The sequence below is a fragment of the Cavia porcellus genome, unplaced genomic scaffold (assembly GCF_034190915.1).
Source record: "Cavia porcellus strain 051 isolate PalLab524CR breed Dunkin Hartley unplaced genomic scaffold, mCavPor4.1 scaffold_5, whole genome shotgun sequence".
NCBI classification, from domain to species: domain Eukaryota; kingdom Metazoa; phylum Chordata; class Mammalia; order Rodentia; family Caviidae; genus Cavia; species Cavia porcellus.
In genome coordinates, this window is record NW_026947488.1 from 52,068,035 (window position 1) to 52,201,042 (window position 133,008).

Sequence of the window (133,008 nt, forward strand, 5' to 3'; positions counted from 1 at the left end):
CTTTTGGGCCCTATAATTCTAAACTTGGGATCTTTTCTTAGTTACTTTTCTCATTGTTGAGACAAAATATCCAACACTCAAAGTTAAGAGGAAAGATTTGTTTCAGCTCACAGTCTATAGAGGTTTCAGTCCACAGCTGGCTGGCTCCCGGGCAGGGTGGCCCGGCAGAGGGGCATCTCAGAGGAGAAACAGTGCATAGCCTGACAGGCAGAAAGCAGCAAGGTAGCACAGTAGCAAAGCAGCAGCACCAAGCTATGGCAGCAGCCCTTTTCTGTCCCTTATGTGTGCCCTGCCCTAAGGGTAGCACTCACACCCTGGTGGGGCACCCTTAATCCCAGCATCAGATCTTTAACCCCAGCGTCACACATTCCACATCCAGCCACCTCCAAAAAGCACCACCTATCACCGGAAGAGGCTTGGGGGGACATCCAGACACAAGCCATAAGAGAGCCAGAGCATAGAAGTGACAGCACTAAGAAATGAGCTACATAGTGATGGCCAGGATATTTACTTCATGTGTAGTGGCAAAAACAAAAACAAACAAAAACCCACAGTGATGGGCCATGCACAGAGTAGGGCTGAAGACACTCTAAAACCTCCGCATTCTGGTTCCTGTGCTCTATAACAATTCACTCCACATTTGGTGGCTTCAGATACTTTTTATTTTGCTCACAAGCCTGCCATTTGAGCAGAATTCAATGGACAGACATGCTACTGCCTCACCTCCTCTTCTCTTTTTCCTCTTCCTCCTCTCTTCTGTCTCCTCTTCCTCCTCTCTGTCTCTATTTTCTTTTCTTTTTTTCTCTTTTTTAGACAAGGTCTCGCTGTGCAGTTCAGGCTGGCCTTGAGCTCACTTTGTAGCCCAGGCTGGTCTTGAACTTGCAGTGATCCTCCTGCCTCAGCCTCCTAAGTGCTGGGATTACAGGCATGAGCCACCACACCCGGCTCCGTCTCTGTTTTCTTTCTTTCTCTTTTCAATACTGAGGACGAACCTAGGGGCTTTATACTGAACTACAATCCCAATCCTTTAAATTAATTATTTTTTATTTTGAGACAGGGTCTTGCTATGTCACTAAGTTCCCCAGGGTGTGCCTGAACTTGCAAGCCACCTGCCTCAGCCTCCAAGAGTTCTGGGATTACAGGCAGGTGTCATCACACCTCTCTTGCTATTACATTTTCTAATTTAGATTCAGAAGTCACCTGGCGTCATTGCCATAGAAGCAAAGTTACTATAAGTGCACTGGTTAGGGCTTACTAGACGAACAGAGTTAATATAAAATATATTATTTGCATGGATTTGCAAGGTGAGCCAACAATGGCTGTCGCAGAGCTGCATGGCAGAGCGCAGGGTGTCTGCACACTGGAGAGCTGGTGTGTCCAGGCAAAGGCCTGGCGTCCCATGTGAGTTGGCATCAGGAAGCTGGAGAGTCTGCGCTGGAAGCCTGAAGGCAGATGTCCAGTCCCAGGTGGTGAAGAGTGGAGCTACTCTGGAAAGGCAGAAGGGAGCATTCCTTCCTCTTTTCCATTCATTCAATCCAGGCTGCAAGCCTATCGGCTGGTGCCACCGATACCCAGGGTGGGTCTTCCCTCTTCAGGAAATCAATATCCACCCCCAGAACTGTGCTAAGTCAATCAGCAAGGCATTTCTTATTCAAATGCTCACCACAGTTAACTATTGCACTAAGTTGGCCCATGTTTAAGGCGAGAGAAATTAGATTCCACATTTTGTGAGGGGGAACCAAAAAATTGGTGGCCATGTTTTGTATCACCATCAAAAAGAAGGTATTGGAACAATATTGCTTGATTTGGAGAGTCTACCACGAAGTCAAGATGAGTGAAAAAAGATGCAGAAAGTTATGTATAAAGTCCTAGGTATGGTAGTGCACACCTGTAATATCAGCACTTGGGAGGCTGAGGCAGGAGGATTGCTACAAGTTCAAGGCCATCCTGAACAACACAGCAAGGCCCTGAATAAAAAAAATACAAAAAATTATGTATAAAGTTATCTAAATGTGTACAACCAACAGCTAGGTAGATATATAGTATATACATATAATTATATATGTTATATATAGTTTTTATATTAATGTAAACTAGGAGAAAAATAAGGAATTTAAACACTCTATAAACATGGGTTGTAGAGTGTAGTAATAAGTGGAAAGGGGGAATCAGAAGACAAAAATATAAATGATTACTAAACTAAAAAAACAGCTGGTATGGTTGGTTCTCTGTTTCCAGCTTGATTGTAGGTAAACATTTAACTGAGGAAGAAGAGGTTCTCTGGGGAAGCATCGCAAGGCAATAAAAAGAGGGGGAAAATGAAGAGGTGATCAATAGCTGACCTAAGGATGGGCAGGGAAGGGAGGCTTCTCACCTCAGGGCAAGGGCGAGGCTGTAGGGCAGTAGCAGATCTCTTCTTGGATCTGTTTCAGTCTCACCTGTGATAAACTGCAGTAGGGTAGTGGAAGAGTGTAAATTGATGCCCTGAGTTAGGGTCCCAGCACCTTGCAACAGTAAATAAATAAATAGAGTCAAATGCTTTTATTTTTCTTTACTTTCTGTGTTTGTTATATTCTGTGCTTTAGAAATTTTTTAAAAAGAGCCAGAGCACCAAAAAAAAAAAAAAAAAAAAAGAGCCAGAGCCGGAGATGCAGCTCAGCAGCAGAGTGCCTGCCTAACAGGTGTGAGATGCTGGGTTCAATCAGTGCACACACACACACACACACACATAAAAGTCCCTTCAGCAGCTTGCTGCTGGTTGGACTGAAGGCATGGATGGGCAGGCCCAGACCACTTATGCTTTTGCAAGGTAGAAATGATGATCTTAGGGCTGGGGATTTAGCTCAGCGGCATAAGCACCTGCCTTGCAAGCAGGCGATCGTGAGTTCAATCCCCGGTACCGATAAAAAAAAAAAAAAAAGAAATGATGACTTTGCATCAGGACTCAGGAGAAGGTCTGATGTAGCAGAATCTGTGCCTTCTGTTACACAGGGGACCCTTGTCACCCTGTAAAGGCTATTTGTCTTCTTTCCTACTTTTAATGAATGTAAAACTTTGTTGAGAGAGAGAAAGAGTCTGTCCGAAAGTGGTGGCCAATGTGTATAGACCCAGCTATACAAAACAGGCTGAGGTGCAGGGGCCAGTGGAGCCCACTAGACCAAGATGAGCCTGAACAACATAGTGAAACCATCTCAAAAATAAACAGGCAAAAAGCTGGGCATGATGGTGCACACCTGTCATCCCAATACTCAGGAGACTGAGAGGACTACTGCAAGTTTTAGGCCACCCTGGGATACATAGTGAGTTTCAGGCCAACCTGGAATATATAACAACAGCCTGTCTCAAAAAACCAAAAAAATAGTTAGATATAGACAAACAGACAGATAGACAGAAAATAGTCCGACAGGATAATGAAGGCTGGGACTCATGCCCATTATGAAGGTCAAGGCAGAAAAGCCAGTGAGGAATTTGAAGCCTCTGGGACCTGCTGTCAACAGTGGGCCACTCACTAGGTGGGAGGAAGCAGGCGAGGCCCCTGGACAGGAGGAGGAGTAGAGTTGAAGACAGCAGATAGGAGAGGGTTTCTGAGCAGCCCGTGGAGATCTGATGCAGACAGAGATGCCAGCTCAGGGAAGTGTCCTGCCTGGACAATAAGCCAGGTGAGCAGCAGGGGGTAAAGGAGGGACAGGGAGAACCTGGCGTGTGGCCCCTACCCTAACCCGGAAGTCCTGAATGTCAGAGCTAGCCGCAGGCATGAGAATGACCTGGCAGGAGACCAAGAGGGTGGTGTCTCCGGGGAGCATGTGAACTTGAAGCAGCCAGGATTCATCAGGGTGAATCTATAGCGTCCAGGCAGCTGGCACGTGGATTGCTTGTGGCAGCGGAAGTGTAACTGGCAGAGCAAACTTTAAAAATTCAATTTTTTTTGCATTAGAGAAAAGGTTCTCCAAACTTCCTCAGGCCTGAGGAATAAACCACCCCCTTTCTCTCTTTAGTCCAAATAAACTGGCAAAATATGTGGGTGTGCTTTGACCCCACAGGGAGTGGGTGGAACGCAGCCAGCCTGGAGCTGTCTGTTGTCTTATGTCCTTGCCTCCTCCCTCCACTCCTTACTCACTGGATTCGGGGAGATGGTGATCTGCGACACTAGGAAACCCCTCCAGCTCCTCTGAGCTGGCTTTTAATAAAGCCTTTTTCCTTTCCATCTGAAGAAATGGGCGTTGGTGGTTTGGTCAGTGCTGCGCCAGGACCTGAGGGAACAGTGACATAAGTCTCTGAGGACTGCGGGGTGCGGGGTGGCAGTGGAAGAAAGAAAGGGAGCGGGCAAGGCCCAAGGGAACCATGGGGCAGAGTGGCAGGAAAGGGACCCTGTCATTTCTGACCTACCACTCCCATTTTCTCCCTACAAACAAGGTGAGATCATTGCCAGGGTCATGACAGGGCTGCAAGCCCCAGACTGTCCTGGGGCCAAGACAGCGAGCACTGACAGGCCCTGGGGTTGAAGGATATGGGAGGAGGCTAGCAGAAATCTGGCCCCCAGAGGCAGGTGAGCAAGTCAAGGCCACCAGCTAATATAGGTCCTGGATTTAATGGTAAGGGAAATTAAAACTAAAGTATAAATTTGCAGGAAAAAGATTTAACTGGAAAATAAGAAAATGGTAAGGGACTTTCACTTCAGGAGCTGACAGAGAGACCAAGCACGTCCCTCAGCAAAGAAAGTTAAGAGAGAACAAGGAAAGGGTTGCAGCTGGCAGGGCCATACTCTGGTGGAGAGGACCAGACCAGGAGGCCAGCTTAATGGGGCTCTCTTCTGGGCTGTGATCCAATTGTAATCTCCGGTTTAGTTTCCAAAGCTCTGGAGAAATCCTCACATGTTGAAGAGCAATTTGATTTCCAGGATGTTTACCGTGGTTTCAATCACATGAGGTTCTGCTTTGCTTTGCGTGGGGCCCAGGTGATTCCAGGATTAGATTTCCAGGCTTGGTCATGGGGAGAACAGCAGGGCCTGGGCTGTCAAAGATGAAAATCAGATGTCCCTGTGAATCCTGAAACCTCAGTAACTCTTAACTTGAATGAGACAGGCTTGGGCGGATGAACCTGGAGTTGCTCACTTTTCCTAAACTTCTAATATGCCTGTATCCAGCATTTCAGGGTAAAAAATGTACAAAAATGAAGTTCAAGCTGTTGTACTCTAAGAAAATAGCTTCGTTATATGTGTATTATAGCAAACCTGCAATGTGGCTTACTAAATGTGTTTTTTTTTAATCCTTTTTCCCTAACTGATATGTTAAGTGACCTAATTGATATGTTGAGCAATACTCTCCTCTGTAAAGAATTGCAAGAATCTCACCTAATTGATATGTTAACCATTGTTGCCCTCTACAAACTACAGAAGTTGTGCTAAAACAAGCTAACAAGGGTTGTTAATCACTGTTAGGCGCCTCTATTCTCTGCTAAAGAGCTAAAGAAAACTAGAATGGCCCATTAATTTACACTTATTTGAAGTAACTTGCTTGTGTGCAGAGAGATTTGCGTATGAGTTTAACCCTCTACCTGACCTTGACACATAACCGCCGTTCTTTGTTCTGTATGGCACCTTATTGCCTCCCTCTCCCCTCACCTATCTATCTAGGCCATAAAGAATTTGGGTTTCTCAGCCTGTTTTGTATAGCTGGGTCTATACAAATTCTTTGTATAGAAATTTGGGTTTCTGGTGACCTCTTCCCGACCTGGTAGTGATCTGTCATAAAATGAGCCTGCCCCAATTTTAAGAACTGTTTAGCTTCAAAGAAATTACCGGGAAATACTATGGCCCAAACCCCAACCGGTGCTTTCCTTTTGTTCTATATGCATCTAATGAGTTAGATATCATATCTTTGTAAAACTTAAGTTTCAGCTTCTTATAACTCTTGACCCCTTCGCACCCACTGGCGAAAACAAGCTGTCCTGAGATAATTAACTGCCCACTTTCTTCCCCAAATATTGCTGCAGATGTGCTACTCCGAGATAATGTCAGTCTGTGGGATGGGAGTAATTTGAGAAACACCAGGAACTCCCGAGATTGTCAGAGCTAAGTGGACAGCAATACAGTTTCCAGACTCGGGTCAACAAGTTTGATGGCTCTGCAGGTTTCTTTGTTTCTCCCTCGCACCCTTTCCCTCCAGCCTCTTTTTAAAGTCCTCCCTTCAGTCTCTGGGACACAGTCTCCAAATTGGCTCCCGGAGACTTGTCACCAGGCCTGGAAATAAAGCCTTTGCTACCTAAATTTTCGGTCTCTTGTTTCCTTGGATTTTATACCGGGGCACGAGTTATAACACAAGCTTTGTTCTTAGTTTCCTATTGGATATCTGTAGAGCCACGTGAAGAGTTACCGACTTCAGCAAAAACAGCTCTGAAGTAACTGCTTCAGAAGAAAATACAGATTTGTACTTTTAATGAGTAACAAGTTAAGGGTCCAGGCGGTGGCTCCTCCTTTAGCCCTATAATGGTCTCTGGTCAGAGGGGTGCTTCCATGCCAAGGCACGTGTGTGGCTGTTTCTCTTCTGAGTCTGGTTGGGGAATGAGAAAGTTCTCTTCTTGACTGGGATCTGGGCACAGGTATCTGAATCGCGTTCTCTGTGCTGTTCCTTGGACTGCACAGTTGTTTGCATCACTCTGATCTTCATCATCTAAGGGTGGGACCTGCATCTCCAGGCTGGTGACATGATGTTCCCATCTGGTAGGGCTCTGGTACTCACATCTCCCATGGCCTGCAGCCCCTATGATACCCACAGCTCCAGGACATGAGCCACACAGGGAGAGGGCTCCAGTCATTCACAAGACACTCTTGCAGAACAAAAGGCAGGACAATTTCAAAGGAAAGGGTCCCACAGGGCAGAGGCGGAGGCCACTCCCAGCACATCCTGGATGTACACACCCTGTCGGCAGCATGTTGGGACTACACAGCACCAGAGGCAGCTGAGAAATTCCCACTGTGCTGGAAGGCTGTCCAGGCTCAGCAGGCCCAGCACCACACTCCTAATGTGCTCCTGCCTGCAGGTCATGCACCAGCCCTTTGAACCAGGTCACCTCCGTGGGGCCTGCCCTGGCTGTCCTCCCTTGGGAGGAAGTGGTGTCCTCCCATTTGCAGTTCTGCAGCCAGCTTGGGGTCAGAGAGTAGGAGCTGGTTTTGCTGTGAGCCAGAGGGCTTGCAGGAAAAGCAGGGGACAGCAGGGATGGAGACCCTGCAGGAAGCCTCTGTACCCTGCGGGGACAGAGGGGCCAGCGGAGGCCTGGGATGAGGATTAGTCAGTCCTTCACTGGCAGCTTCATTCAGGAGATTCATTCACCAGCTGGGTAGGACCATTCATTTCCAGTGTGAGGGTGGTACCCAAGCTCTGGGGGCTGAGGGGCTTCTGCCTTCCACTCAGCAGTACCCTTTTCCAGGGAAGCTCTGGTGCTAGCACTGCCCCTCTTTTCAGATGCCAGCGAAGTCTCCTTGGTTGACTCTGAGCCTAGAGGCCTCATTTCTCACCTTTAGCGGGGAGGCTGCCTGAAGCCCAAGCCAGCATACGGACAGTCCGACCCCTACTGGTCAAAGTGGTAAACTGCAGCATGCAGCTTGAGCGTGGGTCCTCTGCCCTTGTAATGCTGCCTATACAGCACTGTATACCTCAAAGGCCTCCTTCTCCCTGGCCACCACAGACCTAGACTAGTAGTCTTAAGCACCCCACTTGTCAGCTGTCCAGTTGTGGGCTCCAGGCCGGAACAGGTCACTGCGCTCTAAGTGTCCACTCAGATACCTGCAACCAATTTCAGAAGAAAGCCTGGGAGGTCAGGCAGTGTGCTCTTCAATGGCAGTGCATGAAGCCAACAGTGCAGTGGAGACTCCACAGTCAGGCACATGGGCAGCCAGCGTGGAAGGCCATAAGAGTGAGCAAAGCCAATCAGTCCAAAAGAGAAACCATGGAAGATACAACCACAGGTGATGACAAGGGGGTGGGGTTGCCCAAGCCATGGAGTACACTTTTGTCCTGGGTGCTGGCCACACACCCACAAGATCTGATGTGTGCCAAGTGGAGTTTTGGTTTTGTTTTGTCTCATGGATTGCTTTATTTTTGGGGGGTGGGCAGGTACTGGGAATGAACTCAGGACTATGTTTCCCAGGCACTGCACCACTGAGTTAAATCCTCAGCCCATCCCACTGGTTTCTACCCCATTTTTCTGTTTTGGAATGAGAAATGTTCTCTTATGGAATGTTTACCTTGTGCCACTGTGTCAGCAGTTTATTGATTTTTATAGGGGCTCACAACTAAAAGTTCACTAAGTCTCAGAGGAGACCTTGGACTTAAAGAGTTTTCAGCAATGCTGAAGCTGTTAGGGTTTTGGCAACTCTTAAAGAGCTAGACTAACTCAGGAGGCGAGGCAGGAGGATTGCTGTGAGCTGAAGACCAGCCTGGGCTACAAAGCAAGCTCAAGGCCAGCCTGAACTGCACAGTGAGACCCTGTTTCAAAAAAAAAAAAAAAAAGTTAGAATAAATGTATTTTTATATATAGAGGTGCACAAGCCTTTCGGGGGCCAAGAACAGAATGTTATGGTTTATATCTAGATGCTCCCCAGAGCCTCATGCTCTCACAGGTGAGGCTAGTGGAAGGTAATGAATTATGGGAGCCTTAAAGCTGATATGCTGCTAGGAGCTGGATTGGCAGTCTCTATAGGCATGACCTAGATGGGTGTGTCTCCTTTCCTAGCTCCTTCCTTGATCTGCTTCCGGAAGATGAGCTGCTTTTTCCTGCTATGGTATTCTGCCATTGTGGTCTACCCACAGACTGACCTCTGAACTGAAATAAACCTCTTCCTCCTTTAAACTGTGGTGTCTTAGCAGCAAGAAAGTGATGAAGACATCCAGGAAGCCCAGGATGGACCTCAGCAGCTGCTAATCCTTTAGGTTTGAAGTGTCAGGAATGAGCTGAGTGTGAGTGTAGTGGTACACACCTACAAACCCAGCCTTTCAGGGCCTGAGGCAGGAGGGCCACCATGAGCTTGAACCCATCCTGAGTACATAATGAAATCAAGACCAGCCTTAACTACATAGTGGGACCATGTTTTTTAATTGTATCAACTTGGCTGGGCCATGGAGTTCTGATATTTAATCACTCATTATTGGCTCTGGGTGAGATTAACATTTAACTTGGTAAGCTGAAAAAAAACAAAAACCCAGGCTGCTCTCTCTAATGTGGTGAATCTTATATATCAGGTGAAAGCATGATTAGAATAAAAAGCCTAACCTTTCCCAAGTAGAAAACTATTTTCCCTTATGACTACCTCTGAACTGACACCGTAGCTTTCATACTGCCTTCAGACTCAAACAGAAACATCAGATCTTTCTGAGCTTTGAGCCTTCTGGCGTTTACACAATAACTGTAGCACTAGCTCTCTTGGTTCTTTAGCCTTTGGACTCAAGATTGAAACTAAAGGTCTCTCTCTCATTGCTTCTTTGACAAACCCTCAGTAGTGACCCCAGGTCTTCTACCTTTTAGGAGCCCATACACTAATCTAAAGACCATATCTGCCAGATGTGTGCTGGTGCTTACCTGTAGTCCCAGCACCTGGGAGGCCGAAGCAGGAAGGTTACCTGAGTTTGACATGGGCATCAACCCAAGTTACATAGTGAGTTTAAGGTCAGCCTAAATCTGTTTCAAATACCTGAAAGCACATTTCCCAGATGAGTCCTGTGATGATCTGGAAGAGAGAGAAAAGACACAAGACCACTAGACAATCAGACAGGATTTGTCAGCCTTTATTAACCAAGAGGGAAGCCAAGCCCTAGAGTTTCCTTTAAAAAAACCTCAACTTTGCTCATGGCAAACAATGATTTAACTCTTAATGATTTTTAATTATAAGTATATTCAATACCACAGAAAAACTGATTGCTTTCCAATCATTCTTCTGAGATTAAAGTACAAGTGTAAAACAAGTTAACATAAGAATCACCCCGACGACTTAAAAAAATTCCAACTGAAAGACATTTCAAACACTGTGTAGAACTCAGGACTAAAAAATAACCTTAAAACATTTTTACCTGTGAGGTAGCACAATAATGCTGAATTCGGTATCTTTTTATTACAAGCTTAAAAAAACAATGAGGACTCTACCTTTTGATCAAGGTGGGCTAAATGATTCTCTGAAAATCCCCCCATGAGATTAGTGACAGTTTTCTTTCATTCTTTTTTTATTTATTTTTTTAAATTTGTTTTAAAAGTATAAAGATAGCCCTGCTAGTGTGTGAAAGGAAACTCATGGGAAGGCTGCTTCCCATAACAAGACATAAGAATCACTGAGGAATATCAGCAGTCAAGACAAGAGGAACAAGAGGTAACAACAGTGAACAACCAGAACAACTTGTATCTTAGCTAGACTGATTTTACAAGTGCCTGTCAAAAACAAAAATTCTAACAGCAGCCCATTGAGAACAAAAGATAAAAGATGACATTCATGGGTCTTTTTCCTTTGTCTCTGTGCAAAATGCTTCTGCTTTTTCTAAATGAGAGTAGACTGCATTTTGTGACACGACCCGACATGCTGTGCTGCCCGGGACGCCCACCGTGAGCACGGGACCTGGGCACTTGGGGTAAACACCATCTCTCTTGGCTGGAGAACTACTGCTTGCCACTTTGCTGCTGAATTCGCTCACTAAATTGCTCAGAGAAACCTCCCTCTTGGTTTCTGAGACTATATAACAATTATATGTAACATAATAATTCTATATGGAGACTATGGACCAAGAGAGTAAAAACACAAACTTTTCCTTCAGAAAATTCAGCCAAGAGGAGAGAGAGAGAAAAACAGGGCCAAAGGAAGGGAAATATTGCAGGTTGGACCTCAAGCCTCTCAGAAACATTCTGTGCCATCCAAAATCAATAACAAAAATAGGAAAGAGAGCACGAAGCTCGAACCCTTAAATGAAAACATGACACAACAAAGGAATCCCTTTCCAATATGTGTTCCTCTCTGTGAGCCTCAGCTGTCAGTGCCGAGCTCGCTGGGGACACTAGCCCTGTCAAACTTGGTCTGCCAACTCAAGGCTGAAAAGGAGAGTGGGATGCAGTGGTAATGGCTTTGTTCTTCCTCTCTCACGCGGCTCCTCAATGTCCCCTTCCCCCAAGCTAGAGGCCTGTCTCTTCTACTCCCCTGCCCAGGGGACTCACATGCAGTCAGAGTCTGGACTGATGAGCCTAAGTTCACTGGATTTAAAGCAGGACATGAAATTGTTGAGTTCTCACTTAAGAACAGTACCATCAATGCGTCATGATGACAAGGAGGGCTTTGTAAAAGGAAAGAGGGGGACTTGTGAGAAGGCCCGCTCCTGCAGCCTGACAGAGTAACTGGCACAGGATTCGGAGGGACCTAACCGATGCTGGCATGAAAAAGTACACAGCATGTCTTCTCAGCATCTGAGCAGTCCTGACAAGGCCTGGGGCTGAACTTCTGTGTCACTCTTGAAGCCCAATGCACCTGCTATCTTTGCAAGAAACAGCTGTGATTCTTGTCTGGTAAAGTACAAGGCCAGCTTTCTGCATTTACTGGACAACAAAGCAACACTATAGAAAAGAACCTTAAAAAGATGTGGGATTACCACAGGGGGCTTTCCCAGTGCTAGCTGCCTGTTTTGGAGTATTAATTACACACAACCTTTCATGAGTCTCAGAGTTGCAACACAGGTTACCCAGGGCAGTCTGAAAAGGAGTTCTACTTCATGGATCCCTTGTAGCATCTGAGTCTAAGTCATTCTGAATTTTAAAAAATCATTCTGAAATACAGCTAATTAGGATCATTATAATTTTACGTGCTAAAATTAAAAGGTTAAAAAATATTTTAAATACAACTTAAATCATCATCTTTGGGGATAAACAAGTAGAACCCAAAATATCCCAATATCTGAATTAGGTCTTCAGTCATTTTATGAAACTGAAAGTGATGCTTTTTGTTCTCTTTTGTATGGTGCTGAGGACTGAACCCAAAGCTTCATGCTTGTTAAATTGAGTACACTACCACTGAGCTATGTCCCCAGTCCCAGTGATGCCAGTTTTTGGAAAGTAACACCAACAATTTTTGGAACTTTAGAATGACTATCTGGGCAGCTGGCAAGCTACATACAGATGAATACATCCAATGGGAATTCCCTTAACAGATAACTTTTTTTTCCTTTTTTGAGACAGGATCTTGCTATGTAGTTCAGGCTGGCCTTGAACTCAATATATAGCATAGGCTGGCCTCAAACTTGGAAGAAATCCTCCTGTCTCAGCCTCCAAGTGCTGGAACTACAAGTATGCACCACCATTTCTCACTGAAAAACTTTCTTTAAAAAAAAAAAAAAAAAAAGCTTATGAAGAGTTTAAAAATAGATGGTTCAACAACCAAACTATGCAGCAACTCAAGCAGAAGCAAATGGCTACCTGCACAGCACAGTTTCTTGCCAACATACTGCCACTTGCTAGTAGAAGCATCTGGGAACATGAGATGGCAGGACCTGTTGAGTATTCAATTCAGATAAAGAACAGCACCTTCTACCAACCGGTACCACACACTAGCCAAATGTGCTCAATGGCCACTCTTGGCTTCTTATAAATGGATGGCAATTCATTCACTCATGTAAACTGCAGAATTAAACATGACATCCACCAAAACAAAAGGAAAAACTTCTAACCCAGCGAAACCTTTCCTGGCTCTCTACTACTGGTAAAACGTACTAAATCCAAAGTTTAAAGCTCCAACATGGGTTCTATCCTCAGTCTGCTCTGAAGTACTAACCTGCCTTTCTTTAAGTATCAGTGTGGGCTTGCAAACGGTCTGATATGTGAAGCTGTCAGCAGGCAGTATCATGCCAGTGACCACGGACCTGCATCACACCTGATACCATTTCCTACTATCAAATCAAAGGCAGCAATTGTGAACACATTATGGACTTTCTCAAAGGACAGGAGACTGACGGTTATATTTCCTCCTTTGAAAAAGTCTGGAGGAGGGTGTTTACAGTTGTACAACAGGTTTCTGCAGACTTTAGGGTAACTTCCAAAAGTAGTAAGTAGCAGCAAGAGGAAAGGAAGATGTTTACACTTTGGACTTTGTATCAGGCACTTAAATTGTTGGAGAGACATGCCATTCTGAACCAAAGATGTGAAAACCGCTGGAGTAATCATCATGAGTGGTTTAATAATGGGCTTTCAGACGCAAAGTGGAGGTGTGGGTCAAATCTCTTGCTCATCCTTCAGTGCTTTCAAATTTTCTAAATGCCCAAACCACAGCAATCGCAGCAGTGGAGGCAACAGCAGGAACGGTTCTGTCATGTCTATTTTCTGGACATGTTCTGGGGCTGACTGGAAGGGGTCTGGTGTCACACTGAGAAGGCTCTGGGAAGTGGCACATCTATTGTCCAGGGTCGGTCAGATCCAAGCTGGAGCCAAACATCTTCACTAGCTGCTCTTCATAGTGTGAGATATTTCTCTTCATAATGTCCATGCAGGGCCCCAGGAGTCTCTCAAATGCTTGAACATCCATAACTGTATTGTTAAAAAGAAGGGGCGGGGGAGGGGGGGAGAATGAGTTTTCTACACAAAGAATTCAAGTAATTTCCCCCATGCCAGCCTTCTTCTAAATATACCCACAGGAATACATAAACACACTAACTCACAGGTTCTTGGAAAAAGAGCTGTCTCTGCATGAATGGAGCAAGATGAGGTCGTCTAAATTTAGGATTTGCAAGACAGGTGTAGGAGTGTACAGCTATAATCCCAGAACTCTGAGGCAGTGAGACAGGATGATCCCAACCTTAAACCCAGCCTGGGTAACTCAGCAAATTAGCAAGTCACTGTCTCTAGTTTAAAAAGGGGGGAGATAAGGGGATTCCATCCAAGATAATAATTCAGTAAATTTAAAATTTAGAGAGTCCAAGAGTACCTACTTGCTCTGTCTTTGCATAGCCTTCCTGCTCTTTTCAGATGACTGGATGGGGGGGTGCCTGTCTCACAGGCTGTACTCAGTGCTCAGAGATGTCTATTAGGGTACTGGGACTGTAGCTCAAGGGTGGTGTGTGGCTTAGCATGTGTGAGGCGCTGGGTTCAATGTCCAGTAAACTCCCACTGAAAAAGTTCACTGAAAGAAAATATTATCCCATCTCTGGTTGGTGACACAAACTGTCCATGCCTAAATGTGAGTGACAGCTGGTAGAATAAAGCAAGGCCTGCTGATGGGAAAAAAATCCTGCACATTAGAAAAAGGTATTAATGCATGAAGAATTTTTCTTACCTAAACAGGTGACATTTCCAACTGCATAAGCTGAAGCAGCTCTAGGCTTGTTGGTGACTAATGCGAGCTCTCCAAAGTACTGTCCCTTGTGGCAGCGGGCAATCTCAACCTCCTGGTTCCCAGCATCCTTGTTTGTTTTAGTCTATATCAGGCAGAGAACAGGACCTGAACTCATTAGGATCATAGCTGGCCATGTCTAGCTGTACACATTCACGCTTCTCAGGACATTCAACACAATTACAGAGAAACTAACTGGCACAGGCTTTACCTGCAACACGTGAATTCCACGTACTCATTTCAGTGGTCTGGTTTCATCACAAGAGTTGGCTTTCCCTGGGGCCTCACCTGAAACCTAGTGTTTTTTCAAGTAATGGCCAAATACCAAGAGGAAAGGTGCAGAGCATCTTTGGGGAGATGTCAGCTTCTGCTGTAGAGTGGGAAAGACAAGGTCTTCTGCTAATTCTTTCTAAAGTACAAACTTCTCTTAGATAATAAGCCACAACCCTGGGATCTCTCTTTGATTTGAGACTATGCCTATCTAAGCTATTCTTTACAGAGACAAACATTCTAAGTATTATCTGTATATTGATTGAGTTCCCCTGCTCCCCATTTTTAGGAATAGTTAAGTAAATATTTTATAATCTATTACATTGTACTGATATCCAGAATTTCCTATTTTGTTTTTTTATTAATCTGTCCTACTGAGCTAAGCAGTAATTTGAATAAAAAATTATTCACAGGGCTGGGGATTTAGCTCAGCGGCATAAGCACCTTCCATGCAAGTGTGTGGTTGTGAGTTCGATCCCTGGTACCGATGAAAAACGAAAAAGACAAAAAAAAAATTATTCATAATTTATTAGCAAGAATTAGCCTCAGCCTGGTATGGTGGTGTACACCTGTAATCCCAGCACTCAGGAGGCTGAAGAGGACTACTCCAAGTTCGAGACCAGCCTGAACTTCACAGTGACACCGTCTCAAAAAACAAAACCAAAAAAATCTTTAGTCTCAAATCTCTAAGAACCACTTTCAGTTGCAGGCAGAGAAGTAACTGTTTACTTGTTGTGAAGGTTAAGTTCACTAGCTCACATGGTTTGACCTGTCTTCCTTTCCTGCTTCTGCAGTGACCTGTGAAGCTGGAGCTGGAGCTGGTTACTCCACTGCACTTCTACAGCAGCTCCAGGACTGCAGAATGGTTCTCACCCATTGAGTCCCTTCTCTAGAAGAGCACTTCTAACCCTCTCAGATACTTACGTCAGCTCTTCCATAACCCTGATTTCCCTAAAATGCAGACTTTGATTCAGCGGATCTGGAGTAGAGCCCACAGCTTGGCCTTTTTTGCTTTTGTCTTTTGACACAGGATCTCACTATGTAGTCCAGACTGGCCTCAAACTCAAGGTGATCTTCCTGCCTCAGCCTCCTGAGTGCTGAGATTACAGGTGTGTGTTGCCACATCCAGCATCTCTGCCTTTTTGACAATCCTCCAATTCCTAGGTCTTTTCATCCACCAACGGCCCACATCATTCACTCACTCATTCATTTGTTTTCTGGTTTTGGAGACAAGGTCTCACTGTGTGGTCCAGGCTGGCTCGAGCTCACTGTGTATTCAGGCTGGCCCTGAGCTCCTGGTGATTCTCCTGGCTCAGCCACCCAAGTGCTAGGTGTGTGCCCTTATGCCTGGTTCTCAAATGGCCCTAATAATATACAATGTCCTGCAGATCTCCCCTGACAGGAAGCTCTCTGCATGTTCATCCTAGTATGTGTTTTCCTTAGGCAACTGCCACATTTTTTATTATCTTTTTCTTATTTGCCTGTATCAAGAGGCAAAGGCAGGAGCACCAGAGGGAAACTGATCCCTCATAAACGAATGTCTTTCAGTCTGGGTCTCTGGCACTTACCAAAATGACGGCTTGAGACCCTAACACATTTTACACTTGTGTGACACAGTACTTGTGCGTGCGCCTAGCTCTGGGTCCTTTCATCCACATGCACTCACCTTGCTCCTGATCATGATACGTACTTCGCCAGATTCAACGATATAAAAGCAGTCAGCCTTCTCACCCTGAAAGGCAGGAGGAGATGAGAGCCACACACAGCATGAAGAGAAACATACAAATAGACTGTCTTCTCATCTCCTGAACACCAATCTGTTCTTATATCCAGCTCCACAAATGAATCAATGGCTAACAAATTCAGAACAATCACCATGGACATTAACTCAACCATGACTGACACATTACTCATCTTCTTTGTTGTTGTTTTTTGTAGCAAGGACTTGCTGTATAGCCTAGGCTAGTCTTAAACTCACAATGATCCTTATACGAAGCCTCCTGAGTACTGGGACTACAGCTGTGCACCACCATAGCTGGTTCTCCTTTTTTCTTTTTTTCATCTTTTTGAGACAGAGTCTCACTATGCAGTTCAGACTGGCCTTGACCTCACTTTGTAGCCCAAGCTGGTATAGAACTTGAAATAATCCTTCTGCCTCAGCCTCCCAAATGCTGGGATTACAGGCGTATGCCACCACACCCAGCTTTCTCCCATCTTTTAAATACTTACTTTTTTTTTTGTCTTTTTCATTTTTATTGGTACCAGGGATCGAACTCATGACTGCCTGCTTGCAAGGCAGGCGCTTATGCCACTGAGCTAAATCCCCAGCCCCTTACTTACTTACTTTTAAATACATTTATACTTAAAATATTTTTAAATGCCATGAATATGAGCTGGCTGCCCACTGCATAAAGAAGTGCTGTTCTGACAGCTTATCTGACTTGCTGTTGAAACTTGTGACAGGATGAGTAACCAAGACTGCTGCACAGTGTCGCAGTATTCCCTGGAAGAGGGGCTTTAGACATAATCTTGATTATCAAATAGCCCTCAAGAGGACAGTGTGGATCTGGAACTCCCTGGCTCTGACACCACTTTTTATAAGCCTCAGGATTTTCTTGGCTTGTTTTGACTTTAAACCATCTGCGTGATTAGTCAATGCAGGCAACTCAACAACTTAATTCACCAAGGACCTACTCTGTGCCAGGCTCTATTCTAGGGATGTGATACATCACCAGACTGACGAATAATACGGTGGGGTGAATCTACCATCAGCAGCTACCACAATAAACCAGTGCTGGAGAGTGGGAAGTGCTACAAGGAAAGAGCATGTGGATACGGAATCTCAAGGGCTGGAGGAGGAGCTGCCTACTATACACGATGGGGCTTCCCTGAGTGGGTGAGCTCTGAGCAAAAGCTAGATGGAAGTGAGACAGACAGGCAAGCAGGTACAGAAGAGGGCTTCAGGCACACTTCCATCTTGACCCTGAATGACTAATTTCTAAAGCAATGACACAGACAATGGGTAATCCAGTACTAATCACGTGTGCCCACTCCAGGTAGGTGTGGGGTCTACTGGGAACCTATATTTCTGAGCACTTGGAAGACTCTCTCTCTCTGACCACCAGAACTGAGGCAGATGCTCCTGAGTCAGTCTAATCTAAGGACACATTACTGCCTCACCAGAGAGAAAACTTATAAAGGAGACTTTGTGCTGTTATGTTGCTGACCTCGAACTCATTTGGCAGTCCAGGCTGGTCTTCAACTTGCAGCAATCCTCCTGCTTCAGTGTGTGCCACCACACCTCAGCTTCATTTTTCACTGATTTTTGTATAGGATGAGAAACAGGGACCTAGTTTCCACATGGGGTATCTAAGTGTTTTCAGCATGATTTGTTACAAAGGTTATCTTTTCTCCAGCATATGCTTTCTTGGTTCCTTCGCCAAGAATCCGAGAGCTCTACATGGCTTTGTTTCTGTGTGTTCTATCAGCATCCTCTATCCCATTAGTTTATTTTGGTGCCAGTATCATGCTATTTTTGTTAGTGTTCCCTCGTAGTGTAATTTGAGATCAGGCATTTTGATGTCTCCAACCTTGCTCTTTTTGCTCAGGGTTGCTTTGGCTATTATGGACCTTTTGTGTTTCCATATGAATTCTTTTTTTAGTTCTATGAAGAATACAATTGGGGCTGGGGATTTAGCTCAGTGGCATAAGCGCCTGCCTTGCAAGCAGGCAGTCGTGAGTTCAATCCCTGGTACCAATAAAAAAAAAAAAAAAAAAAAGAATACTATTAGAATTTTGATGGAGATTACAATAAATCTATAGATAGCTTTTGGTAATATGGCCATATTGACAATATAAATTTTGCCAATCCATCAGCATAAGAGAGGTCTTTCTATCTTTGAGTGTCTTATCCAAGGTTTTTTTTCAGTGTTCTATAATTTTCATTGTAGAGGTCCTTCAATTCTTTGAATAGGTTGATTGCTATGAATGCTTCTTTTTTTCTTTTGTATTTTTACCGATACCAGGGATCAAACTCATGACCACAGGCTTGCAAGGCAGGCGCTTATGCCCCTGAGCTAAATCCCCAGCCCCTATGTATGCTTCTTTAAGCTGCTGTGGATAGTTATTTTTCTGATTTTCTTCCCTAGCTAGTTCACTGCTAATATATTTTAAAAGCTACTGATTTATGAATATGATTTTGTATCCTGTACAGAAATTTTTTTTTTAAATATTTTTTTTGGCCTTTTTCCTTTTTATTGGTACCGGGGATCGAGCTCACGACTGCCTGCTTACAAGGCAGGCACTTATGTCGTTGAGCTAAATCTCTAGCCCCTTGTACAGAAAATCTTAATGAATATGTTGACAGTTTTTTAAAGCAGGGCACAAAAGTACAAACTGGAGAAAAAGAGAAAAAGACAATAAACTGGACTCATCAAAATTTAAAACTTTACCCTTCAAAACCTACCACTGACTTGGACAGGGGGTCACATACCTGTAAACCTAGCACTTGGGAAGCTGAGATAGGACTGCCACAAATTTGAGGCCAGCTTTGGCTACACAGTGATTTTAAAGCCAGCCTGAATTACATAGTGAAATCATGTCTCAAAACATTAAAAAACAAAACAAAACAAAAGCTACTACTGAGAAAAATGAAGAAATGAATACAAAACCATCACAAATTGGCAGAATTACTTGCAAATTGTCCAATAAAGGATATATACTCAGAATATGTAAAGAACTCTTATAAAGATATATTACTTCATATTGACTAGAATAGCTAAAACCAAAAAGACTTCAGTGCCAAGTATTGGTGAGGATACAGAGCAACTGGAATGCCATATACGCTGGTGAGAATGAAAAGAGGTGCAGCCAATTTTCAAAACAGTTTGGCTGTTTGTTATAGTTAATACACATTTGCCACAAGACTCAGCAATTCCACCTAAAGTATTCACCCAAGATAATAAAACTATAAGCCAGGCACTACAGTGCATTTTTATAATATCAGCACTTGAGAGGCTGAGGCAGGAGAACTGCTGCAAGTTCGAGGCCAGCCTGGGTTACATAATGAGTCCCAGGCCAGTCTGAACTACACAACCAGACCCTGTCTTAAAAAAAAAAAAAAAAGTGGTAAATGGAAAAGACAAATCATGGTATATCCATATAATAGCAAATTATCCAGCAATAAAAAGGAATGATCTACTGATACCTAAGATATGGATAAATCTCAACAGTATTATGCTCAACAATATTATATATCCAAACATAAAAGCCTACACATTATTATGAATTATGACTCTATTTATATGAAATTCTGGAAAAGGAAATTCTACTGTGACAGCAGATTACTGATTTCTAGGAAAGAGGGTGTAAGAAAGCACACTAACTGCAAATATAAATGCAAGCACTGTGTGGGGTGATGAAATGCAGTATACCATGGTTGTGGAGATGGTTCTAATACTCTGAACTTAAAGCTAGTAATTTTACTGTATATAAAATACACCACAACAAAGTTGACCAACACAAACAAACCCCATAAAACAGTTTCTGATTTAGTAGGTCTGGTGTGGGGCCCACAAACTTTTATTTCTACTATTCTTAGATAATGCTGATGCTGCAGGTCCTGGGTTCTCCTTTTAAGAACCCTGCTTAACACACTGTCCAGAGTGGCCTATAGTAAGATGAGCATCATCTTATTCCTGTCAATTCATCTCCCAGAGCAGACACCACAGAAAGCACTGTAGTTTCTTATATCTCCTGACATATTTTCTAAGATCGGTGGGAGGGATTCAGGCATGAGACCTATGTAGCAGCTCTACCTAAGGACTGAGGAATTCTGGTCCCCGCTCTATGCTCAAGGATAGTCATATCACCCAACCCAAGAGAAGGAATGCTCCTCTAGTGCTCGTCAGACTCCAGGCAAAGAAGCTTATACCTAAGCCATGCATGGGACACACAGCTGTAAACCCTGCACTCAGGAGGCTGAGGCAGGAAGATTGTTTTACAAGTTCAAGGCAGGGGGCTGGGGGTTTAGCTCTGCGGCATAAGCACCTGCCTTGCAAGCAGGCGGTCGTGAGTTCGATCCCGGGTACCTATAAAAATGAAAAAGACAAAAAAAAAAAAAAAAAAAAAAAAAAAAAAAACAAGTTCAAGGCAGCTTAGGCTACAAAGTGAGCTCAAGGCCAGCCTGAACTACATAGTGAGACTCAATCTCAAAAAAATTTAAAAAAGGAAAAAGAAGAAGCTTATATCTGGAAAAGACCTAATACTATTTACACACAACTGAAAGTGCAAACACAACAGGCAAAACTATTACAGAGCATTCTAATTAAAATGGTTTGGTCCACTGTGTGGATTCTTACAGCATTCCAAAATAATGAGAAAAAGATGCAAGGAAATAAGAAAGATAGTTTACAGTTAAAGATATCTAATCACTGAATCCTGAGGACTTTGGTTTGTGTTGCCATAGCCAAAAGGATGCCTTTGTGTCAAATGTAGATCAAGTAGCAGGCATAACTCTTTGATCTTCCCCATATTTTAATGTGATAAATGAAGTTTACTCAAGGTCAAAACAAAATGACATCCAAAATAACAAACACAGGTTGGAGATGTGGCTCAGTGGTAGAGCTCTTGCCTTGTATGCACAAGACTCAATCCTCAGCACCACAAAAAACAAAAACACTAGAAAACCAAAAACAGTGGATGAAAGCAAGTGCCCGCATATATAGTGAGATGTCCATCAATGGCTTAGAGGACCCTGCACAAGGTGACCCAGTGCCCTGCAACATGAGCTCCCACAGGGGAGGAAACAGAGGTCTTAGGAGACAAGTGACAGCCTTTAGATAGTGAGTTGTAGGAAGGAAGCTTGCAAGGTCCAATTTACCTGCGTGATTATACGGTCTCCATCCTTATAGTTCTTTTCTCCTATCACATCCACAATCTTCATTCGTTCTGACACCTGAAACAATGGACACACTCACAAATTAGCAGGAAGATCTTTACTGAGAATCTTCTATCTATGCAACACAGAGTGGGTTAGAATAATAAGATCTGAAAACTCTAATGAGAGTTTTAATAACTTCTCTTAATCCTCTTAGACAACTTCTATTTAGACCTTACCTCTAATGATTTAAGGAGTGGCACAGACTCAATAAATGATTCAAATGTCTTCCTCTTTTTTGCATTGTTTTTCACTATGATTCTTCTAAAAGTCACCCGGTCCTGCAAGACAGAATAGGAAAATTCTAGTACATGCCTATGTAAGAGGACACATATAGTTTAATTAATTGGATCACAGCAAATATTAAGAGAACATTAATATTTAATATTAATAGTAAATATTAAGACAAAAGTAACTGTGTCTACTGAGTATTTATGTCAATTTCAGAATTATCACTGGAAAAAAACTGCCTGAATGGTGAGCCAGACAGCACCCCATAGGTAGTAGCTTCTTGCTGTTCAGTGCTCAGTGGGTGCCACCTATGGGTTATAAACACAACACAAAATAAAAAAACTTCCATCAGATATTTATGTGCTCACAGTCATTAATGTCAGAAGATAGCCTTCTAAAAAAGGAGGAAATAAAATAATCTCATGATTTTTGCCCTTGAGGAGTTTACAATCTTAATGAAAACACAAAACAAAATAGGGGAAATAAAAAATAGTTTTCCAGCAGAATTTGTTTGGGAGCTGAAAGGAGGGAGAAGGTTTAAACCAATGAAGAGACAGGGAGGATACCCAAGATGACAGGTAGGCATGTGGACAGCACCAGGACGTTAGGGAGCAATGGGTTCTCATCAGGAGACAGCTAGCCAGAGCTACAGTCAAGCTCTTCTCAGATATGTGCGGGAAGGGAACAAAGCCCTCCCACACATAATAGAGAATGTTAATTGATTAGTCTAAGGCTCCTAAATGGGTAAGCAGTGATTTGAACTTTCATCTCTGGCAGAACAAAAAGGTAGCCAGGGGACAGACACGTTTAGATGCGATGTGATTCACTGTACTGTACTGTACTATATTGTATTGCATTTTCAGACATCTTCTACTACCACAGTAGTTCAGGTTGGCCTCAAACTTGTGCTGATTCTCCTGCCTCAGCCTCCTGAGTGCTGAGATTATAGGCATGCACCACCATGCCTGGTTTATTTTAGCATTCTTAATGATCATACAGAAGTTGGGTGTAGAAATCACACAAAGGACAGCTGAACTGAGATGTCTAAATAGGTTTCCCTCATTTGTATTTCATCAGCCACAGAATAACCTTGTTTTATCCCATTCCATGTCTAATTTGTTTAGCCAGAAAAGTTACCTGCACTCCTTCCCTAGATTGCTACATAAAAGTTTGCTCTCTGACATTTAGCTAGATTCTGTTCCATTTCCTTCACTATCTATTGTGTGAAGGAGTCACTCAGTCTCCAACTGCTCAAATGATGCACTGTATCATTGAAAACATTACTTTCATACTTTGATATATTATGCCATTGATCTTTACAATTCAGTTTCAATACGTTTTTTGGACTAATCCAGGCTGAGGTGAAAAACTAAGAAAATGGCAGTGCCTGGGAGGTTAGGCAAGAGAATCACAAGTTGGAAGCCACCTCGGCAACTCAGTGAGACAAAAAAAGGGCTGGGGATGTAGCTCAGTGAGGTGGCAGCTCTGGGTTCAATCCCTAGTAACACTCTCCAACCCTCCAAAAAACAAAGAAAATATATAAAGATCATTACAATTACAATAGCAAACTATATTTATAGTTGAAAAGAAAACAAGAATGGCTTTTAAAGTACTTTGAGCCAGGTGTGGTGGTACATGCCTGTAATCCTAGCACTTGGGAGGCTAAGGCAGGAGGGTCACTGTTCAAGGCCTGCCTGAACTACTTAGGGAGACCAAGGCCAGCAAGATCTCAAAAAACCAAAACAGAGACTTATGTTTTGGGGCTCCGAGCCCATCTATGCAGCCTTCTCACTTCCCAGGACTCCTCACTCTGTGCAAGGGCAGCTGCTGTGGGTATGGAGGGTATGAAAAAGCACCAAGTATCAACTTAACCTTGGAGTATTTCCAAACAAAGCACTGGACCAGGAACTTCTAAAGGCACCAACTGCTCAGAGGGAAAGAGGGTCCCATGGGGAAACACTGCAACCCTGTGACCACAGGACTCCCCAGGAACATCTGTACTGACGTTTACTCAAGCCAGGAGAAAGGAGAAGCATCATGAGCATAGCGGCCATGGAGGCAGCTGCCATCACAGCAGAAGTACAGGATCCAGCTTGTGAAGCTCTCTGTCTTCCCTGCTCTAGCCTTGGCAGGCATTCCCAAGGCCTTGCAAAACACAAGAGGGTGGCTAGAGAGGACCCTCCAGGGGCTGGGGATTTAGCTCAGCAGCATAAGTGCCTGCCTTGCAAGCAGGCAGTCATGAGTTCGATCCCGGTACCGATAAAAAGGAAAAAGACCAAAAAAAAAGAGAGGACCCTCCAGGAGCTGCATTTCTGAGTTGGTACTGATGTTTGGGAGAGTTTGAGTTTGCAAAGCAAGTGAATGAAGCAAGGAAAAGACAGGGGCCCAGAGGTATCTTCATGGGTTACTGGACTTAGTATACTTTGTGTCTAGATGTCTTCCCAAAGCCTCATGCAGTCATGGGCAGGGGGCAGGTTAGGGTGCTTTTCAGAGATGGCTGAACTTAGAGTTTGTGATTCTTTTTTTTTTTTTTTCTCCCCCAAATCCATTTTATTTCAAGGATAAAAAGAAAAAAAGAAGAAGAAAAACTACAACAAAATTTCAAAACACGTCACCCAGGGGGCAACAATGGTACATACAATGCACATTGTCATCCCCAAATCATTGACTGATTCATGATGCAATGCTGGGATTAAGGATGTGAATGCTATACCTGCCCTAGGGCAGGTCCCCTGCATACAGTATAAGGGACAGAAAGGGGCATTTCCTTTGCCCTTTCTTGTGGCTTTTGCTGTCTTCCTCCATGGTGGACTGCTGCCCCTCTGCCATGTACCACCCTGCCTTAGAGCAGCTAGTTATAGACTGAAACTGCTATGAACTATGAGCTAAATAAATAAACCTTTCCTCCCCTTAACTTTGGGTACTGGATATTTTGTCTCAGCAATGAAAGAAAAGTAACTAAGATACTGACCTTAATTAAGACAGCAGGGAGAGAAAGAAAAGACTGCAAAAGACAAAAGTAGGAAGTGGGAAGGCAGAGCAGGAGTGTTAGGAGAGGAAGTCTCCGAAAGAAAGATTTGGTGAGCAGCACTACAGCCAATGAGAACCAGAGCTACTACCCACCCACTTGTCCCAGGCTCTGAATGCCCACAACTCATACTCCAAGTCACAAGGCAGTGATTTTATAGTCCATTGTAGGGCTGTTCTTTTGGGGCAGGAGTTTGAGACAGGGTCTTGCAAATAATTCTGGCTGTCCTTGAACTATGTAGCTCTAACTAGACTCAAACTCAGAGCTATCCTCCTATTGCAGCTTCCCAAATGCTGAGATTATAGGCATGCACCACGAGGCCTGACTTTCTGTTTTTAAATTCTTCCATTGAGACTTCCTGTTTGATTTAGAGATTACTTAGGAATTTATTAACTTGCAAGTGTTTGGAGATTTTTGTTACTGTTACTGATCTTCAGTTTCATTTCAGTAGTTACAGAACACACTTTGATTTCAATTTGTTTATACTTGTGAAGTCTTATGTCTCAGGATATGGTCTATTTTGGTAAATGTTTCACAGGTTTGAAAGGAGGATATATTTTGCAGTTGTGTGCACTGTTCTATTTAATTTTCTTCTCTCTTTCTCTCTCTCTCTCTCTACCTCCCTGTCCTTCTTATTTTTCAGTACTGGAGATTGAACCCAGGGCTTTCTCATTGGACTATATCTCTAGCCCTTTTGTACAATCTTGCCAAGTATGATGGAGCATGCCTGATCCACAACTAGAGAGGCTGAAGCAGGAGGACTACTGTAAGTTCAAAGCCAGCCTAGGCTACATGGGAATTCCAAGTCAGTCAGAACTACACAGCAAAACCTTGTCTCAAACAAGTGAGTGAGTGAGTGAGTGAGTGAACTCAAACAAGTGAGTGAGTGTGTGAGTATATACGTATAAATACATATATACATAAATTCTTAAAAAAACTTTAAGACAGATTGTCGATAAACTGTTAAATTGCCACATTAGGCTTGACCTTTCAATCCTCCTGTTTCAGCCTCCGAGTCCCAGAGTGCTGGGATTATATAGGCAAACCACTACATCTGGTTTAAAAGTGTTGTTAAAAAAAGTGTCGTTTGTTGTTTTTTTGAGATGGGGTTTCACTTATAATTCAGGCTTCATCTTACTATGTAGAACTAGGCTGGCCTCAAACTCACAGCAATCTTTCTGCCTCAGCCTCCAGAGTGATGGGATTACAAGTGTGCACCACCATGCTGGCTCTGTTTGTTTTGAGAGAGGGTTTCGCTAAATTACCCAGGCAGGACTTGAATTTATAATGCTCTAGCCTCAGTCCCCAAGTCCTGGAATTATACGTCTGCAGGTTTGCAGCACTATGCCCATTTTCTAGGCTACTTCTTGTATGGAGATTTATCATTTCTCTCTTTCTACCTGTCTAATGAAAACAAGAAAGGGAATAAGGGTCGTAACTAGTACAACATTGTAAGACTGGGTCTTATAAATGGTTATGCTTCTATAACTTACAGCAAATGGTTCATCTGATAAACCACTTTAAAGAATGGAAAAACACATTTGTAAAAGACCTTTCACAATGTCTTTCAGATAACTAGCTAATAAAAGACTACCTGAACCAACAGCCATGAGCCTAGGCCCAGAAGACACCCATTTTTCTCACTTACCAATCCCCACAGGGCACCCTCGGAGGTGGCGACAATGGTAGCAGCCCTCGGGGTATTGTACATCAGAGCGAGTTCTCCAAAGCTGCCACGATTGTCATACTGACCAACAGAACGCATTTGGTTATCTTTTGTTACTAAAATATCATACGTTCCCCTGAAAGAATGACAAGACATAATTACTTCTGATAACAAATTTAACAATTGCCAAGTATATATAACATAAAACAGAAGATTTCTGAAAGAATTTTGCAACTTTATACAAATGCAGCGGAGTTTTACATTTTGACTTCGTAGTATGTGATCCTGTCAAACACTTAATAGCATCTTTGTGGCATTCTTGGTACTTTCTATGTGAAGGATCATGTCACCTGAAGAGTTTTACTTCTTCTTTTCCAATCTGTGTGTTCTTCCTTCCTTTCGTTTTTGCCATATTGCAGTGGCTAGGACTGACCAGAAGTGGTCAGCACAAGCATCCTTTATTATTCTCAACGCTAAGGGAAAACCAATTTAACTTTCACTATTAAGTACAATGTTCACTTTAGATTTTTCGTGAATGCCTTGAGCTAGATTGGAAAAAATTCCTTTTATCCCTAGTATGATGAGCACTTTTATCATAAAATGGTGTTGAATTTTTGTCAAGTGCTCAGCTGCAGGTGCTGAAATGCCTGTATGGGTTTTCTTTCATAGTTTATTGAAAATCAGGATAAAACAAAAATAAATTATATATAATTATCTACCTACTGATTATGATTGCTAAAGAAAAATATTCAGAACTGACAAGCATTTGGAGAAATAAGCACTCTCCACTCTCCACGTAACACTGAGGTAAACATCAACCTTTCAAAGTGTCTGTAAGACATTTAACAGCCTACAGCAAATACCTTAAAGAGACAAAGAAACCTATACATAGCATTCCATTTCTAATCAAGCCAAGAAAATCAACAACACTGAAAAAAAGACAATTGCAGAATGCTTGCCAGGTAATATACATAATAGCAAAAATTACAAATAATTTGCTAATAAGAGGGGAAATAAATATATTTTATAAGCACATCATGTAGTCATTAAAAATGATGACATAAAAGTCAGGTATGCCATATAAGCCTCAAATACCAGCTCTCAGGTGGCTAAGCCAAGAGAGGATAGCATGGGCCACAGGATGAGTTCAAGGCCAGCCTAGACTACATAGTGAGACTCTGTCTCAAAAATAACCAACCAACTGGGCATGGTGGTGCACGTTTATAATCCCACTACTCAGGAGATGGAGGCAGATGGATCACAGAGAGTTCAAGGCCACCTAGTGAGTTCAAGGCCAGCCCGAACTACGTAGCTCTCTCAAAAATACAACACAACACAGAAACAGAAACACAAATAAAAACAAACCAAAACCAGGTCTGGTGGCACCTGCCTATAATCCCAGCTTTCTGGGAGGCTGAGACAAGAGGATTGCTGGGATCAAGGGAATCAACCTAGACTACACAGTGAGACTGTACGGCTTGAACCTGTCTCAAACTAGAAAAAAAGAAGAAAATCCACAAAAAAACGAACAAAAGTTCCAGCTACTTGCACAAGGCTAAGCCAGGAGGCTCACAAGTTTGAGGACAACCTGGGTAACTTAAGCAAGACCTTGTCTCAAAAAGGCTGAGGATTTAGTTCAGCACTCTGTGGGTTCAATTCCTAGTATTGCCAAAAATAAACACACAAGTACCTATTTACATACATTCCTAAAATAAAAATATGACAAATAATATTGGTTTTCATGGAAAAGTGTTTAAAACAGACTTTAAAGATTAGATCAAATAATGTATGAGCCGATGTATGAGTACATGTATATAGGGGATGGGGATTTAGCTCAGCGGCATAAGCGCCTGCCTTGCAAGCAGGCAGTCCTGAGTTCGATTCCTGGTACCGATAAAAAGGAAAAAGACCAAAAAAAAATATTTCAAAAATCAAAGAAATAAATGAAACATTTTGAATAAGATCTGTACATTACACACAGTAGTGAATAAATGCTAATTTCTGATTTTTATAATTATTGTATGCTTAAGTAAGAGAAAGGCCTTACTTTTAGGATATGTACCCTGAGGTACTCAAATATGAAAAGTACTGTCTATAACATGGTAAAGGAAATGTGATAGAACATTAACCTGAGTTATAAGAATTTTCTGTACTACCTATGCAAATTTATAACTCTGAAATTACTTCAAAAGACTAATGGAAGCTACTGGGTTAAATAGCATCTTATTCTAAACTCAGGTGCAGATACTCCATTTAGGACTGAGAGAGGTCAGAAGGAAAAGGGGTCACCTAAGAGACTACTATCAACTCAAGAGGGTAAGATATAGTAACATGGGCAGGTCAAACTCAACTATTTAATTTCTTTCACTATGGCTTATACCTCGAACAGAACCAGAAGAAGCTTAAGGGGTATGGAGGACAGGGCAGTGTATTTATATGTTAAGTTAGGCTGGAATTCAAAGATCCAAATTACAATATAGTATCATGACTATTCTTTAAAAAATCAATTCACTTGAACAATGGCCTATAACATGTATGAAACATACGCTATACTTACCTTCTAACTATATAGGAAATTATCTACTGCAAATGGTGGGAACAAATATGGATTGCAGTGAGGACTCAGTACAACAGTACACCAACAGGGGCAGGCTGTGGTCCCTTGCAAGCCTTTGGAAAGCTTGGTCACCTGGTACTACACCTCTCTGGGCTACATAAAGGATCAGGCAAAGCATCCGTCTCATATTATGAATCTATGAAGAGTGGCCACACAACCACAAAGCTCCATCTCCTACCTTTCTATGACATAAAAGTTGTCTCCATCATCTCCTTGATCAATGACATGCTCATCCACTTTGACTGTCCTTTCAAACATGGCATCCAGGACTTCAGAAAGCTGTTCCTATAGAGTATACAAAGGGAGAAAAAGATGACTTTTACACTTATTAAAAACATGCAGCAGTCATGTTTATCTCATTTTGTGGCTACACAATAATTGAAGTCCCCATCTTTAAGCAGAGACCTAAAGGCTATCTGAAACAAATCCTCACCTGAGGCCAGTCAGCTGTGCACCTCCATGCGCCTCAGTAGACAAGACAACTGCCAAGTTTTTGAGATAATATTGTTTCAAAAAATTTTTCCTCAATTTATGCAAAATAGCTTACCTAAATCATAGTGCTAATTTTCCCAGTTGTGCCCACAGGACTGTTGCCCACCTTGAAGGCTCCAGCATCTCCTTTGTAAAGTGACATTCCCTTAGGTACTGTTGATATTAATAGGACTGTCAAACCTAAAGGGCTACCAAAAGCTTCAGAGGTTATCTTGTGGGGTAATACAACTGAGTCAGACAAGCTCAATATCATCACTAACCACTCTGAGTTTCAGTTTCCTAAAGGTATGATAAAGTTTCTCACTCATAAATTTTGATGACTAAAAAGCAAAAAATCTAATTACCACTTGAAACTAGTACATTTTATTGTACATAAACTTTGCACTGAAAAATCATAAACAAATACTGAATTCTTGAATTCATTATATGAATGTTGAATTAATTAGGGGAAAGTATACTGGTATCTGCAATTTACTCAGAAATATACCTCCCAAAATAACATGAGTAATTACAGAGGTCAGCAAACTGCCACCTATTTTTTAAGAATTTATTATTGGAATATAACTATACCTTTGCAATTATGCATTTTCTACAACTGCTTTCCTGCCTACAAAGGCAGACCTGAACTTGTGACAGAAATAATTACTACTTGGCTCTTTAGGAAAAAGTGTACTGGTTCTTCTGCTGAGGGATGAGTAAAATGTATGTCACAGAGCAAGCAAAGTGAGATGTTAGAATTAAGGCAGTGGACAGATGTATGTCCATGTAAAGTCCAACTTTGCTGTACAGTTAAATATTTTTTAGAATAAAATGTTAACAATATATAAGTTAATGTGAAAAGTACTCATCATTTTTCAACACCAAAGTAATAAAATAGCATTCTACCTAAAAACAACAAAACAAATTCAAATTCCAAGTATTAAGAAATGGGGTCTCTAAGAAGTACTAAGAGACAGTACTAAGAGATGGGGTCTCTGAGAAGTGATTAGATCAGTAACAGTGGAGCCTTCATGAATGGGATTAGTGCTCTTATAAAAATAAGTCTACACCGTTCCCCTCTTCCTCCTCCTTTTGAGAGCAGATGGATGCCTATGACCCAAGCGGGGTGGCCTTCTCACCAGACATCAAATTTGCTAGCTCACACAACTGTGAGAAATACATTTCTGCTGATATAAACCACCTAATTTAGGGTATTTTTTTTTGCGATAGCCTGAATATACTAGGACATACTAGGACATCTATCTTTAGGAGGAAGCCTTTGTCCTTCCTTTCTCTCTCTCTCTCTCTCTCTCTCTCTCTCACCAAGAGGAGGACAAGCAAAACCACAGATCACCTGAAGACACACATGACTTACAAGAAATGCCCAGTAACTCAAGCCATCACTGAGAGGCAGTTAAAAACAATGCCCCATATGAGGTATGAGAAACAATCACAATTTAGTGGGAACTGCTGCTGGTGAACAGTAAAGGACAGTACCTTTGCAGAAATCAATCCCTTTCCAACATAAATTCAAACCCTCCAAACCGGATCAGAATACTACTAAAGGACATGTAAAAAAGTCATGCCCATGTTACAGTGGTCAACAAAATAAAAATGTCTGTAAAGTAAAATGAGCCTGAAGTTTTATGCCTCATACCATAATGACTAAAATGCTACAAACAACCAAAAAAAAAAAACCCTCTTTAAATGACAAACAGGAAAAAACCTAAAGGACCACTATAAAAAAACATTTTTAAAACAGCATTACCTGGTCAAGATTTTTGAAAAGAAGAATATCTTTGCAAGCTTCCTGAAGTCTGCATCTCTGTTCATCAGTTTTAGGATGAATCACCTGTCAATCCAAATAAAGCAAGGGGAAATTTTACTCCATTTTACAAATTTCCAACCTAAAAGCATTTTAATACGTTTTAATATTTTCCTCCAAGTAGGGGAAATTGGCCGGGTATGATGGCACATGCCTGTAATCCCTGCACTTAGGAGGTTGAGGCAAGAGGATCATTGTGAGTTAGAGGCTAGCCTGGAGCACACAGTGAGTTCAAAGCCAGCCTGGACTATATAGCGAGATCCTGTCTCAAAAAATAAAAGAAAAAAAAGGTGAGGGAAATTAACAGCATATTTTCTATAATCTTAATTTTACATAAATACTAAGCAGAAGGTTGAAAGTGGAGGCGCAATATGATACAGGGTAACAATTAGAATCCACACTCCACCACAACAGCAGTCAGGTGGCCCTTGGGAGCCTCCAGCTTCTCGTTCACGAAGCACAGTGTCATAAACCTGTCTGGAGAATAAAGACTGAGGTGGGCATAATGGCACATGTCTTATTATAAGCCTCCTGCTCAGGAAGCTGAGGTAAGAGCATTGCAAATTCGGGATCAGTCTGTTAAAGGAAAAAATATGAGAAAAGAGGAGAGGAAAAAAAAAAAAAAGAAACGGGTATCGTGGCTATAATCCCAGCATTTGGGAGCTGAGGCAGGAGGATTGCAGCATGTTCTAGGCCACACACTAGGCATAATGAGATCAAGGCCAGCCTGAACTACACAGTAAGACCCCATTTCAAAAAACAAACAAAAACAAAGGGGCGGGGGGAGGAACAGAAAGAATGGGCACCTATTCAGTATTAGGCATTACCTTAGCTCTGTGGACATAACAATGGACAGACAATATACCTGCTCTCATAATTCAATAAATTCTTAAAATATGCCAGAGAATGATGATGTTAAAGTAAGAGATAAGGTGGACAAAAGACACAGAAGTATGAGAGTATGTGTGTGTCTGTGTGACCAGTCCAGGCCTCATTCACAAGTTACAAGGAAGACTGCAAAGTTCTGTGCAATCTGTGGGAAAGTCATGTGGATATCTCTGTGAGAAGAGCAAGAGAACAAGGCTTTTTGCCGGGTGTGGAGGTGCACATTTGTAATCATAGCGCTTGGGAAACTGAGGCAGGAGGATTGCTGTGAGTTTGAAGTTAGCCTGAACTACAGTGAGTTCAAGGTCAGCTTAAACTATGTAGTGAGACCCTGTCTCAATTTAAAAAAAAAAAAAGGAGGCCAGGAAGAGGAAGAAAAAACAAGGCTTAATGGTGGGAAAGTGAACTGGAAAAATAAACCAGATGTGGTGGTGCATGCCTATAATACCAGCAGCTGGAAGGCTGAGGTAGAAGGATAGTTGTAAGTTCAAGGCCAGTCTGAGTTACGCAGCAAGACCTTGACTCAAAAAAAAAAAAAAAAAAAAAAAGCAAGCAAGAAATAGATGTGATTGATGTAGAAAGGGAAAGATCAAAAGACAGATTAGGGGTAAATGGATGCCAAATCACAGCAGAACACTCTAGGTCATAGAACTGAACTTTTCTCTAGTAGAATGGGGGCAATCTGAAGGTAGCAACTAAGGAAGAAATGTAACTAATATTTTTAAAAGCTCTCCCTGGGTAAGTGTCAGCTACAGTTTCAAATGGTAGTGGTTTATACCAAGATGGCAGCCATGGAGGTGTTAGAAGTACAGAATTCTTGGTATATTTTGAAAACAGAATTCATTGGATTTATTGAAAAAATGGAAGTTGATATTAAAAAGTAAAAAAAGTTGAAGGTTACTACAAAATTTTGGCCCAAGCAACTCAATGATGGAGTGGCCCTAAATTAAACTGGGAGAGACTGAGAGGAAAAGAACATTTAAAGGGAAATAATGTGGAGTTCACATTAAATTGTTCATTGATATCAAACTAAGATTGTAAGTAAATACTGGCTACATGTGCTAAAATTGAAGCAACAGCAACTTAGTAATAGAAGTAATGGTATCTGTAAATCAAAGGTGTTATAAGAAATAATACACAATATTTAAAATAGTAACTTGTATTCATTCAGCATGTGATAAAAAATTATTATTACTATTACTATAGTAATAAGTGTTTACTGCACTCACATGATTACTGGTAAGCGCAAGGTCTGAGATCGATTCCCAGTATCCACCCCGCAAAAAAGAAATGACTACTAACTAATCTTGATATTGTAACTAAGGGGTCAAGCTACTTGAGAGATTAAGACAAAAAGACTAAAGATTTGGGTCAGCCTGGGAAACTTAGGGAGAACATCTCAAAAAACCAAACAAACAAAAAACAACCACTGTGGGTGGAGGAGTTGGAGACATACCCCTCAAAAAAAGAACTCGGTCAGCCTCCCATATTTACTTAGTACTATGGATTGAATCTAACAGCATGCTAAACAAGCACTGTGCCACCATGTCCAGCTCCTATATCCAGAATTTCAGAGTGTTAATCTACATGTCTTTTTTTATATGTCTGTTTTTTTTTTAATCGGTACCAGGGATCGAACTCATGACTGCCTGCTTGCAAGGCAGGCGCTTATGCTGCTGAGCTAAATCCCCAGCCCCCTACATGTCTGTTTTTTGAAGCATAGTTTTGCCACACAGTTACAGCTGGCCTTGAACTCATGACAATCCTGCTTCAGTCTCCTGAATGCTGGGATTACAGGAATGTGCCACCATATCTGGCTATATTTCCTTTTATGAAATTAGGGCTGGGAATTTAGCTCAGTGGCACAGCACCTGCCTGGCAAGCCTGAGGTCCTGAATTTGAGTCTTAGTACCAAAAATACAAAAAAAAAAAAAGGTAATTTAATTCAACCACAAGCACATTAACATTTAAGGCAAGGGTGTTCAAATTTTCAGCTCCTCTGGACTGAGTGAAAAGGAACTGAGTCACATGTGAAATATACAATGTACTTGATGTAACAAAACTCCTTTATTCTATTTTTATTTTATATATATATAATATATATATTTATATATATACATTTTTTGGTACCGGGGATCGAACCTGCAACCTCACGCTTGCCAGATAGGCACTTACACCACTGAGCTAAATCCCCAGACTCTATAATACTTTTTTAAAAAGAAAGCAACATAAACAGAAAACTAGTGGAATATTTTATATCTTTCCTTATGAAACTAATGGATCAATGTCTGATTTAGTGCAAGTAGTTGTGATTCCTAGTGAATTCTCAAGGTGCTCATGAAAAATATTTGCTCTAATTTTACTCATTTGCCTCAAAAATGTGCCCAAATGTACATACTGCCAAAAAGCACTGACATGAATAAATTATGACTATGGGGTGAGGGTAATTTTTCTGTGTGAAGACAGATCTTATCAAATTTCAGTAGAGGGTCTGGGAGTTAGCTCAGCGGCCTAAGCGCCTGCCTGGCAAGCATGAGGTCATGAATTCGATCCTTGGTACAAAAAAGAAAAAATTTAAAAAAATTTCAATAGAGCCAGGTATGGTAGCACATTTCTGCAAATCCTAGCACATGGAGGGCTGATCCAAGAGGGCTGCCACAAATTGAAAGCCAACCTGGGCTACACAAGCAAGTTCAAGGCCAGCCTAAAACACATAGTGAAACCCTGTCTCAAATAAAATAAAAGTTAACAAAATAACATAAAAACAAAGTAACAACATAAAGTAAAATTTCAATAGTGAAAGAGACATGATCAAATTTTTCTGAGTCAAATGTCTGACTGCAACTTTATACCTTCCAAAAATTAATAACCAACTGTTTAAAGTTCTAGTATTAGCCATGTTTATAATTATAACAATATCATGGGGGCTGGGAATATAGGTCAGCAGTACAGTGCCTGTCTGGCAAGCATAGGGGTCATGACTTCTACTCCTGCTACCAAAACAAACAAACAAAAAACAGTATCATGAACAAAAAACTGATTTTTTTGTACTGCCTATGATACAGTTGTTAAAAAAAAAGACTTTATTATTTTATAAAATAACACATGCCCAAGTTTAATAATTAAATAAGACCCCTTATGGGGCTGTGCAACAACAATACCTGTCTTCGTAGTCACAGACACAATGGTAGGTTGTAACACTACTCTCGATGATCTCTGAGTTAAGCATGGGCAATGCCTGACCCATGCAAGATGTGACTCAAGATATGCAGTGGCCGTACTATACCATGCCAATCTATACAGGGTACTGCTGCTGCCTATACAATCCATGCTGCAGCACTGGGCAATGGAGCCATGGAAAACATCACACTGAAGATCATTCAACAATGCTACAAGTCTATGATCAGGAGAGGATACATATCCAGAATCGCACGAGGCTAGACTCCATGAAGTTTATATATCCTCCCAGATATAATTTTCTATGTATACTATGAACTAATACATTAAAATTTTTCAAAATGTTGTATAAAAAGTACACACAGTACACACACACAGTATGCCAGTAAGCCCTGTCCTATGCAAACATGTTCAGTGGCTTCACATTGTCTTGATTTGAGTATAGCATAATTTAGATCCTGGTAGTGCCCTATTTAAGGCCATTTAGGTTGTTCAGATGTCACTATTAGAACACTGTGATGATCTCCATTTGTACATCCTTGGGAAAGCCCCTTAGGCTGAATTCTCTCTTAGGTGACAGTTGAGCCACTGGAGTGACTATGTTTAAGGCTTCTGACAGCCAAAGCTGGCTATTCCTTCTCATCATACCCTGAACCAGTGCTGCTCTCAATCTGTTAGGTAACATACAACACATGCTTTGTACTCCCAACACTGTAGGAGTCTGAGTCAGGAAAACTGAAAGTATGAGCTCAGCCTGGACAAAGTGGCAGGACCCTGTCTCAGAAAGGCTGGAGGTGGGACCTGGGTTAAATCCCTATTAACTCCCACCCCACCCCCACCCCTGCCAAAAAAGCCCTTCCTAAAATTTTTTGTGTTTATCTTAATTATCAGTATGATTAGAACTTATTATGTAGAGAAACAGAATCAGTGTAAAACACAACTCTACATAACATTTTTCCTTTTGTTCTTACCCGTGGATCAGTATCTTCTTCCTCCTCATCAGGGTTATAAGCCTCTGCACAGACTACAATTGAAGAGAGAAAATAAAAAAGAAAAATGAATTTAACAGAAATGTGGTTTTAGGAAAAATAGGAAGTAAACACAATTTTCTTCTATTCACTGCTTTCTAAATCTGTAATGATCTATCAAAATTCTTCTTTCAATTAGTAAATACTGTATGTTAAGAATCTACTAGTGTCAGACATTCTTATAGGTTCTCAAAACCCAGCTCTGTGGAGACAATCTTAAATAGGAAACAGACAGTGAAACAGATCACCTATTAAATCCTGTGAAAGTGGGAAGTACAAGGCACTATCACTACTGAGTTATGTGCAGGAGTGAAAACCACAAAGTACAGTATGTGTAACAGAAACACAAGAGGTATGCATATAATCACCAAAGGAATCAATTATAACAGTGCAAGGTCATTATATGCATGCATAACCTAAAAATTAAGTTTTTGTTTTTTTTTTCTTAAAGATTCAGGTTTTACCTATATTACTCAGGTTGGCCTCTAACTTCTGGTCTCAAGTGATCCTCCTGCCTCAGTCTCCTGAGTAGCTGGGACTACAGATATTGCCACTGTGCGGGGCTAAGCATTACTTTCAAAACAAAACAAATACTACCTGTCAGGTACTATTTTAGCTACATTATTATACAAAACTAAAACTAACTTATTTTTCCTTGTTGTGAAACTATGTCTATGTTTGTGCCAGCTGCCTGCAGGACTTACCTTTGTCATTATAATTCAAAGATTTTAAAAATATTCATTACAACATTATTTATAATAGTAAAATATCACACATGATATCAGAGCTGGATGTGGTGGTACTTAGCTTCCCTATAACCTAGGAACAAATTCATGATTTAGTGAGATCCTGTCTCAAAATAAATAATCAAAGAGAGGTTGGGGATGTAGCTCAATGCAAAGACCCTGGTTCAAGCCCCAGCTTTGGGGTGGGAGGAGAAAAGAAAAGATAAAGAAATGTCAATACCAATATGAATAATGCAACTACAAAAAAGAACAAGACTCAGGTGTGATGGCACATACCTCTAATCAGAGCACTCAGGAAGCTAAGGCAGGAGAATTGCCATCAGTTAAAGGCCAGCCTGGTGTACAAAGTGAGTTCAAGGCTAACCTGCACTACATAGCAAGATCCTATCGACAGACAGACAGGATAGATAAGACAGACAGAGCAATACACACATACATACATATATATATACACATACATACATACATACATAGTCTCCATGGATTAGTAGAAAATGAGTTCTAGGGAAAAGCAAGAAAAGCAAGTGAAGAAGAGTATTCAAAGTATGTTATCACAGGAAAGGAGAGGAGCTGAGAATGGGGCAAATGAATGTGTGACAAACATAATATGTGCACAAAATTTACTGTTTCTAAATTATTAATTTTGGGGGGTTCTGAGATGCAGAGCCCAAAAAGTAATGAAACTTTTCCTAGTAGACAATTAGAAACAAGAAAGGATAGCAAAAGGAAAAGACCTCTCCAAGGAAACTCTTTTACAAAGTGTCAACCTTTAAGCCATATTAATATTTCACATATTTTATAAATTAAACTGACGAAGATAAAGGGACCCTGAAAACTGAACATGAGGTAAACATCTAAGTCTAACTGTGTAATCAGGCTGGTAACATAACTATAGAGCAGAAAAGGAGAGTCGAAGTAGCTTCTGAACAAAACTCACCAGCTGGGCGTGGTGGCGCATGCCTACACCCCCAGCCCTCAGGATGCCGAGGCAAAAGGATCACTGTGGCTACATATGCAGTTCATGCTGGTCTCAAAATCAGAGTAATCCTCCAGCCTCAGCCTCCCAAGTGCTGGAACTACCAGTATGTGCCACTATGCCTGGCCTAAAGATTTTAATGCAAATAATTATTTTATTTTGGGAGTTTTTGTTTGAGTCAGGGTCTCACTATGTAGTTTATGCTGGCCTTTGTTGGGCACCAGAGGATATAAAATACCATTTTACTATGCTGGGGTCCTGGCTACGTGACTGGGTCCCAATGTCTCAGGGCCAGTGTGACCTTGCTTTAGGAACAGAGAAATATGTAGGAGATGCCATGGTTCCTGACTGTACAGAAAAGGCTCATAACCAGAGCCCTCCTAAGAGAAGATAACATTTGCTGAGGACAAGGTGAAGAATGCAGGCATCCAGGCATAGGGAAGAACTTGTTTTCCAATAACTTTCCACGTCTACCACAGTTCCTGTTCCAGGAAAAGTAATCCACCCCTCCCCCTAAGCTGCTAGCTTGCTAATAAAAGTGCGCCAGTCACCAGTCAAGGAGCTGCCCTACCTTTCCTCTAAAGGCAGGTTCCTCCCAGGCCCGTTGTACCTTGAATATTGAATACCTTTTGTCTTTCTTTATTCCTTGACATTCCCCACTCAGGGATCCAGGCATCTGATCACCCCCTGACGGGCCTTGAATTCACTATGCAGCCCAGGTAGGCTTTGAACATGTGGTAATCCTCATGTCTCAGTATCCCAAATGCTGGGATTATAAGCATATGCCATCATAAACCCTCATTTAAACACCATACCTTCTAGTATGAACAGCATGTATTTAATGGATTATCTAGTGAACAAAAAGGTTTTTGTATTAACAAAATTTCTCTCAAGAATGATCTAGATAATTGATGTCCACAGAATACAGCAAACCTTTTTCCTCTTCATAATACACCTGTTTCAGCTGAGGCGAGTTATCTTCTAATGCATTCCTTGTATCAAACAGCTATAGGACCAGTAATTTGCTGCAAAGTTCCAGGCTTCCACATAAAGGAGCCAACAGTGATTTCCCTTTGAAAACCATTGTATGGATTGAAGTAGACAAGTACTTGACACAATATGAACGCCCATTTTTCATTTTCTTTGTTTCCTTGGGTTGTTTGTTTTGCTTTTGTCTTTTTCAGACAGCGTTTCTCTGATCTCATTTTGTATCCCAGGATGACCTGGGAATTTACAGGGACCTTCCTACCTCAGTCTCCTATAAATAGATTTTTCATATTTGGAAAGCATTCATTTTGTTAACCACCAAAGAAACTCCAACTAAAATGATCTGATGGACTACTTTGTATCCAAATTGGGTATGATTAAACCACAGTGCTCAAGAGGCCTGTACAGGGTCCTTTCTCCCGCCGCATAACTGCCAAAGAGTAAAGTCAATGCCCCGTCTCTGACCAGAAAATGCCACTTCTAGCTCTACAGCTAAGGAAATACTTCTAGTGGCTCAAAAAGGTACACAAGAGAAGGTAATGGCAGCATAATTCAGAATACCATCAACAGTACTTGATAAACTTTTTAGATGTTGTAAAAACTTACAAACACATAAAAACTTATAAACATGGAAATACAAAACATTGTACTAATAACAAAAAGATAAACCACACTAATATGGAAATGTAAAAATACATACATGTATGTTCAGAACTTAAAATGAACCATGAATCAAAGGAAATACATGTAATTTAACTTTTGGCATAATATTTTATTTCTTGTGTTATGTTTACTTAAGAGATGAGTTTTTTACCTAAGGTATTCCTACTGTAAAATACCATTTTAGCAGTGTTTATTAAAAAAAAATACATACCAGATACTCGTCTGTTAAATCTGCTGGGAACCGGAGCTGAAAAAAAAAAGAAGCAGAATTTAGTTATCAATACATTTCATGCCTCAGTCTTACCCTCTCATTTTGTAAGCATCTTTGACAACAGAACTACCTTAAAAAAATATATTTTTCTAGACAGTCTCACTATTCAGTTCAGGCTGGCCTTGAACTCACTTTGTAGCCCAAGTTGGTCTCCAACTGGCAATGATCCTCCTGCCTCTGCCTCCCAATTGCTGGGATTATAGGTGTTCACCACCATATCTGGTACACTATTTTAAAATTAAATTGAGGTGAGAAATTGTAGTGAAACCCTGTCTCAAAATACAAAAAAAAGAGCTGGTAACATAGCTCGGTGAGAAGGTCATAGGTTCAATTCCCAGTACTAAATTAAGAAAAACAGAAAAATTCTGGAAAAAAGCTCTTTCTAAACTGAGTACAACGCCACAGGCCCATGATTTCAATGTACTTAAAAGTGTTACTTTTCCTCCCCGCCCTAGTACGTGGCACTGAATCCAGGACCTCCACCCTGAGCTACATCTCTAGTCCTTTTTAAAAAATTTTTTCTTTTTTGTCTTGCTAAGTCATTAAGATGCTCAAGGCCTCGTTCAAATTTAGATGCTCCTGCCCCAGTCTCCTGGAGAGCTAGGATTACAGTTGTGCAGCACCACAGTTGGCTGACAATTTTACTTTTGATCATATCCATGGCCCATCTAATTTGTATCATTCCCAAATAAATAATAATCCAGGCGTGACACCTGTACTCCCAGCACTTGAGAAGTTGAGGCAGGAGAATCACTTGAAATTCAAGGGCAGCCTGCATTATATAGTGAGACCTTGTCTATAAAAAACAATAAGGCTTCCAAATTTACTGGTAATGTTATATTAAGTAGTAAAAATTTCCTTTAATATTCTTAAAAATAATCTTCAGAGTTGTTAAATATTAGCATCTAAATTCAGCCTTAAAGTAACTTAATGAGTATTACACTAAAATTGAAAATAAGCCAGGCATGGTAGCACACACCTGTAATCCCAGCACTCAGGAAACTAAGGTAGGAGGATCACCTTGAGTTTGAGGCCAGCCTGAACTACCTACTGAGACTCTGTCTCAAATTTAAAAAAAAAAAAAGCAAGAAAGGAAAAAAAAAAAAAAGAACTATTAAATTATACTTTCCCTAGATATGGTGTGTTTTCTCTCACATAGGGTCAATATATTAATCAGATTTTTTTTCATTGCTAAGCAAGCACTCTACCACTAAGCTAGATTCCCAGCCTTCTTTTTTTCTTTTTTCAGACAAGGTCTTAAGTCTCAACCTTCAACCCTTCTGCCTTAGCCTGCTGAATAACTGGGCCACCATACATAGTTTCAAAGTTTCTAACCTTCAAAGTTTAATCTGAATATTTTTACTTTTAAAATATATATATAAGGTTGGAACTGCAGCTGGATTTGCCTAGCATTCAAGAGACACTGAGTTTCATCCCCGCACACCAAAAAACAAGAACAGAAAAAAAAAAAAAAAAAAACCTACAAAATCACCCTTCCCACCTTTGAAAAAAGAGAAATTTTGGAATTAGTGAAAAACAAATTGAGGATCACTTAAAGAGCCAGACCAAAAAAATGTGAGGCCTCAAATAAAAACTGGCCCAGAAAAGATAAGTACCATTTATCATAAGATGAGAATTATTTTCTCTAGTAGCATGAACTCAAAGTCATTTGACTGGAACAATGAGGAAATAATTCAAAAGAAAAGCACAATCATTACTGATACAATGTACTTTACAACAGTCTGTCACTTCCTTCTTAGAAGAAACAGACCGGACTGGCAAAAGTAATCCACCTACTAGAGAAATAAGACAATGAAGTCTGGTCAACAAGTATAGGGGGAACACTGCTATGACATACTTGGTTTACAATTTGGGAGACTTCAACAGACAGAAAAAAGGCCCCTAACTTTATGGGGATGGCATTCAAGCTTGAGGGATGGAAGAGACCGTCCTTGACTTATCCGAAACACAAGTGCCTGTCACTCAGGTAGACAGATAAACCACAGATGCACACCACACCAGTGCACACTTAAGCTTACGACAGTTCCATAATTAAGAAACCAAAGAAAATGTAAACTATAAAACACAATGAAAAAGCCAGGCATTCAGCTCAGAGGCATAAACACCTGCCTGGTAAGCACAAGGTCGTGAGTTTGATTCCTAGTACCAAAAAACAACAAAAAATTTAAAAACCACACAATGAAAGAAGGGTGCTATCTGGGAATATTTGAAAGAGTTAGAGATCAAGATTATCAAATTATGCCAGGGATTTAGTTCAGTGGCACAAGTGTCTGGTTGGTGAATGCGAGGTCATGAATTCAATCCCTGGTACCCCCCCAAAAAAATTATCAAATTAAAAAAAGATTACAGAGCTATTATAAAACAGTGAGTTTAATAGACTGTTAAGAGTGCAAGGGCCATGGACGTAGCTCAGTGGTAATAAGCACCTGTCTGGCAAGCACCAGGTTCTGAGTTTGATTCCTGATACCACTAAAAAAAAAAGGGGGGGGGGTGGAGTTCAAGGCCATAGGATGGGGATTTAGCTCAGTGGCAAGGGCAAGATTGTGAGTTCAATCCCGTACAAAAAAAAGAAAGAAAAAAGAAAAGAAGTTTAAGGCCAGCCTGGGCTACCGAGTGAGTTTAGGGGCAGCCTGAATTTCAGAGCAAAACCCTGTTTCAAAAAAAAAAAAAAAAAAGTTACAAAAGTATGTTTGATAGTATGCTTAAAATAGCAGTATAAAAGAAATCAAAAGCATAAAGCAAAGAATACAATATGATTAAAAATAATCACATTAGGTATGAAAAAATAACTTCTGGGAAAAAACGTAAAAACGTAGTCACTGAAAAAACTGTAGTACTAGGTAGTCTCTCTCAGTACATGACATCTAAAATGCTGGGAAAATCATTTTAAATTTCACAACCCACAACTAACCAAACTATATTAGCTTCTATCTATAGATGTGACTCACGGGACTGGAAAATACCAGGCACAAATGAAAACAAATTTACAATACACCAAAATTTAGAGTGCACCAACAGTAATGCTAAGAGGAATATTTGTAGCTGTAAGTAATCTACATTTAAAAAGAATGATCTCAAAATATCCAACTAAAAAAAGAGCAAAATAAAATGAAAGCTAGCCAATAGGAGGACACAGTAAAAATCAAAGTGTAGATAAACAAAACAAATAATACAAAAGTACAAGCTGGGTCTTTGAAAAGATTAACAAAACCATTAGAGAAGACACAGACATTACTAAAATAATAAGTGAAGGCAGGAATATTTCTAACAATTATATGGAGACAGAAAGGATTGTAGCACATACTGCAAGGCAGGAGCCTAGCCACGGGTCCAGGCCGCTGCCAAGAGTAACCTGAGACCTGACATATGGAGGAAAGGGCAGTGGAGACCAAAGGGAAGAGGAGCCACACAAGACCAGGAGGGAACACAAGCACCATGCTGAGCCCCCTCACCACCACAGGGTGCACGCTCCGCTTTTCCTGACCTGTCACAGCTCCAATCTAAGCCTTGGGTCCAGCGCCCCTTGGGAGGCACCTATGTCTACTGTGCCTACTCTGTCTTCGCTCCCTAGGGCTTCATGTTTGACTGCACAGAAAGAAGTCCGTGTGGTGGAGGCCAGGTGTGTCCTGGGAAATGAACTCAAAACGGGTCCTCTCACTCAAGTTGATGCCTGCTTTTGTAAACAGGCGAGTTCAATAGTAAAGGATCAGTCAGTCTCAGGGTCTCTGGGTGACCCTGGCTAGAGAATCTGTCCAGATTGTGAGAAAGATAAAGCAGGTGAGCTGAGGTCAAAGTGGTAGCCCAGATCACCACTGCTTTCTCTAGGACACGAGGAAGAATCAAGTGTTGCCTGGGGACAGGAAAGATAGGAGCAGTCCCTGCTTCAGAAGCCCCTCCCTGGCTGGTCTAAGTTCCAAGAGACCTTCTAGTGAGAATGCAAAACCAGTCATTAGTCATGCACAGGTGGGAGGGATCATCTTGTGCTCCCTATCTTATCATCAGCCCAGGGTTGCAGGTCAGTACCTGACAGATCCACTACAAAGTCAGGTAACCCCTTTACTGAGGAACCCATGGCCAATGCCAGGAGGTGGTCTCTATCCGTGAGAGATTTATCCCTTGCAGACACAGTTGTCCTTAGTTTGTATTACAGATCTTTCCCCAGTACTGAGAAAGAGAGAAGAGAGACACAGACAGAGAAACAGAACATGCTGGAGAAATTGAGAACATTTCAATGGTCTCTCTTATTTTAAATTCAAATATGACAGAAAAAATAACAGAATCTGACAGGCATGATGGCACATGCTTGCAATCCTAGCACTAGAGAGGCTGAGGCAGGCAAGCCTGGGCTACATGGTCAGTTCAAGGCCAGCGTGAACAACACAGCAAGGACCTGTCTCAAAAAAAAAAAAATTAGAAAAACCCAGAATCTTCATTATAAATGTCATAGGAAATGGGATAAAACCCTGAAGTATCCAACAATAACTATGGCTAATCAAAGTTCAGCAGATCATAAGGTATCATAGCTGCTGAAAAGGCCTGAATCCACTAAAAAGGCTTACAAAACAAACCGCAAGCACATGCAAAGCTGCAGTGAGAGTATGCTGGCAGCACTGGCTATATACAAAGGTAGATGACAGGGTATTGTGGGTCTCGTGCATACAGCATAATATTGTAAATGTCAACAGCAGAATATGAAGCAGATGTCAGGGCAGGCCCATAAGGAGGATTAAAAGCCACAAAGGGCTTTCCAGGAAGGGCTGCCATCAGTAAGCAGCAGAATGCCAGGCCCCCCACAGGCTGGGGGTAAGACACTATCTCTGCACAGATGGAACAGCCCTTTGGGGAGGTGTGTAAATCTCTGGGGTGGCTAGAAACAAAGGTGACAGAGAAAATGTTCATCAAGGGAGGACCATTCAACCAGCCAGAAAAGACTCAGCAAAGTGTTGGGTAACATACTTGGTGATAAGGCCTAAGCAATGGCCTAAAAGGCTCATGACTGGCTCATGATTTTTAAAAAGAAAAAAATTCATTTCACACATACAAATTCATTCTATTTTCTTTGTGGGTCAGAAGGGGAAAGAATGCTATTTTTTCTTCACTTTTTCTCTTTAGAATTGCATGCTGATTAAAAGATATATAGTAATCAAAGCTATAAATAAAAGTTCCATTTGCCTTGATGCTGTTTCCACTGCTACAGGTGAATGTGTGGTAATAAAGTTCATTTCACCGGGCCTTATCTCTTGTCTGTCCAGCATTTTATATTCATTTGCTCACAGAAAGACTAACCTGACTATGTAACTAACTTATTGCTGGGCGTGGTGGCGCATGCCTGTAATCCCAGCACTCAGGAGGCAGAGGCGGAAGGACTGCTACGAGTGCGAGGCCAACCTTGGCTACAAAGTGAGTTCAAGGCCAGCCTGAACTGCATAGTTAAAACTGTTTCAAAAAAAAAAAAAGGAAAAAATATAACATCCTGTGACCATATAATTAGCATACCACATTTTCCCAAACATAAGACCAAGTCTTCTACTAATTTAGGCTCCAAAAGCAGCAACAGGGCTTATTTTCAAGGAATGTCTTATTTTTTCACATATAACATTCTGCATTTATTCATTTATACATGCACAAAACTACATTTATTTGGGTACAAAAATCTACATTTATTCAAATATAGTCGTGTCTTCTTCTGGAACATCATCATAAATTTCTGAACCCCAAATTCGCCTGAATTTCTTTTTTTTTTGGCCTTAATTTCTTGTAACTGTTTCCACTACAACCACTGGTCCCCAATCTCTCATGTTCATCAATAGAGCTGTCCTTTAAATGACCACTTCTTGTCCATGAAGCTTGCTCATAGCTCACTGGCAACACATCTGTCAGTAATTTTATCCCACAAATTCTTCACCCACACAACCTCCAGAGCGCAAGCTTCACCAAGTTCCCATTGAATTAAATGTTATGTGAAGATTTAGGAAATAAGAGTGTCAACAAAAATGTGAGAGTTAACAACAATGGTCCACTAGAACAGCAAAGGCAATCCTGGGCAACAAAGACAAGACAGGGGCATAACAGGCCCTGACTTAAAATTATACCATGAAGCTACTGTGATTAAAAAAAAAAAAGTGTGGAAGAAAAACAAACCAACCACAGTGTGGTACTGGCAAAAAAAAAGATCCAAAAATCAATGAAACAGATTAGAAGATCCAGACACAGTAAGCCACCTTACCTTTGACAAAGGTGCCAAACACATTCACTGGAAGAAAGATAGCCTCTTTATGGTGCTGGAAAATCTGGCTCTACAGATGCCAAAGATTAAAACTGCACCCAGGTCTTTCACCAAGCACTAAGCTAAAATCAGAATAGATCAAAGATTTTGCCATTAAAATAGAAACATTAAATCTGCGGAAAGACAAGAGTAGGTAAAAGTCTTGAAGACACTGGGTAGGCAAAGACTTTATGAACAAAATCCTGATTGCATAGGAACTATCACAAAGAATCAACAACTGGGATATCACTATTGAAAAGCTTTTGCACAGCACGAGAAACAACAACACAGTGAAGAGACAACTCACAACATAGGAGAAAATGTTTGTCAGCTGTTCCTCAGACAAAGAATTATTATTGAGAATATATAAAGAACTTAAAAGTATCAGTCCCCCCAGTTTTAAAGACCCAATCCAAAAATGGGCCTCTGAGATGAATACACACTTCTCAGATGAAGAAATACAAGCAGAAAATAAATACATGAAAAAAATGTTCAGTATCACTGATCATTTGAGAGATGCAAATTAAAACACTGAGATTACACCTCACCCCAGAAAGAATACCTAGTATCAAGAAATCAACCAATAGCAAATGCTGGAGGGGCTGTGGGAAAAAAGGAATCCTTTCCCACCACTGTTGTTCGGAATGCAGACTGGGGCAACCACTTAGGATATCAGAGTGGACATTCCTCAAAAAACTAGGACTGGAGGTCTCATTCAACCCAGCTATTCCCCTTCTGGGTATCTTCTCCAAAGAATTAAAAACATCATACCACATCGATATAGGTTTATAGTAGCACAATTTGTAAGAGCTAGATCTTGGAAACAACCTAAATGCCCCTTAACTGAAGAATGGCTTAAAAAGATGTGGAATTTTTTAATAATGGAGTACTACTCAGCCATAAAGAACAATAAACTGGAGACTTTCATAGATAAATGGATACAATTTGAGACCATACTCATTAGTGAAATAAATAAGACACACATGTGTAAACACTGTATTGTGTGAAAAGTTAAAAGACACATTATGTATATTGTGTATGTATATATAAATGTATATAAAAAGCTAGTTAAGATAGTCATACTATGTCACATTTGGTTTTACTCTCTTCCAAAAAAGTAATAAGAACCGTGGGAGCAATGAAACCCAAAATGTGTAATAGTCATGGTACAAAAGAGAGGAAAAGAAAGTGCTCCAAACTATATAACTGCATGTATATTTAAATGTATAAGATAGAAAATGATATCACAGAGTTTTATTGGATCAATGAACAGAACTGTTTGCAGTATCATTGATGGAATGTCCACTTTACAAGCTTTAATTTTGTGACTTGAACAATTATTTCTAAGATGACAATATGTAATCCATTAACTAGTGATTTCCTACTGTTCTTTTTTTTCTGTAAATCTGTATAACTTGTACCCTTTCCCTGCTTTTTTTTTCTTTTCTCCTTAAATAAAATAAAAAAAAAAAAAAAAAAAAAAAGATAAGTCATACTAGGGGCTGGGGATTTAGCTCAGCGGCATAAGCGCCTGCCTTGCAAGCAGGCAGTTGTGAGTTTGATCCCCAGTACCGATAAAAAACGAAAAAGACCAAAAACAAACATACAAACAAACAAACAAACAAACAAAACAAAACACATAGTCATACTAGGACTCAGCGGCATAAGTGCCTGCCTTGCAAGTAGGCAGTCGTGAATTCGATCCCTGGTACCAATAAAATCGAAAAAGACAAAAAAAAAAAAAAGATAGTCATACTACTGATTTCTCTGAGTTCACTGAAGAGAAGATTTGTGCTCGGATTGTTTAGACAACTGAATGCAAATGTGCTCTAGGTGAATGATTTGGTTATAGCAATGTGCCATGTATGTACCACTGTTACCCTGATTGATGTGTTTTGAAATTTTTAAGTTTTTTTCCCTTTTTTTTCTTCTGGAAATAAATGGACTTAAAAAAAAAACCAATGGTCTATAGAAAAGTGACAAAAAATTGCAGGCACCAAGCTTTAGAAAATGTTTCTTTATTTCACACAAGTACATTAAGTATATCCTTTACAATATATGATGTACTAAATTATGAAGATTCACAAATCAGACAAAACCATGTCTACTTGTTATCAAGTGCACACATTCCTTGTGCCTTGTGTCTCGTCTAACTGATTATCTGGCAATAAATCTCAGGTTCATCTGGCTGGGTATGGTAGTGCACACCTGTAATTCCAGCACTCCAGAGGCTGAGGCAGGAGGATAGCTACAAATCTAAGTAGTGATTTCTAGGCCAGTCTGGACTACATAGGGAGATCCTGTCTCAGGGAAAAAAAAAAAAAACCACAAACGTTGAGTTTATCTATTTACACATGCAGTTTACCTTACATTAAAAGATACCCATTTAAGTACTTACAAATACTTAATGTTTTTATTAATTTTTCTCTCACTGTTGGGACAAAATATCCAACACACAAAGTTAAAGAAGGAAAGATTTTGTTCACAGGTTTCAGTCCATAAGCAAAGTGGCATGGCAGAGGGGCAACAGTTCACAACCGTGGAAGGCAGCCAGAGCAAAAATGGAGAGCAAGCCACCCCTCCTCCCTCACACTGCACCAAGCTACTTCCCCTAAGGCAGGTGTAGCACTCATACTATCCTGCCCTCCTCTGGCACGGGCTCAGGATGTTTACAAAGCCCCCTGTGAGTCTCTTAACTGGCTAAACTTTTTAAGCTAACACAATGGAGCTTATATTAGGAGTATTCTGAAAAATCATGCTAGGGCTTATTTTCCAATTAGGTCTCATTTTGGGGGAAATACAGTAGCTCCTTCACTCAAATACCTGGTTTTGAGTTTCACTAAAATAGCTGTTTTGTGGGCTGATCATTCTTATTTTTGAAGCCTTATACCCTGATTTCCAACACTAAAGTATTCTATAAAATTACAATTTTCCTATATGCATACAGTTTTTTTACCTAAATTCCTTATCTCTGAACATTTTTTGTTTGTTTTGTTTTTGAGATAGGGTCTCACTATGTAATTCAGTCTGGCCTTGGACTATGTATCTTAGGCGGTACTTGAGCTCAAAGAGATCCTCCTGCCTCAACCTCAAGAGTGCTGGAATTACAAGCATGCGTCACCACACTTGGGTAAATACTGTTGATCCATTCTATAGTTACTCTGCCCTCCAGCCAGGCCCATGACAGTCATTATGTGTTCCTTTACCCATAAAGATCTTTTAGGATCCAGCAAAGGAATAACAACAACAAAAACAGTAATGGTATGATATACTACAAACAAGGCAGGTACAGAGTGCTCTATGCTCTATGCCATGTGAAATGAGGCAGAGAGGATTGACAGGTCAGGGCTTGGTCCTGAGTCTAGAGAAAGCAAGGCCCAAGCATGGCTGGGGCTAGAAGATAAATAGGCTTGTGGGGGCTGGGGATTTAGCTCAGTGGCATAAATGCCTGCCTTGTAAGCAGGCAGTCATGAGTTCGATCCCTGGTACCGGTAAAAAGGAAAAAGACAAAAAAAAAAAAAAAAAAAAACCAAAAAAAACCCACCAAAAAAAAAAAAATAGGCTTGTGACTTTAGGAAATGAAAGGTGTTTGTTATTTCATGAGTGTGAGCAGTATAGGAAAGAGTTCAAAATTCATTCAGGCTGGCGAAATGAGAAAGGACCATTTTGGAGGACAATCTGTAGAACGGCAATACTCAAAAACATTAAACTAGTTGTTCCTCTAAAACTTCCTAACTCTCTTAGCTGAGGAGGGGGGGCAGCACCAAAGATTCAAAGTACCCATTTTGTTGGCTATGAATCCAGACTGAATGGGAGAGGAATGCAACTAAAGACTGAATGGGAAAGGAAGTCTTAATTCGGGGAAGTTGACGCAAAGAGTTTTCTTATCCTAAAACCAGTGAATGGCAGGAAAGTCCACCAATATAAAATACTTACCTTTTTACTTCATTGATTCCCCACCTGCAGGCTTCCTGCTTCCCCATAGTCCCAGTCAGAAAGGAGACCAATGAAAATTTCGCGCGAGACTAGAACATGCAAAAACAAGGTAGAACTGGGCATAATGAGTTAAAAGTGCAGTAAACTACTACTTCACTGGTCAGTAGGAAATAGTAGTTTTATAACAATGTGAAAGAAATGGGGCAAGGTGAATCATTATAGACTGGGTGGGGGTAATTTTCCTCTGTTTAGTTTTTTGAGACAGGTTCTTACTATGTAGCCCAGGCTGGCCTTGAACTTGCTGTGATGATCCTCATTGCCTCAGTCTCCTGAGTGCTGGGATTACAGGCATGCACCACCATGCCTGGCTTGCTTGCTTATTTATTTGTTTGTTTGGGGGAGGGGGGTACCAGAGATTGAACTCGTGACTTTGAGTTTCCCAGACAGGTGCTTGTGCTGTGAGCTAAATCCCTGGCCTGTTTTTTAAATATATTTTATTAATATCTATTAGTTTTACAGAACATTGGGCTTCACTATGGTATTTTCATACACACACATAACATTTTGATCATATTTGTCCTCCCATTACCCTCCTTTATACTTCCCTCCCTCCCACTATTCTAGACTGCTAAAAATTAGACAGAAATTAATAGGCAATCAGAAAGGGACTGGGGCCCCAAGAAAAATCAGCATAAAAAGAGCTGTGGCTAGAGGCAAATCTGAATCCTGCAACAGCCAGATGTGCAAGATAAATAGTGTAGCTAGAGATTACACAGTGATTAGCACCACCTGCAGTGGGCCCTGATCAGCATTAGATGCATAGGTAGGTGACCAGAATACCTGAATCAATACTCCTGTGATGGCTGAGTGATTGTGTCAACTTGAGAAGAGAAGCTTAAACTAAATTGGCTCAGCAATTCCACACCCTGAGGAGGTTCGTGGCCTGGATAGTATAAAGGGAAAATGAGGGAGGATGGATCTGCTTGTGTTTCTTACAAGGAGCTCCAGTCTTTGCCTTCAAACACTGACTCTGAACCTCATCTCCTGGCTTGCAGCACAGACTCCTTGGCTTCTGTCATAAACTCATCAGCCGTCTATCACAGGCCCACTGGCCTCCGTATACAGACTCGCAGGGGATGCTGCAGTGAGCTCCGGACATGACTGAATTCTTCAGTCTCCAGTGTGCAGACACCCTCCGCACTCTTCCTCATCTGACTGCTAGTGATCACTGTAAGGCAATCTTGTAAATTCTTATACATTGTATATCTTATGTTATATATGTTTCTCTAGTAAAAGACTGCCTGATACAACTCCCATCCACTTCCAAGAACTTCTCTGATCTTTTCATATACCCTTGCTTATGTGACTTGTTTTTCTACTTGATCAATGCTAACTAAGCAACTATACTTGCAGCCCTATAGGTTAACAAGTTGTAACATGGTACTCCACGGATTTTGTTATATAAAACACCTTTGACAAAGAGTGTTGGCAGCCACCCACTTGAGATCTTTCCTGGAAACCCAGGAGTTAGTCTTCTCCCTATTTCTTACAAAATCGTCCTAACTTCCTCCTTTTGATTCACAATTTTGTTCCTCAAAGCTAAGAGATGAACTTGGCACATTTGACCTCTCATAGGTTGGGAGTCACACTTTTCTTGTATCACTATCTTTATTCCTTCCTCTTAGCGGACTGAACTTTATGAAGTCCACTGGCTACAGCTAGTGGAGAAAGTTACTGATTTAAGTTACATATCTGGGTTATGAACAGGAAGATAACAGACTGAAGAGGAGATAAAAATATAAAATTTATTAATATACTGTCTCAATGTCTCAATGCTCTACAAATGTCAATTAATTGGTATCCTTAAAATTAAAAAAGAAAGTATTCAAAATGGACATCATTCAATCTATAAATAAGCATGCTGTTATAAATTCTAAAAAAAAAAATTGGGGGGAGGGTACCGGGGATTGAACTCATGACCTCGAGCTTGGCAGGCGAGCGCTTATGCCGCTGAGCTAAGTCCCCAGCCCCAAATTCTAAAACTGTAAAATGTCTGAGTTACACAGTACCTATGAGAGCCTCTGGTCCTGCTCTGGCAGTAGGCTTCATCTCACAAGGTCACTAACTGACGTCACTGATATGCCTAAGTCATCCTTGACTCCTTCCTCTCTTTCACTCTCAGATGGACTTCATTAATAATCCCATCTGTTCTCTTCCCACTTCCTCTCCTGGATCAGCCTACCAGTCCCATTCTCCACAGTTATTCTAGAGTGAAGCACTTAATGTCCTGCTGGATGACTTCAGTAGCCTCCCAACCTGTCTTTCCACTGTCAATTCTGATCCACAACCATCTTCTCCACATAGCCATCAGAATGATCTTAACACTTAAGAAGACAATTTGGAAGTCTCTGTCAAAAAACAAAAACACAATGAGTGAGGAGGCAGAGGTAGGATTAGGGATTCAACTCAGGGCCTCTTGTACACTAAGTAAGTGCTGTACCACCTCCTTATATGCCCAGTTTTGTTTTGTTTTGTTTCTTTTTTAGGGGGTGAGGGACAAGGTCTCGCTGTGTAGTTCAGGGCAGCCTCAAACTCAGAGACCCTTCTGCCTCAGTCTCTTGAGTACTGGGATTACAGAAGTGTGACACAATGCTTGACCTTTTTCTTACTCTAAGAGTATCTCACTAAGGCACTACATTGCCCAGACTGGCCTGAAACTTGTGACTCTCCTGACTCAGCCCCCATACAACACCACTGTGCCCAAATGTCTCTGTAAATATTTTAAAGTATAAACTGCCTTTAACTCAACAGCAATTCTACTTCTAGGAATATGTTCTAAATAAGAAGCACTTATACACACAGATATATATGTACACTGTATATTTATGCTATATGTATATATAATGTGTGTATATACACATCAAAATCACTATTTGTTTAATGCAAAAGAAAGGGGATACCAAAAAACACTTCTGGGGCTGGGGTTTTAGCTCAGCAGCATAAGCATCTGCTTGGCAAGTGCAAGCTCATGAGTTCGATTCCTAGTACCAAGAAAAAAAAAAAAGGCCTGTAATCCAAACCCTCAGGAGGCCAAGGCAGGAGGACTGCCACAAGTTTGAGGCCAACGTCAGTCTAAACTACATAGTAAGAACCTGTCTGAAAACAAACAAAACAAAACATCAACAACATCAAAAAGAGAAAACCTGAGTAGAAAAATAAAATAGTCTGGAATGTAGCTCAACAGCAGACTGTCTGCCTAACATATAAGGCCCTTTGTAGAATTCCCAGCACCACACAAAAATAAAGAGAGAAGAAAAACATAGTATACTATTATATGAAAAAGTTATGTATCAGTTAAAAAGTTTTGAAAACTGCTCAAGTACAGTATGCTATAATCCTAACTCCTATAAATCTTAATTTGTAATCAAACTAATACATGTCAAATCTGAAGTCTGAATAGGACTGAAAGATAGCCACAAAAAACAAAGCACAGAAGTTTTACACCTGTCTCTCCTTCATCCAAACTTGTGCTACCCAAAGGAAACCATATTAATTATTTTGGTTATTTCTCTTATATTTCTAAGTAGCACAGGCATAGTGCTATTCCTACTTCACTTTTAATTATTACTGACTGCCAACTCTATACAAGAGTAACAAGAAAGCTGACGGAGCAGGGTAGGGCAGCCCAAAAGCCTTGACTTCATAAAACTCCTCGTCTCCTGGCCTTCTTCCACAAATCTAGGCCCTTTTCAGCCTGGACAAGTCACCCGCAGGAATCTCCATGTGTTTAGCTACATGGAAGTCCTCTGAATCTTGTCCTTGAAAGTGTTTAGGGAGACTTCATTACGTATCTACTGTTTATGGACTGGGTAGGTATATTAGTCAGCTTTTTGTTGCTGGGACCAAATTTCTAACATACAAAAGAGAAAGTTTATTTTGGCTCACCCATTTCAAGTTTCAATCTAGGTTTGGCTGCATCCAAGGCAGAAATGACATGGATGGAAAAAGCAGCTCACCTTACAGTAGCCAGAAAACAGAGAACAGAAAGGACTGTAGACTAGGCAGACTTTTTAAAGGCACACCTCCAGTGACTTACTCACTCCAACTTGGGCCAAGTTCCTAACAGTCATGCAGCAATGAACTTATCAATGGATCAGTTCATGATTATTAGTTCATTATCTACAGGTCACACCTCTAAACATTATTGTATTGGAGATCAAGCCCTCGTAGACATGAGTCTATAAGGGACACTTCATATTTAAACTGTAACAGTGGGAAACCCAGTAAGGCTACTCAGATTTTTCTTGGCTGCTCTGTACAACATCTCTTCCTCCTAGGTATAGGACAGGACCTCTTCTGATCATCTAGGTCAGAGAAAGCTAGCAAAGATTAGTTTTTGTAACTTGATTTGGGGAAGAGAAATACTAGTTTCTACAGTCTTCCCAGGAAAAGTAGTTATGAGCCAGGGACTCAAGACAGACCAAGATAAAACTAATCATATTGCATTTGTTCACTGCCTGTTTAAGTTGACTTCAAAACTCAGTAATAAGTCACAAATTGCAAGTTAGAAACCACAGCTCTGAAATGCACAGCACTTCTCAGGTTGACAGAGGAAGGGCCAATACTTGTGCCATTTATGAGTGTTCCCAAAATGTTCTGTCCCTCTTCATTACTGTACTAAAACAACTAAGCAGTAGTAGCCAGAACCCTCTAATTTATGATACAAGTAGTATGCCTGAATGAATTAACCTATTATTTGACTCATTATATGCCAGACATTATTTTACTAAGTGGAAAAATGTGAAATTTACATTCTAAGGGGAAAAAACAAAAACGATATGATATCAGGTTACCATACATATGAAGGCTGATCAAAAAAATAGTGTTTAAGTAAAAAAATTATTACAGGGGCTGGGGATTTAGCTCAGCGGCATAAGCACCTGCCTTGCAAGCAGGCAGTCGTGAGTTCGATCCCTGGTACCGATAAAAAGGAAAAAGGCAAAAAAAAATTATTACAGTGAAAAGACACATTGCCATGAATTCCCCTTGCTTTGAACATGCTTGTCCCATCATTCTTGCCACTTTCTGAACCAGTTCTGGAAGTCCTCTTTCAAGAGGGTCCTTATGAGGTAGAACCAAAAATATAGTAAGTGCTGCTGTGGTATGCTATCCAAAGGAAAAGTGGGCTCATAAGATATTAGTGTGTATTCGTGCACTTCATGCACTAGATCTGGCACCATGAGAAAGCTGGCTCTTCCCCAAAGTCAAAATGATAGTGCAAAGTAAACTTTTTGAATTGATTCAGGACATCAAGGCAGCCACAGGAGCAAACTAAAGACACTCACCTAACAGAAAGAAAAAAGCAGAATTAGGGAGCAGAGTGAAGAAGACGTATGAAAGTCTGCCTTAGCCAGCAGTGGCAGCACACACTTATAATCCCAATATTCTGGGAGGATAACACAGGATGATCACAAATTCAAGTTGAACCTAGTCAACATAGCCACTTAAGTGAAACCGTCTTAAAGAAAGGTTGGGAATGTAACTCAGTGCAAAGGCACTGGGTTCAATCCTCAGTACTAAAAAAAAAAAAAAAAAAAAAAAAAAAAGAGTTAACTGAGTTCTAGCCAATAGGATATGGGTGGAAGTAATGCTATCAATTCCAGACTGGCCATTAAAAATCCTCCCAATCTCTTCCCTCTTCCTTCAAACAGATGCAGAGGATCCAGTAGAGGACTGCTAATCCACAGCCTTTCCCAGCAGAATGTTCTGAAAGAATCAAACCTAAAAGTGACTGGAGCAACTAATCTCGATTTTCCCAAGGATGGGACAAAGCCTGTTGTATTCCTGCCATGTAGAGAGAGGTTAACTCATTATACACAATAGGTACTTTAGGACATAGCTCTTTTCCTTGACATTCCAGATTAGAATACCTAAAGGACTGCCAGGTGTGGTGGCTCACACCTGTAATCCCAACACTCAGAAGGCTGAGACAGGAGAATTGTTGCGAGTTGGAGACCAGCCGAGGCTACAAAGTGAGGTCAAGGCCAGCCTGAACTGCATGGCAAAACCCTGTCTCAAAAAGATTAAAGACCTAAGGGATTAAGGAGCCTGGGTCCTAAATGAGTATAAGGAACAGAGACCTAACCAAACTGATGTGACCTGAGCAAGAAAAAATAAAAACAAAACAAAAAGGCGAAGTATGATGGAACATACCTGTAACCCCAGCACTCTGGGAGGCAGACCCATGAGGATCCCAAGTTTGATCACAGTTTGGGTAACTTGGCAACTTAGTACATCCCTGTCTCAAAATAAAAAATAAAGAGCTGGGGATGCAGCACAGTGTAAAGGCCTTGAGTTCAATCACCAGTACCAACGGGGAGGAAAAAGCCTATATTCAATCAGTCATAACAGAAAAAGATTATAATTCATAAGTATCCATCAGTCCACACTGATGATAATGCAAAGTAAACACTATTAATAAATATGTGGTTAAACATATTAATAAATATGTGGTTAAGAAGGTATGATGGTTAAGCTTAGCTGTCAATTGACTGGATGAAGAAACTCATGCCTGGGTCACAGGACAGTACACCTACCTGCCGATGCACCATTGGGACAGGGCCTGTTGGAGGAGGTCCCTGGGAGTTGTCTTCTCCCTGGCTTTACTTCCCAGTGCCATAAAAAGAGCAGCTTTGGCCAGGTATGGTGCATATGCTGTAATCCCAGCACTCAGGAGGCTAAAGCAAGAGGACCACTGAGAGTTCCTGGCCAGCTTGGGGTCTATAGTGTGCTCAAGGCCAGCTTGACTACACAGCAAGACCTGCTCTCAAAAAAAAAAAAACAAAGATGAGCAAGTTTTGTTCCACAATACCCTTTTGCCATAACGGTCCTCCTTGGAGTCAGCTGACCATGGACTGAAACTTCTGAAACAGGGAATAAAACTGAACCTCTTTTCCACTTACATTATTGGTGTCAGATATTCTATCCTCTATCCTCTAACAGGAGTGCCAACACAGAAGGGAAGGTTCTTTCTTATAGTAAAAGCCCAATTTATAAATAAGAAATGCTCAGATACAGTGTTTGCCTAGCAGGAAGCAAGATGTCATGTTCAATCCCCAGCGCAGGAAAAAAAAATTACAGAAAAAAATTTCATGAACAATAGCATTATAAGCTTATAATATGCAAGGATAAACTTAAGAATTGTACAAGATGCAATGGGCATGGTGGCGCACGCTTGTAAGGCCAGACTCAAGAGACTGAAGCAGGAAGACCATTATAAATTCAAGACCAGGCTGGCTACAAAGCAAGCTCAAAGCCAGACTGAGTTATATAAGTGAGATCTTGTCTCAAAAAGACCAAAGAAAAAGAATTGTACAAGACCTTGTCAAGTGTGGTGGCACACAGTTGTAATTCCAGCACTCAGCAGACTGAGGAAGATCACTACAAGTTAGAGACCAGTCTGGATTTACACAGCAAGAACTGACAAAACCAAAACAAAGTACAAGACTTATACTAAGAAAATAAAAAATAATTAAGGAAAATGATGGAATTTTTAAATATTAAAAATCATCCTGGGCTGAGGATTTAGCTCAGTGGCTTAAGTACCTGCCTTGCAAGCATACGGTCATGAATTTGATCCCCGGTACTGGGGGAAAAAAAAGATCCAAGTTGGCATTACTCAGTAATATGATAAATAAAATGTGTATTTCCTACCATAATGCCCTAAGTCACAGGTTCACTCTGATATTTTTACCACTGGCATTCTCACCCAAAAATGCATAACCTCAATTTAAACATGAAGAGACAGACAAATCCAAATTGAGAGACATTCTACAAAATAACTGGCCAATACTCTTTCAAAATATCAAAGTCATGACAGACAAACTAGATTAATACATGAAACAGATTCAAAGAGATTACCAGGAAATTAAAAACTCCATTGAAAGCTGGCAAAACTGCTTGAAAGAAACTAAGATAGATTATCAAAACTTGAATACAGGTTTGCAATGTGTGATGGCAAAAGGAAAGATCTCTTAAAAATAACAAGCAACCAGGAAGTAACAATACAAAGGCTAGAATTCGACAAGAGGATCTGTAACTTAAGAATAAAAAAATGCAGCTTCCAGGAGAACATGGCAGATAGATAACAGCAGCTACGGAGGCTCTCTGAGATACCCAGCTTAGAATCCAGGAATGGTGCGGTGTGAGAAGTCCTAAACAAGAGGACCCAGAACAAACTAAGCTAAGAGAAACCAACTGGAAATGCAATCCTGGTGCTATTACCGGAACAGATAAAATCTCAGCGTGGAAGCTGGAACCCGTCCCTTGGAAGCCATGATTTGAATTTCCTGCTGCCGCTACCACGTCCAAATCAGCACAACAGGGAGAGAGACGTGCAAAAGCTCTGAGAGTGGCAATTGGCGAATGGAGTTGAGAGCGGGACTGGCGGGGAGCCTTGCATCGACCTGCGGTGAGTGAGAGGAATGGGGACCCTTCCATAGACTAGGAGGCTTCAAAAGAGGACATTCTGGGACCGGGCAGACTAGCTGGAATAGGACATTGCAGTGATTTTACTCGCATACTCCCCTCTCAAGCGGGATTGGTGCGGAGCTGACTAAGACCCAGTAGGCTAGCCCAAACCAGGTCCCAGCACCTGGAGGTATACCCTAGCAGTGAAGCCTTCAGCAGGTTGACCTGGAAGGACGGGCCCAACATTGGCTAGCCAAGTATGTGTCTCCCTAGTACACTGCAGTGGGCGGGAACACCTAGCCAGCACAATTCAAAAAAACTGTAACCAACAAAGAAAAAAACTGGGCCTCCTATATACACTTGTATGGAAGGAACAAAAAGTATGGGAAGAGGGAGCAACAAGAGAGGGTCCTCAGTCCCCAATCCTGAGAACACTGATCCAGGAAAGGTAAAACCGAAGGAGAATGAGGACAGAAAACATACAATATCAGACATGGCACCAACAGACATAAAGTGATATCTCCGGAGCCTCATAGATGAGTTCAAAAGTGAAGCATTTAACGAAATAAAGCAAGATATAAGTAGAACAGTTAGAGAAATGCTAAGCACCGCCCAAGAAAAAACAGATGGTGGAATGGAAGAACAGAAAAAAGGGGGAGAATTGTTTGATGGAGAAAATAGAGAAAACATAGAATACATGAAGCAGGTTCAAAGAGATTACCAGGAAACTAAAAACTCTATCAAAAGCTGGCATAACAGCTTGAAAGAAACTAAGGATAGATTATCTGAACTGGAGGACAGATTTGTAATGTGGGAGCATGAAATGAAAAACTTCTTAAAAATAACAAGAAAACAAACAGCCATAATACAAAGGCTAGAAGATAAGAGGATCTATAACTTAAGAATTAAGAACATAAAAGAAGAAGGAGGGACACAAACAAGTGAACTACAAAAGCTATTCACAGAAATAATCCAGGAGAATTTCCCTAATTTAGCAAAAGGTAAAGATACTCAGATGTATGAGGCATACAGGACCCCAGCCACCTACAACCCAAACAGACCTATACCCAGGCATATAGTAATCAAAATTCCAGAAATCCAATATAAGAACAGAATATTAAAAGCTGTCAAGAGACAAGAAACAGATCACTTACAAGGGAACACCCATCAGAATTACAGCAGACTTCTCGGCACAAACCATCAAATCACGAAGAGTGTGGGGGGAAATAATTCAGGCTTTGAAAAATAACCTCCAGCCAAGACTGATATATTCTGCACAACTGTCCCTAGAAATTGATGGAAAAACAAGGTACTTCCAGGATAAAGAGGAACTAGGGGAATTTGCAACCACCAATTCAACTCTACAGAGAATACTGCAGGATAGTCTAAAAAAGAAAAATACCAAGATTCCAGAAACAGTGGCAGAGAGGCCACAATGAATGGAGCAGAAAGAGAAATGAAGAAGACAAACTGACAACTAACGACAGAAAAAGAGCTCAACAGAAATGAGGCAGAGAAGGTTGGATGGTAGGAACAGCCATTTTGGAGAAAACAAGACATCATAATAGCTAGTGCTGATTTAGTATCATCTTGTTTTGAAGTCCCATCAAGCTTTTATTCTTGTATCTCCATCGGTCTTAACAGGTTGTATCTTATTGAATTTTATTATATGTGATAATATAAACAAAAACTTTTATAGACAAGGAGATTATACAGAAACCATTGGTCATTTTCTGATAGTTGGTTCTAAATACCCTGTAATACTGTCATTCTCTTGAATAGTTTTAAATTGTCTTGATATGTTTGGCGCTACAGTATACAAAGTTATACTCAAAGATTTCAAGGAAAGAGACACTATGGTAACTATTTTTATGTCGGGATATCTTGTGGTGAAACACTATTTTGCTTAAATGGTTATGTTTTGACCTGTGCTATTTTGTTGTTATGCCCTCTTTTATCTCAATCTCCTTTCTTAATGATTTACTTTTTTATTTTTATCTTTTGAATTAAGGGAAAAATAAATAAAAAAATAGCAGGATATATTATAGTAACCCACTTTGATTTCCTATTAACTTGATCTGAAACCCTGTATTGCTCTCACCATTTTGTTTTGACTGATTTTCTCTATTCTGTTTTGCTTGATAGTACCACGTTCCAAAGTACAGGCAACAACTGTGAAGACAATAAGATTCATTATGACACCCATTCTGGTTGACTATTATCTTCTTTTGAAGTTCTGTAATGTCTCCAATGTTTTGGTTTTATTCTTTACTGTTTTGTTCAATTTTATTATAACTGATGATATACACAATTCTTTTTAAGATAGCAAGAGGCAGTATGGTAACCATTGTTGATCACCTTGTATTTTGTTTTTATATTATGTATTATGTCCATCCTTTTGATTTGACTGACTCTGTTCTGTTATGTCACATTTGGTTTTACTCTCTTCAAAAAAAAGTAATAAGAACTGTGGGAGTAGGGGCTGGGAATTTAGCTCAGCAGCATAAGCACTTGCCTTGTAAGCAGGCAGTCGTGAGTTCGATCCCCGGTACCGATAAAAAAGGAAAAAGACCAAAAAATAAATAAATAAATAATAACTGTGGGAGTAATAAAACCCCAAATGTGTAATTGTCATTGTACAAAAGAGGAAAATAAAGTGCTCTAAAGGATAAAACTGCATGTATGTTTAAGTGCATAAGATAGATAACCGTATTACTGAGTTTTGTTGGATCATTGAACAGAGCTGTTTGCAGTCTCACTATTTGAAAGTCCACTTTATATGCTTTAATTTTGTAACTTGAACAACTATTTTTTTCTTGCTTTCTTTTTTTTTTTTTTTTTTTGTCTTTTTCTTTTTTATCAGTACTGGGGATCAAACTCATGACTGCTTGCTTACAAGGCAGGCGCTTATGACGCTGAGCTAAATCCCCAGCCCCGAACAACTATTTGTAAGATGACAATATGTAATCTATCAACTAGTGATTTCCTACTGTTTATTTTTTCTGAAATTCTATATAACTTGTACTCTTTTTCTGTTTTTTTTTTCTTTTTCTACTTAAATAAAATTTTAAAAAAAGAATAAAAAAATGTGAGTGAAGAAGTAGGGGTAAACACAAAGGAAATACCTTTGGCTATTTACAGAAATAATTAAGGACAACTTCCCAAGCATAGGAAAAGGAAATGATATTCAGTTATATGAAGCACACAGAACTCCAGCCAGCTACAACCAAAATAGATCTAAACCCAAACATATAATAATCAAGATCCCAGAAATTCATCACAAGAACAGAATATTAAAAGCTGTCAGAGAAAAGAAACAGATCACCTATAAAGGAAAACCCATCAAAATCATGACAGACTTCTCAACACAAACCATCAAATAAAGAAGATCTTGGAGCGAAGTATTCCAAGCCCTGAAAGTATTCCAAGCCCAGAAGCAGTGGCAGAGAGGCCACAATGAATGGAGCAGAAAGTGAAATGAAGAAGACAAACTTACAACTAACCTACGACCCAGACTGATGTACCCTGAAAGAAAAGAAAGAAAGAATTGGTGAAAGAAAATAACCTCCGACCCAGACTGATGTACCCTGAAAAACTGTCTCTTAAAATTAATGGAGAAACAAGATGCTTCCATGACACAGAAGAACTGGGGGAAGTTTGTGACCACCAACCCAACCCTACAAAAAATACTGAAAGACATTCTGGAGAGAGAGAGAAAAAAAAAAGAGACCATGGTACTGAAGGGAGCAGTGGAGTAAAGGGGAAAAGTAGACAACCAACCGCAGAAAAATAGCACAGCAAAAATGAGGCAGACAAGGTTGTTTATGATCACTAACATAGATGGCCTTGATACACTAACAAAAAGAAACAAGCAGAGTAGATCAGGAGATAGGATCTATCAAGATGCTCTGTATAGCAAACATAATCAACCTGGAAGAAGATTTATGGACTGAAAGTCAAAGATGAGATAATCATGATCTATATGACAGGGAACCAGAGAAAAATAGGGGTAGCTTGCCCAGCAGTTGCAGATAGGTTGGAAACACATGACACTTTTGTGCAGTGGAGAACTACTCAGCTATAAGGAAGGAAAACCTTGAAGCTTTTGTAGGTAAAGGAATACAACTTGAGATCAAGCCCAGGAGTGAGAAAGTTCAGAACCACTTGTAAATAGCAAATTGCTCCCTCAATCTAAAACCTCAGGGAGTTGGTAGGACCCCAAATGTACCATGTACCCTGTGGGAGTAAAAAGGGAGGTATTGTCTAAAAAAGGAAAGCAGAGGATATTGTTACAGTGTATCAGGATTTAAAATCCTGTTCAAGACAGGATTCACTCTCTGTAGTTCAGGCTGGTCTTGAACTCACTATGTAGCCTAGGCTCACTTCAAATTTGAGGCTATTCTGCTGAGATTATAGGCATATACCACCTCATCTGGCTGCTAGTTTTTTAAAAGAAAATTTATTGGAGAAAAGGAATGGGGAATAGGAATAAGTAAGGAATAAGGAATAAGAATAGCTCCTAAGAGACAGGAGGGATCTTGAATAGGTGGCCTGATTTTTTTAGTTAAGTTGATTGGTATACTTTGGGTATACATAACCTGGTTGCTAGTTTTTAAATTTTTTCCAGCACTGGGTAAAGACAACACAGGACCTTCAACAGTGAGCTGTAGCTCTGGCATTTTTTTTGGAAACTGGATCTCAATTAATAGAAAAATTGCTCAGACTATGTTCAAATCTTAGATCCTCCTTCTTCTCTCTCTCAGAGCACTGAGATTACAGGCCTGTACCACACACCCAGCTCATTATACTATTTTTTTTTTAATTTTTTTTTTAATTTTATTTAAGGAGAAAAGAAAAAAAAAGCAGAGAAAGGGTACAAGTTATACAGATTTGCAGAAAAAAAATGAACAGTAGGAAATTACTAGTTAATGGATTACATATTGTCATCTTAGAAATAATTGTTCAAGTCACAAAATTAAAGCTTGTAAAGTGGACATTCCATCTATGATACTGCAAACAGTTCTGTTCAATGATCCAATAAAACTCTGTGATATTATATTCTATCTTATACACATAAATATACATGCAGTTATATAGTTTAGAGCACTTTCTTTTCCTCTCTTTTGTACAATGACTATTACACATTTTGGGTTTCATTGCTCTCACGGTTCTTATTACTTTTTTGGAAGAGAGTAAAACCAGTTGTGACATAACAGAACAGAATCGGTCAAGTCAAAAGGGTGGACATAATAGATAATGTGAAAACATAATACAAGGTGATCAACAATGGTTACCATAATGCCTCCCGCTATCTCTAATAGAATTGCCTATACCATTAGTTATAATACAATTGAACAAAACAGTAAAGAACAAAACCCACAAAACCAAACCATTGGAGACATTGTAGGTCTTCAAAAGTAGATAAAAGTCAACGAGAATGGGCGTTATAATGAATCTCACTATCTTCACAGCTGATGCCTAAATTTTTGAACCTGATACTATCCAGCAAAACAGAATAGGGGAACATCAGTTAAAAACCAGATGGTGAGAGTAATACAGGGCTTTAAATCGAGGTAATGGAAAGTCAAAGTGGGTTACTATAATATAGTAACCTGTTATATTTTTTCTTTAATTAAAAGGATAAAAATTTTTTTAAAAGTATTAAAAAAGTAAATAATGGAGTGGAGATTGAGATAAAAGAGGGCATAACAACGAAACAGCGCAGATCAAAACATAACCATTTAAGCAGAATAGTGTTTCACCACCAGATAATCCTGACCTAAAAGTAGTTACCATATTGTCTCTTTCCTTGAAATCCTTGAGTACAACTTCGTATACTGTAGCATTAAGTATATCAAAACAATGTAAAACCATTTAAGAGAATGACAGCATTAGAGTATTTAGAATCGACTAACAGAAAATGAATAATGGTTTCTGTATAATCTCCTTGTCTTTAAAAGGTTTTTGCTTATACTATCATACATAATAAAATCCAGTAAGATACAACCTATTTAGACCATTGGAGACAGAAGGACAAAAGCTAGATGAGACTTCAAAACAAGATGATACTAAATCAGTATTACCTATTAAGATGTCATTTTCTCCAAAATAGCTGTTCCTATCATCCAATCTTCTCTGCCTCATTTCTGTTGAGCTCTTATTCTGTCAGTAGCTGTCAGTTTGTCTTCTTCACTTTGTTCTCTGCTCCATTAGTTGTGGCCTCCACTATTTCTGGATTCTTTGTATTTTTCTTTTTTTAGAATATCCTGCAATACTCTCTGTAGAGTTGAATTGGTGGTTGCAAATTCTCCCAGTTCCTCTTTATCCTGGAAGCACCTTGTTTTTCCATCAATTTCCAGGGACAGTTGTGCAGGATATCTCAGTCTTGGCTGGAGATTATTATCTTTCAAAGCTTGAATTATTTCCCCCCACGCTCTTCGTGATTTGATGGTTTGTGCAGAGAAATCTGCTGTAATTCTGATGGGTGTTCCCTTGTAAGTGATCTGTTTCTTGTCTCTGACAGCTTTTAATATTCTGTTCTTGTATTGAATTTCTGGAATTTTTATTATTATATGCCTGGGTGTTGCTCTGTTTGGGTTGTAGGTAGCTGGGGTCCTGTATGCCTCATACATCTGAGTATCTTTACCTTTTGCTAAATTAGGAAAATTCTCCTGGATTATTTCTGTGAGTAGCTTTTGTAGTTCATTTGTTTGTGTCCCTACTTCTTCTTTTATGTTCTTAATCCTTAAGTTATGGATCCTCTTATCATCTTCTTGTCTTTGTATTATTGCTGTTTGTTTCTTTGTTATTTTTAAGAAGTTTTTCATTTCATTCTCCCATATTACAATTCTGCCCTCCAGTTCAGATAGTCTGTCCTTAGTTTCTTTCAAGCTGTTATGCCAGTCTTCGATAGACTTCTTAGTTTCTTGGTAGTCCCTTTGAACCTGCTTCACGTATTCTATGCTTTCCCTGTTTTCTCCATCAAACAATTCTCCCCTCTTTTTCTGTTCTTCCATTCCACCATCTGTTTTTTCTTGGGTGGGGCTTAGCATTTCTCTAACTATTTTGCATACTTCTAGCTTCAGGTCGTTGATAACTTCATTCCCGAATTGGTCTATGAGGCTCTCTATATGGTGCTTTATGTGTATTGGTGCGGTGTCCGCTATTGCCTGTTTCTCAGAATTGGGGGCCGAGGAGCCTTTCTTGTTGCTGCCTCTTCCCATATTCTCTGTTCCTTATATATGCAAGCTTATATGAGAGGCCCAGCTTCTCTCCCTGTCAGCCACAGCCTGATCGAATTGCGCCGGTTAGGTGTTCCCACTCACCGCTGCGCACCAGGCAGCCTACGCGGAGACCCGCCCCTCCCGGCCTCTGTCGGGCTCTGGAATCTGGTTTGGGCCAGCCTACGGGGTCCGCCGGCAGCGTCACGCAGGCCAGGCACTTTTCACCAATCCCGCCCGAGAGGGGAATGTGTGGCCGGAGTCTCCACCGCGCCCTGCTCCCGCAGGACTGCTCGGGCCCAGAAAGTCCGCTGGAGTCAAACTGTGGTGGAGTGTCAGTTTCTCTCACTCACCTCGCCACAAGTCAGAACATGCCTCTCTGCCCGTCCTGTTTTCGACTCCGTTCGCAGACTCCCGTTCTCAGAGTTTCCGCGCGTCTCTCTCCTTGCCGAGCCAATGTAGAGGCAGCCAGCCACCGCGCGGCGGGAAACCCAAATCACGGCTTCCAATGGCACAGGGTCCAGCCTCAGCAGCGAGACTTTTCTGTTCCTGTTTTAGCACCAGGACTGCATTCCAAGTTGGTCTCTCTCAGCCGAGTTCGTTCCTGAGTCAGCAGAGCATAACTCCACCTGCTTATGTCTCTTTAGTCCGCACCATATCTGGCTTCTGAGCCTAGTTTTTCAGAGAGCCTCCGGTAGTTGCTGTTATCTGTCCGCCATGTTCTCCCGGAAGTCCATTATACTATTTTAAACACGTGTAATGTCTTGGCCTATTTGAGTTTTAAAAAGTTTCATGAGATGTATGCGATGTATAGCAGAATAGAGAACTACTGCTATAAATTACTAACATAAATCAAAGTAACTCATAGCTTCTTCAGCCATAAAATTAGAATGGCTCTCCAGCAATTTAAATCTGCTCTGCCCAAAGCAGGAAACAGACCTGAAAATGTCAAGTTTTGTGTCTTAGAAGTATTTTATTATAAATTTCAAGAAGATACGAAGAAAATGGCCAAAACTTCAATTTACCAATTTTCTTTTCTTTTTTGGGGGGTACCAGGGATCGAACTCACAACTGTGCACTTACGAGGCAGGCACTTATGCTGCTGAGCTAAATCCCTAGACCCTTAATTTACCACTTCTTCTTCTTCTTTTTTTTTTTTTTAATCGGTACCAGGGATCGAATTCATGACCGACCACCTGCTTGCAAGGCAGGTGCTTATGCCGCTGAGCTAAAACCCCAGCCCCCAAATTTACCACTTCTAATGTCACTAACATCCAGAAGGTGCTGGCATGTTTCTGTGAGGCTGGCTTCAATACCTGTATGACTTTGTTCATACCTGACTGGGTTGTTACTGATGTCTTGCAGTGCTGATGCAGATAAGGGGATGGCAAAGCTGGATGGGGAAATAGAAGTGACCTGTGAATTACAAAATCCCAGGCGAGTATGATGGTGTATGCCTGTAATCCTAGCACCTGAGGGGCTGATGCAGGAGGACTGCTGTGAGTTTAACGTCAGCCTAGACTACATAGTGTTCAAGGCCAGCCTGAACTATGCAAGGCCCTGTCTCAAAAAAACAAAACAGAACATATCAGGGTCACCTGCACAGAATGGTTCCCAAAACTCTGCACATAGACTTCTCATGAGAACTGGAGCAGGTTTCCGATAGGATGACCTAGACCAGATGTCAGCCTGAGGGAGGGGTGGGTGATACAAAAAGGTCAGCTGACCTGAGTTTTTGCCACAATGTCTACCTTGCACAGTGGTTCAATTCTCTCCCGTAGTGTATTTCTTTTCTACTGTTACTTAACCCAAATTCACTTTGCAAGACCTGTTTCTTCAAAGCTTTTGTAAGGGGAAGGGGAAGAGGAGCTAAAGGGGAGGGAAGGGGAATGAGGAAAAAAAGAAAGGGAACAAGTTTTGTCATGTACAGGTACAAATTCTCCATGACAAATTTGATCACTATATATATATAAAATGTACCAATAAAATCTGGGGGGAAAAAGTGAAAGAAAACAACCTGTTTCTTTTCCTAACTTTTTAGTAAAACTCTGCTACTGTCTGTGCTTGTCTTAACTAATTATTTGCTCAGGACAGGAATAATCTAGAAACCACCTTCAAAAGGAGACTCCAGCACCCCAAAACCCAGTAATGTATTTGACAAGCTGGCCAGGAGAGCAGGTAAGACCCTTTGGGTGAGTTGTTTTTTGTTTTTTCTTTGTATTCTCTCTCCAAGACTGGGAACCTGGAAGATTTCTCATGGTGCCAAGAACTTTTTCCAGTATTTCCCAGGATATGGGATAAAAGGAGACTGCATGGCTTCTGCTTTTTTCTCTCACCTGTTAAGGGCCTATAGGACTGCCTAAAGTTTACCCTTTTCTTTTGACGATTTTTGGCTACTTACTGAAAGGGTTTTGGCCCAGACAGGACACTGTAGCCAGGAAAACCTCAACAGGAACCAGGAAGCCCCTATCTCCCCCGCCCCTAGGAATCTACCTGTGACGCCATCTTCCCCGCCCCTGGGAATTTGCCTATGGCGCCAAACCTAGAACCAATAGGTTATCGGTGCATCCCTGATGCCCCCTTAGGTTCCACCCCAAACCAAGGCTACTTACATACCCGCCACTCCACGAGTCCTCTAGAGAGAAAGCCAGCGGTCGGGGGTGCTGGTTCCTTCTCTCTGTGTTCTCAGAATAAAGGCCTCTTTTGTTTTATACTTCTCATCTTTTGGAAATAATCCTGTCACTTACTGCGCACACAGGTCAGTAAAGAATAGCCAGAGGGCTGGGGACTTAGCTCAGAGGCATAAGTGCCTGCCTTGCAAGTGCACAGTTGTGAGTTCGATCCCCAGTACCCCCCCCCCCCAAAAAAAGAACAGCCAGAGTGCCTGTTACTAATCTAGTTGCAGAACAGGGCATTTAGATACATTTTTTTAACTCATGTTTCTGTTCTCCATGATACTCTGCTCAGCTTTATCTTTTGGGGAAAGATAGCTGTTAGTAAGTTAGTATCCTGCCAGAGTAGCTGCCTTACACCCCCCACCCCCTGTTTACTCCTTTTTGTGCTCAAAGTCTATGTGTTTCCCCTAGATGGCCATCTCATTCTCAGGGTCACCACCTTGTCTCATCACACGGCTGCCCGCCATCTTGTCATGTGACTAGCAGCCCATTCCGGACCCACATACTACCATGTTTGTTTCACTTCCTTGTTTCTTCTCACAAATGCAGGTAATTTAGAAACATATGCCTGTGGTCTGAACAGAACAAAACAATAGGTAAACCTTAACTTAAATGACTGTAAGTCAAAGTGAAAGCCATCTTCATTCTTAGGCTTTTTAAAGTTTTCTTAAAAAAGAGATTTCTACCTCTACTATCTTAAACAAAGTACTTAAATTTTTACTAGGGAGTAAATGCAAGGGATAGTTTTCTAAGTGGCTCCACTCTGCTTAAGTAGACCCATCAAGTGGCTAAAGTGGCTAAGAGAGTCTTGGTGAGGAGAGCCTCCACCCTGATTTTATGGGGGTTTCAAAGGACAAGGTAGCGCCAACAGGTGGCTCAACTCCCTCTCCCTGAATAAAAAATAGTAACAATAAAAAAGGAACCACTTATCTACTATTACAAAAACGATTTGGGTTAAATATGAACTAGGAAGTGGTGAGAGATAGGTATGGGATGGCAGTTCAAGTTATGAGATTATTTTTCAGTTAAACTGTTCTGCTTAAAACATAGGAGGTGGGCTGGGGATTTAGCTCAGTGGCATAAGCACCTGGCTTGCAAGCAGGCGGTCGTGAGTTCAATCCTTGGTACCGATAAAAATGAAAAAGACAAAAAAAACATACAAGGTAAAAATGAAATCCCTGATATGCAGGCTTTTGGGAACCATTATCTCAGGAAAAGTCCATAAACTATAGTACTTAGAGTGTCCCCTGAGGAAGAGAGAGAGAGATCTTTGATGATCCTGTCCTCAGATCCTCATCTGTCTTTCAGGGAGATAAGGGTTTCTTCCATCTGTTTAGTGAATACTTTAGATGAGACCCCAGACACCTCATCCCAACTGCTGTACATGACCTTGCCTGTGTTCAATAATTAGGATCTAGATAAAGGTCAAAAGAGAATGGCTAAGATTATAGATGTCACATTTGGCTTAAACTCACCCAGATCATCTAAGGGAACACCCAAAAATAACAGAGGAAAGAGTTACTGTTTCAAGTGCAAGAAGTCTTAACACTGTTTACATGACCACACCAAGCCAGTCTGGGCCCTGCTGTGAATGTGAGGGGGCCAATGTGTTTGACTCATGCACTGGAGAGTTAAGTGTCTATGCTCCCAGAGAGGATTTGGGCCAGCCAAACTCTCACTTCCTGCTCTGAAAAGGCCCAGGAAAACCTACAATGCCCCTGTCCATGGACATCACCATTTCCTATGAGGAACCCTGGATAATACCAGATGTCATGGGTGAGCCAACTCAATGACTTCGGTTTTGTCTTTCTTCTCTGGAAAATGCTCCTCTAGATTGATAGCCATAGGTGAGGTTAAGGGGATGCCTAGCATAGCTCTCAGGCTCTCAGTAATTTACCTAACTGTCCTCTTTGCCATACTTGTCTTCCATAAGAAGCACAGAAATCTGACCTGCCCGTAATATTTGAGTGCTAGATCCCCCAAAATACTTGTTGCCATTGAACAGATAGCTCAAAAGTGACTAACATTTTTCTCATTGCCTTCTGATAGGTTTTTTTCTTCAACTCAGCCAGTGAGCCACAACACCCCAAGATAGCTGGAAAGCACATAATCCCCAGCAGGCAGGATCTATAATCCCTTCTAGCAGGAAGAAGCAATAGAACACAAAGACCTCCACTGTCCCTCAGGGAGAAATGAGATAGGAGATAAAGATGTGACAAAGCTGACTGAGGAAGCAGATGTGATCTGTTAATCATAAAATCCTAGGAACAGTTTCAAAAGCCCTGCATGTAGGCTTCTCATGAGAACCTGAGCAAGTTTTTGATGGACAGCCTAGGCTAGATGTCAGCCCAAGGAGTGAGTAAACAAAAGAGCAGACACTATTGAGTTTTGGCCTCTGTGTCCTCTTTGGCATAGTGGCCCACTCTCATCCTGTGTAGTGTACTTCTTTTTCATAACATACTTAGCCCAAACTTGCTGTGCAGAACCTCTTTCTTCACTCTAGTAAAACTTAGTTACAGTTTGAGTTTGTCTTGGCCAATTATTTGCTCAGGACAGAAAGAATTCAGAAACCACCTCCAAAAGGAGACTACAGCACCCCAAACACAGTAACAGTGCTAGAGACAAAACCCAGGTCCTCACATACACTAGGTAAGTGCTGTACCACAGAGTTATATTCCTAGGTCCTAATTATCTTTCCCTGTATTTAAAAAAAAAGTTTTATTATTAATATTTCACTTGCTTTGCTTCTTATACTTCTCCCTTATTCCCATCTAAAATCCTTCCTGTGCCCAAAATAGGAACTTTTGCAACCTCTCTCCGTGTACCCACTGCCCCCTCCTCTTTCCAGGCTATTACTATATCCTCCTGGGATCCTATAAATTTAGAATAAAAACATTCTAAGCACACTGTACTAGTTCTTTGTCATGACCCCCTAGAAGACAGACATTCTGTCACACTAATCTCTAACTCTCAGCTTCTAGCTCGGGGCTCAGCACAAGGTGGATTTAGAGTTTACTGACAGGATACATAAGTAATCCCAGCCAACCTTGGGCCTGAAGAAAATCTCTTAGCAGTACAGTATGGCATCAAAACAACATTCACTTAATCTAAGCCTCTCTTTCTTGGGCAGACACAGAGCAAGTTTAGTTACAGAATGCAAACTAAAAAGAGCACCCTACAAAAAAAAAAAAAAAAAAGAGCACCCTACTGCCAGATGTGGTGGCTCATGTCTGTAATCCCAGCACTCGGGAGGCTGAGGTGGGAGGATGGTTGCAAGTTAAGACTAGCCTGGGCTACAAAGTGAGCTCAAGCCAGCCTGAACTGCATAGCAAGACCCCGTCTCAAAAAAAGACCAAAAAAAAAGCACCCTACTATAAACTCTTAAGTATTAATACTTTTTTTTTTTTTTGTCTTTTTCCTTTTTATCGGTACCGGGGATCGAACTCACGACTGCCTGCTTGCAAGGCAGGCGCTTATGCCGCTGAGCTAAATCCCCAGCTCCCTTTCTCTCCTTATAATAATAATGTATTGGAGGCTGGGGATTTAGCTCAGCGGCATAAGCGCCTGCCTTGCAAGCAGGCAGTCGTGAGTTCGATCCCCGGTACCGATAAAAAGGAAAAAGACAAAAAAAAAACCCTAAGGAGAGAAAGAAGGAAAACACATCCTGTTTTTAAAAACAAAAACAATGCAAGCATCTTTACCAAGCAAAAAGATGATATTGCAGCACTGGAGCTGTGAGTCCAAATGAAAAGTAATACAAATCATTTTTTAAAGTCTCTTCAGTCAGGTGTAGTAGCACATGCCTGTAATTCCTTGGGAGGTTTAGGCAGGAGGATCACCAAGAGTTAAAGGCCAACTGTACTGCATAGCAAGACCCTATCTTAAAAAGACCAAAAAAAAAAAGGTCTTCCATTAAAGTAGTTTTGGGGTTTTTGTTTTTTTGTTTGTTGGCTTTGTCATGGTATTTGTTTGTTCGAGACAGGCTCACTAAACTGTCCTGACTGGCCCAAATGTGCAATCCAGATCCACTTTCCTGAGTAGTTGGGATTACAGGCTTACAGGCATGCACTGTAGCTTTGAAAACTACTAGTAATTACAGCTGTTATGTTAATGAGAATCCTCCAAGTACATAAATGTTACAGCTGAAGAGCAGCGAAGTCATTTTTCATTCCCAAATATACTAGTTATCCATAAACATGAACATACTCCAGAGCAGTAGCACTTAGACTCTGCCTTCCGACTCCCTCTGCCTTGATTCAAAGGTCCATCTTCCTTCACACACAGACAAGAACTTTCACTCACATCAAAAACATCTTTCCTGACAAAAAACAGAAAGCCAAATACCTAACTTAAAAGTAGTTTTTTGTTTTGGTTTAGTTTTTGGTTTTTTTGAGACAGGATCTTGCTGTGTAGTTCAAATTAGCCTTGAAAGCACTAAGTAGTCTAGACTGACCTGAAACTCACAGTTGTCCTACTGCTTCCGCCTCTTGACAGCTGGGATTATATGCACCACCCACCTCCAGCCAACAAATAGCTTTTTAATTTTATATAAGGATAATGGTAATTTATTGGCAATTCTAGATTGTGTCTTTAGAGTATTTTCATTATTACATGTTCCTCTCTACCACCTTATTAATCACACATTCTCATCTCATAGTGATATTTCAAGGATCAAATTGTTTGTGCAAGGGAATACCTGTCGTATTTTTAAATAACAAGAGCTTTACCACTAACTTTTAATCTAATTCACCTTTTACAATAATTTTTGATGAGACTTTGTAGAGCAAAGTCTAAAAATTAAAAAACCTGAAGATACAGCTCAGTGATAGAGGGAGTAAGGCCGGGGGACCCCCTACAACCAGGGGATTGAAAAAAAAAGATGAAGTAGTAGTTTGAATGCTAGCTTCAGAATCTAAACTTCTTTGAACTCCAGTATTCTCACAAACTCAATGATAGTGCCTCTCACAACAAATGACCTGAGATGGTCTCAATGACCCTATGCATGAAGGTGGTGGAGGGTAAAATGTTAGTTAGGGATATCAGCTTTAAGAAGGAGACAGTGTGTCTCAAAATTATATATCTTTAAAAGACAACATGTTGGGGGCTGGGGATATAGCTCAGCAGTATCAGTGCCTGCCTGCTTGGCAAGCATAAGGTCCTGAGTTTGATTTCCAGTACCCCCCCACAAAAGATTGTAGCCAGAAGCAGTTGTGCACACCTGTAATCCTAGTGCTCAGGAAGCTAAAGCAGGAGGATACAATGAGTTCAAGACCAGATAGAAATTACATATCAAGATCCTATCTTTTAAAAAATTTTTTAAAAATAAATAAAACATTATTAGTTTCACATTTTTTTCTAGCTATTTTATCCTGGATAGCCTATTTAAAATTTTTGGTTAAACCAGGCATGATGGTACACACCTAGCACTCAGGAGGCTGAGGGAGGAGGATCCTCTCAAATTCAAGACCAGCCTGGGCTACAAATTGAGCTCATGGCCAGCCTGATCTATATAACCAGACCCTATCTCAAAAAGAGAAAAGAAAAAAAAATTGAGGTTGATTATAATTTTTTTGTCTCTCACTGTGTTCAAGTACTACACCAACTATTTAAAATATATCATCACAAAGAATCCTTACAAAAATCCTGTTAAGATGCCATTGTATGACACAGGCAATTGAGACTCAGTTCCCCAATGACACAACTAGAAAGTGGCCAACCCAGGATCTAATTTATCTAAATTTAATTGAGGAAAAATAATGATGTGATTAAATAAAATGCTCATTTTATATTTTTGAAATAAATTCCACTATTCCATTATTTAGTTTTAGATCTAAGTGATACACTAGTATCTCTGTCTGTTTCTTCCTATGGAGGGATCATGATATCATGCTGTTTGTATGTTGCCACCCCATCAGGAGCTCCCAAAGGCAAAAACACTCATGATCCCTGTCCTAGCACTAAGCAGAGTAAGCATCTATTGCACTAATGTCAGGTAAGGCTTACAGTCACAAAAAGTGCTTAGGCACACCAATGAGCCCACCCACTCTCCCCTTCTGGCTAGATAACCAGAGTTAATCTTTTAGAGTAATCCCTTTCAGACTTGAAGTCCTTGTGAGGCTTTGTTCTAAACCTGATCCCATTTCCAACTTAGCCAAAGAACACAGTACATGACAAGTTGGACAGATTACAGTGTTCGCATATCCCAGTATGGCTACTTATTCCAGAATGGAAAGCTGGCCCAAACCAGAGTTCTTCTTGGGAATATACCAAAGTTGGGACAGAATTGCTTACTCTCTAGTTTGGATCAAGAATTGCTAAAGACACTGGGAGCCAATGGAGAATCTTCTGCAAGGGAGTAAGGAGATTCAAGGTATCAAATGATTTCAAGGAAATGAGACCCACAATAATATCAATAGCAGGCCTATTATAATAAGCCTAAGAAGAGATGAAGAGGGCTTGAACCAAGACAATGACAACAGAGAAAAGAGAACATATTAGGAAACATTTGGGAGTTATTTTTTATCTCACTGGAAATACCTTCCTGAAAGGGAAAGCCTGGGTGCATAAATTCCAAGTGCAAAGATGACCATTATGATCCCTTTATTCATACAATAAGTAGATACTGAGTACCTGGAAAACAGCAAGAGGAAAATATTACAAGCATGAAGCACAAGCCATGCTGCCTGGCTTCAAATCCAGTCTTACCACTTTTACTAGCTGACCATAAACAAGTTATTTAACATCTGAGTCTCAATTTCTTCATCCATAAAAACAGGTTAATAGCAGGGTGTGGTGACAGATGCCAATAATCTCAGTACTCAGGAGGCTGAGAAAAAGGACTGCAGTGAGTTCCAGGCCAGCCAGGGATACAGTGATTTAAAGGCCAGATAGGAATACATAAAGAGAACCTGTGACAAAACAAAGAAACCAACCAAACAGGATAATAATAGTGGCTATCTTATGGGACTGCTACTGGATAGAAAAAGAAACCTTTGAACTGAATGATAAGACAGCACAGTTAAGCAAGAAAACAAAAGGGGCAGAACATTTCAGGCAGAAAGAAAGGCATACACCAAAGGAGAGAAACCTGAAAAAACTCTTTCCTTCACTTTTGACTTCCGTCCCCACTGCCACTTTGGCTAAGCATGTGGGAAAGACATGAAATTCAACATGTCTTGAGCAGAACTAATCACAACTCCTGTTTCTCCAGGCTCCTCCCAAATCAGTAATAGAGCTACCACTGTCTCCCACCAGTCTTATTTACTCCCCATCACCTCTTATGTAACACTTGGACTGTAACAGTGGGGTAGTGCAGTAAATCCAAAATAATCTCTTCATACTCTGTATGAAGAGACAGAATACTTCCCAGTACCCCAAGTACAAGGTCTAACTGGCAAGGGAAAAAGCAAGAAGTGGGTACTGGGAATGAAGTCACAAATGACACTGAACACACACTACCCAGGGGCAAAAAAATCCCAACTCTGGGAACACAGGCTCTGAGGAATCATGTTCTCCTGTATGGTAAAGACCCAACTTTGCATCAGGCTTTCAGAGGTAGAGAAGTATCTCCTGCTACCGATTCTTACTCTCCTCTAGCCACTGATATTTTGCTGGCTCTAATTCTGTATTTTCAATCAAAATTCTTACCAATAATGCACTTTCTTAAGGATTTTAATAGAGGCGAGTCTCCAGGTTCTCAGACATGCAGTGTTTATCAATTGAAAAGACTGATCAAGTTATTTTAGTTATTTTAGTTATCACATCGAACATCATGTGTAGTGTGGTGGGTTTTTTTGTTTGTTTTTTGGTTTTTTTGTCTTTTTGAGACAGGATCTCACTATGCAGCTCAGGCTGGCCTTGAACTCACTTTGTAGCCCAAACTGGCCTCAAACTTGCAACCATCCTCCTGCCTCAGCCTCCCAAGTGCTGGAATTACAGGCGTGAGCCACCACATTGAGTATTAAATCCTTTTTATAAATAAAAATATTAGTCGAGCATAGGCTCAGTGATAGAATGCATGTTAAGCATATGTGAAGCCCTGGGTTGAATTCAGAGAGAGAGAGAGAGAGACAGAGGGGCAGAGGGGCAGAGAGACAGTGAGGGAGAGGGAAAGAGAAATTTGAAAACTGGAAGTATGATGGTAATTATAGGCCTGCTTGATTCCTGTGCAAGTCAATTTTCAGTGAATTTAATTAACACAAATAAGTCATCAAGGGAGTATGGATGTAGAATTTACTTGCTAGAGGTGAACAACAAAAAGATAAACTTTACAAGTGGTGAGACATGCTGGGCATGATGGTACATGCCTGTTGTTATGGCTTCTATCTAGATGTATCCCCCAAAGCCTCACGGGGGTCATAGGTGGGGCTTTTAAGAGGTGGCTGGGTGTAACGTGTGTGACACTAGGATTAAGAGTTTGATGCTGGGATTAAGGGTAATTACTAAATTAGTCCACTGATGGGTTTAGCATAGTTCTGGGCAAGGATAATAGGAAGGTCCATCCTGAGTGTGGGTGGCACCACCTAAAAGGCTGATAGCCTGGAAAGGACAAAAGAGAGAGGCTTGGTGCCACTGCTGCTCACTGTTTCACTATCTCTCGTCTGCTTGCCGCAATGCCCTTCTAACATGCCAGCCAGGTTTGAAACCAGCCAACTATGGACCACAACCTCCAGACTGTGAGCTAAATAAACCTTTCCTCCTTTAACTTTGGGTATTGGGCATTTTGTCTCAGCAAAGAGGAAAGTAACTTAAGAAACCTGTGATTCCAGTGCACTTGGAAGCTTAGGCAGGAGGATCAAAACTTCAAACTCAGTCTCGACAATTTACTTAGTGAGAAATAAAAAAGCAAAAAAAGTGGAGCTGAGGGTGAAAGCTGGGTTCAATCCCAAGTACCAAAAAAACAATAGTGAGCACAGATCTAAATTTGTTTGTTTGTTTTTTATCTTTTTGAGACAGGGTTTCATTATGCAATTCAGACTGGCCTTGAGCTCACTTTGTAGCCCAGGATAGCCTCAAACTTGAAGCGATCTTCCTGCCTTAGCCTCCCAAGTGCTGGGATAACAGGCCTGCACCACCATGCCCAGCTGAAAATCTAAATATTAAAACAGAAACATTAAATCTGTTGGAAGACAGAATGGGTAGAATTCTTGAAAACACTGGTTAGGGCAAAGATTTTATGACTAAAGCCCCAATTGCACAGGAACTATCATAAAGAATCAACAACTGGGATCTCACCCCCTTGAAAAGCTTTTGCATAGCAAGAGAAACCACTAAAACAGTGAAGAAGCAACTCACAATGTGGGAGAAAATGTGTGTCAACTCAGACAAAGGATTACAAACAAGAACATATAAAGAACTCAAAAAAATTGGTCCTTTTTGTTAGACACGGACTGAGCAGTTTGTACAGAACGTTTTGCACTCTCATTGTTTGATTGTCCACTTTCTATGCTTTAATTTTATGACTTAAACCTTATTTCTAAGATGACAATATGTAATTTATCAATTAGTGATTTCTTAGGGTTAATTTTTCAAAATTCTGTATCATTTCTACCCTTTTTTCTGTTTTGTTTTCTTTTAAAAAAAAAATCAGTCCTCCCAGATTTAAAGATCCAATCCAAAAATGTACATCTGAGATGAACACAGACTTCTCAGAAGAAATGCAAACAGCAAATAAATATATGAAAAAATGTTCAACAGCACTGGTCATTCAAGAGACGCAAATTAAAACAACACTGAACGTCCACTTCACCCCAGAAAGAATACCTAGTATCAAGAAATCAACCAACAAATGCTGGGAGAAAGAAACCCTTTTCCACTGTTGGTGCAAGCGTAGACTAGCACAATCACTGTGGAAATCAGTGTGGCAATTCCTCAAAAAAGTAGGATTAAAGGTTCCATTTGACCCAGCTATTGCCCTTCTGAGTATCTTCCCAGAAGAATTAAAAACATCATACTACAGCAATATATGTGTACCCATGTTTATAGCAGCACAATTTGTAACAGCCAGATCCTGAAAAGTAGCCAACTGCCCATTGACTAAGGAATGGATAAAAAGATGTGGTATTTTTATACAATGGAGCACTACTCAGTCATAAAGGAGGATAAACCAGAGACTTATAGGCAAATGGATACAACTTGAGACCATACTCATAATAAGTGAAATAAACCACATGTACATGTGTGACATTATATTGTTAATCTAATTTGAGAAGCTGAAAGAGTAAATAAGATTCAAAATGTACAGATATTGTAAAATGGGAAGAAACTTCAAAAGGAAAAAGGAAACTGGAATGAGGGAGTAGAGGAAAGAAGGAAGTGAACAATGGCACTTGTGTGTGTTTGTCTTAACTTGTGGACTAAAAACTTCATGAACAAGTACAGAAATTAAATCCTCATTTGCATCCCAAAACTCATTATTTGGTGCGAGTTTTGAAATATACAAGAAATATTACTGCTAGACACAGTGGTACAAGTCTGTGATCTGAGACTCAAATGCTGACACAGAGGAATTAAGCTCGGACTGTATAGTGAGACTCTACCTTAGAAAACAAAGCCAAAACAAAAATTATGATATCCTAATACGAATTAAAATGATGGCATTAACAAATATACAATACAGGATATGGGCAAACTATAAAAAAAGAGAAAAAGAACATACACACACACACGATAGCTAAGATAGTTGTACTACTTATTTAAGTTCACTGAAAAGAAAGGTTTGTGCTAATATTGTTTGGGCAATTAAATGCAGATACTTTGTCCTCTGAGTAACTAATAATAACAATATGCAATGTATTAACCATTGTTACCACCCTATTACCTTGTTTTGAAATTTTGGGTTTTTTTTTTTTTTCTCTTTTAAATAAACTTTTAAAAAATAATTCCTCTTAGCCCTGATACTAACTCTCACTTGGTTCAATTCAGGTTCTAAACACCACATCTGAACTGCTACAATGGATTTCAATGGGGTCTCCTAGCATCCAGCCTGACTGTCTTGGCCCAGTTCTTCAATCTCATAATTTTTTAATGTGTCTTCTGCCCATAGCAGCATTTCCTAAACTTGAATCTGGCAAGCTCGAGATTGTGAGTTTGATTCCAGGTGCCAAAAAAAAAATTGATTTAACACTAGGTGGCAAGTACATCTACTGAATACTTGCATTAATGCATAGAAAAAAAGTCTCAATAATTGATGCAAAGAAAAAACTCTATAGACTTCCGGGAGAACATGGCGGACAGATAGCAGATACTACGGAGGCTCTCTGAAAGGCTTGGTTCAGAAGTCAGGAATGGTGTGGACTAAGGAGACATAAGCAGGTAGAGATATGCTCTGCTGACTCAGGAACGAACTGGGCTGAGAGAAACCAACTTGGAATGCAGTCCTGGTGCTAAAACAGGAACAGAAAAGCCTCGGTGTGGAGGCTAGACCCCGCGCCATTGGAAGCCGCGATTTGGGTTTCCCGCCGCACCAAGGCTGGCTGCCTCTACATCAGCTCGGCAAAGAGAGAGACGCGCAGAAGCTCTGAGAACGGGAGTCTGCGAACGGAGTCGAAAACAGGATGGGCAGGGAGGCGTACACTGACATGTGGTGAGGTGAGTGAGAGAAACTGACACTCTACCACAGTTTGACTCCAGCGGAGGACTTTCTGGGCTCGGGCAGTCCTGCGGGAGCAGGGCACGGTGGCGACTCCAGCCACACATTCCCCTCTCGGACGGGACTGGTGAAAAGTGCCTGGCCTGCATGACGCTGCTGGCGGACTCAGTAGGCTGGCCCAACCCAGATCCCAGAGCCTGACGGTGGCCCGGAGGGGCAACTCCCGCGTAGGCTGCCTAGTCCGTAACTCCCTGGTGCGCTGCAGTGGGTGGGAACACCTAGCCAGCGCAATTTGATCAGGCTGTGGCTGACAGGGAGGGAAGCTGGGCCTCCTATGTAAGCTTGCATATATAAGGAACAGAGAATATGGGAAAAGGCAGCAACAAGAAAGGCTCCTCGGCCCCCAATTCTGAGAAACAGGCAATAGCGGACACCGCACCAATAGACATAAAGAGCCTCATAGACCAATTCAGGAATGAAGTTATCAACGACCTGAAGCTAGAAGTATGCAGAATAGTTAGAGAAATGCTAAGCACCACCCAGGAAAAAACAGATGGTGGAATGGAAGAACAGAAAAAGAGGGGAGAATTGTTTGATGGAGAAAACAGAGAAAGCATAGAGTACGTGAAGCAGGTTCAAAGGGACTATCAAGAAACTAAGCAGTCTATCCAAGACTGGCATAACAGCTTGAAAGAAACTAAGGACAGACTATCTGAACTGGAGGGCAGACTTGTAATATGGGAGAATGAAATGAAAAACTTCTTAAAAATAACAAAGAAACAAACAGCAATAATACAAAGACAAGAAGATGATAAGAGGATCCATAACTTAAGGATTAAGAACATAAAAGAAGAAGTAGGGACACAAACAAGTGAACTACAAAAGCTACTCACAGAAATAATCCAGGAGAATTTTCCTAATTTAGCAAAAGGTAAAGATACTCAGATGTATGAGGCATACAGGACCCCAGCTACTTACAACCCAAACAGGGCAACACCCAGGCATATAATAATAAAAATTCCAGAAATTCAATACAAGAACAGAATATTAAAAGCTGTCAGAGACAAGAAACAGACTACTTACAAGAGAACACCCATCAGAATTACAGCAGATTTCTCTGCACAAACCATCAAATCACGAAGAGCGTGGGGGGAAATAATTCAAGCTTTGAAAGATAATAATCTCCAGCCAAGATTGAGATATCCTGCACAACTGTCACTGGAAATTGATGGAAAAACAAGGTGCTTCCAGGATAAAGAGGAACTGGGGGAATTTGCAACCACCAATTCAACCCTACAGAAAGTACTGCAGGATATTCTAAAAAAAAGAAAAATACAAAGAACCCAGAAATAGTGGCGGGGAGGCCACAACAAATGGAGCAGAGAACAAAATGAAGAAAACAAACTGACAGCTACTGACAGAAAAAGAGCTCAACAGAAATGAGACAGAGAAGATTGGATGATAGGAACAGCTATTTTGGGGCTGGGGATTTAGCTCAGCGGCATAAGCGCCTGCCTTGCAAGCAGGCAGTCGTGAGTTCGATCCCTGGTACCTATAAAAACGAAAAAGACAAAAAAAAAAAAAAAAAAGGAACAGCTATTTTGGAGAAAATGACATCTTAATAGGTAATACTGATTTAGTATCATCTTGTTTTGAAGTCTCATCTAGCTTTTGTTCTTCTGTCTCCAATAGTCTAAATAGGTTGTATCTTATTGGATTTTATTATGTACGATAGTATAAGCAAAAACCTTTTAAAGACAAGGAGATTATACAGAAACCATTGTTCATTTTCTGTTAGTCAATTCTAAATACTCTGTAATGCTGTCATTCTCTTAAATGGTTTTACATTGTTTTGATATACTTAATGCTACAGTATACGAAGTTGTACTCAAGGACTTCAAGGAAAGAGTCAATATGGTAACTACTTTTGGGTCGGAATTATCTGGTGGTGAAACACTATTCTGCTTAAATGGTTATGTTTTGATCTGCGCTGTTTCGCTGTTATGCCCTCTTTTATCCTAATCTCCACTCCATTATTTACTTTTTAATTTTTATCCGTTTAATTAAAGGGAAAAAAATAGCAGGATATATTATAGTAACCCACTTTGACTTTCTATTATCTCGATTTGAAGCCCTGTATTACTCTCACCATCTTGTTTTTGACTGATGTTCCCCTATTCTGTTTTGCTGGATAGTATCAGGTTCGAAAGTTTAGGCATCAGCTGTGAAGATAATGAGATTCACTATAACGCCCATTCTTGTTGACTTTTATCTACTTTTGAAGACCTACAATGTCTCCAGTGGTTTGGTTTTGTCGGTTTTGTTCTTTACTGTTTTGTTCAATTGTATTATAACTAATGATATAGGCAATTCTATTAGAGATAGCGGGAGGCATTATGGTAACTACTGTTGATCACCTTGTATTATGTTTTTACATTATCTATTATGTCCACCCTTTTGACTTGACCGATTCTGTTCTGTTATGTCACATTTGGTTTTACTCTCTTCCAAAAAAACAATAAGAACCGTGGGAGCAATGAAACCCAAAATGTGTAATAGTCATTGTACAAAAGAGAGGAAAAGAAAGTGCTCTAAACTATATAACTGCATGCATATTTAAGTGTATAACATAGAAAATGATATCACAGAGTTTTATTGGATCATTGAACAGAACTGTTTGCAGTATCATTGTTGGAATGTCCACTCTACAAGCTTTAATTTTGTGACTTGAACAATTATTTCTAAGATGACAATATGTAATTCATTAACTAGTGATTTCCTACTGTTCATTTTTTTTTCTGTAAATCTGTATAACTTGTACCCTTTCACTGTTTTTTTTCTTTTCTCCTTAAATAAAATTTAAAAAAAGAAAAAACTCTATAATCAAAGTGGATTAGAAAATTAAGCTATTTCATTTTAATATAATTTTATACATCTTATAATTCACAGCATTTATAATGTCAAATGCAAATAACATATCAAGCTAGTTAATAAATCTAAATCATGCAATCAGATGCAAGTCCCAAGTCACAGGTATGTTCATGATACCCCAGGTAAAATGATTTGTTATATTTACATTTTTTAAATAAATTTTAGGAAAAAATTGCTTAATTTTTTAACTTCTGTCACATATTGACATTCTCCAGCTTCAGTGAGGGGCAAAAGAGCCTGCAGAACTTGTTAAAGGCACATGGTCTGACAGCTGCTTTGTAGACAAGATTGTTCAGAGAAGTACAGTAGAACATTCACATTTCAGAACGAAAGGGAAGGACTGAAATGCACATATCCTTTTTTTTTGCTTACTTAAATCTTTTTTGTTTTTTCAGTGGGAAAATATATCATTAAAATAACAACCAGGCTAGGAATGTAGCTCTGTGGTAGAATGCTTACCTTTTATTTACAAGGTCCTGGGTTTAAACCCCAGTAGACAAACAAAAGCAACAGAAAATTCAGTTACATGTCAGTAATTCCTAACTATGCTGCCTATGACTATCACTTGGGAACTTGTCAAAACTACTGGTGATCTATTCCCCTTCCAAATCTTAATTTCTTGAATGTGTGGCCTGAGTGTTTTTTAAAAAGCTCCCAAGTCTGAAAACCACCGCTTGATGGGTAGGAAAATGAATGAAGCTAAATCATACAATGTCTTCTCTGAATAAACCATGTTTTGTAGATTTGATGTTAGAACATATAAATGATAATTTATACAATTATAAAATTAAATTAAAGCTAGGCATGATGATATATACCTGTAATTCTAGCTGCTCAGAAGGCTGAGACAAGAGGATCAAAAGTTCAAGGCCAGCCTGGGCAACTTAGTGAGCCTTTATGTTCAAACAAAATTTTTCAAAAGGGATAAGGATGTAATTTGGTAGTAATATGCATGCTTACCAGGTACAAGGCTCTAGTTTCAAACTTTACCTTAAAAAAAAAAAAGTAACCAAATATCACATATGAACATTATTTGGACATGTGAGAAGCAATATAAATGCAGATTGAATATAGTATTCAATCATAAAGATTTATTTTGATGTGATAAAAGTTTTGTGGGAAAAAAATTTGGTGGGGATGTTTTTTAAAAAGTTTTTCACATGCCTGTAATCCTAGCACTCAGGAGGCTGAGGCAGGAGAATCTCTGCAAGTTCAAGACCACTGTGAACTACAAAGTGAGCTCAAGGCCATCCTGAATTGTATAGTGAGACCCTGTTTCAAAAAAACACACATGTGGGCTGGGGATTTAGCTCAGCAGCATAAGCACCTGCCTTGCAAGCAGGCGGTTGTGAGTTCAATCCCTGATACCAATAAAAAAAAAAAAATGCATGCATACACACACAGATATACTATATATTAAAACATGAAGTATTTATGAATAAAATTATTTCTGGAACTTGAGGATAAGGGATGAGTACGAATGACTCATGCAGGTGAGTAAAATTGATTCTGAGACTTTCCTTAACTCCACATTCATTCAATTCTAGTGCTATCTTTAAAACAGCCATGGAGGGGCTGGGGATTTAGCTCAGTGGCATAAGCGTCTGCCTTGCAAGCAGGCAGTCCTGAGTTTGATCCCTGGTACTGAGAAAACAGTCATGGAAAATACATGGGCAAATTTTTAAACAACCATTCATATACATTAGAGCTGATGCTTACTTACCATAGTAACATAGCCCTGAGTTAATGAAGTTAGGTGATCGGTAGATGGGGGTTTATTACACTGTGTTTTTTAATAGGGCCTTGCTAGATAGTTCAGACAAGAACTTAGTATGGAGCTCTGGGTGGCCTTAAATTCACAGCAATGCACCCCTGCCTCAGCCTCTCCAGTGCTGGGATTACAGGTGTGCACTACCATGATCAGCTTTACATTCTTCTTATTACATATTCTCAATTAATAAATAGACACTAACTCTTTGCAAAACACTCCTCTAAAAGATACATCTACCATTGACACAAACTCAAAAAATACACATTGTCACCCCAATATACACTACTAGATCTGGTATTTCTCTGTCCCTGAGGGTATCCTCTGCCTCAAAAGATCCATCTGCAGTCTACATATGCCCTCTGAACTCAAAAATGACAACTCTAGCCAAGCATAGTAGCACACACCTGTAATCCCAGAACTCAAGAGGCTGAGGCAGAAAGATCACCATGAGTCTGAGAACAGCCTGTGCTACACAGTGATTTCAAGGCAGCCATCTAAACTACAAAATGAGAGCCAGTCTCAAAAAAGAAAAAAGAAAAAACAGCTTTACTCTAAGGACTGGGTACAAAGTCTCTGTTAGAGCACATACAAAGTCTATGGCTGCCAATTCACACTAAAAGCTTCTGAGGAATGGAAATGGGGACTTTCCCACCACTTTTTGCCTACTATGGATCTGAGCATATACAAAGTTATTAAATATAAATGGCCTAGGCTGGGGATGTAGCTCAATGGTACAATGCTTGTCTAACATACGTGAGGTCCTAGAGGTTTAATTCCCATATCCCCAAACATGTAAAAGGTTTTTTTAGCCATAAATAAAAAAAAAAAAAAGACTAAATGATTTCCTCATATTACCCAGCCTAAAATGGACTACGAAAACACAAGCCATTTGCTTATAGCTGGAGTCATTTTATTGACTAATTGGTTTGACTATCGCCTGAGTTGCTGAGATTATAGATGTGTGCCACTATGCCCACTCTAAATTAATTTTTTTTTTTTTTTTTTTTTTTTTTGTACCACGGATGGAACTCAGGACCTCAAGCTTGCCAGGCAGTTGTCTGTGCTGCTGGCTATATCTCCAACCTAAATTAACTTAAATAGAACCTTAAATACAAAAAAAGTAACACTAAAAGGTCTATTTTCCAAACTCTGAATAGTCATACTTTGTCAGTTTTAATTGTGAAATGCTGTATACTACAGGGGTGACTGAATACAAAAAATTTCAAAGAGAACAATTTATGATGAACAGTCCTAAAAAAAAAAAAAAAAAAAAAAAAAGAACAGTTGTAGCAAGTCATATGTTTTAAAACATAAAAAGGTTGTCCCAAGATTTCTTTTCATTCCTGAAACTACACTATGTAAAATTACTATTAATTCTTATCATGAGGACATAGATCTTTATATAAAGCAATTTATTCCAAAATTATCTTTGCTTCTTTGGAGGTAGGTAATCAATCTGTCCACTCAGGCTTCAACCAAGAAAAACCACAATCTATGGTCAAATTCTGAAATAAAAATTTTAAATACTTTTTTAAAAAAATTTTTTTTTCCCTTTGGTACCAGGGATCAAACTCACCACTTTGCACATGCCAGGCAGGTGCTATGCTGCTGAGCAATATCCCCAGCCCCCAAAAAAGATTCTTAATGAGCAAAAATACACCTCATATTATTTTCTTCAAGCTGCTTCCTTAGTGAAAACAGGGCAGGCTACCACTGAACTATATCCCCAGCCCATCATCCATTTTTTTAATAGAGTAACCACTTAATCTGGAATAATCTCATCCTTCAGTTGAAGTGTAAACTAAGGTTATTCTGTGCCAAAGAATGAAAACTCAGTCTGTTTGTTGGTGTACACATGTAATCCCAGCACCCAGGAAGCTGAAGGAGTTCAAGGTCAGCTCAGATTACACAGTGAATTCAAGACCAGGCTGGAATACACACCTGAACCTATCTCAAAAATAAGATAAATAAACTAAAAATAAAAATCCAGACTGGTGTCTTTGCAACCTAAATGTCATATAGAAATTCAAGGGACTAAAACTGGGCATGGAGAAACATGCCTGTAATCTTAGCACTTAAGAGGCTGAGGCAGGGGGATCATTGTAAATTTGAGACCAACCTGAACTATAGAGCAAGAAGCTTTCTCAAATGCAAAATAAAATAATTAAAGGAGTTTAGCTCAGCAGCACAAGCACTTACCTGGCAAGCACAAGGTCGTGAATTTGATCCTCGGTACCAAAAAAAAAAAATAATAATAATAATTAAAGAATGAGCGCACTGAGGATGTATCTTAGTGCTTGGGTCAATACCGTTAATCCCCCACAAAAAAAGGAGCCCAGCATAGTGACAAACACCAGTAATCCCAGCACTTAGAAGACAAGGGCAGGAGAGCTGCTATCTAGGCCCAGTCTGGACTACTCACTGAGTTCAAGACCAGCCAGTACTAAATAGTGAAACTGTGTCCAAAAAAAAGTCATCAGAGACTAGACCACGCACAAACCCTGAGTACTAGCTCCAGCACTTAAAGTAGGGGGAAAACCCACTGAATGCATTGAAAATACTTGTAAAACATGTATCCCAAGAGATGATTTGTAAAGAATTCCTACAACCCTAAAAATAAAAACACAACCCTATGCACAAAGGGTTTAAAGACAATCCTCCAAATGTCAATGAATACTTAGAAAGATACTTAACGTCAGCAGCCATGCTATAGTCACTTAAGAAAACAAGGTTGTATTCCTCAAAGGGTTAAACACAGATTTATAATATGGCCCAGCTAGTCTACTTCCAGGCACATACTCAAGAAAAATGAAAATGTAATTCTACTCACAAAATTGTACAAATGAATATTCATAGAAGCATGATTCATAATAGCTACAAAGTGAAAACAATCCAGGTATCCATTAACATATTAACAAAATGTGGTATAGTATCTCTATCCAAACAGTGTATTAATATTTAGCAGTAACAAGGAATCAAAGGCAAAGCAAGGACACTGCGCTGGGGAGGCTAAGGTGGGAGAAGCAATTAAGGCTTTCTTTGTTTCTTGTTTGATTTTTCCAGAAAAGTCTCATTATGTAGTTCACACTTGCCTTAAACTCACCATGCAGTCCAAACTGACCTTGAGCTCAAGGATGAGCCTCCTGCCTCAACCTCCCAAATGCTGTAACATGCCCAGCCTCAGCCTGAATAACAGCAAGACTGTCTTTAAAAAAAAAAAAAAAAAAAAAAGGAATGAGGTACTGATACCCGCTATGACATGACACCAGTAAACTCTGAAAACATGATAGGTGCCATGTACTGTATAATATACTCTTTTAGTAACAACCCACTAATGGGAATGAATGTTAAGTGGTATCTCACTACATACAATTTATTTTTAGTCTTATTTATAAATAGAAATCCAACTTACACTGATTCCTATGATTATACGTGGCATAGCCACTTGAGACCTGAAAGAAAGTTACAATGATCATAAATCAATCCAATTAGATATGAAGCTGGTGTGGTGGCACATGTAATCCAAGAATTCAGGAGGCTGAGGTGGAGGACTGCTACAAGTTCAATGCCAGCCAAAACTACATAGTGAGATCCTGTCTCAACAGGGCTGGGGGTTTAGCTCAGCAGCACAAGCACCTGCCTGGCAAGTGCGAGGTCATGAGTTCAATCCCCAGTACCAAAAACACAAAAACAAAACAAAACAAAACAAAAACCATCTCATAGAAAACGAACAAACGAACACACAAAAGTTATGAAAGATGACAGGGCTAGAGAGCCAGGTGTGGTGGCTCACGCCTGTAATCCCAGCACTCGGAGGCTGCGGCAGGAGGATCCTTGCGAGTTCAAGACCAACCTGGGCTACAAAGTGAGCTCAAGGCCAGCCTGAACTGCATAGTGAGACCCTGTCTCAAAAAGACAAAAAAAAAGATGACAGGGCTAGGGATGTAACTCAATGGTAAAGTACTTGCTTAACATGTGCAAAGGGGTCCTAGGTGCCATGCCCAGTGCCACCAAAGAAAAACGGGAAATAAATAAGATGATAAAGCTGGACATGGTGGCACATGCCTGCCATTCCAGCACTATGGAGGTTAAAGCAGGAGGATAATAAATTCAAGGCCAGTCTGGGGTACATAATCAAGTTCAAGGACAATCAGCACTATACAGACAACCCTGTCTCAGAAAAACAAAAAGAAACCTTTTAAAGGCACATTACCGCTCAGAAATTACTATACTCATTTTGAAAATAAAAAGATCTGAAATCAAACAAGTTTCATGCTGGATGTAGTGGGGCAGACCTATAATCCCAGCACTCAAGAGGCTTAGGCTGTAGGTTCACCGTGAATTCAATGCCAGCTAAGCTATACAATGAGCTCAAGACCAGCCTGAGCTACAGATCAAAAACAAAAACAACCGAGGGCTGGGGATTTAGCTCAGCGGCATAAGCGCCTGCCTTGCAAGCAGGCAGTCGTGAGTTCAATCCCTGATACTGATAAAAAAGAAAAAGACAAAACAAAACAAAAAAAAACTTTCACAACTTGCCCCACAACTATGGGTGGTAGAGACTGTGACAGGTTTGGAAAACAGTATGACTTTCCAAAATCCCTAATATAACAACGGAAATAGAAGTGCAATTCTACTCTTTTCAAAGTGAATAAACAGACATATTGTAGAGCACACAAATTCAACAGCTTCCCACAGCAATGGTCATTAACTACTGTAACCTCAATGTGAAGCTAGACAGCATTCAACTCAAATCTAGTTTTTTCAAATGCGACCAAGTAACACTAACTTTGTGTCTCAAATGTTTTCGTGTTTTGTTAACTAAGTTTAAACTTTAATTCCTGCATTAAAATGACAAAGAGTCTTTGCTGTTGTTTTAGTATTTTTTTTTTTTAGGTTTTTATTTTTTGGTGATGAGGACCGAACCCAGGGCTTCCAGCTTGCTAGATAAGCATTCTAACTCTAAGCTAAATCCCAAGTCCCTGAAAAGTATTTTTAACCAACCAAGAACATGAAATTGCTCTTGGACATATTTGTTTAAATTAGATACCGTACAAAATGTTGCCGGTCTTCTTTCCTGCAACTCACATACTAAACAAGATACTTAGTGTTTTACTTACTTAATATATATATATGTTTTTTCATTCTGAAAGACCGTGAAATGCACCCTCAAGCCAGGATGAAATGACCAAAATCTGCTTGAAAATAGTTTAGCAAAGAAGCTGGATATAGTGGTATTCTCCTCTAATTCTAGCCCTCTGGGAGACTGAGGGAGTAGCACCAGAAATTCTAGTCCAGCTTGAGCTACTTAGTGAAACACTGTCTCAAAATTTTAAAAAACATATAAATAAGTAAAAAGGGCTAGGGACATAGTTTAGTGGGTTCAATTCCCAGTACCGCAAGAAAAAAATTTTTTTCAGCAAAGCGGTGTGGGTGGTGAAACGGTGAAACATTTGTGACAGCTAATGGCATCTGTTGAATGTGGACGTATTCATTCCAGTGATTCCCATCTTTTCTTCTGTCTACGCCTCCAAGTTTTTACAGTAACTTTTCCAAAAGGTGAAATCCTGCGAAAGTTACCGTCCAGGTTCTAAAGTGCCAGCGGGTGAATGCGAACCAACTGTCTGGTCCTCGGAGCAGGAGACCGCGGAGGGCTGGGGTCTTCCACAGGGCCTGAGCGCCAGCTGTCCCGGCCCCAAGGAGCTCAAGTCCCTTCGCGCCGGATCTGACAAACCCTTCTGGGGTTCCGCTGGGGCTCCCCGCTCCCGAAACCTCGCATTCCGAGGCACCCGACCCCGCCCCAGCAAGGCCGCGACCAGCTCGGAGCGCGGAGACCCCCCGCCCGCCGCCGCCTACCTTCCACTTCCTCGTCGTCGTCCGTGTCGCTCGCGTCACTCGTGTCGGGATCGGGGCCCGCGTGGGGCTCCGGCTCGCCCGACTGGGCGGCGGCGACCGGAACGCGGGCCTCGCGCAAGCGGGTGAAGTAGTCCACCGCGAACTCCACCAGGTCGGGCGGCCGCCGCCGCAGCACCTCCACGGTGTAGCCCTGAAGCAGTTCCGTAAGTCCTGGCGGGATCTGAAAGTGGCTCATGCCGGCGGCTGGCGGCGCGCGAACGGGGCCGCGGCCTCGCCCTCCTCACGGCCCCCGCGGGTGCCCGCGGCTTGGCGTACGCGGTTCGTTCGGTCCTCTTCGCGTCGCGCCCGAGGCGGCCGGGGCTGCGGTTCCGGGCCGCGTCACCCTACACCCTACGGCCACCCTGCCACCGCCGTTGTCCCTGGGCCGCCGCCGCCGCCACCGCGGACCCACCGGCAGGCGGGCGGGGCGCGCGCCGGGATTGTGACGCAGGCCGCAGGCGTGCGTGCACGGCCCCAGCGCGCGTGCGCGTGGCCGCCTGCGGATTCGGGAGCCCCCTAGAGGCTGGATGCGCGGCGGGAACCGAAGGACCGAGGGAGTCGGGCTGGCCGTTTAGAGCCTTTCCGTTGTTCCTTCAGCACTCGCTGTGCGCCTCTAGCGGGCAGTAGAGACACAGGCGCAGAGACTGTGATCACGAGCTCATCACGGTCCCAGCTGTGGCGAAGGGCAAGAAGTCCCATTCTAGACCGGGTCCGTACTCACACAGACCCCGAGGACAACCTACAGGAAGCCTTCTGAACACAACACAGTAAGAACAAAGCTCTGGTCAAGTCAGGGTCACCCTGGCTCGCGGGTGGAGTATTCCATAGCCTGTCAGCCATTTGACATAAGGTCTGCGAGATATCAAATGGGAAGGCAATGTAGGAAGCTGAAGCTCCATTGAGACAGTGATTTGAGAGCCAGGAGCTCACTCAACCAGCCTAATACAGTGAGAAGTAATAAGGCCCAGAGCAGGAAGGAACTTCGTGCCTGTTCCTCTTTCAGAACACTCCCACCAAAGTTTCCGGGTCAATACTTAATACACCCTCCACACCCTACACTCTGCCCTGGGCCCTGGGCCAGCACGGTTTGATGAAGTGTAGCAGTCCACAAGTCGCGGTTTATCCTCAGCCTCATAGGAGGTAAACAACGCTGGCTACTACTCAACTTGTTCCCACTGTTGCAGAAACCCAGTACCGAAAAAAAGACACCTTGCACCAAGGAGTTGGAAGGCAAACTATTTATTATACTGCTGGGCTTGTGGGAAGATCAGTTCCAAACCACCAGTTGTGCATCAGCTTTGAGTTTTGGTTATATAGGGTTTGCAAGCAGGAAGTACACAAGCCAATAGCAAATCAGTTATAGACTATATCATATGTTGTTAGGCAAATTGGGCAGATTCCATTGGAGGGATTGTTTATAAGGTGGGAGCGTCTTGGGAGGGAGTTGGAGCAAGGTAGATGAAATCATGTATGTCCTTGTCATTGACAGGCTAGACAGTCCTTGGAACAGGTTACTAAAACAGGACATATTTTTAGGTAGGACAACAGAAGCACTGCAGCTGGACTGGGTCAAACTGAGCTGGATCAGACTACCTATGAAAAGCAGCTGAATGCAGTCGGTTAAGGCTGACTGGATTTGGTGGTCCAGTTATGGAGTGGGCCAGATGAGCACATCTTGTCCCAATATAGTGTTAAACTTCTCGCTAGTTTTTAAATTTTCTGTCCCACCACAAGGTGGGGGGGAATAGAAGGGAGAGACCCTCCTGTGGTCTAGGCACTAACCAAAGACACCATGGACACAGAATCCTCCCTGTCAGGCCCAGCCAGGAAATGATTAGCTGTATGCTTAGAAAGCTGGAGGGCACTTGAGATAGTTAAGCACTACCTAGTAATTACATAGCATTAATTAAAATCCTCACTAGCACTTCCCGTACGAGCTTGGCATACCCCCAAGATCTCAGTGCTGCTGGGAACTGAACTGCTGGTAGGTAGCAGGAGTGCCTCATACTCAAGTGGACAGGCCAACCCAGGCTCCACACCAGGCAGACTTGTGATAAGAAACAGTAACTCTGAACAAGTGCCTTGACCCAGTAGGGTCTTGGGCCATCAACTCTGTGAAGGGAGGAATAGTGTACCACTTACTGTCTGTGGGTTTGGTTTGTTTGGTTTTTGTTTTTGTTTTTGTCTTTTTTCATTTTTATCGGTACCGGGGATCGAACTCACGACTGCCTGCTTGAAAGGCAGATGCTTATGCTGCTAAGCTAAATCTCCAGGCCCTGGTTTGGTTTTTTCTGATCAGTACCAAAGGTCAAACTCATGACCATGCGCCTACAAAGCAGGCGCTTATGCTGCTGAGCTAAATCCTCAGCCTTGTCTGTGGGTCTTTATAGAGCACTCCTGGAGAATGTTTACTGATGGAGTAACTTTGAACACAGCAAGGAGAGCAGATGAAACTGTTTTTTTTTTTTTTTTTTTTTTTTTTTTTTTTGGTCTTTCAGGATCTCACTATGCAGTTCAGGCTGGCCCTGAGCTCACTTTGTAGCACAGGCTGGTCTCAAACTCACAACGATCCTCCCACCTCAGCCTCCTGAGCGCTGGGATTACAGGCATGAGCCACCACGGCCTGGCTCAGATGAAACTGTTATCCCTACTCCACAGCCTCACAACTGGGATCCTAATCAGGTGTGATGGTGCACACCTGTAATCCCTGTCTTGGGGAGACAAGCAGGAAGATCACAAGTTTCAGGACAGCCTGAGCTATAGTTAGTTCAAGGCCATTCTGGACTATGTAGCAACACCTTGTCTCAAAACAAAAAACAAAAACAGAGGTGATGAAAGAGTTTTGCCCTACAATAAATTACAGGGCATTATGGTGGTAGTTCAATATGGTGGAAGGCCAAATCCAGGATCCTTACCCTGATGACCACTCCCCTTGTATTACAACTTCTTTCTTCCTTTCTTCATGCACACGAAGAAAATTCCAGTCAGCTCCTCGTGTATCATCAATGCCTACCCCAAGCACCACATCCAATCAAAGGTCACATATAGCCCACATCCCCATATCTGGGCAGAAGAGAAGGCCAACCCTTGCTGGTTGTGGGCTCCTCTCCAAGTCCTTTAAATGAAAAGACCACTTTTACTTTTTCTTATATTCTGCTCCTTTATTGCACCGGAAAAGTCTTAACAGGTGGTGGCACGTGCCTATAAGCCCAGCACTTGGGAGGCTGAGGCAAGAGTATTGTGGAAAATTTCCCAAGCCAAACCAAACCAAAACAAAGGCTCTTTGCACTAAGGAAACAAGAAGGTAGCATTTAATCTTTACACCTGTGGACTGCTGGACTTCACACCAGTTGACTGTTGCAAGTTCTCAAGCAACTTCCCTGAATCAAGAAGGAGTTTAGTCTATATAGAATTAGAAGTGGGAGGTACAAAGCATGTTTGTTTATATACAATGAATAATATATTGACAAACAGGCTAGTCTTGAAACAAGAGAAACATTCCAGGAACAAGGGGAGGGTGATCTTACAGAATGAGTATAGTTAAGGACATTACCATAATATAGAAATGCTCAGAGAAGGCCTTTACTGAATGAACATGAATCAGCCCAGAGTCCCTTAGAGTATACACAGTTTGACTTAGTGCTCTTCTGCAGCTGGGCTGTGACATTGTCAGGGTCAACTGAATTTAGCAGAAACAACAGAACAGCAACTTGGTCAGAGGTCTCTAATTGATCATGAAATATCCGTAAGTTTACCATTTCATGAATGTGTTTCTGTATTATAAGGGTGCCTCAACAAGAGGATCACTTCAAGTTAGAGGCCAGCCTGGGTTACTTAGTAAATCTGAGGTCCACTTGGGCTAAATAGTGAGACCTTGTCTCAAAAAGCAAAGCAAAACAAAACAAAACAAAAATCCTCTCCTTCAAAGCTGTGCTTCTTCTGATCTCAGAATATGGAAACCTCACTGAGGATAGGCAGTTGAAAGGCTGGAGGCAGGGGCCTGCAATTCAACTCTTCTCTGTTCCACTGCTTTTGGATAGACTGATTCTTCCAAGTTTTCCTTGACAACAATACTCAGAGAAGCTAGGTGTGACTCCCAGGGCAACACCACACCTAAGGAATCCTATACCCAATCTTTTGGGAAGGCAAATTCACAATTCCACCCCCCTAGTGGACCCATATTGGCAGGTTTCATGTTTTAAGGAGGGACAGGCACCTGTACAATTAGAACTCTGACCTCGATTACAAAATAGGGGACAGAAAGGCTATACTAGTGCTACTGACAGATGGGTGTGGAAAATTTTTCTCAGTTTAAGTGACCCCACCACTGGCCTCTGCCAGAACCAACTTGTTCTGAATGATCCACAGCAGCCACAAACAGTATTTAAAAGGCATCCTATCTGGTGTGGTGGCACATACCCATAGTCCTAACTAGGAAGGCCGAATCAAAAAGACTGCAAATTCGAGGCCAACCTGGACAATTTAGCAATGTAATGAGACCCAGTCTCAAAATTTTAAAAGTGCTGGGGATGTAGCACAGTGCAAAGGCCCTGGGTTCAATCCCTAGTACCATGCATACACATATACATGCAAAAACTTCCAAAAAGAGTACTCAGAGCAGGGATTCATGGCTCTGGCTAATCCTTCAGTAACAAACAAAAGAAGCCAAGGACATTTATGGATAACTGGCCAAAGAAGAGATTCTTTTAACAGGACAGAATATCAGAAGCCCAAGTCCTGTGTCCTCCACCTTTATCCTGAATCCTAACCTGCATTCAAGTCCTTCCGGTTTTGCTAGTGGAAGTCATTATGACAACCAAACTTACAGGCAGCCAATAACTGAAAAAACAGTACTGGACAGTGAGTAAAATAGGACGAGAAAGAGCAGGGACCCTCACAGGTGAGAAAAGTATGTGAGGAGGAGGAGGATGCCCCAGATCTACTCACAACCCCTTAGGCAGTCAACATCCTATACAGACTGCCACAAAACCAACCACAGACACAGACATGGACATGACTGGGACAATTCTGAGATGTTTACAATTACAAATGTAGAGTAGCACAGGTGGGACATGTGTTGGGCCCAGTTGCAGTGAATGTTGATGAAAATGAACGTGGGTAGGGTGTCAACTGCTGTTTCCAATGCAACAGTGAATTTCATTTTTTTGTTGTCTTCATTGTTGTTGGAGACAGGATTTTACTATGTAGCCCATACTGGCCCCAAATTCACAGTGATCTATCTTACTGGGATTATAGGTATGCAAGCATCCCCATACCTAGCAACTTCATGTACTCTTCTTTTTTTTTTTTTTTTTTAACCAGCATCTCACAATGTAGTTCAGGCTGGACTTGAGCTCACTATGTATCTCAGGCTGCCCTTAAACTTGTAGAAATTCTTTTGTCTCTGCCCAAATGCTGGGATTACAGGTGTGTGCCACCACACCCAGCAATTTCATGTAGTCTTGACAGGTGTATTATTTTAAATGTCTACTTCTTTTTCCAGAAACAGGGCAAATTTTAACCATTATTTTATGCCCTCTGGCTATGAGGGAATTTCACCCTGTTACCTGACTAAGGAACTACTCTAAGGTACTCTGAGGCCCCACTAGACTCCTGGAACCTGCTAGTCACCTGATCATCACTGCATGGAAAACCCTCCAAATTCACTACAGGAGTTATTACCACCAGTTCCACTTTAGAAGTACTCATAGCCAGGCATGGTGGCACACACCTGTAATCCCAGCACTTGGGAGGCTGAAGCAGGAGGATTACTATGTATCTGAAGCCAGCCTGGAATACATAGTGAGCTCAAAAACATTTTTTTCTAAAAGTGCTCATGAATCTCTAGTTAGCAGGAAGGAGTGGGGAAGTAAGTTATTCCTTCTTTGGCCTCACACAAGCTGTCCTTTTTTCTACACAGTGCTCTACCATGAAGCCACTATCTCTGGTGCAAAAGGTCTAATCTATTTTAACAATAATTCATGCCCAAGGAGCAGTTAGTTCCAAGACTACCTGTTTCATTACCCATGAGCCAACCCCTTCCCCAGGACACTGTGTCCCAAGACAATAATGGTCTCTGCAATGGACCCATAATCTGCCTCTGGGATACCTCAGGACAAGGAAAGAACCTGGCTGGAGAATCACAGACCTGCATGCTCACTGGATCAGAGAAAGCAAAAAAAGGTGCCTGCCAGGAAAGAAATGATGGGTAGTTCCTGCCAGGACTCTGCTATCCCTTACCTGACTCACAGGTTGGGTACCTGGGCTTTGACCCAGAATTACTGACATGCTTCCTGGAGCCTAGGGCAAGTAGCTCAAAGAAAGCTTCTGATAGGATAATACTAACATACTCAGTCTGTTTTACTACCGAGGACATTTTCAGATCACTTTACCCTGTCTGAGCTTCAGCTTCCACATCAGAAACTGATGGTAAAATATATCTACCCAAGCTGGGCATGGTAGCATATATCTGTAATTCCAGCGCTCCAAGGCTGAGGCAGGAGGGTCTTCTTGAGTTTGAGGCCAGCCTGAGCTATGTAGTAAATTCAAGGCTGTAGGGAGCCAAGCGACAGCCCATTGTTGTCTCTCTGTCTTTTTCTCTCCTATGGGCACTGTGTCTGTCTACATTAACCATAATCCTCTCCTGCTTACATCACATACCCGGATGTGATGGTGACTTGTATTTATCCCCTTAGCCTCTTTCTATCCCTCCTCTCGCCCTTGCCCTATAAAATATGTGATCACTTCCTGAATAAACAGAGGCTTGATTGGATTATTTCGACTTGCTTTCATCTCTCTTTGTCTCCCCTATGTCTTTTATTTAATTCCCGTTCCCCCTCCAGGAATTTCCCACGGATTGATCTACAGGCCGGATCAAGTGGCACAAAACATGGGGCTCCTGACACGGAGGAGTTAACAAGGGAGCCTTTCGAGAGACAGCCGGCTTAAACTAAAAGTAAAAACAAATTAAACCAAAGACCGCAGCAAGAAGTAAACAAACTAAATCAAGGATTAAAGCTTAAAGCAACAGGACATTAAATTAAGTACCGAGGCCTACACAGACGACTACCCAACGTCCTACCCGAGTCACAGTGAGTGAACGGCGTCCCCATTCCCTTTCCCAGACATGGGTCAAGTATTGAGCGAACACAAATTGTTCACGAGAGGCCTTATAAAGGCATTAAAGACAAGAGGGGTAAGGGTTAAAACAAAAGAATTATTACAGTATTTTCAATTTATTCATAAGGTTTGCCCTTGGTTCCCCCTAAAGGGTTCTATAGAAACCAAGAAGTAAAATAAAGTAAAAGATGCTTTAAAAGTTTATTATATAGAGTTTTTGGTCCAAAAAAGGTTCCTATGACCACCTTTACAAATTAAAATTTAATCTCTGAGCTGCTTGCCCAGCGGCATGCAGATCCTCAGATTAAAGAGACAGTTACACTAGGTGAGGCTGCCCTGCACGACTCCATTAATTCTGCCTCAAAACCGTCCTCAAAAAAATCTAAAGCCTCTGATTTCTCAGATACAAAGGATGACACACAAGGCCAGCCTAAGGTACACAGTGATTCTCTCTCAAAAAAGAAACAAACAAAAAAAAACCCCTACTCTTTAAGTATTGAGTTATGTGGTCGTGGATAAATGAGAGAATAGGGGCTGGGAGTGTGTTTCAGAGGAAGAGCATTTTGTTGAGCACACCCAAGGTCTCAGATTTGATCCGTAGCATGGCATTGAAAAAGAGGACTCAGGCAGAGCATGGTAGTGCATACCCACAATCCCAGTACTTGAGAGGCTGAGGTAGGAGGTTTTTTGGGAGTTCAAAGCTAGCCTGGGCTATACAGTAAGTACAAGACCAGCCTGGACTACATAGGGAGACCCTGTCTCCAAAAACAAACACCAGTGTCATGGCGCACACCTATAGTCTCAGCACTGCAGGAGGCTGAAGTAGGAGGATTATATGTTGGATCCCAGCTTGGGTAGTTTAGCAATTTAGCAAGGCCCTGTCTAGAAATAAAAAAGCCAGTTTCGTCCTCAGCAAAAATGAAGAGGAAGAAAAAGCAGAGGAGATGTGATGAATTTACGTGACTAGAAAAGATGGAAGGTGCTCCAGATTCAAAAAGCGATAGGCAAAAAGATGATGTGCAGTTATGGTATAACTTTTTAGCAAAAATGATGCTACTGTGCTTTTGGGGAGAAGTGGGACTGATGATCAAAGCACCATACTGAGCTACACCTCCATCCCTTTCTGAGACAGGGCCTCTCTAAGTCACTAAATTTGTCCAGGCTGAGTTCTAACTACAATCATTCTACCTCAATCCTCAACTCCTATGTTGAAGAGTACAGCCATGTGCCATCATACCCAGCTGGTACTGTGCTTTTAACATATTGCTTTTTCAGGAGGATCACTACGAATTCAAGCCCAGCCTGGGCTATATAACAAGACTCTATCTTCAAATAAGCAAACAAGATCAGGTTGCTTTTACAAACCTGCTTTGTCCCTTCTCTTTGGTCCAGTTATTATCCTCTTGGTGCCTGAGTGAGGTTACCACCACTTGGTGGTTTTAACAGTCACTGTTGGCTTCTACTTGACGGTACGGAGAAATTTCTGGGCCCCAATTCCAGTCCCACTTCTATCCCCTCATCCCTGTCAGGCACTGAAGAGATATATCAGGCACAGGTGGCATTTCACAATGCATCATAAAGGAAGCACCAGCCAGAAGGAAGTCCTCACCATCTGTTCTGTTTCCTCCATAAATTTGCCACCTGGGGCTTCCCTGTTTGATTTAACATCTACTCAGCACCCAAAGGAGTAAATGAATCTGTCATATCTGCCATCCATAATATCAAGAAACCAGCATACTCCATTTAAAACGGGATGGGGCCAGGCATGGTAGTGCATACTTGTAATCCCAGTGCTCTGGAGGATGAGGAAGGAGGATCATAATGAGGCCAGCTTGGACTACATAGTGAGTTCAAGATGGCCTGAACTACATAATGAAACTCTGTCTCAAAAAAAAAGATAGGGACCTGGGATTTAGCTCAGTGGCTTAAGTGCCTGCCTGGCAAGCATAAGGCCTTGAGTTCGATCCCCGGTACAAAAAAAAAAAAAAAAAGTGGTAAAGGTAAAAAAAAAAATAGGTGGTAAAGAGGTTCAAGAAACACTTACATGGCTATCTCCACATCAGTGAGATACTGAAGATCCTCCTGGGAAGGCATGGAGGCCAAGACAGGAGGATCACTGTTTGAAACTATCCGGGGCTACACAATGAGTTTAAGTCCAGCCTGAAACACATAGTAAGACCCTGTCTCAAAAAACCAACCACATGGGGCTGGGGATTTAGCTCAGCGGCATAAGCACCTGCCTTACAAGCAGGCAGTCGTGAGTTCGATCCCCAGTACCGATAAAAAGGAAAAAGACAAAAAAGACAAAAAAAAAAAAAAAAAAAAACCAACCACACGAACAGAGAAACTAAAGATACCCCAGTATTTGAGGGGACAGGCTTAACACTAAAGTAACCTCCTCAGACAGAAGATTCACAGTTTTCATCTTTAAAAATACTATTTTTGTTGGGCGTGGTGGTACATGCCTGTAATCCCAGTACTAGGAGGCTGAAGCAAGAAGATTTCTATAAGTCCAAGGCCAATGTGGACTGTGTAATGACACCCCCTCTCTAAATTAATTTTTAACTAGATCTGGTTGAAATACACATACCACCACTTGGAAAGCTGAAAACTGCAAATTTAAGCCAACTTTGGATACATAGCAAGTTTAAGGCCCAGACTATATATAAGACCCTGTCTCAAAAAGAAAAGAAAAAAGGAAAGAAAAAAAAATGGCTGTAATTCCAAACTAGTCATCCAGAAATATCTTCCCAGAAATAAAGCCTCCAACCAGAAACTCCCAAATCTTCAACTTCCTTCCAGGTTGGCCACATGCTTAAGTCTAAGAATGGTTGTGGGTACCTATCTGTATCATTCATACAGAGTAATGATTCTAAAGCTAAAGTCCAGCCAGGTACGATAACACATGGCTATTAACTACTCAGGAGGCTGAAGCAGAAGAGTCACAAGTTTAAGACCAGCCTAGAAAATTTAGCAAGATTTTGTCTCAAAATAAAAAATAAATAAAAAGGACTAAAGCCGGGCATGGTGGCACATGCCTGTAATCCCAGCACTGGGGAGGCTGAGGCAGAAGGATGGTTGCAAATTTGAGACCAGCCTGAGCTACAAAGTGAGCTCAAGGCCAGTATGAACTGCATAGTAAGACCTTGTCTCAAAAAAAAAAAAAAAAGACTAGAGATATAGTTCAGTGGCAATGCCCACCATGTGCAAGGTCCTGGGTTCAATCCCCAGTACTAGAAAAAAATAATGCAAGAATTTCTGTACAGCTAAATAAGGCATAAAGTAAATGGCAACAGAACTGTGACCACTAGTCAGGAGAATGCTGGAGAAGCTTGGTGCTAGGAGCTTCCATAAGCTCTGTTCTCCACCAGACAAAAGCTACCCTGTGATTCTTCACTCAACAACATCTATCCTTTTCTGACCACACCTAAAATCATAATCTCCCTGATTAGTAAAGCCAGGCCAGCCACATCAGATCACACAGCAACCTTATGCCACAGGAAAACTGGAGATTGCTTAGACCCTTTTTGTTTGCTTTATTTTGTTTTGTGAAACAGGGTCCCACCTAAGTACTCCAGGCTGGCCTTGAATTCACTATGTAGCCCTGCCTGGCCTTGAACTCATGGGAATCCTCCTGAACACTGGGATTATAAAGAATATCACCATACCCAGCAATTTTTCCCTTTTTAGAACAACTAAATTTCCATTTGTCAGCTCAGATACTTCTGTGGCTCAGGGCAGAGAGGGAAAGGAACAAGGGATGGGCTACAGGTTAGGCTTGTGGGGGCCTGCATGTCAGCTGCAACTGAGAAATGCGTGAGGTTACCTGTCTAGTCACCTTGCCCCACTCATCCTCAATCAAGCAGCTGGGGCAACCAGAGAAGTCTGGGCCAGCCAGAGCTGCCTCTTCCTTGTGCTTGAGTCTCTGCCAGCAGTTACCAGAGGAGGATAGTGGATCCCTCGCAGTCTCCACCAAGGCCACAGGTCGTCAGTTCAAATGTTCCAGAACCACACACACACACACACAAACCACACAGTGCAGAAATTAGAAGTAATCGTTATTGTTTTATAGGCACTCTCATGAGAAGAGAGTGTACAAAAACAGCCTTCCTGTACCACAGGCTTTTGCAATTAACCCAGCAGTCTGGAGCTGTCCTCATTGTATAGGAGGGAAAGTTCTCCACCTATTACTGAGAAATTACACTGCTCTATCTTTGGTTTTTATTATCTTCTTGTGTAAAAAAAATTAAAATCTGATGGTGAACAGGCCATCAGTTCTTAGGCATATCCATTCGGCCAGCTTGGATAGACAGATGTGGGCTTAAATCCACATCCCTGTGTGTAGCTGAGGATCCAATGGCACCCTGGAAATCAGCTGATTTTCTTGACTAGGGTTTGACGAGGATTCCAATTTCTAGTCAGCTGTGTGAAAACGTGTTTCAGTGAGAGCATGAAATTATCTCTTTAGCAAGGAGTGTTAGGGTGTAGTAGGGCCAGCAGTCAACCAGCAAGCAGCACCTGGTCACAGGTAGTATCTGGTCAAGAAGCTTATTATTCCATCTCCAAATCCTTTGAGTGAATTCAAGTTTCAAAATGGTACACAAAATCACAGAAGGCAGATATCATTAAAGCAAAAGTTTCGCCAAGTCCATGCTCAGAATTCTGATCCCACCACCCCCTCACCTCACCCTTCAAGGCACCCTAGTCTTAGTCACCGCTTCTCCTCAATGAGTACCCGGCATCCAGAAGGCTTCAGCGGCCTTCAGCCTCATAAGTTGGGGGTGAGCCAGTTAAGGAACTTCATGGCAACTTCAAACCCAAGGAAGCAGGCCTAAGCGGGGATGGGGAGGAAAAGAAAAGCCCAAAAATGTGACTCCTCATAGATAGTACCCACAACATTGTGCCTAGCTGGCCCTGTCAGGACCAGAACCCCTCCCTAATCCCACTCCCACTCCAGATCACAGAAGCAAGCAGACCTCTCATTCCTAACAGAAGAACAATGGATATTCCACAGCTGCCCAGTTCTGATGGCCAGGTCAGAAAACCAAAGCTGCTGACCTCAGAGAAGCCTCAAGGCAAATCTTTCTGACAGTTTCAGGGAAGTGAGCAAATACACAGGCTTTGACTAAGAGTGAGATATGGGGGAGAATTGAGCCTCCAGTACAATTCCAGGAACAAGCAAAACCAGTGCACGTACACTGTGCCTGAAACCAGAAGAAAAATCACAGCCCCTGTCAGCTACTTACTGCATTGGCTGGGAAGGCTCGGATCATCACTGCATTAAACCCTTTGTACAAGGATGTGATTCCTTCTTTCTGGATGAGCTCTGTTAGCACATCTCTGAAACCATTAGGATATTTTCCAGGAGGTGCTGTGGGGAAGAACCCAATTTTTAATTTTTTTTTATTTATTTATTTATTTATTTATGGTACAGGCAATCAAACTCATGACCTTGAGCTTGCCAGGCAGGCATTGCACCACTGAGTTAAATCCTTGGCCTCAGAACCCAATTTTTAAAGCATCACTGAGCTTTGTAACCTAACCATGGCATCCCACATGGAATAATCTAATAGTCTTCCTATGGAATCAGAGCTGGCACTAGGGTAAGATCTTAGTCTGAGACAAACAACATGATTCACTCTGTGGCACACACACACAAATGTCTGGGTTACTGTTCCAAGGGAGTGTATAAGAGAAATGAAGAATGAAACAGTGTGGAGGATATAGCTTAGTGCTTGCCTACTATGCATGAGGCCCTGGGTTTGATCCTCATCAAGACACATACACACACACACACACACAAGAATGCAACAATCTTCTGATTATGAGTGGGGTGGTTTTGCAGATTTGACTTCATATCTTCGTTTATGTTTAGGCAAACATGAAAAAGAATCTGGGGTTCCTAGACAATCTCTGGATGCTGCCATATAAAGATAGATAGTAAGTATCCCAAGGTCTTAAGGGCATTGTACTACCCTGGAGTATCCAGTGAAACCCACCCTGTGCACATCACCTCACTCACCAGTCTGGAATCGGGACTTAAGGACATCTGGAGGGATTGCCACAGCCCAGTTGAAGATCCCTGCAGTTCCACCAGCTACCAGGATTCGAGGAACACTGAGGTCACTGACACTGTAGAACACCCACCCAGAGCCTCAGTCAAACAAAGACTGAGAGAAAGGTGTTTGTCCTTCCACCTCTCCTCTGGAAGACAGGGAAGTTACTGAAAGGAAGAGACTGGCTGGAGAAAAGAGATCCAAAGGTTCCTGTAACATGACAGCTACTTGTTGGGGAAGAATTTGCCCACTTATTTCACATACTTGCCACACTGTGTGAACACAGAGTAAGAGTAAGTTAGCTGGACCTCAGCAGCCATAAGAATAAGACATACACAGAGAAAGAACAAGTCTTTCTTCTCTGTATTTCCTGACCCACTCACAAGAAAGAACCACTCATTCATGAGTGGGAAAAGTGATTTATAAGCTACAACATTCTCACCTTTTTCCCTCTGGAGTTAAAATATTTTTCAGCCATTCATATGTCATGAAATACATCCCACTGGCTGGAACATCTGTTAGTGCCAAGAAAGAAGTGAAAAAGGCAATGAATGAAATCTATAAAAGCCCTATAGATTACTGTGTTTTACAGTCTCAAGTCTGGCACTGGACTACTCAAGGTTTCATGAGAGTTTCCTTAGCAGCCACATCTGGTTTGCAATCATCACTTTGCAGCTATCAGAAGCTGCCCTGGGCCAAGCACTGTGAGCATGAACACATACAATGTTTTTAAAGTCCCCTCTAAGTCACCACTGACAAACCCACTCTGGAAGTTATAATCACAGCTAATCTGGCCTTCCTTCAAGCTCCCATCTCAGCACAAGAAAGTAGGACACAAGAATGGAATTACCTCCTACTTTCACCCTGGGAAAATCCACCTGTCAAGCCAGGGAGAGGAGTAGAGGGTATAGTCCAGTGGGAAGCACTTGCCTCACATGCTGAGGCCCCAAATTCCTCCCTAACCGTGAAACACAGGAGCTCTCCATTAGCCCTGAGTCATTCTTTCTTCTCACTTGTCACCCCAGCCATGATTTCTATTTATAAGCCAATCCCTCCAACTACCATTGTTGTGACTTTCACCCCTGAGGATACTAAGGAACAAAGGTAGGTCTCTCCATCCTTATCTGTGTCAATAACGCTGAAAACCAGGGCACATACTGCTAGACCTGTCAGATCTGTGGCATGTTCTAATACTAACTGGATACTTAGGCAAGACCCTCTGTAGCAGAGCCACAGATGACCTCCCTAAATGCCCTTAGGTGGCTGGAGAGCCTGAAAATGTACCTCTCATGAGGGTGAGCACAGTGCCTTTGTATATGCCTCGGATTCCAGATTCCTGGTATAGCTTTTTTGCACAGTCCAAGGGTCCGTTGTACTTGGTTTCCCCTGAAGAAGCCTGAATCTGGAATGGAGAAGGTCATCAAGTCAAAGTCAGTAGAACCAGAAGGTTATAACGGAACATAAAGTGAGCATGGAAGTGGTCACTATGCATTAGACCCATAAAGGCTTCAATGTCAAGTCAGTAAGTATTTGGAATACATGATATTGGGAAAGGCACTATGAAATAAGGCTAACCAGGTATAATAATACCAGTACTCTGGAAGGCTGAGGCAGGAGACTAGCAAATTAGACACTATCACAAAAAAGCAAAAGGCCTGTATTCAATTTCCATTATGCAAAACAAATGAAAGAAATCTTCCAAGCACAGAAGCACTTTTTAAAAAGCAATTTGGGAGATATAGAAGATAAATATTTTAGTATTTGTTTATTCCTTCCACAAATATCTATTGAGTACAAAATCATTCCAAGACCAGCTAGCTGGTCATGAGGCTTGCAAGCACATAGTTGTGAGTTTAACCCCTGGTCGAAGAAAAAAATAAAACTTTAAAAAAATTTTAAAAATAAAAGGTGAGGGGCTGGGGATTTAGCTCAGTGGCATAAGAACGTGCCTTGCAAGCAGGCAGTCGTGAGTTCGATCCCCAGTACCAATAAAAAAATAAAATAAAAGGTGAACAGAGCTGGATAATCCAAGCTACCTAGAAGGCAGGGGAAGGAGAATCACAAGTTCAAGGCTAGCCTAGATAACTCAGCAGAACTCTGCCTTAAACTTAGATTCTAAAAAATCTAGGTCAGTGCTAGAGTACTTACCTAGCATGTGATAAGATCTAGGTTTAATTCATAGTACTGGGGAGCAGAGGGAGCAAAGGTACACAGGAAATTTCACTAAGCGCACTCAATGCCCCAATAGAGGCCCTGTACAGAACATAGGAGAACCAAGGGGAGGCCCCTATCCCAAATCTAGGTTTTCATGACCTAAGAGTGAAGAGCCTAAGGAAAGACAGCTATAACCCCAGTAAAGATCTGAAAGGAAGCCCCATTCAGGGTTCACAGCAAGTATGGAGCCAAGAAGAGTCAGGCAGAGGCATCAGCCGAAGAGCAGTTAAAGCCAAAGAGTTCAGCTTTCACAGTTCTAAGGATAAACAACATACAAGCAACATAGTTTTTTGTTTTTAACATGACAGGACTAAACAGTTAAAATAATAGAAAAGGATCTCATTCAAAAAAAACAAGATGTGGGGCTGGGGATTTAGCTCAGCGGCATAAGCACCTGCCTCGCAAGCAGGCAGTCATGAGTTTGATCCCTGGTACTGATAAAAAAAAAGACCAAAAACAAAAAAAAACCCAAGATGTATGTGTATAAAGTGATAAATTATATAAAAGAACATAAGCAAGGTAAATAAAAAGTGAGTCATAATTCTTGAGCAGGGCACAGTGGCATATACCTATAATAGCAGCACTCAGGAGGCTAAGACAGGAGGATCAGTGTGAGTTCAAAGCCAGCCTGGGTTTCATAGGGGAGACCCTGTCACAAAACCAAAACCAAACCAATTGTCTTTTTGTGTGTGTGTGTGAGATAGGGTCTCTCCATGTAGACCATGTTGTTGGCCTTGAATTCACTATGTAGGCCAGGAAAGCCTCAGACTCATGATGATCCTCCTGCCTCAGCCTCCTGAGTTCTGGGATTACAGACATGTGCCATCACACTTAGCGCTTTTTTTTTTTTTTTTTTTTTTTTGTAAAATCATAATTTTGGGCTGGGTGTAATAGTACACACCTATAATCCAGCACCCCACTGGTTAAGGCAGGAAGATCGCCATAAATTCAAGGCCAGCTTGAAATACAAAGCAAGACCCTACCTCAAAACAAATCGTATTTAGGGCTGGGGATTTAGCTCAGTGGCATAAGCGCCTGCCTTGCAAGCGCACAGTCGTGAGTTACCGATTAAAAAAAAAAAACTGTATTTGACGCGCCACCATTCCCTCTCTCCCTCAGTGCTGCCTATGGAGGTGGCAACTATCTAGACTCCACACCATGGCAGCCCTCAGGCCCCTTGTAAAGCCCAAGATTGTCAAAAAGAACACAAAGTTCATCCAGCACCAATCAGACCAGTCTTTCAAAATTAAGCGCAACTGGTGAAAGCCCAGAGGCAGTGACAACAGGGTGCAGAGAAGGTTCAATGGCCAGATCTTGATGCCCAACATAGGTTATAGCAGCAACAAAAAGACAAAGCACATGGCTTCCGGAAGTTCCTGATACACAATGTTAAGGGGCTGAGTTGCTCACAAGGTCTCCTTCAAGGACCACAAGGCCATGGGGAAAGAGCGGCCCAGTGAGCCATCTGAGTCCCCAACCACAATGCCACGCTGTGTAGCGAAGAAAACTAGTAGACAGCTCCTATGCATGTTTATCTATGCTTAAATAAAACCATAAAAACTATCCCCTACAAATCATAATTTTGACTACAAAAGTTTTCAAATTTGGAAGGTGTCAATTTTTCTAATAGTAAATTTAAGATACCAATGGTTCTTTTACATAATTTCTCCAAATCATCCAGATGTGCCTGAGCCAATTACATCTGAGGAAGAACAGAAAGGTCCATGTGATAGAGGATGTTGCCGTGAATCATGCTGGGGAGCCATGGTGAACTGGGTATGTTAAGGACATATGGATAGAAACTTCTTACTGTTACGGACAGTACAGACCATAATCCGGGACACAAGTACACAGGCCCTCATTATCTGGGACAGTGAAAAAGGTGACCTGAATCAACACAGATGCAATGGGAGTGATAAGAAAAAAGAAATTTGAGATATATTGAATGCAAATTTAACTGTTCAACACATAGGATCTGTACAGTGAAAAAAATAAAGGCATCTGGGAGGACTCGTGGTTTTAGGCTGAATACAGGAAGGATGGTATTGCCACCACAGTGCCAGGGAAGAGAAGGTACTGAGAAAGCCAATGTCTCAATTCAGTTTTGCATATGGAGACTTTGAGGTACATATTGTATAGAAATATATAATAAACCACCAAACAGTTTTGAGGTACAGGGGAGCAAAGTCTTGAAGCATGAAAAATGATGTGGGAAACAGTAGAGAGAAGTGTTTGTGTGTGTGTGTGTGTGTGTGTGTGTGTGTGTGTGTGTTTAATAAAAGAAGATTATTTGAAGGTGCAGAAAGGGGAAGAAAGAGATGACTGCTGCTCTGGATAAGAAGAGAGTATTCAAAAGTGAAATATTCCAAGAACTTTCTATTTTTAAGACAAAACCCACAAACATAATTATGCTTATTACTAATGAGAATGATCCAATGCATCCTTCCTGATGTTGAAGAAGAGAGAAAGCAGAATCTTTTGTCTTTTTTAGATAGGGCCTATATAACCCAGGAGGCGTAAAACAGTGATCTTAGTGTCTCAGTCTCACAAGTGCTGAGTTATAGGCATGTGGTCCAGCCTATACCTGGTTGTCTGCTGTTTTAGGGTTTTTGTTTTTGTTTTTTTAGAAAGAATCTCACTGAACTGACCGAAGGTGAAAATACAATATACCAAAATTTGTGAGACACACAATATACCAAAATTTGTGAGACACAGCTAAGAGGAAATGGATAGCCCTGAGTACATGTGTCAAAAAGGAAGAAAAGCCAGGTATGGTGGCACATACCTAAAATGCCAGCACTGGAGATGCTGAGGGAAGAGGATCATCATGAGCTCAAGACTAGCCTGGGCTATGTAGTGAGTTCGAGGGCAGCCTGAACTATATAGCAAGACCTTGTCTCAAAAAAATAAATAAATAAAAATAAAAAACCTAGGCAGAGGAAGCAGAAATAAACCCATAATGAAGAAAATAAAAAAGGTAAAAGCCAAACAAAAAACTGAAAAAAATTAAGAAAATTAATAAAGAGCTATTTCTTCAAGAATATCAGAGGCTGAGAGTAGTGGCAGATGCCTGTAATCTCAGCACTCATCAAACTGAGGCAGGAAGTTCACTGCAAGCAAGAAAAAAAAAAAAGATGAAGGTCAGATGTGGTAGTGCACACCTGTAGTCCCAGCACTTGGGAAGCTGAAGCAAGAGGATTGCTATGGGTTCAAGGGTAGCCTGGGCTACAAACTGAGTTCAAGGGCAGCCTACATAGTGAAACCCTATCTCAAAAAAAAAAAAAAAAAAAGATGCTAAAGTACTAGAAACATCTATAACCCATATTTGACAATAAAAATTAAAGAAGGAAAACTGCAAACTGCCACAACTCACCCAATATGAAACAAAGAATTTGAATTGCCATATAATGATTTTAAAAATCATTCATAATTTAAAAATTCCTCCCTACAAAATCTCCAAGCCTATTTTACCAAAGAATTTTATCAAATATTTACTTATTTATGTATTTTTGAGACAGAGTCTCTATATGGTGTACTCAGAGTCTTAAATTTATGAACTTGTTGGGGATGGTGATTTAGCTCAGTGGCATAAGCACCTACCTGGCAAGCGCAAGGTCCTAAGTTTAATCCCTGACATGAAAAAAAAAATTTATGAACTTGCTATGTGTAATTTAGGCTGGCCCCAAACTCATGAGCCTTTTTAATTTCCCAAATGCTGAGATTACAGATTTATACTATCATTTTAAAAAATTAAGTTTATTGGTACAATTTAGATATATATAAAGATCATATTCATTGCAGAAAATTTGTACTTGTCAATGATACATTTTTATTTCTCTTTTTTTCTCAATCTCTTCTCCTCCCTTCAACCCATACCTTGATTTCTGTCTAATGAGAGAAAATATTAACAAAACATAACCATGTATCTGGTAAAGAACCAATATCTAAAATATATCAAGGATTCACAAATATAAAATAAATATTCTCAAGGACTATCAAAATAATTTTAAAAATACAGTTAGAAAATAGGCCAAATTTATGGACACATATTTCATCAAAGAGGATTAAACATATAAAAAGATACACTTGTTATATTTGTTATCTTTAGCTATTAAGTAAGGAAATACAAATTTTCTAATTTCAGCTTGGACTACATAAGCAAGTTCGAGGCCAGCCTCCATTACATAGAAGACCCTGTCTCCCCCAACAAAAAAAAAAAAAAGAAAAAGAAAAATGAACTTTTTATATATCTAAATCGATGTGGTGGTGCAAGCCTGCAATCCTAGCACTTGGAAAGCTGAGGCAGAAGAATCACTGCAAGTTTGAGGCCAGCCTGGGTTATTTGAGATCAAAGCCAGACTGAACCACATAGTGGAAAAAAAATACCTCAAAAAATGAAAAACAAAAATAAAATTCAACAATCTGAATGAACTCCAGGAAATTATGGTGGCGATCTAAAAAATTCACATAATGTATGATTTTATTATTTTATTTATGAGACAGGGCCTTACTATGTAGCTCAGGCCCAGGCTGGCTCAGAACTCACAGGGATCTTCCTGCCTCCTGAGAGGTGGGATTACAGTTGTGCATCCCCATACCCAGCTCAGTGTATAATTCTACTTTTTTTCCTCTTCTGTTCTGTTTAAACTTTCTTGAAATTACAAAAATTATAGGATGGGGTATATTCTACAGCTGTATTATGGCAAACCTATGGTATGCATGTCACTGTTTTTAAGACAAAAGATGTCAATGTATGAGTTGCTTTTTCTAAACTAATATCTCCATAGTCAGGTTTAATTGCAGTGTTGCACTTTGTGATAAGTGGGTTTGGGTTTGAGTTTGGGACTGTGTGTCTAAAATCGTCAATAACTTAAAGACACTGGGAATAGGGGCTGGGGATCTAGCTCAGCGGCATAAACTCCTGCCTTGCAAGCAGGTGACTGTGAGTTCAATCCCTGGAACTGGAAAAAAAAAAAGACACTGGGGTTTTGACAGACACAGGACATCTTTCACAGGAGTAGCATCCCTGGTTGTAGCCCTGAGACATAACTCATCTCTCTCTCTCTCTCTCTCTTTTTTTTTTTTTTTTAGGAACTCATTTTTCAAAGTTCCTAAAGTAACTGATAATAAAGATGGGTAGGCTAGCACTGACACATCACAAGTATGACATTTTTTTTTGGTCTGTTACACTGTCTCAATTCTATTATAATTGCTTCAATTGTCCAGAAAGTCTTGGAACTATTTGTTCTGTACACCTCACCTGAAGCCTTTATAAAGGGAATATGAACATAAATATGCTTACAAAATTTTAGCCATTAGATCACACTCTTACCTGTAATAAGCACTTGATCCGTTCACCAGGGGTCATGATTCCTGTAGTAAATACACCAGATAACATCCCAGCAGCAAATATTTCGGAGTAGCTGTATTGAAAACAAAAAGCAGAAACAAGTAGTTGTGATTATCCCTACGGACAAAAGTAATCCCAGAAAAAAAGGATGGTTTCATAAGAAAAAAAGTACGTAAACTAGGAAGAAGCACAGTCACAAATAAATTACATGAAATCCAAATTCTAGGTACATTCCAATCAAACTTCCACGAGTAAGGGTCTCAAGGTCAAGAGCAATGGAGCCTATCACAAGTCCAGTCACTGAGGTATGTGTCAGAATCCCTCAGTTAAGGGAGATCTCAGTGAGACGTGGTTTCCACCCTGCTGTCTTGTGCAGTGCCTATGGACAAGTTCCCAGACTTCTCAGAGGCCTCAACTGTGAAATGCGAGCCTCTACCCAAGATCTGCACCTAAGTATATCACACCCTCCCCCAGTCCCCTTTTCCCTAAATCACCAACAGCCTGAGGACACTCTGAATCAAGAATCAAACAGGACAGCTTCAAGGTCAGGAAGAAGGGCTGTGGCCACCTCTACAGGCTGAGGGGCAGCCAGGCCTGCTACAAGGAGTAAGCTGCTGCAAGGAAAATACTGATAGGCAGGCCCACACCAGGGGTGCTACTCAGGCAGGCAGGCAGGGTGAATTCCACAGTGCTGTGCACAGAAGGGTCTCTTGGGAGCCAGAGGCACTGCTTCTCACTCAGGCTCCACACAATAAGCCACACTGAGGACGATTCTGAGGCTTCTATTGTCTGTCACCACAGCTGTCTGTGACACCTCTAGTACTTCCCCTTCCTTCTGGGATCAGCAACACTTAGAGGCAATGCAGAACCCAGTTACATCCACCATGGTAATAGAGCCCCAACAACTTGGCAAATGATGCTGACAACTTTCACACTGTTCCTACCACTCCAAGCCTCTGACAACTAAAGCTTCAGGCCAGTCCCACTCAAAATAAGTGAGAAATGAAGAAAAGGCACCAAGTGGCAGTGAGGGCACACTCACTGCAGATTTCTCCGTTTAAGCAGGACACCAGTTTCAACAGCTTGTTCTTTGCAGAACTCAGACTTAACATTCACCTCAGACTTAAGAGTCAAGCATCTAGGGGCTGGGGATTTAGCTCAGCGGCATAAGCGCCTGCCTTGCAAGCAGGCAGTCGTGAGTTCGGTCCCCAGTACTGATAAAAAAAAAAGGAAAAAGACAAAAAAAAAAGTCAAGCATCTAGGCTAACTACAACAGTCAATAGGGCTGCTTTCACACGCAGCCAGATTCACAGTCTCAGGTCACACTGCCATCCTCAGGAAGACGCTGGGAAGATTCCTCTTGGAGACAGCAGTGTGAACTGGGACTTTAGGGCTGGCTATCTAACAAAGCAAGGGCTCCTGACTGTTTGTCAGTCTGTATGCTTGGAAACTTTCAAGAAACTATGCTAACTTATTTCACTTTGACAGAGAAACCAACATCTGTAATCATTAAAAGCATATAATTATATTATAAAAATGAGATGCTTGGGGCTGGGGATTTAGCTCAGTGGCGTAAGCACCTGCCTTGCAAGCAGGCGGTCGTGAGTTCGATTCTCAGTACCGATAAAAAGTTAAAAACAAAGACAAACAAAAAAATGAGATGCTAGCATAACACTACTTGGGAGGCTGAGACAGAAAGATTGCTGTCAGTTTGAGGCCAACCTGGTCTACAAAATGTGTTCAAAACCAGCCTTTCCCAGAAGTTCAAGGCAAGCCTGTACTTAGATAGCGAGACCTTGTCTTAAAAAAAAAAAAATTATGGCAAAGCCAGCTTAAACTACACAACAAGACCACACCTAAAAAGAAAAAAGAAGCAGGAGGAGGAAGGAGTAGTAGTAGTAGTAGTAGTAGTAGTAGTAGTAGTAGTAGTGGAGTAAAGCAGGTATGCTAGTACATGCCTATAATCCCAGCACTCTGGAAGGCTGAGGCAAGTGTGTCATAAATTTGAGCCACTGACTGTGCAACAGTGACTTAGCAAGATCCTATCTCAAGGGCTGGGGGTTTAGCTCAGCGGCATAAGCGACTGCCTTGAAAGCAGGCAGTCATGAGTTCAATCCCTGGTACCGATAAAAAGGAAAAAGACAAAAAAAAAATCCTATCTCAAAATGAAAAATGAAAGGAGACCTGGTGATATAGCTCAATAGAAGAGTCCTGCATGCAATCCCTAGTATTCTCCCTCCAAAAAATAGCAAAACGAACGTCAGAAACTAGCCAGGCATGGTGGCACACTCCTGTAATTCCAGCACTTGAGAGGCTGAGGCAGGAGGATCATTGCACGTTTGAGACCAGCCTGGGCCACAAAGTGAGCCCAAGGCCAGCCGGAACTGCATAGAGAGACCCTGTCTCAAAAAGACAAAAAAAAGAGAAAAGTCAGAAATTTCTCTTAACTAGGTGGCAGAGTACAAAGCTGCTGCTGCTGTCATAGCAGTCACAGGTACTACATTTTAAATACATGTCAGCATTCGAACTTCTCAACAATCCTGTAGGGTTGATATTGTTAATAATCCCAATAACTGACATTACCTTCTAGAAAAAATTATGACGAACTGGAAAGTGGACAGGGGACATTTTTCTTTGTGTATTTCTTTAGTTCCCAGGTACTTTCCTCATGTGGGACTCCTAGCAGTCATTTCTGGGAAGCCCTGAGACAGTCACTGCCTATTTGCTGGGGTTCTTTTCTTCAACCTATGCCATACACCAAGCAGAGCGGCACTGAGTGCTCCAAGCCTGTGAGTACTCACCTAAGCACATCCTCTGGGGATTTCTGCTGTAGTTTCTTTCCCAGACCAAATCCAAAGAAGCACACAGCAAACATGGGAGTGACCCCAATGATAGGGGCAGCCATACCCCGGTACAGCCCTGTGATGCCCTGCAAGGAATCACAAAAGCAAAAGCTATTTACAGACAACACTGCTCTTTTTTTTTTTTTAAATCAGAGTCTTTCACTGCAGTTCAAGATGGCTACCTACAGTATTTAGCTTGGACTGGCCTCCTCAAATTTATCCTCTTGCCTCAACCTTCTGAGTGCTGGGATTATAGATATATACCATCACTCTGTATAGCACTAAAACAGGGAAGCTGTGGCTCTAACCTATGGCTCTCCCTTACCTCTTCTACAAGCAAGGAGAGCTTTTAAAGGAAAGAAAATGCTCTCCATGTGCTCTTCTCAGTAGAAGGAATGTACAGAATTAAATACCATACCTCTCTAAGAAGAGTCTTTCGGAAGCAGTCAAATGTCCCAGAGTACATAGGAGACTGTCCAGGCAAACTTGCTGGCTGTGTCTGCAGTCGGACCTAAAAACACAAGTTAAAATAGATCATCCTCCAGAGTCAGAACTATTTATCAAACTAATCAGGGAAACTTCCATCTGCGTACAAATCTTTAGCATTCCCTTAACTGAGTATACTCAGACCTCTGTCTGTTTCTCTTTTTTTTTTTTTTTTTTTTCTTTCAACACTGGTGACTGACACCCCAGGGCCTCTACCACTGAGATATATCCCCAGGCCATTTTTGAGACAAGGTCTCCCTAAATTGCCCAAACTGGGCTTGAACTTGCCATCCTCCTTCCTCAGCATCCCACTTAATTCCTTTTTATTGGCAAATAATATCCTATTATATACCACATTTTGTATACTAATTCATCAGTGGATGGATATTCATGGGGTTTTTGTTGTTGTGGTAATAGGGATGGAACTCAGGGCTTGTGCACTGAGTCCACACCTGCATTTTAAAAATTTTTTGTTTTTTGAGACAGGGTGTTACTATGTAATACCGCTGGCCTTAAATTCACTGTGTAGGGCTGGGGATTTAGCTCAGCGGCATAAGCACCTGCCTTGCAAGCAGGCAGTCGTGAGTTCGATCCCTGGTACCGATAAAAACGAAAAAGACAAAAAAAAAAAATTCACTGTGTAGCCCAGCCTGGCCTCAGAGTCACAGTGATCCTCCTGCCTCAGCCTCCAGAGAGCTGGCATCATAAGCATGCGCCACCACATCCAGCCTAAAATTTCTAATTTTCTTTTTTTTTTTTTCATCTTTTTCCTTTTTATCGGTACCGGGGATCGAACCCACAACTGCCTGCTTGCAACGCAGGTACTTATGCCACTGAGCTAAATCCCCAGCCCCTAGGAAATATTTTCAAGAGACTTATTACAAGGAAATGACTTGTGTCACTATAAAAGCTAAGAAGTTCTAAGATCTGTAATCAGTTAACTAGAGACTCAAGTCAATATTTCAGCTGGAGTCTAAAGATAACCTGTTGTCTCACCTGAAGCAGGCAGCCAGGAACTTCCGACTCTTAGGAGGTCAGCCTTTTATTCTATTCAAACCTTCAACTGATTAGATGAGGCCCCCTCACATCAGGGAGGGCAATTGCTTTACTCAGTCTACCAAGGAAAATTTTATTTTATTTTGCAGTACTGAGGATCTAACCCAGTGCCTCTGTATTAAATAACATCTTCAGCCATTTTTGAAAAGTTTTATTTTATTTACTTATTATTTGGATTTTTGAGACAGGGTCTCATGTAGTTTAGGTTAGTGTTGAACTCACTATTAGCCCAAGATGGCCTCAAATATAGAAAGAACCTCCTACCACACCTGGATTTTTTTTTTTTTAATTTTTGAGACAAGATCTTACTAAACCACAGAGATGACCAGGCTGGGCTCGAACGTGTGATCATCCTGCCTCAGATTCCCATAGTGCTGGTATTACACACAGCCAAGGTAGGTAGAAATAATAGTGGCCATCAGACAGAGCGAGGCTCTCTAAAGAGTTAGGACAAAAGGTAAAAAAACCCACTATAGCTGTGGCTGGGAGAGGCATCAGTTGAAACTCAAGCTTCAAGACAACAACAAAAGGACCAGACCTACATAGTGTCCAAGGGGTGAAATAAGTAATAACAGCTGGTCTAACAAAGTCTAAGAGGCATCAGTCACCCCAGTGGGAAACCAAGAACCCAGATCCCTCACCCAACTGAGAAATTCTTTGATCTTTCCATGCCCAGTTGCTTCCCTCATAATCTAACTGGTTGATCATAACTGTAATCTACATTGTACCTGCATGGGTTTTGTTTTATAAAATTTCCCTACTGAGCGGGGTCCTGTGCTACCCATTCAGGATCCCTTCTGTTCCTGACAGGAGCTTTCTATCCTCTCAATAAATTCCTTCCTATTTGTAACCTTTGTTGTCCTTAGAATTCATTCTTTAATTTTTAGAAAACATGAATTTGGCGTATCAGACTTCTAACAGATTGGGAGTAATATTATTTCCCTTATATCATCTTGTCAGTTCTGGTATTTTCCCTGTAACACTAGGATTACAGGTATGCACTGACACATCCAGCTAATATTCAAAAGCACCCCTGTAACTCCAGAACTTTGGGAAATTGAGGCCACAGCCCATTCAAGACATGTCTCAAAATAAAAATATAAGGGCCAGTGATTTAGCTCAGCAGCATAAACGCCTGCCTGGCAAGCAGGCATTCAAGCAGGTCAAGTTCAATCTCTGGCACCAAAAATTAAAAATATAAAAATCAAATTTAAAAAAGTACTCCATCAGTGCAAAATACCCTCACCCTCACAAACACACCCAGAATTGACATCTGAACAAATATTTATATCATGAGACTCAATCAAGTTGACACATCAACTATTACATTTACCTAAAACCAGAATATTTTTAAAAAATTTTGATGCACTCCTATTTTTTCTTTTGTCATGTTTTCTTTTTAAATTGCTACATTTTAGATACACATAATGGTAACATTCATCATATGGAATTTGTACCTGTACTTGATATATCTTGTTGCTTTTTTCTCCATTCCTCCCCACCCTTCTTCCCCTCCTTATATACAAAAGGTGTTTCCATTTTTTTCCTTCTATTCTTTTACTTCTTGCCCCTTCCTTCCTCCTTCTCCTCCTCTCCCCTCCTTTACTTTCCTTCTCATTATGAGTAGAAGTTTCTAAATCATAGGTTAATTCTATTTAACCTTTACTCTTTTCCCTTAGTGCCAGGGAACCCTAGGCCTTGTGCATGCAAACCATGTGCTCTACCTCTGAACTACATCCTAGCTCAGAAACTGTCAGGCTATTTTTCAAGTGGCTTCAGTGTTTTACACTCCCACCAGCAGCATGTAAGAGTTCTACCTTCAGGAGCTGGGGATTTAGCTCAGCGGCATAAGCGCCTGCCTTCCAAGCAGGCAGTCGTGAGTTTGATCCCTGGTTCCGATAAAAATGAAAAAAGACCAAAAAAAAAAAAAGAGTTCTACCTTCATCAACACTTGCTATCATTTGTATTGTCTTATCTTAACCATCTCAGTGGGTGTAAGGTAGTATCTCACTGTGACCTTGATTTGCATGTCCATGGCAAATACCAAGTTGAACAACTGTTCTCATGTTCATGGCCATTTGTACATCTTCTTTGATGAGATGTCTGTTTAGATCCTTTGGCCATTTTTGATTGGATTATTTATGTTTTCATTATTGACTTATACATGTTCTTAAATAACCTGGATGCCAGTCCATTTCTTCACTATAATCTCGTGAAAGACCTAAGCCAAAACTGATGGTGCATGCCTATAATACCAGTACTGAGGCAGGAATGGTTGTGAGTTCGAGGCCAACCTGAACTACATAGTGAGACTCTGTCTCAAAAAACAGCAAAACACCTCAGTTGGTTTTGGTTTACATTTTGACTCCCCAGTTGCAAGTCTACACTTGCCTGCACTCCTGCCAAAAAGCACTTGATCCCCAAATGGCACAGTGTTGAGACTAGGACCTTATGGCAGTGTTTAGGTCATGAGGGCTCCACCTTCATGACTGGATCAATGTCAACCACAAAAAAGGCTTGACAGTTGAGCTTAATGTCTTGTTCTTTTGCATTCTCTTACCTTTTCATCTCTTGCCACAGGATGATACAGTATGAGGGCCTGGCCAGATGTGGGCCACAGATGTTAAGATTTTTTTAGCTTCTAGAACTATCAGAATAAATCACTTCCTTATAAATTTCCCAGTCCTAGCACAGCATAAAGAACCACTCTGTAAGCCCAGTACTCTGAGAGGCTGAGACAAGGAGGATCACAAGTTCCAGCTAGGGGCTGGGGATTTAGCTCAGTGGCATAAGCATCTGCCTTGTAAGCAGGCAGTCATGAGTTTGATCCCCGGTACCGATAAAAAGGAGAAAAAAAAAAACAACAACAACAAAAAAAACAAGTTCCAGCTAACCTGGCAATTTTGAGACTTAGCAACACCCTGTCTCAAAACTTAATATATATATATATATATATATATATATATATATATAAAAGGACTGGCCCCAGGTATGGTGGTACACAACTGTGACCCCAGCACTCTGGAGGCTGAGGCAAGAGAATCGTTGTGATTTAATTCCTTTATTTTTCTTTTTTGGTTATTTGAGACAGGGTCTTGCTATGTAGTTCAGTCTAATCTTCAACTATGTAGCCCAGGCTGACCTTAAACTCACAGCAATCCTCCTGCCTCAGCCTCCCAAGTACTACAATTAGATAGGTTGAGTACTGAGATTAGATCACAGTAATTTCTAAGTCAGCCAGGACTACACAGTGAGGCCCTACCTCAAAAAAATGCACAAATGAACTCAAATATTGCTACATGCCATACTGTCTAGATGGCCCTATTTTTCCAGTCAGAACTCAACCTGTCCTTTAATGCCTGCCCTAACATTACCTTCCATAAGAGTTTTTCTAAACCCCAACTCTTGCAGTTCTTGGTTTATTAAGACATGTGGGCCACAGTTCAGTTGCCTTGAATCTCTAGATACCTCTAGATCAACCCTTAATTGGAGTACACCGGCTCTCTGAGGTCAAGAGAACAACAGTTGGCAATCTTTTGTCATCTTTTTTACACTAAAAGGCAATTCTTGCTATCAAAATGCCAGGAAGTATTTTTAGTCACTTATAATTCAGCACAGAGGTTACTGGACTCCTTCTGGGTATAGTATCAAGCACAAGAGGCTAAGGAGGTAGGAATAATATTTTCACTTTAAAAACCTTTGGGCTTTTTTGAGTCAGGGTCTTGCTGCATAATTCAGGCTGGTCTTAAACTCACTATGCAGCCCAGACCAGCCTCAAACTTGTGGCAATCTTTCTGCCTCAGCCTCCCAAGCGCCGGGGTTACACTCCGCTTGGTCCAGTAACATTTTTAAATAAGGAATCAAGTTTGTTTTTTTTTTAAAGTTTCAGATGTCTGTAACAAATATGATTTTTGGCTTTGAGAATCAAGGATTGGAAGAGAAGCCAGATGACTGACCCTTACTAGTCAGTTCTACTTGGAATGACTACTTGCCTTAGAAGCACTAACGTGGCATTTTACCATCTGCTGAATAAACATCTGATTTATTACAGAATGCTCTAGCCAGCTTAGCTGCTTTAATCCTGATCCTTGTATTCCATGATCCCAGTAGAAGCTTTACCTTTGAGACAGCTTCTCTTGCAAATGAAAAGCATGAAAGAACCTGTTGCCCAAGTCTGTCAAGAAAAGTTCATGAAACTTTTCCTATGAAGGAAACTGGATCCAACTTTCTAAGCAGCCCACCACATAGGTGTCCCCACTAAGACTTATGTGCTGTACCGGCCTACTCTGGTGAGCTAAATCCCCAGCAGGCCTACTCTGGCCATGACCTGTCAACTTTCTTTTGTATACAGTAAGATTACAAAACTAGGGTGAAGTTTCAAATACAGAGTCACAGGACAGGGACTTTGGTCGCCAACAAAGCCTTGCCTAGTGTTCCAGGGCATTGTGTTGCTGCTCTCTGGTAACCTTGGTACGACCAATAGTTTCTTCACCTGGTGGTAGTGGGGATCAGCCTGACCCTGTGTAGAGCTGTCATCTGCTTTCCTTGGAGAAGGCTGAATCACTGAGGATATCATTAGCTTCCCACGGGATGTCTGACAGGTTGGTGGCCAAGTATTTAAGTGTACAGGACAACGCACAAAAGACGGAAATGCTGCACACTGGCCCCGAGGCGTGTGTCAACGGTCATTCCAGAAAAGCCCTGCATCTCTCATAAGTTATCTTCCGGGGGCAAGCTTTACAGGGGACATATTTCAGCTTTAATGATAAAATGTTAGCGTTAGCTGCAATCAGCTTTAGGCAGCCGCTCTTTCTTTCCCATTCCCAAAGCGCAGTCAGAAGAAACTGTGGGACAGAGACCTTTACCTAGGAGCTATTGATGGAGAGGTTGGTGGCTGCACACTTTGGTCTGTCTGGCTCTTTTGGAGCGCAAAGTACAGCTTCCGCCCACTCCTGAAAGAGATTCTCTAGATTTCCCACAAAAGGTAGTATTTATGGGCCCCATTTCTGCCTAGGGGCCGCCAGCTCTCAAACCTCCTCCCCAATCTTCCGCCCCAGTCTCCCCGCACCTTGACAGTGTCCAGAGGGTGCCCCACAAACACCAGGCACACGCCGCCAAAGCCGCCGGCTAGCAAGTTCTTGAGCGGGCTGATAGGCTTCGGCTCCTCTGCCATGGTCAGTCAGGAGTCGTTCTGTCAGTTTTGCTTCGTCGCCCCAGGTTTTGCACCGCGCCGCCGACCTTTCACCCACTTTGTGGGGGCGGGGCCTGAGCCAGGGCCGATCCGGAGGCCGGCCCACTGGGCCCTCAGGGCTTCCGGCCGGGTCGCTTCCGGCACTGGCCCCGCCCCTATGGGGGCAGAACGCGAGCGTGATTGATGGGATACCGAGTGGGTGGGGCTAGGGAGTGCTTAGCGAGTCGATCCATTCTTCCCAGAAGTTTTGCTGGGTTTGGTATCCTCTAGGTTCAGGGCTCACTATCTTTTTTTTTTGTGTCTTTTTCCTTTTTATCGGTACCGGGGATCGAACTCACGACTTTTTTTTGTCTTTTTGAGATAATGTCTCACTATGCAGTTCAGGCTGGCCTTGAGCTCACTTTGCAGCAGAGGGTAGTCTCAAACTCGCAGCGATCCTCCTGCCTCAGCCTCCCAACTGCTGGGATTACAGGCGTGAGCCACCACGCCCGGCTTGGGCTCACTACCTTAACAATGGCTGCTTGCGAGACCTTGGGGGTCTCAAAAAAGAAAAAAAAGTTAAAAAAAAAAAAAAAAAGAGATTTGGCATATTCATTACAATGTGAAATGAGCATAGCATTTGACCTTTTTAGGAATAAAACCCAAAACATTTTGTTTTACAACAATGCAAAGCTCAGTACAAAGATGTGTGTGTGTGTGTGTGTGTGTATTCTGGTAGTAGGTATTGAACCTAGAGTTTATATCACCAGGCCTTGTTCAAATTTGGCATTTTGGGACAAGTTGTACGAAGCCAGTAAATTGCCAAGAGTGGGCTTGAATTTGTTTTTTTGTTTGTTTTTTCCTTTTTCTTTTTTCTGGTACTGGGGATCGACTCAAGACTGCCTGCTTGCAAGGCAGGTGCTTATGCCGCTGAGCTAAATCCCCAGCCCTGGGCTTGAATTTGTGATAATTCTGCCTGTGTCTCACAGAGTGCTGCTGGAATTAAAGGGATATACTTGGAAAGAGTGTAGGCTCTGGAGACAGATGGCCAGGGTTAGAAATTATAGCTTTAAGGCTGGAGATTTAGCTCAACAGCATAAGCACCTGCCTTGCAAGCAGGCAGTTGTGAATTCGATCCCCAGTAGCGATAAAAAGGAAAAAGACAAAAAAAAAGAAAAGAAAAGAAATTATAGCTTTATCATTTTTTTCTTATAGAGATAATCATAGTCCCTTTTAGTAAATTAAAAAAAAAAGCAGAATGATATTTGCAATGCCTGTACTTTATGAAACAAATAAAAACAGGTTTGTGTAAACGTGTGTGCCTAGCTGTGTATGTATAGACACATAGGAGAACAGAGTTGCAGTAAGCTAATAGTTCACTGCATGCTTGTCAGTAGTAATTTAGTAATACTTTAATCTTACAACTTTATGTATCAGTGTATATTACATGTATAATTAAAATCAATAAATGTGCCAGGTTCAGCGGCATATGCCCATAATTCAGCTATTTGAAAGGCTGAGGCCAGAAGACAACAAGTTTGGGGAATTTATTTATTTATTTTTCCAAATCCATTTTATTTCAAGGATAAAATGGGGGGGGGAAGAAAAAAAAACCAACAAAATTTCAAAATACATTAATCACAGGGCAGCCATGGTACATACAAGGACATTGTCATCCTCATAAGCTGGATAATTTAGCAAGACCTCAAAATTTTAAAAAAAAATACAAAATTTTTAAAAAGCAGGAGTTTTATCAAGAAGTCAACCAATAACAAATGCTGGAAGGGCCACGAAGAAAAAGGAACCCTTTTCCACTGTTGATGAGAGTGTAGACTGGTGCAAGCACTGTGGAAATAAATTACAGAGATTCCTCAAAAAACTAAGATTATGCCTTGCAAGCAGGCAGTCATGAGTTCGATCCCTGGTACCAATAAAAAGGAAAAAGACAAAAAAAAACCCCTAAGATTAGTAGAAGTCCCATTTGATCCAGCTATTTCCCTTCTTGGTATTTTCCCAGAAGAATTAAAAACATTGTACCACAGTGATATATGTGCACCCATGTCTGTAGAGTAAAATTTGTTGTTGTTGTTTTTTCTCTTTTTCCTTTTTATCGGTACCGGGGATCGAACTCACGACTGCCTGCTGGCAAGGCAGGCACTAATGCCGCTGAGCTAAATCTCCAGCCCCAGAGTAAAATTTGTAATAGTCAGATTTTGGAAGGAATCCAAACAAATGCCCATTAGCCAAAGAATGGATAAAAAGATGTAGTCTTTTTATACGATGGAGCACTACCCAGCCATAAAGAAGGATAAACTAAAAACTTTTATAGGTAAATGGATACAACTTGAGACTGTACTCATAAGTGAAATAAATCAGACTCACATATATAAACATCTCATTGGTGTGAGAAGCTGAAATAAGAGCCAAAATGTAAAACAGATATTATGAAATGAGAAGAAACTATTCCAAAAGAAAGAGACTGGGGTGCATGAAAGGAGAAAAGAAGAAAGGAAAAAGCAAAAGAAAAAAATATATATATAAACACACAAGATGGATATGATAGTTATACTACTAATTTCTCTTTGAAAAGAAAGGTTTGTGCTAATATTGTTTGGACAGTTAAACACCTATGTCTTGGACTCTGAGTAACTAATTTAAAGATGATAAGGGAGGAATTAAAAAGTAACAACAATGTATTAACCATTGTTACTCTTGATTATCTTGTTTTGAAATTTTCTTTTATTAATTTACTGCTTTTTAAAATAACATTTTAAAAAATAAATAAGAGCTTGGCATTACCACTATGCCTGTAATCTATAATCCCAGCACTCAAGAGGCTGAGGCAGGAGGATTGCTTCAAGTTCAAAGTCAGCCTAGGCTACATAGTGAGTTCAAAGCCAGTTTGAATTACACAGTGAGATCCTGTTTCAAAAAAAAAAAGAGATCTGGGTTTGCAACTCAATGACAGAGAACTCCTAGATTTGATTCTCTGTACCGTCAAAAAATATCAATAAAGGGGCTGGGGATGTGGCTCAGTAGTAGAGCTCTCCCCTTGCATACCCAAGGCCCTGGATCCACTTCTCAGCACCACCAAAAATAAACAAATAAATAAATAAATAACAGCAAAGATGAGTAATATATAGATATCTGTAAAGTATGCTACTTGACAGATTAGATTTTCCAAAGATGACCACACCAACATATACCTCATTTCACTGGTGTAGGACTTTGTTCTCTACCCTGCAACCTGGAAAGATCTTTATAACTGCTTCAACCAATAAAGTGTGGTAGAAATAATGTTGTATGACTTTGTAGGATAAGCCATATTTCTCCTTCCCTCTCTCTTTCTCTTCCTCCCTCTCTCTCTAAGTACTGAGGATTGAATCCCAGGCCTTTGCAATGAATTACACCCACAGTACTTTTTAAATTTTTTTTTATTTTTGAGGCAGTGTCTTGGTAAATTGCCCAGGCTGGGTACAAAGTATCATACTCCATAGCTCTGGGACTGCAGGTATGCAGCTCTGAACTTGCCTCAGCATAATTTTTTTTTTGTCTTTTTGTGACAGGGTCTCCCTATGCAGTTCAGGTTGGCCTTGAGCTCACTTTTGAGCCCAGATTGGTCTCAAACTCACAACAATCCCCCTGCCTCAGCCTCCCAAATGCCCTTGGCCTAATTTTTAAGTATTAATTTTTAAGTATTAATTTCTAATTTTTAAGTATTAATTTCTTAGGAAAAAATTGTAAGTACTTTAAAATAATGTATCAATCAAATTGTTTATTTTATTAAAATTACTGTTAATAAACTATTATTTATTATTAATAGAATAATACTGAAAACAAGATTTGCTCTGTGTTTCAGAAGCTCACCTTTAGTAGGAGAAAGACAGAAGATGAATAAAGCCAAGCCAACTAGATGGACTTGCATAATCATGGTTTTCACATCTGACTCAACCAAATGCAGATCAAAAATACATTTATTAGGGGTTAGGGATTTAGCTCAGCGGCATAAGCACCTGCCTTGTAAGCAGGAGGTCGTGAGTTCGATCCCTAGTACCGATAAAAAGTTAAAAAAAAAAAGAGCAAAAATACATTTATTTATTTATTTTTGTTCTTTTAAACACAAAGTCTTTATATGTAGTTAAGGCTGGTCCTAAATTCACTGAAATCTTCCTGCCTCAGCCTCCCGAATGCTGGGATTATAGGCATGCACCAACACCCCCAGCTCAAAAATACTTTTAAGATTTTGTGCATAGCAAGAGATTATAGTATATACCTTCAATCCTAGCACTTGGAATGCTGACACAGGAGGATCACAGATTTGAGACCAGCTCAAATTCAATACTAACTTGTACAACATAGCAAGACCCTTTTTCTTTCTTTCTTTCTTTTTTTCTTTCTTTCTTTCTTTCTTTTGTGGGGTAGTGGGGCTTGAACCTACAACCTCACATTTGCCATGCATATGTAGTTGAGCTACTTCCCAGCCCAAGATCCTGTTTCAAAAAAACAATAAAAATGATAGGGAAAGAAAGTGCTTGACTGAGTCATCACTTCCCTAAGCAATACAGTACAACTATTTATACAGGCTTTACACTTAGGCATTAAAAGTAATCCAGAGATGGTTTGAAATATCAGGAGGATGTGTGTGCAAATTACTATGCCATTTTCATACATGATTCTTTTTTTTTTTTTTTTTTTTTGTCTTTTTCATTTCTACCGGTACCAGGGATCAAACTCATGACTGTATGCTTGCAAGGCAGGTGCTTATGCCGCTGAGCTAAATCCCCAGCCCCTATACATGATTCTTGTGTGTCCTCCTGTTTCATCTTGGGGTCCTGGAACCAATTCCAGTGTCTTCCCCCTGCCAACACAGTATGACAACTCTTCATGGATTCCACTACTCTGTACATGCCTATATTCAATGTATATCTTCATTCTCTATTTTGCAAGTATTTTGAATTCTATAGAAGACTTGACCATTTCTCTTCACTCAATGGAGTGGATTTATTACTAGTAACCCAAAGTGAGATTTTATTTGCAGAAAATGTATTTTAAATCCTTTGTTCGTATCATCATAATTTACAGGATTTTTTTTTCCTTTTCCTTTTCTTTCCTTCCAAAACAGCACCTGGTTATGTAGCCCATTCTGGGCTTGATCATTCCATCCTTCTGCCTCAGCCTTCCAAATACTAGAGTAATAGGGGCTGGGGATTAGCTCAGCGGCATAAGCGCCTGTCTTGCAAGCAGGCAGTCGTGAGTTCGATCCCTGGTACCGATAAAAAAAAAAAAAAACAAATACTAGAGTGATAGATATGGGCCCCAAAACCCATCTACAAGGGTATGTTTTGTCAAAACAGATGAAACAAGTATACCAGATTGTAGTGCGTGTACATTTGTATTGCCAATATACAAAATTTACAATCTTAAAATAAGTTATTTATTACTCTTAACCTTCCCTCCCAATTAATATGAGTCTTTGAGTATTTTATTACATCTAACATAGGTCTATGAGCTAGGTTAAATTGGAAGTTGAAAAATCAACTAGCAAGGGGCTGGGAATTTAGCTTAGTGGCATAAGCACCTGCCTTGCAAGCAGGTGGTCGTGGGTTCGATCCCCAGTACCGGAAAAAAGAAAAAAATTTTTTTTAAAAATCAACTAGCAAGAACTCATAAAATAGCCCACTAAGATGTGGTCATGCATCCCTGTAATTCCAGCACTTGAGAGGCTGAGGCAGGAGGATCATTGCAAGTTTGAGACCAGCCTGGGCTACAAAGTGAGCTCAAGGTCAGCCTGAACTGCACAGCGAGACCCTGTCTCAAAATAACAACAAAAAAAGCCCGCTAATATGGATCCATTCATGGATTTGGGTGTGAGCATAAATGCTTTCGGTTATCTATAGACATGTACAGGCAGGAGGCTCCTCACATCACTGAATTCACTCTGGTGCTTCCACTGCAGCATCAAAGTACCTTCAGCCTTTATTCTACTGCAGTGGGATAACTGAGCTGACAGCAGCCAGGAGCTCAGGGGAAGAAAGAAAACTTTAACATCAGTGCACCTAGAGTAGTAGTCTTCAAAGTCTGGGTCTCAATTACAAAATGTCTGTCTCTTTTATAGGGCAGTTATAGAAATTACAGAAGCTAGGATGAGCATAACTGAAGGTCATGGTACACTGGGTATTTGGTGACCACAAATACACACAGCAAAGTTGTTTTTAGAACATTTACAAAACTTCACTTTGATAACGAATCCTGTGGTTTAGCCAAGTTCAGTGGCAGAGAACAAAATAGCTGAAGTTAAGTCAGGATTTCTGTTTTATTTCCCCATTTTGATGCTTCTCAAGGACTCTGAAGGGCGTCATCATCTGAGTCTATTGTGGCTTCCGAGAATGTTGAGGATAGGTAGGATTTAGATACATGAGCTCTGGGTAACCTGGGGATCTTTCCTTTGGAGAACTGTTTTGATTAATCTGAGTCAATGATTCACAATACCAAAAAAGAAAAAATCTCTGAGTCAAGCCATAGGTCATGGGATTATGCAGCAGCTCATAAGAATGAGCACCTCAACAATAATAATCACAGCCATCAGTCCTTTCCATTTCTAAACCATTGTTCTAGTAGGTGGAGAAGGAGTCCTTCATTCTAGCATTTTCAGCTAGTTCTCCTGACAGGGTTGTTAGGCCTTGTAGAACCTTGGTGATTGGGCCATTAGGTGCAATATTGTTTGGAGTGAAAGTACAGCATTGGGGGCTGGGGGTTTAGCTCAGCGGGGTAAGCACCTGCCTTGCAAGCAGGCAGTTGTGAGTTCGATCCCTGGTACTGATAAAAATGAAAAAGACAAAAAAAAAAAAAAAAGAAAAGAAAGTACAGCATTGAGTTTCTTTCATGACATAGACACCACCTTTTTCTGTGAGAGTCATGTCAAGGCAAGTCTATTTTCCCAGTCATTTGGCTGATAGGCCATAGTTGTTTGGCTATAACCTTGATTGCATTCCAAGTATAGTTTACAAACCTTTGTTGATTATAGTAAATATAATTTATCTGATCTACATTTTTGTTAATAGAGACCCACCAGAAATGAACTTTCAAATCCCATAGCTATCTGGTTTCAATCTTTAAATTTACTGGGGACCCTTATGGGACCCTGATAGTATTTATGTAGATGACTGGTGATAGAACTGTGGGGGGAGGACCAGCGGCGGCTGAAAAGATAAGAAGTATAAAATATAAATGACCTTTATTTTGAGAATGCGGGGAGAGACACCCCCGACCCCCTGGGGCGTGGCATCTCCACCTTGGGGCGGCGATCTCTCTGTGGAACACATGGAGTGAGGCACATAAGTAGCCTTGGCTTAGGGTGGAACCTAAGGGGGGCATTAGGGATGCACAGGTAGCCCATTGGTCTTAGTTTGGCGCCAGAGATAGATTCCTAAGGGTGGGGCAGATAGGAGCTTTTTGGCTTTACCAGCTACAGTATCCGGCCTGGGCCAAAACCCTTTCATATACAGTTCTATCATAGAGTAAGCACCTCTCATAACTCCACTCCTCCTAATCCTACGTTTAATTTTCAGAATTGTGCCTTACTGTGGAAATGTTTCTACCTCAACATGGTCCTGATATAATGATATGTCTATATCAAAGGCATTTTCCCTTCTATCTCATCTGGGTCCTTAAATATGACAGTGCTATGTCTCCTCATAACATCTTGTCTCTTTGTTTTTCCAGTCTAACATACATGCATTCACCAGTGAAGTTGTCCTGGCTAAAACACCTGGCACTAGCTTCTACCTGGGCATCAACCGTCATCCCGTCGACTCCCCTAGGCTCCAGTACAGTGCCCTCTGCCAGCAGGAAGTAGTTAAAGAGAGAAATCTTCACCCCTTTTCATAATAATAATCATAAGACGGGATATGAAAGGGTTTTGGCCCATGCTGGATACTGTAGCTGGTAAAGCCAAAAAGCTCCTATCTCCCCCACCCTTAGGAATCTACCTCTGGTGCCAAACTAAGACCAATGGGCTACTGTGCATTCCTAATGCCCCCCTTAGGTTCCACCCCAAGCCAAGGCTACTTATGTGCCTCACTCCATGTGTTCCACAGAGAGATCGCTGCCCCAGGGTGGAGATGCCACGCCCCAGGGGGTCGGGGGTGCCTCTCCCCACATTCTCAAAATAAAGGTCATTTATATTTCACATTTCTTATCTTTTCAGCCGCCGCGGGTCCTCCCCCCACAGTTCTATCAGCTGGAAGAATGGTGCCTGCTGGAGGTAGGGGTGGAGGGATCAGGAGAAGAGACTGACTTTTGAGCTACTACAAAGGGAATGATTAGCTGGACCAGGGCACAGATTTTACTCTATTCACTGGGTACAAAATCTGTCAGAGAACCATTAAACATTCCCATGGAGAACAGTGAGGTTTATAGGCTGAGGCATGTTTAGAAGTGAAAGGTATTTTAGTCTCTCAAACATCTGGAGTGTTGCCTTCACTGGGACCCATGTCCTCAATTTCCCTGAGGCAGGTGTCAAACTGTAGATTTGGCACAGGGAGGTTGGCAAAGATAGGGCGACATCGGGGAAAGTAGAGCCAGAGGCTGACAAGTCTGGTTTAGTCCTTGAGGATTAGGATTGGAAAACAAGGTAATAAGGCACAGTATCCCCTCTGGATTGGAAGACTAGTTAAGGAGAAAGGAAACAACCTGGGGTTCAGGTCTTCCAGAGGCACAGACATAACAATCAAGCTTGTTTATATTTTTTGTGGAATATTTCACTCATTCATACTATTAGTCTCTGTACAACCAGTTTCTGTGGCTAGATTTTGTTTGATGTCAGTAATTTGAATAACTCTGACTTTAATTTGGTCATTGGCAGGGGTTGTGGGTTTGGGTGAGGGCATAGGTCCCAGAGTTGTATTTAATAGGGGCCAATGTGGTGACAATCTTAGGGATAACATTCTTATGGTGTCTTACCTGGTGACATTTGCCTTGAGCCCATACCATAGGAAGATCAAAGTGGTCTGCTTTGTGGCACCAGGGTTGTTAATAATCAGTCAGAGGGGATACATTGATTGATTTGACAGTTGGATAGGGTCAGCCTTGACAAGTGGAAACTAGGGTTTAGTTTAGGGCACACTATGGAGGAGGTCCAGCCTTGCCATTGAATACCCCATAATACTTGTGCCCAATTGTCACAGAAACCTGAACCCCTCCCCATAGGCACAGTACTTTTTTTTTTTTTTTTTTTTGTCTTTTTCGTTTTTTATTGGTACCAGGGATCGAACTCACGACTGCCTGCTTGGGCACAGTACTTCTTATTTGAGCTGCGTCCCCACTGGATTTCCTTGCCAGAAAGAATGTAGGGACACAGATAAAGGCTAACAGAGCTGAGCTGGTGTTGGCTGGTGAGAGCCCCAGAAGGGAGAATAAGGCAAGCATCGAATTCAAGGCTTAAAGGCATATTGGTGGCAGACGCATTCAGAGTTAGGTGTTTTCTAGTGACTCTTGGCAGCAACTTAGGGTAGTTATCACCAAGATAGATAGTAGGTACAACAGAAAGAACATGCCTCTTTCCAGTTTTCCTCAATCGGTGAATGTAGCAGTTTAGAATTCTGCTGTAAAGAACAAGGTTATGACTATGAGAAGTCTTAGGAAAAAGGAAGACAATCAATAGAATATTCCAGGGTCACTGTTTTCAGGCTTTGGCCACATGTAGACCCACCAGCTTGCAGGTGTTAAAGAGCCCAGGGTTTGGAATTTTCTGGCATCAGAGGGTGGTCTTCAAGGGATATCTGAATGAAATGATGCTTTCCAATCCTCAGTGACAGTTGGTTGGGCTCTCTTGATGTGGGTGTGATGTATCCAGAGCTGGATCTCTGCAACTTTAACAGCTGTGGGGGTGGTTAGGATTATCATATAGTCTCCTTCATGTGGCCTGGAGAGGATCTCTTTTCTAGTCCTTAACCCACACTGTGTCATCAGGTGAAAATGGGTATGTAGTGATGTCAGTAGGAATAGGGACCCTTTTTGAAGTTATCTTGTGTATATATGAGAATATGTGTATATATGAGAACACTTTTCCTAATCATTGTATTCAATGGGCCAAGACTGAGTCTCTTAAATATCTCACATCCCACCTAAAATTTTTAATTGTGAGAGGTAGCCATCTCTAGAGGACTTCATATGAGGTGAATCCTGTGGGTCCTGGCAAGCATCAGATGTGAAGCAGGGCCAAAGGGAGGAGATCAATCCATGGAGCTTTAGTTTCTTGACAAAACTAGGTAGGGTAGTTTTTTGGGTCTGGTTTATTTGTTCCACTTTTCCAGAGCTCTGAAGCTGGTGAGCATTATGTAGGTTCCATTTTATCCTGAGTAGCTTGGCAAGGTCTTGGATGGCCTCAGTCACAAATGCCAGGCCATTGTTACTTCCAGTGGACAAGGGAAGTCTGTATCTGGGGATCTCTCAGAGCAGGGTTTGGTGACTTCTGTGGCTCTTTTTGTCTGAGTAGGGAAAGCCTCTGCCCAACCTGAGAAGGTAAAAATTAGGACCAGTATCTGTGCCCCTTGCTTAGTCTGACTTCAGTAAAGTCTATTTGTATGTCCTCAAAAGGCAATATTCCAGTCAGTTGGATTCTTGGAAGGGGCTTGGGTATCTGAATTGGGTTAACTTTAGCACAGGTTTGGAATTGCTGAAAGATGGTGGCACAGATGCTAGCCAAAGGGGGAAAGTAATAGTATTGTCCTGGCACCAAGGGTGGCACAAGTTTCTTCCTGGTAAGTGCAAGGTCTTGAGTTCAGTTCTCAGTACCAATTAAAAAATAGTATTACCCTAAGAGTTCTTGAATTTCAGTTTTTTCCCATGGGTCTGGTTATGGTGTTCTTGGAACCAGCCATAAGTCATTCTTTGTGGAACAATAGTTTGTCTGTCTGGAAGTGTCCACCAGGGGCTGGGACCCTCTGTAGCTTGCTCTTGTTCTGCCCAAGCATCATCTTCTTTTGTATAAGCAAAGAACTGATTCTTTATGGCCAGTACAGTATCAGGGTGAATGTCCATTAGGAGCTCTTGGTTTTGCTTCAGGGTGTTCTTGTCCCAGGAGGCTGTTTCACTGACCATTTTTGCAATTTCATAAGCTTTGCTGTTTCTCAGGAAGATGAGGTCTTTAAGTTTTTGTTGTCCATGGCAATGGATAATTGCTACTTTGATGGGTTTTGAGACAGCATTAAGGAGCAACAGCATCTCTATTGAAGACCTTTCCTTCTGCTGTGAGTAATCCTTTTCCTTGTATATCATTGCATGAATGTGGACTACAGAAAAGGTGTACTTTGGTAAATGTTGACCTTCTTGTTTTCAGGCAAATTGAGGGCTTAGATAAGTGCCCAAAGCTCCGCTTATTGTATAGACTAACCTTGCAGGGGGGCCTAGGTAATAACCTTAAGGTGACCAAAGCATATCTTGCCTGGCAGACTTCATTTGTAATAGAACTACTTCCATTCATAAACAGGGCGTACTCAGCACCTATCAAGGGATCCATTTTCAGGTCTGGGAAGCTTGCTAACAGTTCATCATTAGTATGAGGCAATGTGGTTAGGAGAGCCCAGCTTGGTGGGCAAGTAGGTGGCTGGGTTAAGTGATCATACAGCTACCAATGTCAAAGAGGGGGCTCACATGAGAGTCCCTGATATTGAGCAACTCTGCTGTTAGAAAGCTAGCAGTGTCTTTGGTTTTTGAGAAGTCCAGCACAGCATGTGGTACCTGAACAGTCAAATTTTGTTCTAGAGTGGCTTGTCAGCTTCCTTAATCAGAAAGACAGTAGCTACATGGAAGCAGGGCAGCCA

The 133,008-nt window shown here is 41.2% G+C and overlaps 2 protein-coding genes, 1 long non-coding RNA gene, 1 other non-coding gene and 1 pseudogene across 5 annotated transcripts; 3 read left to right on the forward strand and 2 right to left on the reverse strand.

Annotated features, from left to right (window-relative positions):
* Positions 1-9,763: 9,763 nt before the first annotated feature.
* Positions 9,764-91,276, reverse strand: Prkar2a (protein kinase cAMP-dependent type II regulatory subunit alpha). 2 transcript variants are annotated; one of them, XM_003476653.5, is made up of 11 exons: positions 90,854-91,276; positions 40,060-40,095; positions 36,420-36,472; positions 31,330-31,413; positions 29,269-29,375; positions 26,456-26,609; positions 21,728-21,829; positions 21,492-21,566; positions 16,278-16,343; positions 14,285-14,426; positions 9,764-13,539 (listed from the first exon to the last, which is right to left on the reverse strand). In XM_003476653.5, the coding sequence occupies exons 1-11, from the start codon at positions 91,086-91,088 to the stop codon at positions 13,406-13,408; spliced, it is 1,188 nt and encodes a 395-aa protein (XP_003476701.1). In that variant the 5' UTR covers positions 91,089-91,276; the 3' UTR covers positions 9,764-13,405. The 2 variants fall into 2 exon arrangements, with proteins under 2 accessions (XP_003476701.1, XP_063104896.1); XM_063248826.1 differs by lacking the exon at positions 90,854-91,276 and adding an exon at positions 56,938-57,179.
* Positions 79,029-79,157, forward strand: LOC111753489 (small nucleolar RNA SNORA40). Its single transcript, XR_002788278.1, has one exon. It is a non-coding gene; the product is annotated as a small nucleolar RNA SNORA40 (small nucleolar RNA).
* A 67-nt stretch (positions 91,277-91,343) lies between the features above and the next one.
* LOC134476081 (uncharacterized) lies at positions 91,344-98,213 on the forward strand. Its single transcript, XR_010047551.1, has 2 exons — positions 91,344-91,659; positions 97,735-98,213. It is a non-coding gene; the product is annotated as an uncharacterized LOC134476081 (long non-coding RNA).
* A 3,843-nt stretch (positions 98,214-102,056) lies between these two features.
* Positions 102,057-121,303, reverse strand: Slc25a20 (solute carrier family 25 member 20). Its single transcript, XM_003476654.5, has 9 exons — positions 121,085-121,303; positions 114,893-114,985; positions 114,433-114,560; positions 111,614-111,704; positions 105,352-105,469; positions 104,510-104,582; positions 104,034-104,143; positions 103,258-103,382; positions 102,057-102,842 (listed from the first exon to the last, which is right to left on the reverse strand). The coding sequence occupies exons 1-9, from the start codon at positions 121,187-121,189 to the stop codon at positions 102,780-102,782; spliced, it is 906 nt and encodes a 301-aa protein (XP_003476702.1). The 5' UTR covers positions 121,190-121,303; the 3' UTR covers positions 102,057-102,779.
* On the forward strand, positions 107,129-109,967 carry LOC134476080 (large ribosomal subunit protein eL32-like; annotated as a pseudogene).
* Positions 121,304-133,008: the final 11,705 nt, after the last annotated feature.

What these genes read in the sequence shown, in the direction of transcription:
- Prkar2a (XM_003476653.5), bottom strand. Translation starts at nt 91,088, where the DNA reads ATGAGCCACTTTCAGATCCCGCCAGGACTTACGGAACTGCTTCAGGGC. An exon ending in TTTTCAAAAATCTTGACCAG is followed by an intron (nt 29,376 to 31,329) that starts GTAATGCTGTTT and finishes TATACTCTATAG; the next exon opens with GAACAGCTTTCTGAAGTCCT. An exon ending in GAGACCGTATAATCACGCAG is followed by an intron (nt 16,344 to 21,491) that starts GTAAATTGGACC and finishes CCTGCCTTTCAG; the next exon opens with GGTGAGAAGGCTGACTGCTT.
- Slc25a20 (XM_003476654.5), bottom strand. Translation starts at nt 121,189, where the DNA reads ATGGCAGAGGAGCCGAAGCCTATCAGCCCGCTCAAGAACTTGCTAGCC. An exon ending in ACCCTCTGGACACTGTCAAG is followed by an intron (nt 114,986 to 121,084) that starts GTGCGGGGAGAC and finishes TTGTGTTTTTAG; the next exon opens with GTCCGACTGCAGACACAGCC. An exon ending in TGTGCTCACCCTCATGAGAG is followed by an intron (nt 104,583 to 105,351) that starts GTACATTTTCAG and finishes TGGCACTAACAG; the next exon opens with ATGTTCCAGCCAGTGGGATG.